This window comes from Hydractinia symbiolongicarpus, chromosome 5 (assembly GCF_029227915.1).
Source record: "Hydractinia symbiolongicarpus strain clone_291-10 chromosome 5, HSymV2.1, whole genome shotgun sequence".
Classification (NCBI taxonomy): Eukaryota; Metazoa; Cnidaria; class Hydrozoa; order Anthoathecata; family Hydractiniidae; genus Hydractinia; species Hydractinia symbiolongicarpus.
Window position 1 is genome coordinate 23,304,641 of NC_079879.1, and position 125,253 is coordinate 23,429,893.

Genomic DNA, 125,253 nt, shown 5'->3' on the forward strand with positions numbered 1-125,253 from the left:
TGTTCTACATTTATTGTAAACTTTTGTGAGGAAGGACCATATATATATACAATGTTTTCAAAATAATGATTTTTCTTGATTTGAAATTTACTCCTTGCTCATTGCTTTTTCGACATTTCAGGTTAAAATGTTTGGTAAAGTCAGTACGGATCATTAGACAAAAAATTGTTTTGTTAACCGGTTAATTTTTACATTTTGTGCATATTTTTGCGGGAGAGGATGGTATGCAGCCGAATAAATGATTTTTCAAAGTTTAACTTTTTGTTTTTAGGTGTTTTGTGTTTGTTTAAGTTTGGCTTTTTGATATTGTCCAGGTTGTATTGTTGTATAAGCATTTAGGGAAAAGACAATGTTTAAAATGCGTAAAGAACTTATTTCATAGATCTGTGCTTACTGTTGCAAGCCTTTCTTTTCGACACTTCAGATTAAAATATTGAAGGTTTTCAACATAATCACATAATAAGATGTATACATATTTGAGATATGTGTTATTTCTGACATTATTATTATTGTTGTCGTAACTGTCTGGGTTGTGACTGTCAATGTTGTAACTTTCTACTAACTAGATTTTACGCCTTGCACGCCGTTGTTTTTCATATTTTGTCTGAAGTTTTGTTGGGAGGATTTCATGCGATTTGACATTTGATATTTTGTGTTAGATTTTAAGAACTTTTTTGTTAAATTATGACTTATATACTTTCTTTTTATGCATTTTCAGGTTATTTTTGTAGTAAAAGGCATATTCAATATGCTGAAATATTTGCTGATGTCATCAAAATTCAAATGACAGAACTTTTCAATTGTTTTTCTGCCTTAGTGGATTTTTCCACGGGCCTAATCGACTAGTCTATTATAATAATACGCTAAGTGTGTCCGTCTGTCTGTGACAGGCAAAGTGGATGTGTTCATTTTCCTTTGATGTAGCCGAAATTTCCTTTCAAGTCTCCGAAAAAGTTATATCCATTTTGCTAGCAGGTTTACTTTGTTTACATCACGTGATCAAAATGGATCAACTTGATTTGCTGAAATAAATTTAACGGCTTTCTGTACAAAAATGGTGTCCCTCGACACCGAAAACAACAACAAAAAAGAACGGTCCCTTCGTCTTGAAAAAAGTGCAAAAAGTAATTCAGAGAAAGAAAAGTCCAAGAAGTGAATTAAGAAGTGGTAGCTAGAGCTAGAAGTAAAGTAGTAAAGTTAGAATTAGAAAATAAAGGCTAGAGTTTGAAATGGATTTAAAATCAATAATAGTAAGAACTTTGATGTTTTTAGACGTTTAGTTTTTATGTCACTGGAGCAAGCAGACTCGCATTTTCCAAGAAAAGCCTCAAATTCTTGAAGTTTTATATTTTAGCGCTTTTTTAAAAACAAACCTAGCCACCATATTTGTTTATGTTTTTGTTGCATAATTAATGTATCCCCTGGTGCGTAACTAATGTGTTTGTCCTAAAATTCAAAATGCTACATAAAGCTGTTAGCTGACTAACAAACGGAAAACTTTGGTTTGTTGAACTTACTGCTCACTGTTATGTTATTATTTTTACATTACTATTGTTTCTCTTTATATGTGTTTTACTAAGCATAAATAGCTAGCTTTAGTTTTAGCTAAGTGTTCCCAGGTTAAGTATATTTAACTGGGGGTCTTAGCTACTGTTAGCTAGCTAATATGTTGGCCTCCAATGCCTGCTCTTCTCATCCCATTGGCTAGCTCTAACCTATGACTTATATTTTTATTCCTTTTTTTTAATTATCTATAGCTAGCTACCTTAGTTTCCTTAACTTTTTTTCTTTTATGAGCACGATACAAAATCTTTAAAGTCTTGAACTTTTGCAGATGTATTTTATATTTCTTTTCGCATTTCCTGTAAACTTTACAAAGGGACCACGTGCAATATGACAAGTGGAATTTTTTTTTCCAGAATTTAAAGCGTCAGCCTACATGTAAAATGCCAGGTTATTTTTACAGGGGGGTGTAGACATTTGATTGGAAATTTACATGGGTTTTTGACTTTATTTTAATTTATGAGAGGATAGTCATTCGGTTCTGGAAGGTTGTTCGTGTTTTTGTTTGTGTTGCAAACTGCTGTTTTTTAAAATTTTCTTTTTTGTGTGGGAAAAAGACCACATGCAATATATACTGAAAGCACAAATTTTGTAGAATTGGCCTCCACTGAAGGCTGTTGTGTAAGCTAATGGCTTTTTCATAGTTCGTATTATAAACTTTTGTTGGGGAGAATTAAACTGTATGTGATGTCATTTTTGCTGGAAGAAAATTCCATGGTTTCACGTTTTTGCTAAGATTTTTATAATTGTGGTAATATATAACTGTGTTTATTGATGATGAAAAAACTTTTTTGTTTTTTATATTTTATGAAATGCCTGATTTTTCTATAATTTGATGTGTTTACCTTTTTGTAGAAGATTTATGGACAATAGCAATATAGAACATGCTAAATGAACTGATTTTTGTTGATTTGGATGTGCTCCTCAAAAACCGATCTGTTTTACATTTTGTGTTAACTTTTGTGAGGACGGACCGTATATGCACTTTGTTTTCCAAAAATAATATCTTTGTTGATTCAAATTTACTCCTTATTTATTTTTGACATTCACGTTTAAAATGGTTGGTAAAGGTAACTACAGATCATCATACTAAGGAAAATTTTTTTGTGTTCTTAACCTGTTAATTTTTACAATTTGTGTATATATATTTTTAGGAAACAGGATAGTATGTAATCGAATAAATGATTTTCCAGATATAAATTTGATGTTTTTTGACACTTCTGATTGAAATATTAAAGGTTTTCAACGAAGTAAATATTTGAGATGTCTTATTTCTGACTTTATTACTGTATTATTGTAAGTGTTGTACATGATTCTATACATTATTTTGATTAGTGTTTCAAGCTCTACACATAATCTTTGTTGATTCAAGTTTATTCTTTGCTCATTGATTTTTTGACATTTATGTTTAAAATTGCTGGTAAAGGGCAGTACGGAACTAAAAGAGAAAATTTTTGTGTTCTTAACTGGTTGATTTTTACATTTTGTGTAAATTTTTGTGGGAGAGGATGGTATGCAACTGAAATGACGGATTTTTCTAGATTTAAATTTGATGTTTTTCAAACTATGGCTTTTTCATATTTTTGTATAAGCGTAAGGGGAAAACAATATTTAAACTGTGTAAAAAACTTATTTTTGTTGATTTGTGCTAACTCTTGGAGGCCTCCTTTTTGACACTTCAGAATAAAATACTGAGGGTTTTCAACATAATCACTTATAAGATGTATATACATATTTGAGATGCGTTATTTCTGACATTGTTATTATCCGTGTTGTGACTGTTGGTGTTGTAACTGTCGGTCTTCTTACTGTCGGTTTTGTGAGTTTAGTGTTGTGAGTGTCGATGTTTGAGTGTCGTTGTTGTAACCTTTTATCAACTAGATTTTACACCTTGCAAGCTGTTCTTTTTTATTTTGTGTAAGATTTGTGTGGAGGATTTAATGCGATTTGATATTTGACATTTTGTGTAAGATTTTAAGAACATTTTTTTGTATATGCACTGCTGACGTCAGAAAAACATCTAAAAGAACCTATTTTCCCATTGTCCTTCTGCCTAAGTGGATTTTTCCACGGGCCTTATCGACTAGTTCAAGAAGAAGAAGCCATCTTGTGTGTCCGACGAGTTTGTTTTGATTTTGGTTTGGATTGGTGTAAAGTTCGCACGAAAAATCGTATTGTGGAAACCTGAAACGGATTATCCGGATTAGTTGAATACGGAACAAATGGCGATGGAAAGCACCAAAGTATTGATAAAACCATTGAATGGAACAAACTATGCTACCTGGAAGGTACAGTGTAGAATGGCGTTAATCAAAGATGGACTTTGGGGAATTGTTGATGGAAGAGAAAATGCTCCAACTGAAGAGAGAGAAATTCCGAAATTTAATTTGCGTAGAGATCGTGCGTTAGCAACGATTGTTTTGTCGGTGGAACCAACGCTGTTATACCTGCTTGGACCAGATCCAGAAGATCCTACTGAGGTTTGGAAGAAGTTGACAGACCAGTTCCAAAAGAAGACATGGAGTAATAAATTGACACTACGCAGGAAGTTGTATGACTTGAAGTTGAAAGATGAGCAATCTGTTCAAAAGCACGTTAAAGCTTTGACAGAAATTTTCGATGAACTTGCAATTATTGGAGACCCGTTGGATGATGAAAGTAAAGTTGTTCATTTGTTAGCAAGCTTACCAGACTCGTATGATATGCTAGTTACAGCTCTGGAGGCTAGTGCTGAAGTACCGAAGCTTGAAGTCGTAACTGAACGATTGTTACACGAGGAAAGCAAGCGGAAAGATAAGGACACTTTGGAAACGAATGTCAAAGCAATGACATCGAATCATGGAAAGCCAAGAAAAGGACCCAGATGTTATCACTGTGGAAAGATTGGTCATGTGAAACGATATTGCAAAGAATTAACGAAGAAGTTCGAGAGACAGACTCCTTCGACGTACGGTAAAAATCGAATGAAGCCGCAAAATGTGTGTACGGCTGAAGAAGAAGAAGATGATGACGAAGAAATCATCAGTTTAGTTGCTGAAAATACTTTGGCAGTCAAAGGAAAAAGTAACTGGATAGTTGATTCAGGCGCAACATGTCACATGTGTAACGAAGAGGAATTGTTCGAAGAAATTTCGTCACTTGAAATACCACAAGATATCACTGTCGGTGATGGATATTCAGTACAAGCAATTGGAAAAGGAACAGTAACCTTGGAAATGAACATTTCAGAAAACAGAAACGTTGTATGCAAGTTATCTGATGTCTTATTTGTACCACAACTTTCGTACAATTTACTTAGTGTATCAAAAGCTGCAACAAATGGAAAGAAGTTTCAGTTTGAAGATTTCAAATGTGACATCGTGGATGCGAAACACGGAATCATTGGTACAGCAACAAAGCATGGCAACCTTTACCATCTCAACTGTAATGGATTGAGAAATAAGAAGAATCACACAGTTATGAAATGTGATAATAACGCTACAACAAAGTAAGAAATTTGGCATAGAAGATACGGTCATCTCGGTGTGCAGAATCTTAAACGATTGGCAAGGGACAAACTTGTTAAAGGGTTTGATTATGATGCAACAAAGAAACCGACATTTTGTGAACCGTGCATTGATGGGAAACAAAGCAAAATACCGTTTCCGAAGACAGGAGGAGATCGATCGAAAAATCTCCTTGGTATAATCCATAGCGACGTTTGTGGAAAGATAGAAACAAAATCACTTAGTGGTGCAGAATATTTTGTTACATTCATTGACGATAAATCAAGATACGTATGGGTATATGTCATGAAACACAAAAGTGAAGTGTTTGAGAATTTTAAAGAATGGAAAGCAACTGTGGAAAAATCGACTGGAATTCAGATAAAAACGTTTAGAACTGACAATGGTGGAGAATATACATCCAAAGAGTTCGAAGACTATTTGAAGAAAGAAGGTATTCATCATGAGTTGACAATTCCGAAAACACCGCAACAAAATGGAGTTGCAGAGAGGATGAACAGAACACTCATGGAATCTGTAAGATCAATGTTAGCAGATTCAAAGTTACCAAAACGATTTTGGGCCGAAGCCTTGGCTACAGCAACGTACCTTCGTAACCGATGTCCAACGACAGCAGTTAAAGGGAAGACACCCTTTGAAGTATTAACTGGAAAGAAACCAAATGTCGAAAATCTACGAATTTTCGGATGTGATGCGTATGCTCACGTACCAAAAGATGAAAGAAAGAAACTTGATTCAAAAACCAAGAAGAGTGTATTTCTTGGATACGGTGATGGAATCAAGGGATATCGTCTATATGACAACGACAAGAAGAGAGTCTTTTACAGCCGAAATGTGACATTCAATGAAATCTGTGGTGAATTGAAAGACGACCGTGACATAGACGAACCAAAAGTAGAGATCGAATTACAACCTCGTGAAGAAAACACAGATAATCAAATACAGGAGGAGCAAGAGCGACAAGTAAGAGAACGACGGCCTCCTGATCGTTACGGAGAATGGGTATACATCACTCAAGAAGAAGATCCAAATACATTTTCTAAAGCAATCAAAGGACATGATGCAGACAAGTGGATGCAAGCAATGGAAGCCGAATTGGATTCTCTACACAAAAACGAAGTATGGGAGTTGACTGAATTACCTCCAAACAGAAAAGTAGTTGGCAGCAAATGGGTATACAAAAAGAAACAAGACTCTGATGGGAATGTGGAACGATACAAAGCAAGATTGGTTGCACAAGGATACAATCAAAGATATGGAGAAGATTATGACGAAACAACTTCTCCGGTAGTTAGATTCGAATCAATACAAACGATAATCAGATTGAAGAACCTTACGGACTGCGAGTGAGGAGGAGTGTTGAAAATAGGCACTCTTGCCGCAAGAACATTCTAGAACCTTGTGTACTATCTAGAAATATAAGGGACATTGGAGAATATTCCAGAAATAAGATAACTATACTAGAAACTACTAATAGTAAATATAGAACATCTGGAATATACTAGAACATTCTAAAGTATCTTATCTGTAATATATAAATAGGAGAACGTCTTGTAAATTTTAGAGTCATAGAGTCATAAAGTTATTGGAGCAGTCGAAGCAACTCTGCAAATATATAAAGTTTACATTTCAACAAATAGTGTGTTTTAGTTTCAGCCTAAGATGTTCTTAACTTTTTTGACAAATGCTATCCTCATTATTCTCAATTATGTTCTTAGCATGACTATGGTCTAATAATATTCAGTGCCTTAAAAAAATAGTCTGCTATAAGTTACTTTAGCTAGCTAATGGTAATTTCTACTACATGTAACGGCCCATTGCTTGGACAAAAAAAAGTTCAGTTCGTTTGAATAAAAAAAGTAAACTTCTAATCAATTTTGTGCATCATACAAATGTTCATATTTAAATCAAACTATCAACCTTAGCTAGCGTTTCTGGATAAAAGTTCAACCAGTTTTTTACTTCTAATACAACTTCGCTTTACAAATTGGAAACGTATACAATCACTTGATACATTTTCAAGCAATTCTCTTTGTATTGTTATATTATTGTACATTTTTATTTTTTTAAAAAGTATTTCTAAATAACAAGACCAACTACGTTCGACAACAACAGTTTTTTTTTTACATTTTAGCTATAGATTCCAATTATATTCATATTCAAATTCGATAGATTTTCTAAAAAAGGAAGGAACATCGGTTCCAGAACACAAAAATGAAAAATATAGAAGAGCATATAAGCTTTAAGCTAACCTCATTGATTAGTAAGCATTTGTATGCTTTGTTTGAAATAACTTGTTTTAGGATTACTTTGAAAAAGAGACAACCCTTTTCACTTCGGTTTCCTTTTTCAGTTTATAAACAACTTGTTTCCGTGAGATACCGCGCGCACATAGTAAACCGGGAGTAAAATTTAATTATTCTATCTATAACGAACCCGTGGGGCTGTTAAAACAAAAACAACAAAAACAAATAAAAACATTTAAAACTAGAAAAAAAGAAAAAAAGTTTTATTTTAGAAAATAAAAAAGATTTAAATGTTTAAATAGTAACCCCCTAATTTGCGTTTTTTTTAACTTAGTAAATTTTAGTAACGACACATCGTAAGAAAGGGACCCGCCGTGCGTGCTTTGTGTGTCGTGGACTCACATAGTCACTCACAGAAGTGAATTATAATATAGAATTGACGTTAAATAATTGTTTATGACGTTTAATTAGTCCATTAATGTTTGAGACATTTTTCGGCGAATTCAAAAGAAAATGAACTCACCCACTATGACCGTCACATACACCTCGCATTATGACAAAAAGACTAGTAGATTGGGCCCGTGGAAAAATCCACTTAGGCAGAAGGCCAATGAAAAAAGAGGTTGCTTTAGATGTTATACCGACGTCAGCAGAGCATATACAAAAAAAATTGGAGAAATTTAGTTCATTCGTTGCGCCTGCAATGTGTAGAGGTAAAATACCGAGCAAAATAATGTAAAGAATCATATGTTTTCGACGAACGCCTAAGGAGATATAAGGATTTAAAAGTTTTGCTGACGTCAGCAGAGAACTGCCAAAACACAAGAAAAGTTTTTTTAGAAATTTTTATACCTGTTACCTTCATCGTATAGATTTTGAAATACTGATCAAAAAAATGCAGAGACATTAGAGTTTGAAAGTTTTAGGAAATTTACCCAAATTGGTCCTAGGTGCTCCCTAGGTACACACAGTTACACACAGACACACTCTCCGTATCATTATAAGGAATAGTCGTGGAAAGTCTACATAGGCAGAAGGACAATGGAAAAATACATTATTTTAGATTTTTTGATGACGTCAGCAGTGCAGATACAAAAGATTTTTTTGGTGAGATTTATCTTATTCCATGAAATTAACGAGTCATGAAATTAAAGCGGGTTTTCCAAATTCGCGTTAATTTAAAGACCGTTAATTAAATGTAGTGTTAATTTAAAGACCGTAAATTTCGAGACTCGTTAATTAAAATGCTGTTAATTTTTTGCCTTTTTTATAATATATAAAAGCCCCAACAACATAAAAAAATTTTTTACTACTATTTTCTCCTCATCGGACGATAGCTCAACGGTGTTCTCTTTCTCAGCGATCTTCATACTCAGATCAAACTGGAAAATTAACTGAAATCACATTTTCTTCCAAAATTTTTAAACTTTTAACATTGTCTTTCCAAACAACGAAAATTTTATTTCGATATCCAAACGGCCTTGTATTAGAGAGGCGCACTTCACTACCGTTGGTTTGACTGTTGCCGTAATTTTTGCTTCGTGTGATGTCACATATTCTCAAATTCGCGTTAATTAAATGCATTTTTGAAAATAACCTTGCTCAACCACGTTAATTAAATGCCTTTTTCAAGATACTTTCATTGAACCGTGTTAATTTTATGACCGTTAATTTGATTTGCGTTAATTTCTTGACTTGTTAATTTCACGGAATAAAGTAGTTTATTCGTTGCCTCTAATGTGTAGAGGTTGAAACGCTGATCAAAATAATGTAAAGAATCATATGTTTTCGACGAACGGTTAAGGAGATATAAGGGTTTAAAAATTTTGTGGACGTCACCACAACCTCGTGTCCAGGACCTCTTTTCGCTTTCTTGATATCAGAGACGACGCGAAGAAAAAGGTCCTCGTCCCTGTCGTTCGGATAACCAAATGATTGTTAGCCACGCTTTCACTAATTATTCTAAAAATTTGTAAATATTCCGCGAGTGAGACAAGTCGCCTTTATCAAGTTATAAACAAAAATGGCAGCCCCTCTGTGTCTGGTTAAGTGTCTGGTGCGCACATGTGAAAAGAACTTGGATGGAAAAAAATAAAAAGAAGAGGCAGTTTTTTCATTCTGAAAAAATAAAATAAAATGTTAATTGGTTTTTCTACTACAGAGAAAGAAATTAAGATATTTATGTAGCTAGCTATTTACTGGAAAAATAATGGTTTGTTATATTAATGTAGTTTTACAACATATAGATACACTATATGGCCTAGTAAAAATATTTTTCCAATGTAGGTGTTGTGATTAGCTAGATGATAGTAGATCTATAAAATAATTAATCTGGGAAAAGTGCCTTTTAACGCAACTCGCCGAATTTTTTTCGGAAATCCTCACCCCTATCAATCAAATAAAGTACATTAAAAGTTAATATTTTCTAAAGATACACATATATATATTAAGTAGATATACAATAGGTAAACATAGGTTATTGAGATTTATTAACCCGAGGTGATTTATATTCAACGACGCGCAGCGGAGTTGAATATAATATCACCGAGGGTTAATAAATCCAATAACCTATGTTTACCTATTGTATATATGTTTTATTATATACCCAAAAGAGATTGTTATAATTAATATTACTTATTTTGTTTTGTGTTTGTTTTGTTTTCGTTTCATTTTATAGTGTAGATCGAAACATTTTTTTGTGAAATCGACATGTTTTCGAAATGTTGTTGAAATCGACACGGTACAAAGAGACAAAAAGTTCATTTGATGTTTTTGTAAAAAGAATTTTCTCGACAAAAACGTTCCCGCCATTTCACGTGTTTGGAAATCGACCAATGAGAAAACGGACCACTAAGAAACAAGCAATCACAGTTAATTACGATAAAAATTAATGAGGCGGAAAGGATAAAATCAAAACATGCGTTTACGAATGTTTTGTCAAAACTATTGTTACGTCACAAGCATTGAATAATACGGGTGGAATACGATTATTTATTCAATGGCTGTTTTTGCTTACGGGTACATAATAATATATGTTATTTTATGTAGTAATATACGAAGTTTTAAATTTACAAATTTTATATGTATATGTAGTTTTAAGTAGAGAGAGAGAGAGAGAAAATATTTGTTTATATATATAATAGCTAGCTAGCTAGAAAAAATCCAGTACACTGGAACCTTGAGTTCACCATTCACAAAGTCAGGGTCGGCGAATTGATTCGTGAAGTGGAGGCAACATCCAAAATAAAGCCTTACATTGTCGCATAACAAAGATTCTAAAATTCGTTTCTAGCAAAAAAGTGTTCGCCAGCCCTGAAAGTCTTTTTTTTTAATTTTTTAAATTATTTATGATTCACTGAGTGTTTTTACTTACCACATGCTTACACAATGTGCTTCATCTACAACACAACTGACAACATTTTCTTGGTAAACAACTTTTTAGAAATTCTCGTCCTCTGACACTAAGCAGAGATTCTGGGTGTGCAAATACTAGTTTTAATTCGCAATTTTTAATTGAAATTGGTATTTCAGGCTCACTATTTTCATCACATGAAACCAATTTTTCAAACGCCAATAACATCATATCCATTTTATACCTGTTGCCTTAATCGTATAGATCTTGAAACGCTGATCAAGAAAATGTAAAGGATCATGTATCTTTGACAAACGGTTGCAAATATATTGGGGTTTAAAGGTCTGTTGATATCATCATCAACCTGTTCATTCCGAAATGGATTCGGGTACTCAGATTTGGGAAACTTACCCAAATTGCTCCCAGGTGGTCCCTAGTTACCCACGCAGTGAAAAATGACTGACGTCACCACTTCGTTTCTAATTCTTTGCCCCAGGAACTATCAAGTATCTACACTTTCTTAGTACTGCTAATAAATATACATCATATGTGGTAAAAATCCTTTTCTAACTATGGCTCAAAATAAAATACTTTTTATCATTGACATTTGTTTACATTTTTCTTCCAGGGCCTCGCTTAAATAATTTTTCACGACGATTTTTTTTGGTGTAATTTTCCGAGCAAATTGCAAAATCGTTTTAACGAGTCTAAATTATGCTAACAGGTGCAGTTAATTATTACAAAATATTAAGTTTTGCAAATATTTATCAACCCAGATTGGGTTAAATAACAATCAAAACATTTGCTTTGACATGATTGGATCAAAGGAAACAATCCAGCTTCGGGAACTTTAAATTTTCATGAATGCACCACTTGCTTCAGGGACACGCTTACTACAATAGTTTGGATAGCTGTTGTGTCTCTTTCTCTTTTAATAATATCTCTATGAGTGCACTGTAATGGCTTCAATTATTTAAAGCAAGATATAGACGTTCAAGTAGTGCTATTGACGTCGCGCCTTAACGTCAGAAAATTGATCATTTCAGACATACCTTTTTCGGCGACATCAAAGGAAAATGAAGATATGCACATTGCCTGTTACAGACACACACATAGACACACAGTATTGCTTACCATAAAAGCAGCTGTGGAGCCCAAAAGCAATTTTCTTCAAAATAGAATACAACCAGCTAAAGTTTTATTTAAGCATGAATATTTCATCAATCTTTAATCAAACCTTTCTTTCTCTAAGATTAAACCAATTGCGGGATCATACAAATTATTTATATCAGTGTTTTCAGAGCTCCGCAATATAAGCAGAAAGAAAGAAAAATTATTTTGTGTATGAACGGGCCATTACTGACATAATGAAATTGTTTATTTCAATCCAAAGTAATAAGGGCTATTTTCGCAAGCAAAAATGCACTAAAGGTTCACCCGTCCTCTATATATGCTACATTTCGTGTGTTTCGCTACTGCGGTTACCATTGGCGCAAAGACTGAAAGATAACATCTATTTATTTAGAGACTAGTGGTCAATCAATGGAAAAATCCACAGGGTCGCCCGTCCTTTATAAATAACAGTAAGAGAAGACGGCTATTATTAAAGAAACTAGTCGGTAGCTAGTGGATGAATCCACGAGTTCGTCCGTCTCTTATATACCTCATTTTGCGCGTCTCGCTACTGTGGTTACCATTTTGCGTAGTGGCAGAAAGACGACGGATATTATTACAGAGCCTAGTCGGGGGACTCGGCGTCGAACCATAGGACCGGCGATTTGCACAAATGTTTCGCGGCTGCGCATTGTTGCGAATTATAACTTTTATTTTCATCGCATAGTAAAAGTTTCATAACTGTTTACCTCGCTTCGCGACTTCGCCGCAGCGGGGAAACCATCGCGCAGTGCGTTGTTGCTCTAAATAATTTTTTTATTAGTTATTTCATCGTTGCGCTGAAGATTAAATAATTTTTTTTAATAGTTATTTATAGCTCTTCGTGACTTCGGCGCAGCGGCGAAACTATTGCGGAGCGTAACGTTGCGCTAAGGGTTAGGGTTAGGTTGCAAAACATTACCGAAGTCGCTAAGGCCATTTTCAAAGGTATATGTCATCCAAGAACTATAAAACATATGAATATACAATTGCGAAACACTTTGTATAGGTGCCTGCGGCGAAATATCTGTGCAAATCGCCGCCCTACTCGTCGAAACGTCGGGTTAAGGCACAAGTAACTGCGTGACCTGGTGTTAAACGCTCGGTAGAGCGCCTAATAAGAATCGCAAACTGTGTCAAACGCAAATCGCAATTGGTAGAGCTAAAAGAGCTTACTGCAGAAAATGTATACATTCAAAAAGGTCTATAAGAATTATTGAGAGATTCACTTTTTAACCAGAAGTAACTAAGGATCTAGCTAGATAGATACAACTTCAACACGAAAATAAATGATGTTGGCTAGGATAGAAAGCTCTTTTTTACTGAATAGTAATAACTAAGGCTAGCTAGCTAGCTAGCTAGCTAGGTCACTGTAAGAATGCTTCTTAAAAATCTTCGTCACTAGCTAAAATCCTGAAATTGGTGCGTCAAAGATGTGGACATAGCTAAAAAGCTTGTCAATATATTTATATCAACATGTAATAACATAAATGTTACAAAAATAAAAAGCTTTTGGAAGACAAAAACCTCAAACAGACCTAAAAAGATGCAATCTTTAGCGAGTAAAAAGACATGCAAGTCCCTTTTAAATTATATTTCCTTGACAGACAACATTATCTTTCTATATTACATCAGAAGTGAAGAAAAACTAAAAAAAACTTTTGACATTTATCTTGTCATTGATTTCCATTTCTCTAAAAAGTTCGAGTTATCAGAAGAAATTAAACCCAGGGTGCACTAAAAATGGGTCGGATTAACGAATGTTTGAGTTATCCGAGATACGAGTTAACCGGAGTTTTTACAAGAAAGTATTAACAAAAGTTCGAAGGACCCAAGAAAATAGATTAAGATAATAAAAGTTCGTTCCAACAACAACGACTAAAATGGCAACAACAACAGAGTTGTCAGAAAGAAATAACAAATAAATAATAAACACAAATAAATGATAATAATAATAATAATAATAATAAACACAAATAATACGAATAAGTGAATGTCGCGTACTTGGCAACAAAAATAGCGTAAAAATCGTGACAAAAAAATAGAAAAACAGACCAGCAAAATCATCAAATCTATTTACAAGTTTGATCTTGCATAATGTTATAACCTACCACCGCAATGAAAAATAGTTACTTGTTAAAAATGTAAACTTAGGGTGTAAGTTTGTCAGTAAAACCAGCCAGGCCAGTAGTTGTTCCGTTGTTTATACGCTTCCTGGTTGTACTTTTGGCTCGTATCGGAACGCAATGTTGATGATGTGCGTACAATGTTAAACAAGGATTTAACACTTTAAATTTCAACTTGTTTTGAAACACCCATATAAAGTAGTTTTCCAGCCCAAATTTATTCTGTTCTATGTCGAGAATTTCTAAAATCTCTTTCGTAAATATGTCTTTAACGTGATATGCAAATACATCATGACTACCCAAATACGCAAATGTTTTACAATTAGCGGAATTAACGTTGGTATTGAAACAATTGGAGTTATACGCTGGTTGTCGGGTCAACGCGTACATTAGGCGATTTTCTGACATTACTTTATAACTGACCTGATCCCAGCCTTTTCCAAACAAAATATCCTGCTGTCCTATGACCACAATTCTATCCATAAAGCATCCAGCCGCAAATTCCACATACGTTTTTATTGTGTGCTGTTTAGAAAGATGTTGTATCACCAAATTTTCGCTGTTAACCAAATTTAACGATGAGAGGTAGTCCACAGCTTCAAGCGAATCGACGAATACATAAATGGATTGTATATTTTCATGATTTAAGTTTAATTGCATGGTTTCAACTACTTCGTACAGTCTAGCATCAATTTCTTCATTTGTTGGGGGTCTACTCCCCGATATCTCACTCTTGTCTCGATGAAATTTCTCAAAGTACGGAATAAAATCAGTCATTAAAATCATTTTCATCTTTTTTGAGTCTTCCATTTTTGCTGGTGGAATACATTCTCCATGAGCTATTTTTGCCTTGTTTTTTTTATTCATTTTCAAGTTACGTTGGTATTTAAAATATTCAATTTTCTTTTCAGGCAAATCTATAGCTATAGTGCGGAGAAACACCTCTTGTGGTAATACTTGCGTTACTTCAACTTTCTCCGGTTTTGGCACACCAAATGCATTTGTATAACAATACTCATTGCCTTTGAGTTTGTATAAAGTGCAGAAAAGAGTGATTAAAGTTAACCCTAACAAGATGTAGGGGGCTTTTCCTTGATACATCTTTTGAAGAACGTCTTCTAAAAAATAAATAATTCAATAATTACTGGCTGATTTTAATATTTTATTAATATAAAAATCAGCCAAAAAACTTTATGTATGAGTTTTTCCCTATCAACGGATTTTTTTAATGAAATGATTTTTGATTTTCGCAAAATTTTTTTACGCGAAAATTGTTCTAAAATTACAATTCGTAAAAGGCTTTTTCGCAAAATTTTGTGATTATTTTACTAACTTCATAATAACAAAAATTATTCAGATGTACAATGGAGCTGATAACATATTCCTTTTAAGGGCTAGTTTATCTCTGTAGATCATAAAATCTCCTTAATTTCAAAAAGAAAATTGTTTTGTGCCGATGTTTTGACAATGAAGTCGTTAAACGACGCCATACAACAAGAGAATCGATGATCTTTAACAGCCGTAGACTGGGTGCTATTAACACGCTTACCCGTAACCGGTGACACTCCTAAGTGATCAGAAGCTCTTACTTTCAAGAGACGTAATGTGTTTGATTATTATTAAAAAAGAAATGGCAATTCTGTAATCACTGACTAAAATAAGAAAAGAAAAGGGGAAAATTATTATGTAATCACGTAATTCGTGAACAACATTATGTTACAATTTTTCGCTGATGATTTAAATTTCTTGCTGTTCCTTGTCCATACAACACTTATAAAATATCATGCTGCAGAATACAACCGTCCATCATCCAACATAAGCCTCATTTGATCGTTTTTTTCACTTAATGTCCGCATTATTATTTTCTCTAGTAATTGCAACATACTTGTCCCTTATCATCTTAAACTCATCATTACCAATCTTTCCATCATCCAAACCCTTGGTATATGAGCAACGATTATTACCATCGATAATTTCAGTTTATCGATCATGATTAAATGCTTGTTTATTTTTCCCCCACATATTTTGATGAAGTTTGATATTGGTAGGATCGACAGACCGATAATGGTGCTTAGTGATCCAAATGCGATAGATCCTGGCAAACCAATGACTGTTAGTACCGATGTTAAGGCTCCTGCACCCGACACAGTACTCACACATTCTGCCGCACTTACATAATTACACGCTATAGATGACCTCTTGAAATGTTTTTTATACTTATATGTAAGTTTCTCCTTTGTTGACCTCAATTCACTCTAGTATCCGTGTACGATACCGGAATTGTGGTTGGCTTATATTTCTTCAGGTGGAGCAAATGGAATTTTCGAATAAGTTTCTTCAACTTCCATTTTTATTTGCCAGGGCAAAAGTAATGGATATGAAGGATTTTAGTGACGCGAATTTTTTTATGGAATGTTGATGATACGACTGAGCAGGTAACTTCTTTTATTGATGATCCCGATACTGAAATAATAGATAAGGTGACTACGTCTAATTTCTGACAACAGACTAGAGTGGGGTATGATCAAGGTGGTTTACTTTTATGAAGAAAATGAGGGAGGGTTGGGTTCCATGGCGGATGCCAAACGTTATATTTTTTTCAAGGTAGAAGGGAAAAAGCTATTTTATAAACCCGAGGGTAAGCGTCCTGTGGAGTTAATAAATGGAGATGGCAGTTTAAAGTCTTCGAAAACGTTGTCAAGTGTCCTGGGTAAGAGATGTTACACCCAGATATGTCGCAATCAACGTGATATGTCGCATGCCGGTAAATGTCGCAAGTCAACAGTAAATGTCGCAAACCCAACGGTAAATGTCGCAACAGCAAATGTCGCACCAAAATAGATAATCAACGGTAAATGTCGCACAGATAGAAATTACCATTACTCACAAAATGTTCTACAACATAAGTATCACTGAGGGAAGGAATTTTCTTATTATGGACTTCCACAGTGCCGTTTGATCAACTACTGGTGTTTCAAAACAGTTAGTTTTTATCCGTACTAAAATATCATACTCTTCTTCGGTAAGAGCTTTTATGGTCCTCTCCTTAACAGCAGACGCGCCTCCAAAATAAGCGAGAAAAAACTACAAGTATACTACAGTCTTCATCGTTTAAAGAATGCACGATTCACAAGTATCTAATATTGTTGGTGTCCTTTAAATCAACGTCCTAAATTCAGTCCGCTAAAAAAAGCCAAGTTAATTAAATACGATTGAAAAATATTTCTATGCTGACAGTAATATGAATCTGTAATCTTCTACAGCACATCTAATTTCAAGGCAATCAAAACTCGTAACAGTTTCAAAGTTCATTGTTCATTGTTTCAATACCTTTAACAATAGGGACCCGCGCCGCTATTCAAAATTTATGATGCAAAACTATCACATTGAGCATTATTATGAAAGGTGCAGGTGGTTTATTCTTTCTTTATAGTCAAGAAATATTTATAATAATGTTATTTAATAAAAAAACGTTTGAAACCATGAAAAAAATTTGCGACATTTACTGTTAATTGTGAATTTCTGTGCGACGGTTACTGTTAATTTTAACGTTCGAGACACAAAATTATTTGCGATATTTACCATTGGGTTTGCGACATTTACTGTTGGTTTGCGACATTTACTGTTGATTTGCGACATTTACCGGCGACTTTGGGACATTTACCGTTGATTGCGAATTTCACGTTGATTGCAACATATCCTGGTGTAACGCCGGTTTTCCTATCAATGCTATAAATAAGGGAATTGTACCGAGGCACAACTCATCGGAAGAAACTGAGATAGTGGAGATAAAGAATAAGATACCGAATGCTAGTAAAGTAAATGAATCGGGGAACAGTGAGGTGGTTGGTGTTGCAGATAAGGTATTTAAACGCGTTGGAGAGCTTAGTATTATTGAAATGGATAGAGAGACACCTGAATTTAGAAAATATCTGAGTGAGATTATGGGTCTCGATAAGTCTTTACGGATTATTAGGGGTGCATTGAAGACTGCTACGGCGAAATATGTGAGAAGCAGAAGAAGTTGATTTGTGGGCAGGAGGTGAGTTGAGTGATGATTATATGGAGTTGAGGAAAAGGGTTGAGGATAGGATTGAGAGGCGTAAGGTTGATTTGAATGTGCATAAAAAAGTTAATGAATACTGATGTTTCTCGGAAGTTAAGGATAGGGATCTTGTTTAGGGGGCAGGGGATTACCGTTGCCTTTATACTTACGGCTATTGGTATGTCAATTAGTGCTATTGTGTTGGCTGTGGAGGGTGGTGGTAGTGGTGGTAGTGGTGGTAGTGATGGTAATGATAGTGGTGGTGGTGGTGGTAGTAGGGGTGGTAATACTGGTGGTAAATCTAAGGGTGGTGCAAGTGAATGGATTAAGAAACAGTTGGGGCTTTATCTAGGTTATAGGGTAAACTTGGTGACAAAACGTTGGGTGTACTTCCTGGTCGTATTGGTTCTGTTTTGGCGTGGGTGTTTAATGCTGCAAAGGAGACTGTAAAGCTCTTTCCCGATCATTTATGGACGACTTTTGCAGGTGTGGAAGACATAGTTATATTATATCTCACAAGAAAAAAAATATTTATAAATATAAAAAAGGGAGCAAGTTATCCAGTTGGTAAGGGGAGAAATTATATCCTTTGAGGGTGAAAGGTTTACATAAACATAGAATTTACATGACACAGTAAGATTTTGTTGATTTTACAATTTCCAATGTGTTTACAAACTATGGTGTATGGGTTTATCTTAATTGGGCACCAGATGCAAGACGTAAAAAAATTAATCTTAATAATTTTCAGGATGACAACAAATTATGGAACAGTGATAAATATTTTGGATATTGGCCTGTACAGTTAGGGTTTGCTATCTACTGTGCACCAATATGTTTAGGTATTTAAGTTGAACATTTAGAAAAAGGAAATAGAATGTTGAAGGCTTTGTATAGGTTTCATACTTATTATCATGTTAGGGAAATATTACATAAACTTCAGGTAAAACTACCGGGTGAGACAGGTTTCTCTCAGTATGAGAACAGTTGGTCGTGTAAGGGTTATAATAGTGTTTGTGATAAATAAGGTGCAAATAGAGATTCTAAATATGGCCGTGATGAGTCGGAGGAACCTATGGCGGTTATGTCAGTTTTTCTAATTATGTTATTGTTAATTATGGTATTCTGATATGGTGTATTCAGGATGGATTATTGATAAGAGTAGGGGTTTGACGAGAAATGATTTACCATTGATTTCTGAAAGCGTAAGAAATGTTATTTGTTGATTGTTAGTCAGGTTGGGCAAAAAGGAATATTTATCATCCGGATGTGAGACGGAGCTATCTTAAAAACGAGAGGTTATTATTATGAGAGCTGTTGATATTGATGATGATATTAAGAGATATAAAAAGTTTATTGAAAAATGCCATGAGTAAGGTTGATTTTCCTGTGACTTATTGAGTGAATATGCGGCCGTCAGATATGTTGGTCAGGCTTGGTGATGTTGAGGGTTATGATTATAGTACTAAACTTGCGAGGCTACCATGAGGATTAAGGTTACTAATGTTGAGGTTAATAGTCCACATGTTCCAAAGTCTAGTAATAATGTTACGGTTTTATTTGTCGGTAGAATAATTGGATTATTTTTGGTTCTACGTAAATGGCGAGTGCGATAGCTATGATGATTGGTTCGACTGTGGTTAATGTTGCTGCGTTTAGTGATTGGAAGAGAATTAGACATGATAAAACTTTGGAGAAACCTACAGAGGCAAGAGATAGATTTAATGAGTAAAGGGTTGAGAAGATCAATATGATTAATAGAACGTTGAGAGGGGAGAGAGAGGCTAGGAATGATTTCAGTGAGTATGGTACTGCTATGAGAAAGTATTATTTGATTACTAAGACTAAGTTACCGGAATTGAAGGAACCTAAGTTGAGTGACTATTATGTCCTAGTAAGAAACAGAAGATGGGGGGATTGTGTTTGGGGTATTATCTGTGGGGTAGGTAATATGTGAGGATTACAGATATTAGTGCGGTTTGTGAATTGAGTTTACTTAGTGAAAATGACATTGAGGTTGGATTGGTTAGTGCCAGTTTCATTTTTTCATGTTATAATGTACTTGCGGATGAGAGAGTTTCCTCTGGTGGTACGGAAAAAATATTGAAGGCAGGATTTTATACGTTTAGTGAGCTTATAGAATTTGTTGGAGGTATTATTTTGATAAGCAAAGCGGGAAGATTAGTATTGATGCCGATGTTGTTATGCCGAAATATTTAAGGGAAATGGTTGAGGCGTTGGATACGTTTGATGGTCTTAGGTGGTTGTCATTTAGATTGGAAGAGTTAAATAGTTGTGATAATTCAGTGGATGGAGTTAGGTGTAATGATTTATATAGATGGCATGTAGGTGGAAAAGAGATTTGATATGGGAGCGTGGTTAATGTGGAACCTAAGAATATTTTGTATAAGAGATTGTCGTGGGCGAATATTCATTCCCTAGTAAAGTGGTTTTGCATTTTAGAAAAAAAATCTTGGTGAATAGAAAATGTATGGGAATGTTGCTGCCTTCAAGAAGTTATAGAAGACAGCGTGGAATTAAAGGTTTGAAGTAGCATATATCGGTGACTAATAATCCGAGTACGATTGATCAAAACGAACGTCTTGCAGGTAGGTTTTCCAATCTATCCAATGCTTTTGTTGTTGCTCCAGGCACGTCTAAATTATCGTTCATTATTAAACTTATGAGCAAGGATAATGATGCGATCGTTGTTAATAATTTGGGTACAGCGATTGTTCTCGTTAAGATAGAATCACATGAAGTTGTGTCTATTGATGATTTTGATAAGTTGATGTGTTGGGAAGATTTGTGGATGACAAGTGGACAGAGGAATGATAGGGTTCGTCAGGGTACTTTTAGTGAAAACTTCGGAAGTTAAGGGTGGGTACAAAAGATGCTGTGAAGACGAATGATGAGGAGAATCAACTTAGCAAAGGTTTTGGAGGTACGTTTTGTATTCCACTAGATTTTGAGTTGCTTGAGGGTACTATGCCCTTTCATCAATCTGGATTATTAGAGAGATTGACCTACGAATTGACGTTTAACGATTATGAGAACGTTATTGGGAGTGCGGATAAGACTGCTTCATATAAAATTGATGGGATAACTTTGGAATATGATTTTGTTAATAACGAGGCTTTGGCAAACGAGGTTATGATTATGCTGATCCTGCCATATTGTACGATAGAATATTAAGACATAGCACGGTAACTGTTAATAAGGCTGCTAGTATTTGGAAATTCGGCTTTAATACACCCTCTAGATCTTTAAAAAGTATATTAATTTTGTTTGAGGATGTAAATGATTATGGCAGAGATAGTGAGAAGTTTTACAATCCGAAGATTAATATGGTAAGTGTGACTGCAGAGGCTCAACCGAATCAATTGTTTAGTTCAAGTCTTAGGAGTCATCATCAGTGGGATGAGGTTAAAAAAACAATTTGGCAGTGGTCGATTGCTGGAGTATGGAAATGCGCAGAAGGAAATGTTGCTGGGAGAAATGGATATGGGAAGTTATTTTACGAATAATTTTGTGTTGTGGATTTTGGAACTACTGAAGATGTTAAGATTTATGGAAGTGGTAAAAGGGTGGAAAATGCTTCGGAAGGTGTTACTTTGTAGATAGAGAAGACTATTGAGGGTAAGGATAATATAAATGCACGTATATTCTTGTTTATGGACGCGCAGATTAAAATTAAGGGTGGAACTTTTGCAAATCTTTTGTCAGCCCTGCAGGGAGTTATTTGTAATGACATTTAAGGTGGCAAAAAATCAAAATTTTAATTTCGCCATCATGTTCAGCATACTTTTCTTGTTAACTTTTCCAATTTTTGTTGAAAATGAAGTAGTTTTAATTTTTGGACCAATTTTGGCCTAAAATGATATTTAAGATTAGATATTTGATTAGATTAGATGTGCCAAATTTTGTCGAAAATAAAGTAGTTTTAATTTTTAGACCAATTTTGGCCTAAAATGACATTTTAGGTGGCAAAAAACCAAAATTTTGATGTCATCATATGTTCAGCATACTTTTTTGTTAACCGTGCCAAATTTTGTCGAAAATAAAGTAGTTTTAATTTTTGGACCAATTTTGGCCTAAAATGACATTTAGGTAACAAAAATCAGAGGAACGTGAAATCCCAGGGTCGATTTTTTCTCAAAAAATGCTCCAAAAGAAAAAAACGACGGTTTTAAAGAATTTCCTACGCCTTCAGGCGCGGAAATTCAATTAAACTCAACTTCAAAGTTTTGTAACAAAAAAGATAATTTGAAGACTTTGTCTTAGAACATCTTACGGCATATATTCCACCTGACAAAACGTCGCGGGCAACAACAGGTTTAGCCTATTATTACAAGACTAGTTGTTATCCTGTGTAAAATCGACGGGAATTCGGAAATTTTATAGGCTCGACTTTACTGCTGTTTTTCCGTATTTTTCTTGTGCTGTGGTCAGTCGTTTTGGGTGGTCCTTTCCCTCAAATTTCCATCCTGACGGTTCGTTGTCTACCCCACCCGCGTCCGTCAGGATGGAAAATTTGTAAGACACCCGAAACGACTCACACAACTCCCACACATATCACTACCTGTCTCTTCCAAGCAATGTCAAAACAATCCCTTGACCCCCACTGAAAGCTATTTTAAAAATCATCAGAACCTTGAGCCCTCGCATCGCATGTCACCCGAACCAAATGGTAAAGTGTGTTTCATTCACCTAAATTTATTCTACTGCTCAGACCGCTAAAAACAACAACAAAACTCCATGGAAGAACCCTCTGGTTTTTTTATTCTTGATGTTGTTGTTGTAGAAGTTTTAGGCCCAGCCAGCATTAGACAAGGCGAAGATTTTTAACCTTTGATTTGATTTATATCCGATACTCCCATACTGCATTTGATAGTACAGAGTGTTCTGTTTGATTTAACGTGCTTATTTTTCCTGCGGAGACTTTACTTCAGTTGTTTATAATAATAATAATAATAATAATTGGGCAGGGAGACAGCCCACTTTCTCGTTGATCCACGGTCTCACGGTCAGTCCACCACAAGACAATTATAGTAATTTAGCCGAATTCCCGTGGAAGAATCCACTGAATCTCTCATTGAGTTCTTTTGAGAGGTGACAAATAAAAACATAGAACATTGGAATTTGAATTGGAAAGTCACAATTTGCATTATTCTATATCTATAACCGCTGAAACAAAACGTCCAAAAAAATAACCATGTGCAGCAATAAAAAAAATAATAATAAAAGAGAAAAAAAGCCCTGGAATTGAGGTTGCTCACAATCTGCATTATATTTATACCCGCTGCAACAAAACGCTTAAAAATATAAGCAGGTCCAACAACAAATAAAAATGGAAAAGGTCTAACAAAATCGAAGGTGGCTAACAACGGTTATGTAAAAATCCAAATCTGCTAAAACTATATACTTGCTTTGCCAGTACACCAGGGAAAATGGTATACCAGAGGTTATAAAAAATTGTTAAGTCACACAAAAGCGGTTATTGCAAAATTTCCACAATGTACAGTTTGTAATGCATCATACCAAATTGGCTCTTTAGTTTATTGCATACATCAACCCTCCCAATGCGCAAACGTGCCGTGCATGATAACATTGCAGTGTTTTCAAATTTAAGAATCGAATAATATTTTACACGGTAACGCAACAGATGTAAACATTGATTTAACTTTGTTTACATTAAGGTTTATTATAACGAAATAACCCACGTCAATTACTTTTTATAGTTTATAAAACTCTTATCTAGGATACACACCGTGTGTTATTGTGTTATTCCGTTTCAGCCTTAATGTTCTTAAGTTTCTTGACAAATAGTATTCTTATTGTTCCTAATATATTTTTAGCATGGCTATACTAATAAAATAAAGCTTGTTATAAGTTGTTATATCTAATGGGAAATTCTGCTACATGTAACGGCTCATTGCTTTGAACAGAAGAAGGTTCAGTTTGTGAGATATATACGCAATAAAAAGTTTTATTCTTAGTCATTTTTATTTTTAGTCATATTCTTAGGATATTCTGACACATTGTTTAGAGTACATTCTTACAAAAAAAGTTCTTAACTTTCTTGACAAATACCATCCTCGTGGCCCAAAAATATATAATGCTATTTTGAATTCTTTTTATATTTAGAACAAACAATCGAGGTTAAACATATTCTTAAGATATTCCTAACTGACCCTGAGTATATTACTAAAAAGAATACGTTTAGGCGCAAGACAAAACATATTTCATATTTAAGGGAAAGTTTACCTTTGAATATGTAAACGGCTTAAATATCGTTATTCACCTAAAATCATTTCTCTACCAGATAATCTAAACAACACACCTGCTTTTTTTCGCTTTCTCAGTAGGCTGCTAGCTAGCGTTTTCCTGGATAAAAGTCCAATCAGTTTTTTACTTCGATTACTAAACTTCGCTTCATCACAAGGGAAACAAATTGATAATGTATAGCTACAATCCCGGTCAAAATATATTGGCAGTAAGCTACAAAAAGTGCAGTACAATCCTTTCCTACCCCCTCTTCCCCATTATCAATGTTTGGAAACGTGTTAGCACAACGTTTGAACATTGATACTGGGGGAAAGGGGGCTTTGTACTTATCTTGCTCTTGCTACACATGTAAAAAGGGTTTACTGCCATTATTTTTGACCGGGATTGTAGCTACAATTGTCTGATACATTTCCAATCAGTTCTCCTTTTAACGTTATATCCATTTTTAAAGTAATAAAAAAAGAGAAACAAATGTTTAAACAAAAACCCCTGTTTTGCGTTTTTTTTAACTTGGTAAATTTTAGCGTATAACGCTACGTCATAAAAAAGTGACCCATACTTTGAGTGTCGTGGACTCACATGGTTACTCATACAAGCGCATTATTATATAGACTAGTCGATCAACAAAGTTCGGAACATGATAAATCAGATAAATTAATCGAATTTTCTTGTTATTCCTTATTATTTAAACGTTTTAACTTACTCAAGTCAGATTTCTTTGCCACAACGACCTCTTCTTATTGTTGTTTCTGAAGATAGCTTTGCCTCACTAGCTGTCTCACTTTTTGATTAGTTTCCAATTTCAAACACTTAGTAATTAACATTATCAGATCTAGACAATTAGAATAATTAAATTTTTAGAATATAGCCTTTTATGCTCTAAATTTAATTTAATCCCCATAATGCTTTCACTATTTTCAACTATTGTAATGTGCATTTTCCCCTGTGGGTTTTTTTATGCTTATAATATGCAATCGGTCAAGCTAATAAAAAAAGACAGAGCGCGATAAAAATTAATTATATACAATAATAACCGATTACCCCGGGTTGTACCGCAAAATATCGCCTGAGGTCTAAGTGCCGACCGAGCTTGCGAGGTCGGTGCAATGACTGAGGTCAAAAGTCGAAACAGTCCTGTCTAAAAACAAACATTCTATTGAGAATTCGAAAGTCCCTTTAGAATAAAACTCTGTAAACAAACAACACGGTCACTCAAAAAATATAATGATAATCATTAGATCGTATTTCATAAAAGTACAATAATCATATCATTTAACTGCCGCGTAAAGTGACGACACAACAAAATAACAATAATGGTAGCGTAGTTGTTGAACCGAGCAGTAAACTTTAAATGAATTCTCTTGTCTATGGCTTCAGATTCTATTAATGCTCTTGCAAAATTACTTAAACCAAAACCCAAACCAAAGTCAAAATTTGTGGAATATGGTAGATCCAGCGCTGGTAGCAGGGTTTACAAACCTAGAGTAATACCAAAAAGACGTTATAATAAGAAAAGAACATTGGGCTCTGCGCTAAAGGTGAAGGAAAAACACAACAAGAAGAGGAAGAGTCAGTATGTACATACTCGGAGGAATATAAATAGCTTAAAACCTTTTGATTTCTGATATTAGTGTAGTACCTATAGTCGCTTTTAAGCTACCCAAAAGCCACATTAAAGCCTCTTTAGACTGACACTCTGAAACTAGGAGTACAATATATAGCTAGCTAGCTAGAGAGATTTTTAAAGAGAACCTACCTTAAAGCTATAGATAAACGATGCATCACAATATTAGCAAGCTAGCTATACATACCTATTGATTTTTTTGTCTACGAAAATATCACTAGGGTGCAAACCTACTAGTATATATATATCTTGTTCTAAACCTTTAACTAAAATCAGTCAATGAATTTGTAGGTACTTTGTCGATACAATGTGAGACTGAGAATGTATCTTTAGTAGATGAATTACCAAATCAGACATTATCCTCTGGTTGTAGTAAGTGTAAACTTGTAAATATATTTTGTATGTATTATTTATTACTCCTCAATATTGTTGCTGATGTTGTATTTTTTCATTTAGATTATGATGAAGTTATAAAGCAGTCTGTACAGCTACTATCTTATTTTGTGAAAACAAGGAAGAAAAAATACAGCCATAAAGGATGGCACGAAAGAATTGTAGTTAGCCATGAACAATGGACAAGCAATAGAAATATAATTTGGGACACATTAATAAGTGAAGAAGCAATTTGTGATACTTGCGATGTGTGTGATGAAAAGAAAGCTGTTGTGAAGTGCAATAATTGTACTCAGAAGAACCTTTGTTATAATTGTGACACTATCATACATTTAGTTAACCCATTGCATGACCGTTCATGTTATCTTGAAAGATATCTTGAGCCATTGACACCCTTAGATGTAGTGAACGAATTTTACAAAATTGTTTCTGCTGGTAGCTAATGCATTTTTTATGAGTTGAAAATTTTTATGAGGTTGTTTATGCATCTATGCATAATTTTATATTTCTAATTATAGTGAGAATGCCAATGTTGTATTACCCAAAATGTGAACGTTGTGGTGGAACAGACTTGTTGAAACAACCTTTAGAAAATACATGTGTTGTTCTTACATTAAAAGGTAAATATATATATAAAGCTATAAGTTTATTATTGTCTCAGAAACATGCTTCTGATTTCAATATTTGATGAATACACTTATTCACAATTCTAGGGCGATTCGATTTGTACAAGTATTTGGTTCATTGTAACACATGCTGTCATAATCATGATCCCTTCAACATAAGAACTCTACTCAAATCTAATTACTGGCCAGGAAGTGCAGTAAACATTAGCATTCTTATTTCGGAAAATGTTTTTCAAACATGGGATGCATTTAGAAAAAGAATGCCTGGAAGCTCAGAAAATCATTTCTTTTGTCATTGTCGGATATATCTAACAAAAATGGTAGAGTAAGTTGATCTTTCTATATAATGACCTTGATATATATATCTCCATCAAATCCTTTTTAACTTGTGAAAATTATCCTCAATCTTACCAACACACCTATGACGGTGGAAGTTAGCTACTCCTGCTGGGTATCCAGTACAATATCAATATAATTTCCTGAAACAGTTACACTGCTATCTACTGATTTGTTTTTTTTATCATCTTGTTGTTGTTTTTTAAAAAAACAGGTTGCAAATAAAGGTTAACATGACAAAACTTTCGTTCAGAATTGGTTACTCAATCGCAAAAAAATACAAAAAACAACAGATAAAGCTATAAAATTTAAATAAAAAACTCATTTTTATGCTTAATTATTTAGAATGGTAAGATACATCACAATTCATTGTCTTTCAAAGAGTGGAATTACTGGATGTTTGAACACAGTTCTTGCCAGATGCAAAATCCATTTGAATGTCCATCATGTGAAGCTTCCCAGCATAGCTGCCATATTGATGGAAACTTTAAATTATATCGATTCAAATCCTCAGGAAGGTACGTTGCTTAAAATGCTATATTGGCACTTGTTGTTTAATAAAACTCCATTGGAAATGTCTTTAAAACTTTTATGTAAATATATTTAGACGAAAGCGGCCAACGTATTACAAGGGAACATTTTTCAAGACAAATAGTGAAGTTGATGAATATTTCCAACAAGTATATGGTTCTGAAAGATGTATGAAAAAGGTAAGGCATGTTTCGCCATGTTTAATTTTATTTATTTTCTGAATATACACAACCCAATAGCTTAGTTGTAAAGCAAATGTTGTTTTTTAGTATTTTGTCTGGGATTTTGAGGTCAAGTCCTAATAGGGTTAACATTTTCTTACCTTACAAGTAGCCTAAAATGGAAAAATTAACATTTCTAGGTCGAAGTGGATAATAGGTGTGGTGGAATATGGTCTGCAGCAAGCAACTCAAAACGAAAGTCGAACTCTGTAGAAGAAACTGGAATTGTTCTCAGTACATGTCGACACAGGATTGGGCAAAAAGTTTTAAATATGTTTCAAGGAGAGCTCTTTGGCTATCCAATGTACTTATTAAAGAATTACAATTCATTGCAGTATTGTTTCACTGATGTCATGTGCAAATTTTGGAAGTTTGTTACATCTCATGAACATGCTATTGCTTCAACAGTGACTCCAGCTTTATCTGTCATGCACGCTAAAGGGCATGCATTGGACTGTCAGGTTCAAATAACTTTTTAAATTTTGTAAGGGGAATATGGTGAAAATTACCTTATACAGACTAATAGTCTAAGTCGTGAGATTCTCTCAGTTGTAATAATAAATATAAATAGACTTTAATATATTTGTAGGTGCTGTGGAGTGGAGAATGGATAAAGGGAACTGGAAGGTCAACTGGTGAAGACACTGAGCAAGTTTTTAGTTTTTTGTCAAGATGTGGAAACACAACAAAATACCAAACTCCTGAATGTAGGTTGCATTTTATTAAGTGAATTTATTTAATACACAATACGTTTGACCAGAAGGTGTTTGTTATTTTTGAAGATCGTGAGGAAACAATCACAGAAATGATGATGGCGTGAAACAAAAGAAAAATTTCAACGTTGGCTCATGACCTTAAAAAGCGGTACCTAAAGGTGGTAATCTTGATGTTATATATATTCATCATGTCTCATTTGTGTTGTCATTTTTAATTGAAAATGTTTAATATTTTGCTTTTATTTTAATTTTTTAGAATGAAACAGAAATAGCAACAATGTGGAATAATCTACAAAATACTCCAAAACATCTAAAAATTACTTACAATCCAAAACAAATTGAACAATGGAAAGTTGACATCCAAACTAGTGCTACAGGTTACACAGTTTTTTTAGAAACTGTTCTTACAGTTTGTTTCATTTACCAATAGTGTTCCATAATTGAACAAATGTATTTTTGTAAACAATATCCTAAAAAAGTGCTTCTGCTATTTTTTTATAGGTGTAAAACTTCATTATAACCACAAACTATCACACACGGAGAAACTGCTGGTGTTATATAATGAATTAAAAGAGAATGCTTGCACGATTGAATTTCCCACATCAGCACGAGCATTTTATTTCCCAAATGTATTTGGTAGTTACAATGAATTCAAATCGAAAAAAGTAAGTAAGAAAGTAGAATTTTAATCATTGGTGACAGTTTCTGATTTATCTCCTGAACATCTGAAGAAATCATATGAATCGTTGAAGTCAAATGTATGGAAACCAGTATTACAACAAAAAATAGAAAAGAACTTTATGGAAAAAGTCAGCTGGGAGCTGTCACTCAAGAAAATTGCAGGTAGTAAGATAGATAATATTCCTTACATACATCCAAAAAATGTTCTTATTAGCTACATAAAAGCAAATACATTTTTAATTTGTTAAAAATACTTGTAAAATTTATTTATTAGATACCAGCAAGCGTAGACATGTTGTTAGAGCAAAACTTGCTTTGTAAAAAACACCCTAAAAGCATTGTTTGAGTATCGGCGTTTGTTTCCATTCACCTGCACAAAGGATTGTGTTTTAAACGGTTGCTTTCCATGGACTACAAGAAATGGAGATTGTGTGAATATTTCTGGTGAGTAGAATTCCTGGCACGGGTAAAGACTCCCATGAGTTGATAAATAAGTTTATTTTCATTTATTTTCATAGCCCTTGATAGACGGTCTTGTGTCGAAATCTACGAAAAATATCGTCGAGTTGTAGAAGAGAGAATAATATTGCAGCAAGAAATGAAAAACTACCTAGAGTTTTGTTTGCAGAAGTACAATCTCCTGAAACAGAAATGTAAAGAATTCAACACTACTTTAGAAGGTACGTCATACTGCTTTTGTCTTATCCGTTTTTGTGTCATATGTACTCCTCAGAAATAGCAGAATACTCAAAAACTTCTTCTTAGAAATAAATGACTCGCTCCTTGATGTCACCTCATTGAAAGACAAAACGAATATTTTAAATGTTGTAAGTTAGTTTGGAATGTCAGATTATTTATTTATTTATTTATTTATATTTGCTTGTTATATTTTTTTTTCTTTCTTTATTTTTCGATAGGCATGTTTTTATCAGTACTCTTTTTAATAAACAATGAAGAACTTTCAGTCCTGAGATCTTAATAAAAAATAGAGCATCAAATCGCATTGAAGTCCTACATGCGTGCTAAATTAAAATGCATGTACAAAATATGTCTTATTTGAGTGAGTAGTACATTATTCATATTAATTTTCTAGAAATCGATTTCTCTTGGAAAAATAGGGCTGACGATAAAAGGTATTATGCAGTATAAGCAAGCCATCGAAAATGGGATTAATTGTTTTGGAATATGGCTGGACAAAACTTATGTAACGCAGGGAGCTGAAATGATAGAAAGTGATGAAGAGAGCTGTGATGATAATGCATCTTCTCCACGTCATCTGAAGATGAAATAGAATTACTTAATGAAGGTGTATTGCGAACTGCAGGAGAGGAATATGTTGTTAATTTGTTAGAAGATGAATTCTGTTGCGTGGAAATGGGAAGTCTAGAAACAATATTTTTTCCTCCATTACTTTCCCAAAGTACACTTGGTGATGCAAATGGTAGCAACGCTTGTGTTGTGATATCCTTATTGCTGGGTTTTGCTGTGAAGAAGTCAAATTACGAGCTCGATTTTTCGTCGTGGTCAGCGCTAAAAGATATTCTTTTGCCTATATATTGCGGTGCAATTGACATTGGTAACTATCTTTATCGTACTAATAAAAAATCTGGCTTCTTACACACAGCAGAAGCGTTACAAATATTGTCGTCGAACATGTTGTCGCTGACGGAGGAAAGGAATGTGTTTTTTGGTACACGAGATAACTCTCTTCTATCTTACATCAGTGACAAACGTTCCGAATGCAATGATGTAGTCGTAGTAAAAGGCGTCGCCATGTCCGTGTTTATAGATCACACAAGAATTATTTTTATTGACACTCATCGGAATGATCAACGTGGTGGTAAAATTTGCTCTGCGAAAAAACTAGATTTTGAAAATCTTTGTAAAGTTTTTAATTTTACAATTCCGAATGATGAAGTTATTTATATATGTAGCGTGTTAATCAATGGAGAATAGTTAATTATAGTCGTAAATTGGCTTTGTGTTCTATGGACTCTATGTAATAAAACTTGATGCAATAGCATTCTTGTTATTTTTTATCTCTCCTGTCGGCCTCTGCAACGCCAACATAATTAGCCTCATCGTTTTACTCAAGCTCCATCCGTACCGTGTCTGTTAAAAAATAATTTTTTGAGGAAAAAAATTAGATTAAAAGTGTTTTAACGCGCAATCTCATATTTTCTTTTCGATACTAGATTCTGGCCGGAATTCTTTCTTTGTGTCAAGTTCCAACCGAAAAAATTGCAATCCATACACATCTAACATGATACAAAGCTCTCTTTTTCGCGCATTTTAATCCATTTTTTATTATTCTTTGGCTTTAACCGAAAAATTCCCTGAATCGAACAAATTTAATCCATACATTTGTAACATGAGACAAGTCTCTCTGTTCCACTGAATTTTTGTCTTATTTTTTTTTGTTATTGTCTGTTCGGGTATTTCCTCTCTATAACTCGAACGTCGCAACATGTATCTAGAGCTTTATATCACGCAAGCAGTTTTTTGCATTGTTTTGGCTCTGTAAACGTAAATAGAGTCTTAATGTTTCATACAAGAAAGCAAACTCGAATTTCGGATGTCTTTTCTTCCCAAGAAAAAATCGTTGAGATAAAATATTTTTTATTTTTTATTTTTTCAGTCCGTTCTTAGCCTACAAGGTCGAGATTTTATCCTGTACAAAGAAAGATTTCGCCCCCATTTCATGTAAGGGAGAAAAATCACGCTTAATTGGCCATTTATACTCTCTATCACCCGAACCTCTCTATAACTCGAACGTTAAACAACAATTTTATAAGAAAATAAAACATAAACAAACAAATAACCTTGTTGTCAATCTCTCAAATATTACTTTAACCAACCATGACCACTCCGTTCTATATAAAGGGCTCAAATATGTTCAAACATCTACATATGTTAACTCTCGCGAACACCTTACGTTAGCGCTCAATAAATTACGAAACCGCATGTACACAAAATATTATTTTTATCAGAACCCGCGACCTCAAGCAGGTCTTCACCGTCGGTCTGCCTGGATGGCACCTAAACCTAAAAACACAACACTCCTAAAATATATCAACTCCATCCATGCTGATATTGAAATGCTCATTAACGATTCCCCCCTCCTAAAAGATAAATACAACTGCACTCCCGAAGAATACAAAAGTCAAAAAAACTTTTCAAAAAACAAAGACATAGTAATTAAAAAAGCTGATAAAGGTGGCTCAATCGTCATCATGAACAAATATGATTACGTTGACAAAGTATGCAAGCACCTTGACAATAAAACGTACTATTCAAAGATCTCGGCTGATCCGATAAAGGATCTTATTACAAACATATACAGCTTTATTGAAACTTTACTCTATCATCACAAAATAGATAAAAACACAGCGAAATTCATAACACCTACCAGCCTCATCCGAATGCCACTTTTTTATATATTACCTAAAATTCACAAGGATGGCAACCCCGGTAGACCAATTGTATCAGCTGTGAATTCACCTACGGAAAATATATCAGAATTTTTAAATCTTTGTTTACAACCACTCCTACCCAAGCTGAAATCCTATATAAAGGATACGAAACACTTTATCCCACGCATAAATAACCTACCAAAAATAAAGAAAAATGCTATTTTAGTGTCCGCAGACGTTACGTCGCTTTATACCAACATACCACACAAAGAAGGTGTGGACGCGTGTATACACTTCATGAAAATTTTTCAGCATCAACTACCAAACTTTACACCAAACGAACAAGTTACACGCGTACTGTTCTCCTTTATTTTGGAAAACAACTATTTTCAGTTCCTTGACGAAATTTTTCTACAACTAATAGGAACTGCTATGGAAACGAAGGTTGCACCACCATATGCATCTCTTTTTCTCGGCTTGTTCAAAGAAACACACATATTTAAAAAGTTTCCAGGCCTTCTTACGATTTACCCCCGCTTCTTAGATTACATTTTTTTCATATGGGAGCATGGAGAAAACAAACTCAAGGAGTTCTTTACGTACCTCAATTCAGTACACCCAACAATAAAGTTTTTTAAATAAATAATAATAAATTTTCTATCGAGGAAATAGATTTTCTGGATACCACTGTCTATCTTGATCCAGAAACGGGAGACCTCAAAACAAAGCTATACATCAAACCTACTGACACACGAACCTACAGCGCCAACGGGAGAAAAATTAATAACAAAAAGAAACGGAGCAAAATCGACGGAATAAGCAGCAGCGTCCATAACAATGACGTTTTGCCCTTTATCATCCCTTATCATAGAGCGTTTATTCCTGTGAAAAATATTTTCAAGAAACATTGGTCAATCATTATAAACGACAGAGAACTGCATAAAGTTTTTCCAAACAAACCCTTTATTGCATTCACAAGACACAAAAACATCCAGGACCACCTTGCCCGGACGAAATTGGGGACTGGTGACTAAATCTCTGGCGGCTGAATCATGCTTGTAATTAGAATAGGAACTTTTTTAGAAGTACGAAGGAAATACCATCATTGATATAAACTGTGTTTTTTTATAAGCGTAACTTTCTTTATATAAGAGCAACTTTCTTCCCCCATTACCCACTCTATTATAACAGGGAAACTTGATATACACCGTTATAAAACACAACATCACAATACCTTTAATGAAAAGGTACTGGGAACTAACTTGTTCCGTCATTTTATGAAGAAGTGTAACGAACAAAGGTACCGTTAATTCTGAAACACAAAATACAACAACGTCTCAAAAAGAGGAGAAATCCATATCACCATAGCAACTCATTGTACTCATGATATGAAAAAAATATTTACAATTCGTCGAATCGAACGACATTCAATAACGGTCTGTTACCACGGCCATCCAACAACATAGAGACACGTAATTATGTGCCCAATATCAACTTCTAAACGACACTTGACACCTAAACTGTTTTTCAAACCAACTAAAATTCTTGTTACCATAGCAACAATATGCACCTACATTGTGCCTCAAAATATCAAGCAAAAATATAGTGTAGAACAGCCTGTTGACACAAATCTTCAACAAAACATAACGCACAAAACGTACTAAAATCCTAAATTGTGTTTTACTTATAAAAGAGACCTGAGTACAAAGTTGCAACCGGTCTCTTAAATTGATTATAACCCATATCGCTATGGCAACAACTAATACTCACATTGCGCTTTTTTGAAAAACACGAACAACAGTCGACAGTCGACGTTGTTTGGCTTGTTTTCTTCTGTCTCGATAGCCCAAATAATTTTTATGGTCAGTTTTTCATAGCTATTCTGGTTAGTGCTGCGAAAAGAGGCAGAAATGCAAAATCCTGCCTGATGTTTCTTCAACTATTTTTTTGCTTTTAACTAACGTTTTACCTTTTAATAACACGTTTAAATGGTCTTGCTAGCCCTCTTTGTGGTATATTGACATGGGTAAGATGTTGGAATCGTAAAAAACTTAAATTACTGACTTTTACAGAGAGACAAGAGAAGACATATTGTTGATGTTGGTTTTACCAGCTGGCTGCAGCAAGCTAATGTACAATATATTTTGTGTTGTGAGGAATAAAGTAATGGTTAAAAGGAAACACTATTCTATCATTATCAGTGCACTTTGGCAAAAAGAAATAATTACAGCTAGAAAGACTTGAAAGCAATTTTTCTACAGTAAGCTAGCTATGGATCTGCAAGTTTGACATGGATTAACGTGGTAGAGAGTTTAATATAGAATTTATATACAAACAAGAAGCCCTGTGGCTTGAAGATTTCCCGCCTTAAGCAAACATGTGGGAAAGCAATTATTAGCGTTGCAATCGAGGACAGTATTAATTTAAAAGTTTAAAATGCCAAAAAAAATAAAGGAGGTAAGAAACACGAAGAAAAAAGTTGTTTGAAGTCGTCTGTAAAGATTTTATGTTCCATAGGTTGTTTTTTCAAATTAGAGAGAGAGAGTTTAAGCCTGATTGCATCGTGATCACTGAAATAGACAGTTTTAACGAAGGTCCCGACATTAAAAGTATTTAAAACATTCTCCCAGAAATAGACATGGTCAATAAGTGAACCTGATATATGAGTTGGCGAGGTTATGACTTGTTTATATCCAGTAAGAAAATCAAGGAAATAGTTTTCATCGCTAAATGCATTCACAATAAAAATCTCCGAGTATAATATCAACGGTTTCATTTCCCAAAAAATGTTGAAGAAGGTATAATGACTCATCTCTATTGAGGGAATTATTACGATATCAAACAATTCTATAGTCTCATTATGACCAACTAATAGACTAGAAAATTTGTCCACATTGTTGTTTAGAATTAAAGTAAATTAATTTTTATTATTCCCTTAAGCACCAACCTCATCCCCAGGGCATCTTGTATCTTTTCTGACCCTGGGACGGCGATACATACATGGCCCTGGCGGAGGCAGGTCCGATATGAAACCTGATTGGCGCGGATATTTCACATAATTATTGCGTCATACAAAACATTTTGGCAAGGTGGCGAGTCTGTGACTTACAGGAGGAAGCCAAATCTACTACACTCCGGAGCATCTTTGGACTGGTCGGAAGGCGATCAAATTGCTCGCTGCAGAGGCTGGTCCATCCAAGAAGAAAGTTACTTACTGGCTAACTCGCCAACTGCTCTGACTCAGGCATATTCGAGGGCCCAAGCGTATCAATTACCCTCATTTCACAATTACAAAGCAGAATGAAATGCACCAATTTGACTTGCTCTACATGCCCCACGACAAGGTCTATGGCAACACCTATAAATACATCCTAACAGGCATTGACGTGGCCTCACGATACAAGGTGACGAGACCTTTGAGAAGCAAAAAGGCTAGTGAAGTTGCCGACATGATCAAATACATCTTTAAAGCAGGACCCCTTAGGTATCCAAAGATTTTTCAGTGCGACAACGGCTCAGAGTTCAAGTCAGACGTGACAAAGCTGTTGGAAAGCAAAGGAGTTGAGATCAAGTGTGCAACTACCAAGTATCACCACACTTTCACGGCGTTCGTCGAATCCTACAACAAGGTACTGGCACAAAGGCTCTTCAAACCCCAGGATGCACAAGAGTTGTTCAGTGACGAGACTAGTACCACCTGGGTGAAGCACTTGTACACTATAGTCCAAAGTTTGAAGAATACAAAGACCGCGATGATTGGTATGAGACCCAGCAAGGCCATCAAACTCGACGAAGTACCACTGGCAAAAAAAAGCAAGGAATATCCTGAGGAAAAGACTTTACCCAACGACGGCCTCTACCTTTACTTGTTACAGCCTGGAGAGGAACATGGAGATCAAAAAAGACGTGCGACAGACGCCTGGTGGAGCAAGAAAACTACCGGTCACGTATCGTGACCGGTAGTAGGTTGTTGGACTATCTCGATGGAGAGCCCGAGCGAAGTTTTGTGGCAGAGGAACTCATGCTAATACCAGAGGATGCTGAGGTACCTCCGGAACATGTCAAAGGTGAACCCGTAGCTCACCTTAATACTTACCAACAAATTAATAGGATGATCAAGGCGTGTATAATCATAAGGATTGAGGGTATAGAAAGGATAGCCATAGACTATACCTTTGATGACAAAGTGCTCATTCTCCAACTCAATATCAACTAAGCGTCTATCTGATATAGGAAACTTAAGGATGTCGCTAATTTTTGTCAAGTCTGCCAGATCTGAGAGCTTTAACTCAGGGTCCTTGATAATCTCGTAGCATAGCGCGCCCCATTTGTTCACTTCAGAGGAAAAAATATTTAACTACCTTTTAACATACAGCTGAATTGGTCAAGCAGCGTCTATCAGGCGTGTTTTTGTGGCTTTATGTAACCACAAAGACATGTGACTTAGTCAAATTGCGCTGGAACACCCAGATCGAAACAAGTCGTCTCGACCCAAATCGATCAGTTTGAAGTTACATATGTATCGCTCCACGTGTCCTTCTTTGATAAATCTGTTAAAGGCATGTGTACCGATGGCGTTGTCGATAACGACAATCTCTTCGGACTTTGGAAATTTCTCTTTAAACCAACCCCTCATCCTAGGGATATCGCGTCTTTGAATACGCGCTTCATAGTATGGGAAATCGTGGTACTTATCATCGTTGTCGGGTGTCGTATGCTTGCGAGAAATCATAATAACAATTTCTCCGCATTGTTCTGATGTAACGTATTGATCCAGCCATTCAAGCTCACTTTCTTGCAGCGCGATGGTCGCCTCCTTTTGTTTGATTAGCTTGCGTTGCTCCTCAAGTTTCCTCTGTAATTTTGCCAGACAAGACATTTTATCTTACAGTTTTGGATCTAAGATCGTGTATGCAGGGACTGTGCTCACTATAAAAGTTTCCAGGCCTTAGGGTACTCACATACAACTATGCATGTCTGGACTTTTTGAGCTGAGTCTTGATAGTCTCCCAATCATCTATCTGGTTCGTTTTCTCATCGATCATTCTCATATCCGAACGCTCCGAATGAACAACTGCTTCTTTTGACGTCTGAGGTTTTTTGGTAGAGCGGTGTATGACTGAGTCAGTAACTACACCGAATGTTTTCGGTGTCTCCCCGAAATTGCGAGCTCCAAGAGAGGCTGACGCTTCCTATTCAGGCTCTCGTTCGCTATAAGATAGTCAACAATGAACAAGCTCTCTTCACCCGCTAGTTGCTTCGTGAATTGCTCGATCCAATCAAACAACTGGTCTTTGGGATCTATAAGGAACACGTAGTCATCTTCCCACAGCAAGGATCTCTCCAAGTAAGTCTTGTTCCAGCGGATGGTGGGACACAGGATCACGATGTTGTGGAAATAATGCTTGTACTCGTTGTCCAGTGGGTCGAGTACACGCTCAGTCTTGCCATAAGCCCTTTGTATCTGTCTATAAACTTTGCATGCGCTTACTTAGGCTTAGGTACTATGGAGGCAGGAATACCGCCTTTTGCTACCGCCATCTCACGGCTTCCCCGTCCTGCTGTGAAGTATACCACCATTTTCATCACGTCGTTTGTGTCCAGCTTGGTAGAGGGGCTGGAGATCCCGAGGTACCTGTTATCAACCATAGCGTAAGCAAATGTAAAGCCCAGGTCCACGACACTTTCATATACTATGTCTATAATCTCCTTTTGTTGAGGGGTAATGTTTGAACTCATTTATAATATAGTTTATCTCATCTTGGGAAAGTCGATATCGGGCTGGGCTGTGGTTTTTTGCTGAGGTGCACGTGCCCCTCCGGAGCAGCCAGGCGATGGCTTTGGTGTTTCGGCGGGCTGCAGAGACGCTACGGGCTGCTTACGCATAATGTAGTAGACTCCATCAACAGCCACGCAGGCAAGTATGACAACGATGCCTCCACCAAGGTATGCACTGTTAGGAACCTGTGAAATACCTTTGTTCAGGTTACTGACAGGTTCCTGACCCTCTTCTGAAGTACTTTTGCCCACGTTCTTTGGCAGGTCGGCCTTTTTTTATTCTTGTTATATTCGGCAAGTCTCTTGCCACAAGCAACGCGACCTGGATGCTTTACTGGCTTTGTTATGACTTGAGTAGTAGTAGATTCCTCGCTCATTTGTTATAAGCCGTAAAACTTGTAACAAATCACTCTAGGTAGCCTTCAAACCTTCTCTACCAGAGTACCTGATGCGTTCTTATACGAAGCCCTCACTAATTTATGTATTTGTGGTGGAAATTGATCAGCCGCTGGTGTCAAAATCACTAGACCGCGTGCGTAACAGTCTCCGTACGGACCGCACCAGTCCGTATACCGCGCTCGTACTCTGCGTTTGCACAGGACCTCATTGTTTGCTCTATCAACTATTTCAAGATTGTCCATGCGTATCTTTAATAGACTGTTTTCCATTCTTTTCTTGCTTCTCATTATCTTGTTCTTTAACTACCTTGGACATGGAGAATTGGCAGTGGTTTACAGTATGCGCAGCGATTAGGCGTGAGAAACTTACCAAAAGCTGAATAGACTAATATACCCAGATCAGCCATCGACTAATTGGATCCCCTTCCAGGTCTTGACGTAGAGCCTCGTGACTATCGAGGGGCACCACGTTGCTGACAGCTTTGGTATACATGGTGATGGCATGGGTTGACAGTGCTTTGGCAGTTTTCTCTCCCTTCTCCTGGCGCTCACGTTGGATGAACTCTGCATGTATTTTGTCGATCACCTCGGGCGAGGCCTTGTCAAGGAAGGCAGAAGGTGCTGTTTGCCTTTACGAGCATCCTTCAAGGCTTTGCGTTTCTCAATAGGTTTTTGACGTTGCTAAAGGGCTTCTGCCGGGGTATCAACTTCATCGAATATCTCTGCGAGATTAGACATATTTATTAATAGCCTCCTGTACCTCAGATAATCAACCACGATCAAAGCATACGGTAGGAGTATAGCGATTAGTAACAAGGCTTCCAGCATTTACTTTCCCTCCCTAGCCGCTAAGCGATAATGACCTCTGACGAGCGTTGTGATCTGGTCCGCTTGCACGATCCGTTTGTTGTCTACCCTATTGATTTGATGCCCTTTTCTGGATGCAGACCCAGGTTTTGTATACATCGACATCATCCTCTAGGCAGCGCCGGTAATCTTCAAAGGTGATGGATTTTTTGGTTACACACTTCTTTGCACCTTTAGCTTTGCGATCGCCGCCCTCTTTCGTGAGACTCTTGTAAGCATAGAGTTTTGCTCTCAATGTGATAAACTCTGTCATGATTTTACCATTTAGCTCATCCTTCATGAGACCTACGACCTTTTTGTTTTTGCCAATGGGGAGAGGTCTGCCATCATCTTTGCCGTAGGCACTTCTGTTCTTATGTGGTAGACGAAAGAGTCTATGTCCCTATAGCAGACCCGCAGGTTGCTACCATACTTAGGCTGCATATAGTCGTAGTGGAAATCTTACATCGCGATTTTCGACATGTCTATAATAGCTTGACCAGTATACACCGGTTTGTTCATCTTGACCTCTGCTTTACCCATTTCCACACCCATGAGGTGGCTGCTGAAGTAGTTTTCACCCTTGAAGTTTGGCTTCATGACAAATTTCGTATACTTGTCCTCGTTGGTAACCAGCTGGATGTTGTGATGGTTCCTCAGGTTCTCCATAGTCTTGCCGAACACCAAGAGGTTCATAAGCTTGTAGAAGTCCTTTTCGAACTCGTTTTTGGCGGCAGTTCTCAGACTCCTGTTGTGATCGATATAACCCTTCAACCAGGGCTTCTGGTTAAACTGGATGACCCGGTGCACCTTCTTAAGCTCGAGCCCGTGTTTTAGAGCTTGAAGAAGGGCTCTGATATGTACCACGTACCTCTGCTTGTGTCCGAGATTTGGTATCAATTTCTCGACCTTGTGAACCACCATACGCTCCGGCAGGAAAGGTAGCTCATTGTGCTTGTCATGTAGGCTCTTTGGATAATCAATGTCAGCTTCCAAGATTTAGCCATGCTTGTTGTCAGCGACGAGTTTGCTGATGCGCTTATCGGTAAAGGTCTCAACGTTCGATAACCATTTGAATCCATGCGTGGGCAGATCTTGACGCATAGCCCAGCCGTAGAGATTGTTGGCGTGAAGGTACTGCAAGTATGACGACTCAGTCTCCGGATCTTTGTCGATGAATTTGGTCATGGATGGCACGTTTGCCTTTACCTTCTCCATGTCTAGCTGCTTCGTGGTATTCGAGTCGCAATTTTTACACCAAAAGCTTGCCACATATTCGGCGTTGATGCTGTGAAATTCCAGACATGTATCTGTACACTGCTGACATTTCATACCTGCAGCGTTTGTACCGATGAGGTTGCTTGCCTATTTCTCCAGGCTTGATGCCATAAAGCGACAGCTGTCGATGAACCTGATCTCTACGGTCTTGTACGTATCACCGTGCCCCATGCCTGCAATAGGCACCCTGATTTTAACGTTGAAGGAGATGTACTTTTTGGTGTTTTCATCGATGCAACCAATATCCTGGGTGTCATACTTCTCTCCGAGTTCTCGGATGAATAGGTGGGCGCCATACCCTGAAAGATTGTGGAAGATAATGGGTACATGGCTGGGGATCATGTATTTAAGGTTGCAGAGATTGTGTGCAGCACCTCTATATAACCCCGTGTAGTGACAGTGGTCCCTGACTTTGCGGTTCTTCAGGTCATTGTCAAAGAGCTTCATGCAAATGTGACAAGTCGTGGCGGAGTCGTATTCTCTCTTTAGTACCTCCGTTAATGGTAACATGTCCTGCTGAGGGTAGGTGCTGCAGAGACGCTTTACCTCATCCTCCAGATGTTAAACGAACTTCTTCACGCAGTCTTCACCCCTGTAGACTGTCAGTGGATCCAGTACGGGTCCGTATGCGAAGGTACTATATGTGCACCATCCACATGCACGTACATGCTTGTTCAGCTTTTTCGTCTTGGTCTCCCTCGCATTCTCTTTCGTTGGGATCAACAGGCTCTCGAAGTCTGCATAGATGGCGAATGGTACTTTGAATTGCTGCTTACCATCCTTGTAGTATAGCCACCTTTTCTTTTCGGTTGGCATCGTGATCTTGACCGCTTCGTTGTCCCTGCAGTAGATATGGTGCTTGTCTCTTGATTCGATTGTTAGAAAGGCTTGTAAGCAGTTCAGGCAGAAGTGCATTTTTGCCGTATTCTTCGATGTCTCGCTACCCAGGAGTCGTGAAAGATTTTTAACGGCCATATAGTGAGTATTTTTGTCGTCCGTGAGGAGTAGTCGATTAATCTGTTTCTCGCGTTCGTGGTGTGTAGATGCTCCACTTGAAGCACTCCTCGTCCTTGTTCCCGGGGTTAATGATGGCCTTTTTGGTGGCTAACCACTTGGGTGCTTTGATATATGATGAACCCCTCGTCAGCTTGAGTTTGTGGAAGTCCAAGTCGAAGTGTAGTATTCGACTGAACATAAAGCCGCTCTTGGGCAGCGCTGGGTTCTCCACATGCGTTCTGACTTGAGCAAACATCGTATCCAGCACCTCGTCCACGACTGTACCCTGGAATACTGGTGTCATGTTGCTATGGAAGACTTTATCAACTTCGATAAACTCGGTAGTGCCCTTCACTGGCTTCTTCCATATAATCCAGAGGGAACACTGCACCTTAGCAGACCCCATCTTCTCTACCTGCTTCTCAACTAAGGTTTTCATGTGTGATCGCACCATCCCCAAGTATCCATCGATATCCAATGGTGGGCATGCTTATGTTCGTGAAGCGTGAAGTCTTGGTTCGGTTGCTGCTCGTCTTTAGCATGATCCTCCCTCGCCTCTTCTTCAACTTCCCCCATCAGGGTCTTCCTTGCCCCATTATAAGGAGCAAGGATGCGATTTTTTGTCGATGCATATATACTTGGCACCGGCTTTCTAATGCTTACTCTTTACCACTGGACGGGTCTTTGTCATCTCTTGACGTTCGAATACATTCATAGCTTCGGGTGTGGGGAGTCAAGGCACAATCTTACTCTTAATAGGACGGGTTTTTGCCATTTCTTGACGCTCGAATATATCCAAGGCATCTTGCGTAAATGCTTGTGGGCTTGATTCCGTGGCAGGAACAGGCTGTGGAGCTGCCTCCAATAAAGCAACGAGGTCGGCTTTGCGTAGCGTGGAATAGCCCGTAAATCCACAGGTTTTCGCGATAGAGTGTAACTGTTTCACGGTGTACTAATTCATCTTTATTATATGGATTCTCTGATTTCAATCAGTAACATTTGTAACGCAGTCGTAGTTTGAATAGAGACTTACCCCTACTCAATTGCGCATTCTCGAAATTCTGTTGATGTCAGCAATATTCACACTAGTCGCTATTGCGCATGCTCGTGAATGTTGGTATTCCCGGAATTGTCGGATTCGGGAAATTCAAGATTTCGGGAATTTCTTTTTTCGTCCGTCGACTGCTCTAGAACATACATTTTGCTATCTCTTGGTGAACAATCTGGAGCATAATCAATGTTGCGAACTCCGTCCCTCAAAAGAAACGAATCGTACCTTAACCCCTAGGGCTTGGTTTAGTTGAACAAAATCCACCTCGTTAAAAACATAACTAGAAATGAAAATTTAAAGGAGTATCTAGCATAGCAAATTAAATAATATTAAATACCAGTCTATAACAATATTTACAATATTTTTCTTTCCCAATTTAACGAATACTAGGATAGGTACGGAAAAGCTAGGACGCAGGGCCAGGTCGGGCTTTAAAAGTCGTGACGTTACGGCAATCGGTTTAAAAATCGGTCGAAGAAGATTTCGGATGTAATCCAAAATCTTAATGACAGTCAAACAGAAGTACTTGAAGAAATAATAGCTGAGATTCTAAACGAATCTCCTTATCCAAAAACTATACCTCTGGTGTCATCAAAAGAAATGTTGAACTTGCGAAAAGAAATATGTTCTAAGATACCATGTACCTAGTCGAGACAAAAATCCAGATGGATATGGACATCATTTGCTATTTCTGTTTTATCCTTTTCGTCAGGAAGCAGAATTGTAAAAGTGAAAACTCGGATACTTACACAGAGAAGTTATTGGAAAACGGTGTATTAGAAATTATAAATACAAGTAAAAGAATATGCGAACCATTGGGTGAACTTGTTGAGGAAGCAATGATAAATTTTCACGCAAATGTAAATAATCTTGATTCTTTCGCCGAACAGGAAAACGACGATGTTACTGATAAGATTAGTAATATAAACAACCATGACACTGACGAAATTCGAAGTAAAACCGAAAACATACCAGTTTTTTGAAAAAAAAATTCATCTATTACTGAGCCTGGAATTTCCGAAGACGAACTCCATGAAAAGATTCGAACATTAAATAAAACACAAAGGCAAATTTTTGAAGTGGTAAATGATTGGGTTACAACTTACGTAAAAGGTTTAGCATGTAACGCGCACCATAAAATTAAGCCAATTCACATTTTTCTAACAGGAAGTGCAGGTTGTGGAAAGTCCCATTTAGTAACAACAATTTCTGACATGCTAAATAAAGCACTTTCCTATCGTGCAGGAAACTTAGAAAAGGATAAAATTCTCATTTTAGCACCAACCGGTGTTGCTGCCATTAATATAGAGGGAAATACAATACATTCAGCCTTAGGTATACCAGCGGATAGAAGTTTCACTAAAAACATTTCTAAGTTAAGTGACAAAAAGAAATGTATGCTGCGAAACAAGCTTTCGGAACTAAGCGTTATTGTAATAGAAGAAATCTCGATGGTTTCAAACAAGCTACTCAACGGCTAACCGAAATATTTGGATGCGCAGATGACATTCCATTTGCAGGAATATCTGTTATAGCATGTGGCGATTTCTACCAACTTCCACCAATTCAAGCAAGGCCAGTTTACGCAGAATATAAAGATGCATTATTAAATCTTTCACATTGCTGGAAGCATTTTAAGATTGCTGAACTAACGGAAGTTATGAGACAGCGTGGTGATAAACATTTGATTGAATAATTAAACAATATCAGAGTGGGAAAATTAGAACGACGACTCGAAGTTTTACTAATTTACTTTATTTACTTCACCAAATGACCCACATTACCCCAAAAATGTAATTCATATATTTGCTGAAAATCAACCCGCCTCTGAGCATAACAAAAAAATGCTTAATAGCATAACATCGGACGAAAAAATATCGAATCTATTGACAAAATTCCAGAAAATATACCCGTGCAATTAGTCCAAAATCTTAATTCTCGCACTCAAATTGAAACAGTTGGACTTGTGCGAAACCTTCTGTTAAAACTTCAAGCAAAATTCATGTTGACGTCAAATATTGATGTGTCTGATAAACTCATTAACGGATAGATAGGTAATGTTCATCGGTTGAAAACTGATAGCTCAGGAAATGTAACAAGAATATATTTGAATATGGAAGACATATATACTGCACTTAAAGCTGCGAGAACAGATCCATATGCTACTCAAGAAAATGTTGTTCTAATTAATAGAGTAGAGAAAGAAATCACATTTAACAAACATAATCCATCTTCACGTTCTATGAAACGGCTGCAATTCCCACTAATGCTGTCATGGGCCTGCACTGTTCATAAGGTTCAAGGAAAAACGTTTGATAAAATTGTTGTCTGTTTTGATTTATTAAAACAACGAGCCTTTCAATCAGGACAAATCTATGTTGCATTAAGTCGAGTCACAAGTTTAGACGGTTTATACCTAACGGGTACATTTTCTAAGTCAACCATTAAGTCAGACACACGAGCAACAGAGCCATACAATTACATGCGAGAACATTCAAAATTGACACAAAAAGAAACTGGTAAAAATTCTATTATGGTCACTTTGCTTAATACAAGATCCTACAACAAGCATTAAAACTAGATTACTTACCCGCGACTTTCGTGTAATAAAGTTTACATCATTACACCAAGGTTTTTATGGGAACAATAAAATAAATTCACCGTGACTTTTTTACAACAAAAATTTTAAATCAATTTGAAAAAGCACACAAAAGACAGAATAAAAATAAAAGTTTAGCAAAAGTGACATGCTACTGCGGCTGTTTTTTTTTAGAAAAAGCAACATGTCAACTTTGCCTTTCACAGAGCCACGGAACTGGCGTATTATTATATAGATTTTTTTAAAAAAACTATGGTTATTTTTCAAGTAAAGAATAGATATAGTTTTTATTGAAGATTTGTAAAATAAATATATATTTATTGCAACTTAGTATGCTTAAACATGCTTATAAACAAGTTAGCAACAGCTTATGTTTTAACGTCTAAAAGATGCATTTTATGAGGGTAAAAAGCAGACAAAATAGGCCAGATTCAGATGTTATTTAGACGTCGACGCATGCGTGTTTTGGATGTTTTTAAAGGTACTATCCGGTAGAAAATCAAGTACTCCTTGTATGTTGTATTATATTCTAAAAATAAGTAAAAAATAAGATAAGAAAAGTGCTCTCTTATACCTTGAGTATTCTCCAGTTCGTGATACTCTGCATTTGTTTATGTTTTCTTCGCCATGCTTACTTTAAATAAAGCGTGCTCTTGTAACGCGGTTGAGGTTTGAGTAAAATATTTAATATGCGCAAGCAACTGACGTAATTACAGCTCCCATGTTTGCACAGTTTTAGATGACCCCCCCTGGTTAGTTGTTACTTTGATTCGACGATGTAAAAAAAAAAAAAAAAAAAAAATTAAAAAGAAATCTTTTTTTTACCAGTAAACATGGCTTTTAATAGCTTTCCCGCAGTAATTGGCTTACAATTTGAGCAGGAAATTCCATTGGGTAAACGAAGAGTCCCATCTTACGATGACGACAAAAATGATTATGTACCACCGCTAGAAACGCCCCGAGTAAACTTAGATGTGAACAATTTGTGCTCGTGTGAGAATTGTTGTGTGATGCCTAGGGAAACAGAATGCTTATGTTGCCATGATGTGGATGCAATTAAATATTTCAAGTTGCAGGGTAAAATATTTCATTCAATATTTTACAAAAAGCACGGAGAATCTGTGCTTATTCACAAACATTTTTTTTGTTTTTAGATAAGAAATGCATCACTGATCACGAAAACTTCTGTCCTTTCGTTTTATTAAAAGATACGTTGTGGACAGCCTTGGTTGCGCTACACGACAGAGAAAGTTGTGGAATGGCGAATCGAGATGACGTACATGATAGTACTATACTTGATAAACCTGATGTTGTCAAGAACCTTGGAGTCTGGAGACTAAAGTGTACTGTATTTGCTAATCACATATTTACAATGTTCAACTAATCAAATTTGACCATGAATATTTCTTTTTCATAAGTCTTACAGATATGCTGCTTATAGGCAATTTTGCTGAATTGTGCACAACAGATTGGAAAAGAGTGTGAGACGAGTAATACCATCATGTGTTGTGTCGAGGATACGACAAGACGTATATAAATATAATATAAAACTCAAACTCGTCCGTAGTGTCTTTTGTCTATTTTTTTTACCGGACGACTCACTGTACCGTAAAAAAGAGACACAAGGTACCAGGAACGAGTTTGATATGAATAAAGAAGTATATTAAATAAGAATAAATATGTTCGTAGTTTTTTTAGTTTATTTAATAAATATTTCTGAATAATTTCCTACTTTGAAGGACACTCTTGCGGAGCTACGCGCAATGATATCTTCCTTTTTCTGCGAATTTCAGACGTAGATTTTCCTGAGTTGAGCACGTTTTAAAATCGTTTTAACAATATATGTGGTAGTGGTCATAGTTCTTATTTTTTTATCACTTCCGACATGAACTTCTTATTTGGCTTTAAATACGCCACTTAAAACAATGTTATCTCTTTGCTTTGTTCACCAATTTTGCATTTCTTAACAATAATAGTAAAAGAATTTATGGGACCGAAGTTGTATCACATTATGTCAATTTAGACTTATTAAATTTCACCTTGTTTACGTTGTTGTCATGGTCCAGTACCGTTAACTGCGTCAGCTATCATTTTCTCCATGTGGAAGTAAATACATTTTGGTAATTACCTTGAAAGAAATAACATTCGCGGAAATTGATTTTTAAGAGCTAATTGAGAGCTGAACTCGCGAAAATTTCAATTTGTTCGCTTTGATTTTTTCGCCAAGCAAGGTTAATTTCTGGAAATATGTAGTTACCACAGTGTTCGTAGTAGAATGATTTCTTAAACAACTTTAGATTTAAAATGTTCGCAAGGCGTTTAACTTTGTGGATAATTCAATTGCAGATGTTATGAGTAAATTACTAATCCCCTTCGTACCCTTCCGCTTTGGTTGTGATAAACATGAATACTCGCAACCTGAAGAAATGTTGCAAAAATATCTTGAATAATTTGAGTAATATAACTCGTAAACGATAGTGCGTATTCAAAGGGACTTGGGAACTAGGTAGGATATTCAACTTACCTTGAACACAATATTAGTTGTATGTGAGTTGGCTTCCTGTATTTTTTGCTTCAATTGTCCTAGACTGATAACGATTCACATTTATTACAGTGCTTCAGTAGTTATTTCAAACATGAGTCAAATACCAAGAATGTACGCTGATCATGGACAGGAACATGGTTGTTTAAGGTAGCATTTTCATCATTATACTAGTGCGTTCACTCTGAGTTGCTGCGTTTTTTATCGTAATGTCTTTATATTGCGTGGAACACTCACGAGTTCGCGTTGTAGATTGACATCCTGTATTGTAGTATTGAGGCTCCTCGGATGCTTCCATTCTAAAATACACCGTGTTTTCAACAGTATTATGTTCGATAGATTTTTTGACAATCTAAAAGGGTTTAAATATTTTAATTTTATAAAGTGATAAGGATCCTGGTGACGAGGTTAGCTTACGCTTGCAAACATACACATACCTCTTTCTCTTGAATTTTGCGTTTGGATGTTTCTCTTTCCTTCGGTTTCTTTTTATGAGGGAATATAGTAGGGATTAATTTCTTTTTTTTGGCCAGTCTTTATAGTAAAGACTATTTTGCATTGCCCAGGAACTGTCGAAACAACTTTCCTCAAAATTTGATCAGAGCCAATATTGAAATATTTTGGTAGTTCATCTTCTCCTTTACAGCCTTAATCCAAGCAGTTGCTAATTTTGGATCTTTGGGCAATGTGAAAAAAATTTTTTCTACACTGTTTTTTTTTCTTCCCCGGTCTTATCTTCCGTTTGATTGTTTTCCTCCTTTTTTTTCTCCTTTCTTTTTTTTGTACTAAATGACCAACCTAACAAGGCATTTTGATGTGATCGCGGAATGGACTCATCACGTCTCGATTTAGGGCCTCTACAAACTAACTATACTTCAAAATGATATACATTGCTTTTTATATCAGGAGAGTGTTTGTGAGCAGTGTAGACAGAGCCAAAGAAAAAAGTACGTGCTAGACTTATAAATAATGTATGTTTCGAAAATTTTACAATCCAGGGGGCAATATAGTTGAATTAGAATATATTTCAAAGTTGAGTTTGAAAGTTCATGCATTCAGAATAGACATCGTAACTACGTCAGAGGAAAAATATAAATTATACCGAATAGATTTTCATAACGGCATGAAAATCTATCCGGTGTAATGTGAACATGGTCTAAGCCTCGTTTTTGATATCGCACAACATTCCACAATGAAAGATAACGCAAAGGGAAGCATGCGTATTTTTGTGAACAAGAAACAAAGATTGTGTTATGTTATGACTGACTCACAAATTAAAAATTAACCAGCAAAGAAATTTCAACAACGATAATTAATTCATGGACCTGAAAATATAAATCAGTCGACAACACCTGCGCAAACGACACCAATGATGACAATGAATAATTCAACAATCTTCAAATGAAAAGTTAATCAAAAATTACTCATGACGGTGACGATTAAGAGAACTCTGAATAAGACAACGCCTACTAATTGAGACCAATGGACAATACCGCAAAGTTCGAAAAAAACAATAAATACCCCACTTCCCCTCTGAAAATGATGCGTGTGATTGAAACAAAGCCCGCCACGAGAGTGGTTGTTTTGTGATTGGAACGAAGTCCGTCTCGAGAGCGGTTGTTTTGTGATTGGACCAAAATCCGCCACTAGAGCGGGTGTGTGGTTTGAACGGTGAGATCTATCCTTTATAAATATTTGTTGTCCTTCTGATTGTAATCAAGTTTTTCGTGCTAAGGATTTAGCTAGGGCAAAAGGCTAGGTAGTAAGGTTTATATTAAAAAGGAAGAACTTCGGTTACAATTGTGAGAACAAGAAATACAACATCATCAAAGTAATATCATTTTCTTTTCAAACAAGGTGTTATAAATATTTTTTCCACGTTTATACCATGATGAATTTCTACCGGATAGTACCTTTAAGAAGACGTCTTTGTGCCGGCTGGCTACCTTATGCCCAAACTGCACAATTTGTTATAGCAATATGCTCTAAAAGTTAAGAATATCTATATGCTTATTTTGAAATTTTGATGGCGTTATTAACATGGTTTCTGTTCTTTGTTAACTCATCTACGCTTGTATCCTCTCATTCATATTGGCCGTTGGTACCATGGCATAATTTTTACACCAGTTTCTCATATCTTTTAATTTTATCTCTACGAAGAATATGCTAATCATATATCAAGATGATATTTGCCAAAAGGTAAGAACATGTTAAAGCGAAAAAACACAATTTATATATAAAAAAAGCGTGTACTAATAAAATGTATATTATCTTTTAATTTATAAGTTAATGTTACAATATTTGAAGGCTAACATAAGGCCTGCGATACTGTAAAAATTAATGTAGTATTTACATAAGAATTCGAGGTTAATCAATTTGTGTTCCTGACCAATGTCAGCGCGAGTGTCCTACGTCCATAGAAATTACAATTAAATCGATGTTTCTTAAAATAATTTCCCACAGTAGTCGATATTATTGTCTTAGCAAATGGATCGCAAAGAAATATGTACTTAACCGTTCTTCTTGCCACATTAGGTTTTCTGGAAGACTGTGGGCACTTTAGAGATAACATATTTCGTTAACAAAGTTTATGTGCAATAACTCAGCTACAACCAGTGAATTAAGACAAAATAAACTATCAATTGAATTTTTCTCATTTCTTTTAACTTTAACAAATAAGAACACAATGTATCTACATTGGCAACATAACAAAGTTTACCATTTTGTTAAATTGACTCTTCTCTGTGATCTATTTTGTCATCAACTGTCACAACTCAGATCACAATCAGCACTTTTTAAGTGAAATAACCTTGATGTTTGCCAATGACTTTCTTCTGATTGCAAAACAAACCAAGTTACATGTAACCATAATAATTAGTATAAAAGCCCAAATGTTAATCCATCGCATCAGCAACGGTGTCGTTAGGGGAGAAATTATACCAGCAAGCCTCGATATTAAGGATTTTAAACCTTGGGCAAAGCTTTGAATATTTGAAGGAACCATTTTAGCTAAGATGCTTTTCATAAACACTTGCTCAGGGAACCAAACAACAGAGTAGCAGATAACAAATACAGTTATCAGTAATACATCCCTCTTAAAACTCCGTGTTAGCACATTAAACTCTAATGTGTGACAACCAAACAGACTAAAGAACAACATGTGCAAATTAAAAATGCGTGATATTTCCTTCGATCTGTTGTGCAGATTTCTAAAAATACTCACAGCGTGGCCAAGAAAGTAACTGAGGTTATGATTAGTATCACTGTCAAAGAAAGTTGATTCCCTTCCAGTAACTCGTACACAATCAATGGTAGAACAATATCGAAGCCAAAACTACTTGTCAGTTAGTAAAAGAAAAATGACTTGTTTGGTTGTTAAGGTTTCTACAACATTAGGAATTTTCATTTCTATTCCCGCAGGCTTGCTATTTTCTCCTTTGTGATAGCTCGAGTGATTTTGATCATATTATGGTTCTATTTATTTGACAAAAATTAAGTCTAGCGGCTTATCAGGTAAAAGTATGTTTGAAATTACGATTAGAATGAACGATAAACCAGCAATGAATATCCCGACAAAGTTTAAGTTATTAACAACCAACAATCCAATTTTAAAATTTATTCCTTTAAACATTATTGCAAAAGCTGGACCGCTGGTAAAGCCAATGGCAAATGTTGCAGAAATTTTCCAAATTGCTTTCGTTGCATCTCTCCGGTTATGCAAACGTACTAACTCACCAGCAGAAACACTGAAAAATGAATCTCCAAAACCAGCGAGAAATCTTCCAGTAATTAAAAACGCTGGATGGAGAAATATACCTTATAAAAGATTAACAATTAGCATTAACAATTAAACTGCATTTCCAAACATCTTCAAATTTCTGGTTTGATCAACAATATGACCGCCAATAGTTCCAACCAATATGGAGATCAGAGAGAAAGCCCCTATTACAACAGCATAGTACAGATTTGGATTACCAACTTGCACCAAATCTCTTAGATAAAGAACCAAAGTGGAAATAACAACACCGTAATCCAATCCTGTAAGAAATGCAACGAAGTAGCACACAATTTTGAGTGTTTCTTCGTTGTCTACACAATTTTTGCCCATACGTTTCCTTCATCTTATGACTAATCTTTCTGCAGTTTTTTTATCAAAAATAAATACATTTATTTTTTCTTAATTGTCATCCTTTTAAATGCAAGTGATTATGCCATACGCAATATATAACAAAATCTAATACTGTCATGCAATTTCTACTAAATATGAATACAATTTTGTTGTGGTTTCTACTTCTCTTTTTGCTTTCCCAGTATTTGAGCTTCATGAGATGACAACACATATTAGTTATATCATTACAATTAATTGCAACTCTTTGACAATGAATTTTATTTTCAGCACATAAGTTAGAATGCAATTCAGGTGGTCAAAAAATTGTACTAATTACTCAAATTAAAATCGCAATGTTCAATGACCATTAAGGGAATACACACCTCTCAGATACGTTTTCAAATAACTTGATAAGGCCCGTGGAAAAATTCACTTAGGCAGGATAACAATAAAAAAGGTTGTTTTAGATGTTTTGGTGACGTCAGCAGTGCAGATATGTAAAATTGGCGAAATTTAGTTTTTTCTTTGCCTGTAATGTGTAGAGGTTAAAAAGCTGATTAAAATAATGTATAGAATCATATGTTTTCGTAGAACGCTTAAGGAGATATAAGGGTTTTAAAAATTTGCTGAAGCAAAGACCCGCCAAAGCACAAATTTTTTGGGAGGATTTGTATACCTGTTGCCTTCATTGTACAGATTTTAAAACGCCGATAAAGAAAATGTAAAGGATCATGTATCTTTGATAAACGGTTGCAGAGATATATATAGACAGGTTTGGAAAACTTACCCATGGGAGGGAATAAAGAGAGAAAAAGCCCTGGGATTGAGGGTGCTGAAGTGCACCAGGGAAAACAGTATATCACACATTTAAAAAATCGAACATATTTTAACAAGTTTTGCAAAAAAAGTTATTACAAAGTTTCCACACTGTACAGTTTGTAACACGTCATATCAAAGAAATTTACAGTTATCTGAATTCCTGTCGAAGAATCCATTGAATCTCTCATTAAACCGATGTAAGGAATACCAAACAAAAACATACAACACGGTTATTTGAATTTTCAAAACTCACATTTCAACCTCGACCCCGGGCTCTTTGTCTCTTTTATAACGGGATGGCAAAAAGAAAAAAAGCCCTGTGATCGAGGTTGCTCACAATCTACATTATTCTATGTTTATAACCGCTGAAACAAAACGTCTAAAAATATAACCATGTGCAACAACAACAAAAAAATATATAAAAATAAAAATGGAAAATGTTCAAAGAATCAAAGGTGTCTAACAACCGTTCATAAAAAGCGAAATACGCTAAAACTATATACTTGCTTTGCCATTCCAGAACTCAAAATACAAGAAATTAATAGTTAAAAACACATAAAAGAGAATTATAAAAACTTGAATCATTTGGTATATTGTATATCTACCAAAACATTTCGATCCAAAATATTAAAAGAACAGACCCAAACTTATAATCAAGAAAATCACGCATAAAATCAAAGAAGATAACAATGCAGCGTTTTCGAATTTAAGAATCGAATATATTTCAAACGATCGTAACGTAACAGTGATTAAAGTTTAGGTTTTAGGTTTAGGTTTATTATAACGACATGAACACTGAATCACACAGTCTGCAGTGTTAAAAACAGTAACAACGGAAAAATACTTTTTACAGTTTACGTAAATTCTTCTCTAGGATATACACGCCGTTTTCATAAGAATAGTGTGTTTTAGTTTTAACCTCCATGTTCTTAACTTTTTTGATAAATGCTATCCTCATTATTCTCAATATGTTCTTAGCATGACTATGGCCTGGAAATATATAATGTCTTAAAAAATAAAGCCTGCTATAAGTTACTATAGCTAGCTAATGGCAATTTCTACTACATGGAACGGCTTATTGGTTGGACACAAAAGTGCAGTTCGTTTGATATACAATAAAAAAAGTAAACTTCTAATCAATTTTGTGCGTCATACAAATGTTCATATTTAAAACAAACTATCAGGCTTAGACATATTCATAGGATATTCTAAACTTCTGACCCATTTTTCATAGTGTATTCTTACAAAAAGTTCTTAACTTTCGTGACAAATACTATCCTCGTGGCCTAAATATGTATAATGTCTCAATAAAAAAAAGCTTGCTATATGTTGCTATAGCTATTGGCAATTTTTTTTATATTTAGAAAAAACAATCATGGTTTGACATATTCTTAGAATATTCTTAACTGACCCTGAGTATATTCTTACAAAAAAGAAATATGTTCAGGCGCAAGACAAAACATATTTAACTTCATATTTAAGGGAAAGTTTAGCTCCAAAAGTGTAAACGGCTTAAAAAACGTTATTCACCTAAATTCATTTCTCTACCAGATAATCTAAACAACACACCTGTTTTTTCTTTCGCCTTTCTCAGTAGGCCGCTAGCTAGCGTTCTCTGGATAAAAGTCCAATCAGTTTTTTACTTCGATTACTAAACTTCGCCTCATCCCAAAGAAAACAAATTGAAAATGTACAGCTAGCTACAATTGTCTGACACATTCCAATCAGTTCCCGTTTTGACGTTATATCATCGTACGTTTTTCTTCTTTATAACAAATATTTCTGACAACAACATAAACTTTTTTTACTCTTGCTCGACAACAACACTCGCTCTACAACAACGGTTTTGTTTTTTACATTTTAGATTCGAATTAAATTCATATTCAAATGCTATACAACCTCGGTCCCAAATCACGAAAAGGGAAAATATTGAAGAAACAAATAAGCTTTAATCTAACCTCATGATGAGTAAACATAGTTTGAAATAACTTTTTTCAGAATTACTTTGAAAAAGTGACAACCTTCCTCGCTTCGGTTTTCTTTTTTTCAGTTGATAAACTTTGTTTCCGTGAGATACGGCGCGCACATGATAAACCGGGGGTAAATTTAAATTATTCTATCTATAACCACCAACGGTGCTTTTAAAACAAAAAAACATATAAAAACATTTAAAAATAAGATAAAATTTAGCTTTAGTTAAATAAAGAAAAAGAGTTTTATTTTTTAAAGTAATAAGAAAAGAAAATTAAGCATTTAAATAGTAACCCCCTGATTCGCGTTTTTTTTTTAACTTGATAAATTTTAGCGTAACGCCATGTAATAAAAAATTGAACCGTACTTTCCGTGTCGTGGACTCACACTCACACAAGCGTATTATTTTATATAGATTGACGAAGGTAGTATTATTGACGTCGCGCTGTAACTTCGGAAAATTAAACGTATCAGACATACCTTTTTCGGCGACATCAGAGAAAAATGAAGATATCCACCTTGCTTGTTACAGACACACACGGAGACACATTCAGCGTATTATTATAGAGATCTATCTATCTCTTCCGAGAAATATTACCTTCAACCAGCGAAATATTACCTTCAGCCAGCACCTCGCAAGCTCGATCTATGCTTTTGACCTCTGGTAATTTCTTGCGAAATTTCTTGGTATAGATAGACAAAACAGTTTGTATTGTATTACTATATACAGTTTTTTTCATACGTAACTTTAATTTTATAATGAGTTTATAATGAGAAAAAAGTAGTTTTTGGTTGTAATGACATGATATACTTTTTTATGTGAAATATTCTACGCCACTAAAGGGCACTAAAATGGTATATTGGTAAAGGATGAAATTATTTAGCAACATTTAAAACGACATGTATAACCACATAATTGAACTAAATGACGAATTTAAATGATTCGTCTAAAAAAAAATAATATAGCTAAATATAGTGCAATATTATTAGTCGATGGCAGCTATAAAGCATAACAGGCTAGTGTCATGGACGTACTTAACATATCGTGACAATTCTTATTGCCTACAATTTGCAGGAGGGCAGCTGAAAAAAGTTTTCGTAGTGATTATTATTATTATAATTATTCCGAATATTTATACAGGATATAGACACTTCAGTGTTGGAAACACTATTATCAATGTGGGTCCTGTGTTCGGAATGTATACATTACGTATACACCGATAATACCTACCCCATTTCCCTCACATGACATGGGTTGATCCGTAGCTGTGGTAAAGGCACTTGCTAAACATGCCCACGCTGTAGACCGAACCACAGACCTTGTGATTGCAAAGCAAACTCCATAACCACAAGACCACGCGCTTTGTTGATTCTCTCTCTCTCTATATATGCATACATCCATCTCTGTAATAATAGCCGTCGGCTGTCTTTCGCAAGGACGAAATACTGCGTACCTGTACTAAAGCGCTCCACCTGATCGTGTGCCACAGTTTACGGCTCTTATTAAGTGTTCCTCAGAGTGATCAACGCCGGGTCACATATTTACTTGTGGCTTAACCCAGCGTTTCGACGTCGGTTCTCCCAGCTAGTCTATATCAAAATAGCCGTCTGCGTGTTCAAATGGGTTACCGATATTCTTTTGATCTTCCCACGCTTTTTAGCGTTGTTTAATCGAAAACCCTAATTTATTTCTCTAAGTAATTTAACTATTTCAAATCATTAACTTCCTCCAAATTATTAAAATAAGTGATTAAATTGTTATTTTAATACGCCTCTTCTAATATGAACCCCGTGATCTCAATCGCCGATTCCCCTCAGGAGCCATAAAAAACAAGTGCGACATAATTTTACCGACTTTGTTTTGATCGCTCAGCCTCATGCTACGAAGGCCATTTTGGTTTGGAAGTGATGGTGTCAGGTTTGTAGGTCTCCTTTTGACCATTATCTCATATATACTTTTTATCTATGGAAATATTTATTTTCTGTATGTTTTACATGTCTATTACATTATCACGTTTACTAGCCATGTTTAAAATTTAAACAACAAATTTTAAGATTTTTGGCTATGAAAATAGACTTTTAAACAGCATCAAATATAGCTATCCTTATTTGTTCCTATTATTTTAAAGTTTTTATTCAGTTTGTAATGTAATTATTTATTTTTTATGTTGAGTTGTGGCTACCTATCTAGCTAGCTCTGGCTAAAAAGTGAAAGTAGCTAAGCAAATGCAGTTTGGTTACAACAAAATTCTCAAGATAGCTTTAGATAGCTAACCTTTTATCACTTTCATGAATTGCTGAGTGATTGTTTTAGCTGCTCGGGGTGACGACAGGCTGCTTCCTGTATTTTCATTTAAATCACGCCTATACGCATGTGCAGCACGGTTTACCTGTAAAAAGCAATCAGCTGTGTTAGCAATGGACTGCTTAAGGCGGTGATACACGATCCGATTAGTCGAATTCGATTAATTGGATCGTGTATCATGTAAAAATCGTATGCTTTCAGCATGCTCAGACTTGTCGAATTCGATTTTTAAAAAGTCGGACCGGTTCAACTTTTTCGATTAATCGAAAGATTTTTAACCAATCAAAATGCTTAAAATCTGTACATCCAATGTGCGTTTAAAAAAGTTAGTTTCTATATAAAAAATAAACATTAGTAGAGGAACTTTAAAAACATCATGTCGTCAAAAAAGGATAAAACACAAATCAACGAGATTTTTATCAGTGAATGAAGCTTATTAACAGAAAAGTAACAAATAACACACTCCGTTTCTAATGTTTTTGTAAAATTTTTAGTTGTTGTAATAATAACTGTAACATCAGCGAGTTCAACTCTGTCTCCGCTTTCTGAAGACATTTTAACGAAAGGAAATTATCAAAAATCTGTCCAGATTTTAATAATGTTCAATATTATTTCGATAAATTGAAATCGATTAATTGGATCGTGTATCATCACCTTGCCACCTTTTAAGTTTCGATTTAATTTTAATGCTTGATATAATTTCGACAAATCGAATTCGATTAATCAGATCGTGTATCACTGCCTTTACTATGATTTTTTTTAAAATGGGTATTTTGCGTTCTCAGTTCAGCGTAAAAAATATTGACTGACTGTTTTAGCTTTGACGGGGTAACAACAGACTGTGAACTTTCTTTTTAAGCTAAATGTATGGAAGTGTTATTTTTTGAAGAATGCTCAACCGCAATGTTGTGTGCGCTTCACTCAATTTACGACATATTGTACCTGTACCAAATGTGTGGTACAGTTTACCGTTATTAAAAATCAGGCGGTCAACGCTGGGTAACACAAATACTTTAACCGGCCTTTCGACGCCGGGACACTGGCTCGTTTCTCTACAATATTAGCCGTTTTCTGTTGTTTTTGTGTGTGTGTGTGAGAAAAGTCCTGCTATGCAAACACGAAATGCGGTATAAAATTTAATTTTCCTCCTTTTTCGTGCTTTTACAAAAGCTTTTGTTTAATTTACAAATTCTTATACAAAAGTCATTAGCTTTGTTTGTTCCTTAGATGCAGTTTCTTTGTTTTGAATACGGGCCTGTCAACGTTACGGACAATTAACATCGCGTTGTCTATTTCGTTAAAAAGTTTTAATTATTCGCGCCATTTAAAAAAATTAACAAGAACAAGTTTTATGATAAGTAGAAGAGAACAATAAATTTTAAGAAGATTTTGTAAGTGAGTTTTTTTTGTTTAATAAATTTTGTCTGAAGCAGGATGCGCTTATTTTTTTGTTGAAATTGTTCTTATGTTTTTAACTGAATACAAAGAGTAAGAAGTTGTCAAATTTAGCTTTGTACAAGAGGAGGAGCCTCTTTCTTAACCCCAAACAAGCAGCGTTACAGTACTAAGAAAAATGTGCAGTTTCTACTGCTTTCGTGCCTATGTATTTTTCCGTGCCTGTGTATTTTTCCAGGGTACTATCAACAGTGTTCCATCAGGCCAAGAAATTCAATTACTCCAGGCACGCATTTTAAGATTGGCAGAATTTGATCGATTGCAGTAGGTGTTCTGGTGTTGTAAGCGTTACAAAATGTACGCTTTGTCTTTCTGCTGTAAAAATAGCCAATTCTTTTTTGCGAAAATAAGGTTTTGGCTACTTTTTTAGATTAGACATTGAGGTTCTGTAACCTAAGCACCCAGTGAAGCAAATTCGCGCTGCCACTATCATGATCAGTAAAATATATTAATTCTTATTTAATGGACACACTAAAATCAAAAGTACCTGCTTATCGTAAAAACAAACAAACACACAAACCAGTAATCTAAAAAAAATGTCAATTAATCTTATTGGAAAAAGAATCTTTTACAGACTGTGTTTATGTAATCGTAAAACGAGAATGTAAGATTCTCGTATTACGATATTCCCATTGAATGTCAACGAATACAGGAATTAATAAATTCGTTCAAATTCGAATTCGGAGCTAACGTATGGTCCTGAATATGCAATTAAATTGATGGCCACGCTGGTTTCTTTTCCTATGCAACTAATTTTTTTCCCAATCCTACAAATGTACAAAAAACACATTTGGAAATCCCCAGTTGCTAAATTTCCATTCGTCAAAGTAAGACATTCGTATGCAGGAATAGCTTTTCTAAAATTTGTATCTTTTACTGGGTAAAGAACTAATACAATTAAACCCTTTCGCATGAAGGTCGTGAAATTTTTTAGAAATAGCAATTCAAATATTTTGCTCGGATTGATGTAGGGCGGTACCAAAGGCACTCGATGTTGTGAAAAATTCAACTTTCTCAAAATGATAACCCAGCTGAAACGCAGTGCATGTCACTAGTACTTAAAGGGTTAAACACATAACCATGACTTAGAAATTGATCAACTTCCAACCTTACCATGCTTTTCGCCCCTTAATATGGAAACGTTCAACACTAAGGACTTCAAAGGTGTGTTAAAACAAGGCTGTTTTACTGTTTTCTTTCTTGAGTGTTTTGATCTATTGTCTTCAATAAAACTAGGCATAGAAACAATCGACATGTTACAATTTTTAGTTTTTAGTGACACCCTTGATACAACCAACTGCCAAAAATAATTTTTTTACATATATTTAAAAGCTTGTGTAATTAGGTCAATTCTGAAGATTTTTTTCTATGTAAGTTATGAAAATGTAAATGTGCATAAGCGTTTTGATTTCTATCCTAAAGTATGACGTCACCCAATCCATTGATCTGAAAATTTCAATTTTGCGAATCCCTAATTTTTGAGATATTTATATTGTCCGTCTTATAACAGTTTGGAAAATTAGATTAAATTGTTTGATATTTATTTGACCAACCTTCTTTTTTCTGTTTCTTTTTTCTTTTATAAAACATAGAATTGCCCGGTAAAAATTGGTTTTAATAAAATTACGCTTTAAAAGTTAAATTTGCCGAAGTAAATATATACCATTGGAAAAAATACAAATTAATGATGTCTTAAGATTATTTCAAAGAAAATTAGCACGGGTATGGTGAGAACAAGATGATGTTAAAAAAATCATATCGTAATATGTATAATTAGTTTAAAACAAGCTGGTAACAATAAGAATTGATTAATCTTGTTAACAGCAGAAGAATTAATTTGATCTAACTGCCCATTTTTATTACTGTTGCTTGTGATATCATTAAAATCGCTTGTAGACTGATCGCAGAATGCTCCAGTCCAGCCATCTTCACACACACATTTGCCTTGTGATGAGCAAACTTCACGATGCTTACACGTTTTATTGCAATTTGACGTCAAGTTCACTGCAATACATTCGTTGTTTATGCAATATTGGTTGTATCCACAGGGTGTCCAATCAAAAACCATACCTAAAGTAAATAAAGACCTATCCATTAAAAAATAAACAAATTAAAAGACAAATAACATGGTAAGTTTGGCGTTCCTGCAAACTTACTTCTTATTTACAAATTCTAGCAATTAATGTTAAACACTGCAGTTAGGAGCATTCTTTAATAAGGTTCCCTGCCTGAATCAAAAAAAAAATTCGTTAGTAATAGCATATAGTAACAACGCAAGGCCGTTGATTGTATGTAACATGTGCACATTTTTTTACTGATAACCCATATACTTTAGGAATTACCATCAAGAGATCATTTTTAAAGTGGCCGTTTAGAGAATAACTCACGATAAAAAATGTCCTCGCAGGCAAGCACTAAATTTAAGTCTTACCGGGATCACCTTGCTGTCTTCCCAAATCAGCGGAGCCAGTAACACACATCTTAACATCTCCATTAACCTTTATATGCACATTTGCACGAGTTGAATGGAAACCTACAACTGGATATTCTTTGGTTACATTCATACATTGCAACTTTCCACACATCTTACTTTCGTGAAGACATTTCTTTAAAGACTTTCCTTCTGTAATGCCACAATGTCCATAAGTTTCCCCAAGCGTGTTAATGCTGTAGCAGGTCTCAATTGCACTTACAGAATCTTCGCCAAATAAATATTTGCATTGATGAGTTTGAGAATAACACTTGCCATTAACACACACACCACCGTGAGTGCAATTTGTACCATTTGACTTGTAGACATCATTGCATTCAGGTGACGTACCGTCGCAGTAATCAACAAGATCACATTCGGTATGCGCGTTTCGACATATTGTCCTATTTGATGCTATGTTGCAGCTGACACAACAATCACCATAAGCGCACTCTGCACCGTATGTTAATCTACATGTTGATGGATTGCAACATAAGTTTGTGCAAAAGGTGACACTTCCGCAATCACATTCTTCATTCTCTTCAACGATGTTATTGCCACATTTCGGTGCGGGCTGCATCGATATATTTGGTTTATTTTTCAAACACAGTGCGTTTTCGCTTGCCAAATACGCATCCATTGAGTTGATACTACATTTTGAAAAATGTTTTGGAATTGGGTAGGTACTCCGGGGATACATTATGCAATATCCTGAAGAATCCACACATGCACAATGAACTTCATCGTGGGTCATATTTAAGTTATGTCCTATTTCATGAGCCATTGTTCCAGACACAAAAGAATAATGAACATCAGTCTTATAATTACTTAAGCCACCCGACCAAGCTTTTGAGCACATAGCACCTACATAGGCAAGACCGATGACGTCATTATTAAAGTTTTGCGCTGTCAGCAAATGAACATTATCGGGATATATTATGTTCTTTTCGGCATAAAACATGAACTGTTTCAAAACATTGTTTGCATCGTCTGTTATGTTGATCTTATCTCTTTCGTTCCAGATCTCTATGCCAACCAAGACGACTCGTACGTCAAGCGACCTGTAAATAGTATCAATCGAGTGTACAATGTCAATACTTCGTGCTATATTTGCACTTACGTCACCTAGCCTATTGTATAGTGAATTAGAATGAACTAAATATAATTCTATGGTTGTCATGTCTTCGCGATGAAGGGCGCTATTACTTGATCTTCTTCGCCGTGTTCGTTCATAGTTATTACTGCGGACTTCTTTATAACGAATCGATTCGTAATCTTTGGATATCTTTTGGTATGTAGTTAAATTTCCTGTAAATAACTCTGATGACTCACTTAGCGTTCTTTTAAAGTGAAGGTCAATATCATAATTTACTTCACGGCACATAACGCTTATAAATATGCTACCATTTTGATTTTTCGCAAGATCTATTTTAACAGATACATCACAAGTCTGTTCACTTCCTCTGTATAAGTATATCCCGTTTGTAGGAACGCGTTCCTTAAGTTTCACGTCTCCATGAAAGGTGTATACTGATATACTGGGCACCATCGGGGCGTCATATAAGTCAACATTGTATGTTTTGTTGAGATATCTACCCAGCAGCCATATTTGAATTGAATTACATTTTTCAATTTCTTGAGTACACGATTTTGTCACTTCAGCCGCAACATATTGATCCGTGACATTCGCTAATGTACCGAAACTCAAATGTAGTAAAGCAAAAACCACGCATGTAGCGATCACATGGCACATCTTTCGTGTTTTTGTTTCTTATGTCGCTTATAAAGGCTGGTGTTAATTTGACGTCAAATATATCTGTTTGTTGAACAAAAATATTTCAGGTATTTATCTTTATGGAGGGGCGAGGACAGATTTTTTTATGGTTTTATAATTTTATATCTGTATTGCAGATAACCATTTTCCCTATTTAATCTCTATCCCGAACAACTTCCCTTGCAATGTAAAGCTAAAACTGAATAAGCTTTTTCTTTATTATCTGGTACTAACTTTTGATAGGCTTGTCCCAACTGAATTAAAGATGGCACATCAATAGTACGTCATGAAAGGAACAAATTGGACTCAATAAGTTTTGCTTATGTTATGACTATGTCACGGCATCTTAAAATTAAGCCAGAATATGACTCGTTTTAAGTTACTGAGAGCCAAATCAAATTTATTTAACATTTCTGATTTTTTTACATAGTGTGCATGAAAAAATATAAATACTTTTTGAATGCTAACTAGAAATTTTGCTTTAAGTCTTTCTGCGCAAATTTCTGTGTAGCTATATTGTATATCTCTAAAACAGTTCTCTAAAAATTCACAAAACAAACTTTTAACTGGCTACATGCCAAAATGACTTCTTTAAATTTACAAGTATATAGCTAAGGGTAGGTTCCATACAACGGTTTTTTTCCTCCAGAGACCTCGAAAGACTCAACATAATATCATGCTTCAAGCTCCTGAAGGTAGAACTCATTCGACTTTTTCAGCGCGTATTTTTTTCTCTCGAACTTTATAACCAATGAAGTTCAAGAAAATGTAAACAATTGTGCAGTCCATTTTATTCAAGAAAACTATCAGGAAAAACAAAAACTTTAAAAAAAAACATTAAAAAATAACAACACCTTTCAGAAAAAGTTGTTGGTATTAAGTCAAGAAGAAAAAATTAAAAAATTCTTTTAGCATCACTACTTTTTGAGTAGTTAAATTTATAAACTAACAATAATTGATAACTGTTCCCTCTTTACATCTCATCTTTTTAGTTGCTATTTCCTTTTATGCCTTCTTTTAATTCTCTGCCATAAAAAAATGTTGTTATTATTTCCCAGCAAAAGGTTTATTCTGTTTACGGCATCCATTTTATTCTGAACATCTTTTCTCTCAAGCGGGTAATTGATTTCCATTAAACCTAAATTGAATCAAGCTTGGCATACTTATAGTACGTCACAAAAGGACCAAAGTGACAGCAATAATTTTTTTTGCGTGAGCACATTTTCGGTGACGTCAACAAAAGCTTGACATTTGTTTAAAATGCCACTATCTGCTTAAAATTCAATTACTGTAGTTTTAGAGAGAATTTTTACATTTTTACAATTTTTACAGGTTTCAGAAAGCTAAACAAAGGTTATTAACATATTCTTCAGTTTCTACATAGATGGCATGAAAAGTTGCCAAAAATTGCCCGAAAGTCCGGGTTTTTATGATTTTCAGGTAAAAACCGAAAAAATCGAAAACATTCAAAATGATTCTTAAATATTGAAATTTAGTAAGTATCAAAGCCATGCAATATAGCATTAAGGAGTTACTAAGGGCCGAACAGAGTGAAGCTCCAACTCAAGAGAAAAATGCTTTCTAGTTCCTACGATCGAGCGGAAAAACGATCGTATAAAAACTTACCTTATAAGTGGCTATTAAAAATAGCATTCCTCGCTTCTAAGCTTAAATTTGTTCCAAATAGAAATATTCTGTTCATTTTGTTTGTATTATAGAGCTCCTATGTATATTAACCGCATATCAATCCTTTGGAGATGGTCTAGTTTAGCTAGCTAGTTACACCACGCAAATCTGCACTCGTTTAATGTTCGTAGCTCTTCTCAATGTTGAAAAATTATCATCACAGTAAGTTAAGTGACAGTCAGTTGCTCCAATTTAACAAAGCAAAAATAGATAAGAAACCACGAAATTTGTTTTTTAGTATTTTTTCTGCATCGTTAAATAATAACTACTCTCAGAGTATGAACTTAACAACCGGAATATACCATCCATGCTCCATTAAACGCCCGTCTAAAACAAACGTCCGTCTTAAATAAACGCCTAGTCTCTAATAAACGCCCCTTCATTTTATGTTTTTCTTCTTCAAGCAATTTATTTTTTTTAATTTAAGATGATATATAGGTATGTCCTATTGAGGTATATCAGAAAGTAATTATTTAAATTACTAATTAAATAACCTCCCGGGGCGTTTATTTGAGATTTACAGTACATTAAATGTACCTATAAAGGTAAACAGAAAAAGAACTCAGGAATTTCGGAAAGACAACCCACTTCAAAGACGCTACCGCACGCAATACGGGTTTCACAACTGGTATTCGTTATCACTGTTTTTTGTGGCGTTTTTAATTTCGTTGAAATTTGTGATTTTTTTTAAAAATACAATAAAACATTACAAAAGGATAAACAAATATTCGCCAAGCACCGGCTACAACTTTTATACTATAAGTTAAATGTATGTTTATTAAAACTGATAAATGATTTAAATAAGAAATGCTGGACTATCTACACAAAGATATGTACAAGATAAATTAATATTGAAATGTGTACTAAATATATACGACTTTAATGTAATATTTAAACATAATAACCTTGCTTCCTACCAACAGAATCTGACACTTATAAGTGACTGTTACACACAACCTTTATCCCGGGTCCTGAAGTGTTGACAACAAGTGCTATTCACCATATTGAGGGTCAAAGAGCCCTGAAGATAACGTTGACTACGGCAAATAAATTATATTGAGACAATTTTTTATTATTATAAAAAGCGGTGGAGTCTATGCGTTCTTTTGGAAATAATTGCGCAGACATTCTGAGAAATGAAAAACTGTTTTTTTCTCTCCAAGCTAGAAGTAATAAACAAACACAATATATAATTTTTGGTGGTATCAGTCACGTGATTGGATTCAAATATATTAACAAAATAGCATGAAAAATCGACCAGCAGTAGAGCTTTATTTTAGCACGATTGGTTGTCATAGACAACGCGTTTTGCCTTCATAAAAGATGTGCACAGCTGATTTAAGCAGAAAAGGAAATTTGGCACGACACATGTTTGTTCATTATCTTCAGATAACACTTTATCTCCCATCTGCCCACTTGTTCTTGTTTTAAGTTTTGTAGCCTCGTATTGATGGTTATAAAAACAAACTGTATTTAATTGCAATGGATAATAAAGGTATTTGCTATAGCGAAATGTGTTTTAATTTTGACGGTTCTATTAAGTCTAAAAAATGAGGCTGCCTAATTACTTGATTTAGCGTTAGGAAAAACTTTGAACGCCTCGTTAATTCTTTACAGATAAAATTAATAATAAAAAAGAAAATGTTTACGTCGTTCAATTATTTCAACACCAGCTACGTCTAACCGTGAAACTTTTAATCTCTAAAAATAGACTTCCCAACTCCGACATGCCAGGCACGTGCTTTGTATTAAGTGTATACCGTGTTTTAAACATCCTTTTGGATTCTTTTTTCTTCATCCTGGAAAACCCTATTTATTTGAATAACAAAAATCCATTTTAACAAGCACTAACAACCTCCACTAATGTCGAACTTTCACTGATGGTATCTACGTACGGTGTTCGGCTGCCATTAGAACTGCTGCTCTCAACCACAGACGCGTCAGTGCAGTTACTAGTATTGGATAACCGTGACGTTTTAAAAGAGCTTGTACGCAGTTTGGAAAAACGGACTTCCGTCGTAGACAAATGGCCATTACTTCGTACATGACCATTGCCGCTACTATAACCATTAGCCTGTCCGTTTTCATGATTGTCATGAACAAAACTATATCGCTCAGAAGCACTTCGACTTCGTGTGACCACGGATTCTGAGAATGTTCGAATGCGTTCTCGCAAGGTACTGGTATCACATTTGAATAAAATTGCTTTAAACGAGCGTCTAAAATCCGGACTGCGTACGGCGTAGACGAAGAAATTCATCATGCTATTGCTGTAGTGCATCATTTTGGAAAGATAAATAAGCCACATCGGGAAATCTCTACACGATGACCCACAATGCACCACTACCATGTTTACAATAAAAAACGGCATCCAGCAAAATATAAATAATCCAATAATAAACGATATTGTTTTTGCGACGTGTAATTCACGCACAATTCTACCTGGCTGGTTGGAAGCCCTAATCATGTTCATGGCTGCATAAAAAATAACACAGTAAGAGAAGATAATTATCAAAAGAGGAACAATGAACGCCATGACAAAAATGCACGTTGTGTATATAGGCAAAGGGAGAGCTACTTTGATCGCCGTAAATACAATTCCAAGAACCCATGTCACGCACATAGCTATTATAACTGGTAAACGATCTAAATTGTAGTGCGTGGTTGGAAATTTCACTGCAAACATACGTTCCACACTGATAGAGACTAAACTCAATATGGATGACGTGCCACAAAGTATGTCCAATTTGATAAAATAGCTGTACACTTTGTCACTGACAAGGTTGTTATCTAAAAGAAAAAGAAAAGAGAGTTCTGCTAAGATATTGTTCTCCTTACTTGCTTAATTGCATAAGCTTGCAAATCATACGGTGGAACTACCCGGCCTTTTTGAATTTCTTTTGTGACGAGGGTAAGAATGAGTTTTTCGACGCGAAAGCATTTCTGATGCAACGATCGTTTATCAGATACACGTACAAGTGAGATGACAAGGAGGATGAATGTATGAATTTTATTGGACATTGCGCAGTTTGATTTTACACAGCCTTTACCGCTAGCCAATTGCTATATGGATAAATATTTAGTTTGTTTTTAGTTGTATTGACAGTCAAGTAAATTTCATGATTTGCTTTTATGCTATTACTAACAAGGTTCGCAGCTAATAGCTATTAGCTACAAGAGAAGACAAAAATGCTGCCTGACATGTATTTCACTAATTTTCTGCTGTTAACTGACGTTTTACCTAATAACACATTAAAATGGGCCTACTATGCCTTTTATGGATATTAATAGGATAAAATGAAGCGGTGAAAACTTAAAATTATTCACCGATTTAAAAAGTAACTACGCAAATGAAAAAGTGATTAATTCTCTTCATAGCTTTATAATTTTTCTGGTAAATGCTTATGTTTTGTGCGAGGTTTTAAAATTTGTCCCTACAAGTGCTTTGCTAGTGCCCATACCTGCACGGTATAAAAGTCCGTAATCGGGAAATTAATGGCCTGCGAGCTTAACCAGGGCTCCATAAGCTCTCTTTGGATATTGGGTCAACAAAGGAGAATAAGCTCTGGAAGGGAGGTTATAATAGTCGGTGTTTGACATAGGTTACTTTAAATCTATGTTCGAAGTCCTTGCTTAAAATTAAAAAAGTGCAGTAGGAAGGTACTAGGAGAGGTACGATATAGTATAAATTCACTCGCTACTTTTTCACCCAAAGAAATTCAATATTCCGGTTGACAACCCGTTTTTTGTAAACACTCGAACATTTTCTTTCGCACCATTTTGTTCCACGTTTTTTTAATCAACAAACAACAGTCTGTGTCGTAGCTAATCAGACAAAACAAAATACATATTTTAAGCGTGCACATAAAAACTTATGTCAATATTTTGATAACATTTGGTTCACAACATTAGGAAAGTGTTTTTAAAAACACAAAACACATTCGATCGTCAAAGTACTGTTTAATTTCATTCCTATGTTTTTGAAAAAATAAAAAAGTTGTTTGTTACTTGAACTTTGTAACTCCTACATTAAAAAACAAAACAAAATAACAGACTTAAGTTATTGAAAATCTATTTGCACTTCGTGAATGCATAATAATATTCCTTCTGTATTTTTTTGGAAAACAGTGTAGTGAAACACCTTAGTGTGCTGTAGGAATTATCCCAATTTAAAAGATCGACATAAAAGTGCAGTGAGATTGGCTACTCACCTATTCTATAAACAATCCAAAATGGTAGCGATAAGCAGCCAACCATTAAATCTGTAACAGCCAAGTTTACTACGAAATAATTTGTGTACGTACGAATACTTCTTGGGCCCAAAACAAACGCTGAAATGACCAAACAATTACCAAGCAATGTGAGAATGACTACTAATGTGAGATAGAAAAGCTCTAAAATTTCTATGCTATTCTTTTCCATGTTTTATTATTGTCAAGTGGTATCTAAAACAAAAAAAATAAGGTACTAAATGTACATATATAATACATGATTGCATTGGAAGTTAAAAATTCGAAAAATTGTCACCAACCAAAATAGGCTACAAAGCATGCATTTTGATAAGACTATCGGTAAAACGATTGGCTATTTTCATTAATCAACCAACTTTTGGGATCACTTCCCTCAACACAAAAATTAAATATCTTATTCATGATTTTCTCGTTTTTTTTATCTGAAGTCAAATAATCGCGTTCATCAAAATACGACAAACTGGTTACACAAAAAACTAAAGAAAGGTAAAGAAAAAAGTAAATAAAGAATTTATGTACATAACTGTAAACAAGAAATGTGAACTTTGTCACTTCTGTTTCGTCCAAACACAATTAACAAGAAGAGAAAAACAACAACAAAAACAATACCAAAAAGAGCGGGTGAAACAACTTCAACAAAAAAAGAAACAAAAACAACAAGAATAACTCTACGTGAATTTCTATATGTTGATGACATCAAACGTACCATTAGTAAATAGTAAACATCTTCCCGAAATTTATTCATTTATCTGATAAAATATCGATAACAAAACCATAAATAGCGACTAAAAATTATAAGTTTCCATTCTTAGCTAGCATACAGACATACCAACCTTGTTTCCCTGCCTTTTACAAGTTTGATATTTTCAAACCTCTCTTTATCGTACTCATTAAAACTCAATTTAGGCATTTGAAGTTTTGATATAAAAACTTGTTTTTTCAATTGATACTCTACTTTTTATGTTGTATTCAGAACAAAAATATACTTTTTCTAAATCACATTTTTACAAAAAAAAACTTTTAGTATCAAACATAAATATTTTAAATGTAAATATGAAAACTATAAAAACGTCGATAATTTTGATAAAAACAAAACAAAGAGACTGCGATAAAGTTCTTTTTTTAATTACAGAAAAACGATCGCTAAAATGTGTTTACACTTAGTACTATATCGCAGTGGTTAAGTTTAAAACTTTTGGTCGCACGATATTTTGTTTTTATGATTCGAAGGTGTTAATAAAAAATAGAGCATATGTTATTTCCAAAAAGGTGAGAGATGGGCAGGAGGAAGAGGTCATAAACAAAAGATTCAAGAATAAAAGAACGAATAATAATTTAGCCAAAGAGACTAAAAAAGATAAGAAAAAAACACGTAATTGAGAGCCTGTAGCTAATTCCAGCTTTGTAATTTTTATATACAAAACACAGCTCAAATAATGTTACACAGTCGATTACCTTGCATGTTAAAACTTAAATTATTAAACAAACTTGTTAAAAAAATATCCCGAGAGAGTTACAACGAAAACGGATCAAACGTATTAAACATGGCCTGTCGCAGTAGCTTCACTAATTAGCTTAGCCAGGAGACCCAGCGTAATTTTTCCTACCACCCGGAAATCGGAGTAGTTAAGGTGGGAAAAATTACGCTGGGTCTCAAACGATATTTCTGCGGCCAAAGTCTGGCCGCGCTTTTTGATTGGCTAATTCTATTGTTCTCTGCTCACGTGATTAATATCGGGGAAATCCCTTTGCATCCCGAATATTCCAGCGAGTGGTTTCACTCACCCTAATAAACATTAGTGTTCTACAAAGTTTTTACCAAAGTAAGATTTGGCCAAGCTTGGTAAACAACTCACAGATAAATTAACTTGTTCTCTGAAGCGATTAGTCACATTGTTCGATTTAAACTCGGGGTTTCCGCTGAGTAATTCGTTCGCATCTAAGCTTTAGTTTGAGAGAAACTCATTTTATCAACTCGAAGAAGAAAGCTTAGTTAACTAGGCTAAGCTACAGTCCACGAAGCTATTTTAAAATAGACTTTAATTCTTCTGATGTACTAAAATATCTTTAGCCGTCATTATTATTTACGGCGCGGAATCACCTGCATATACTTGGAAGTGTTTAACAGAAGATTAAAATCAGAGGCAGGAACACTTTAACAACAGCTGCGAAAATGCACGCAAAAATAAACGTCATGCCTAATCTCTGGATGTTATCGAGTCTCACAAGGATTATGTAAAACTATTACATGAATCCTAACGCAATAAAGTCTAAAGAGTTAGTTATTTGTGGAAATCTTGGATGTATTTTTGTAGAAACTAGTTATTAAATACCAAAGTGTACTGCTTTATTAAATCCGAAGCAATAATATATAAATTTGAATAACAAAAATAAACAATTAATTCGCCACCTGCTGTAATAAATAAATAGAATCGACTGACAAGAACTTTTTATTCTCATATTTAGCTTAGAAACTTAAATTACGAACGATCAAACAATTCAAGTACCAAACGTTGCCATTTTTTCAGATATACCCAGGGTGCCGCACAACTTGATTTATATATATCTACGAAGCTGTAGACAACCTTATTTTGAATAGCTTTCGAATACAACAATGTACATAATAGGAAAGAATTTTCCCACGTGTAAGGAACATACTAATAAGAGGTAAATATATTTACATACACTCTTCATATTACACTGGTGCAGCAATCAGGAAAAGCGCAAGAACTGCTCAGTTAGACTTTCCCGCAAAATATATTTTGATAAATGACCCTACAAGTGATTATAAAGGGTTTTCTATATTACGTTTATTCAATTTAAACTTTTTTTAAACGTTTGTTTTATAGCGGTTAAAAGCTTACACTAAAAATCTTAGACTACTTGGTTAGATGCAACTCTCAAAATATGCAAATTGTAGCTTACATCAACGATAACATTTTTCTCAACTCTTGGAAGGCTTGAGAGCCCTGACGTGGATTCTCCCTTAAAGCAAACGTGTTAGAAAGTGCGACCGGCGCAATTTAACCGCTAGTTACGTTACCCATTTGAAAATGTGGTACTTCAACCAGGTTTTAATCAGATTTCGCGACTTTTTGCCAACTTTGTAAAATAGCCAAAAACATGCCAATTCAGATTGTCTAAATCTTTTGGCAAGTAGTCGAATATAACTTCATAACTATCATATATTTTTCTTATATCGTATTCCGATTAAGCATTAGACTAGAGGTACACCTATTGGCATTGCAGATCGAAAGAGGGACGTGTCGTCAAATAGCCATAACTTCTGTTTCCTCAACGTTGAGATATCAAGAATGAGGTCCACATAAAGAATTTTTTTTTTTTTATCCATCAGTGCCCAACCTTGTGAACGTCGGGACAGTGGCCAGAAATCCCCGTCGAAGACGGAAGCTTTGCAACTAAGAACTATGAATATTTTTAAAAACATAGGCTTTGGAGTTAAGGTTAAGCACATTAATTCCACACCGGATGTGAAGTGCGCCCATCTAATTGAAAATATTAACTTACGTACCCTTCCTTGAGTGACGCCCTCCTTTATAATAAAAGACTTGAAAAAAAATACTCTTAAAAAGAGCAAATAAAAATGCCACTTTTACTATTTTTATTGTGTAGCTAAACAGTGTAACGTTGTATGATTCAAAAGTTTCCAAATAAATTGAAATCTCTGTTATGCTTTTGTTATTGTCTTCTGTATTTCCCGTGAATATAAATCCTTTTTAATATATTTAAAATGTTTTCAGTTCTTCAGTTAGTTGTGGCAATAATATCTTAAGTAATCAGTTTCAATTCACTTATTCATCGCTTATATTGCCTTTCTTATTCAAGCTGTTTTAATGCGTAATATTTAACAAAGGATAACATGGTAACGTGACCTTTAAAATAACAGCACGCAAAATAAGTCTCGTCTAACACGAAATTTAATTGAACAAAGTATTGCTTAAAGTTACCCATAAACTCCAAATTTGATTTGCCAGCGTCTTAAATTGGATCGCTAGTTAGCAAAGTTAATTTAAAAAGGAAAGTCACGGATGGGCTGCTCAGATATGGTTTTTACTAACCATAGTTATCGCCTTTTATTTTTATAACTCTAAGCAATATCAACATTTTAATCTTCTAATTCTTACCTACTTAGCAACATCATTATAACACATTGTACATCTTTGATAGCTAATCTCGTTTCATGCACTTATCAACGCTAGGTGAATTGTTATCTAAGACAAGTTAGCATTTAGTTTTATAATACAGCTTAGTTAGCACCCACAAAAAAGTATTCATGCAGTTTGATTTAGAATGTGATGCAATTAGTCCCCAAAGAGATTGAAATAAAGAAAAGGATGTACATTTAAATTTTTGACCTTGGTAAAACTGGTTACTGCTAGAAAACACCCAAGAAAGAAAATTGAGTCACTTATAAAGCCTATATTTCGATATTTGTTCTTCTTATTTATTTCTTAAATTTGTTTTGGTTGAAACAGCAATAATAGGATGAAATCTACTACTCATGAAAACTTGAGATGTGTTCATTGTGAACATGTCATTTTTTTATAGTAACACTGTGTTACTGCTTTAAATTGTCAATTTTTTCATGTGAATATGCATTTTATATAATTTCCATATTTTCAACGATAAGAATTAACAGAATTAAACCAAATCTTTGCGCGAAACTATATGAATCATCAGTCCTACAGAACTTTGTCAACATTTTTTAACAGTACAATACATATCCACCAAGATATAAACTGACTTATACACATTAGCAGAACGCATATTTTCTATTGTTTACATTGTCCCAGGCAGCTCTTGTATTCGTTTTCTTAAATATTCATCAATATTTACTATGAAATCATTTACAATTAGTTTTATAGACTTGCAAGGTCAATTTTACGTATACTGGCAAAAGTACACGCTTTTTCTACAATAATATACTGAGAATCTCCTAAGTATATGTTCATCTTAAAATTTTGCTTGTTTCTTAATTGGAATATAAGTAAAATCCAACGTATCCTATCATAGATGTAAAAATGGTCAATGTTTCTTCCTCCAATAAAAATATAGTTAAAACTAGTCCTGAACATGATCATAATGCAGGGTTGGACACTTTTCTGTGTCATTTCATCTCTGAAAAAGTATATACCATAAATATAGAAGTAAAAGTATATACCATACCATAAACTCTAATGAAAAAGTTAGTAAAAGGGCTGATTAACTGTAACTTAACTATCCTATTACTAAATTATGCATGTGTTTTTGCAAGATTTGTAAATTTATTGAATGCAACCATAATTATAGGTAAAACATAAAAAAAAAACGGGACAGTTAATTTCGACTTTCACCGCCACAAGTTGAAAACAAAAAAAACTAATGGTTTATTTGTTGTTTTCCATATAAGAGACGGTTATTTAAACTTGTCGAAGTTCACTTGTTAATCCTAAATAGCAGACTTTAGTACTTCCCGTACTTGTCAACTGCTGCTGACGTCAGCACGACTAAGAAACTTTTACAGTTTCGCAAATTCTGACAAAATGGGCGAAAGCTTATTTAGTGAAATTTTCCAAAAGCAAAAGTTTATAAACGCGAAAATAATTTCTCGTTCAGTTCACGAAAAAAAACTCTTAGTTTCTATTTTATGCTTCGGTAATAAAAGCAAACATTTTGAGAAAGTTAATACTTGTAAAATGTTCCAAGAACATAGATGTTTTAATGTGAAGGAAAACATAAAGATCACGACGTTTTCCAAAAATTCAGGTGAACGATTGTTTTCACATTTAATAAAGATGACTTTTGATTTATAACTAAACATAAATGTACTCTTTGTTTAAATGTATTTTTAAAAAAAGCCTCAAAATAAACTCATCTTTCTTCACGTGGATTTTGATGTGTTTAACGTGTAACATTGAAATATAACTTTGCAATTTTTGTCTTAATTAGTCTGTAATTTTAATAATGTAGCTAATATAATTGTGGTCTATACTGATGTAGTTTTTACTCTAGCCGGCTTGCCAATTAAAAAGTTAAAATAATGTCACGTAATTACGCATGTTGCAGATTTAAAATGATGCTGAGGACGTTATGAAAGAAGTTTAGGTCTTACTGTGTTGCACTTTGTATGTCACTCTTTACCACTCAATTCGCCAACAGGCAATCCATCTTAAAATTAAAACTAGATTCTATCATATCATGTTATATAAATCCCATCTTTCAGACGTTGAATCAGCTTAACCAACAACTCAACAACAACATTTTTTGAATAATAACTTTTAAACAAGAGAATAAAACCTCACAATTGAAATTCTTTACACGCTTATTTCTTTATTGATGTGTAATTTAAAGCTATTCTCAACATTTTAAGAAAAGGCTAATTAGGCGCAACGGCAGTAATTAGTGCTAAGCTATTGCTAACAAAAACAACAATCTCCATAATAACAGTATCTCTCCATAAAAAGTAATTAAGCTTATATTTTCTTTTTACATAGAAGAAATTTTGTCTTCTAAAACGTTGACTGTTTTATTTTGCCCTACGTAGTTCATATTTTATCATTTTTAGTCAGTGCTTGGTGTGCCTGCAAATGCATCAGCTGGCACTTTTAAATTCTCGTCAGTTATATCTGCTGCGAAGGAGTGACTGTTGTTATGACAGTCATCTAGTACCATAAAAATCCTCAGGGGTGGAGATGCTAAAATATAACAAAAAGCGCTGTAGGTATTTGGGGTAATTGTGAAGATAATTTTCGTCATGGTGAATGCTGTTTAGCATAGCACAGCTGACGAAGAACTAGATAACGCAGCAGCATTTTAGCAGTTGAAAGAATTAAAGAATGACCTCAGATTTAGGGAAAACAAAACTTCGTGTTAAGCTCCAAAAGTTAGAACTCTAAAGTTTATCAACAAATTCATGAGCAATATCAAAAATTTAATAAGCACCCAGGAGGCTCTTTTTGTAAACAGAGTTAATAAAAATACCCAGACCAATCCAACAGCGGGCTATGCCTAATTTAATAACTGTTTTTCACAAAAGTTTTTTTTTTACATAATTAATTTCGCAAGTGTTAAACAAAAATATTTTACCTGGTAATTTAATCTTGCGAATGAGGTGCCGATGTGCGAAATTCGCTAAAATTGTGCTTACTACAGTAATAAACTTCGCCTATGTCTTTTCAGTATAATCCACTTAGTACAGATGCAACTCTTGTATGATTGTCTTTTATAAATAAAAAAGGTTCAGATCTGAATCGGTCCTGTCTCCTGTACTGCAGATTATTATTTTAAGTTGTAAAACTACATCGGCTCAGAATATTCTTCTAACTTGTTTTTATATACTTTCGTTTTATTGTGATGCTTGCAGTCTCAGTCGACGCTCGTTATCCCAACTCTAAGGGGACCGAGAAAGAAGTTACAGATAAAGGATATAGTCGATCAATCAGGTGTCGAAAGCCTTTAAAGTTCGAGATAGCGAAATACCCGTACTTGTTGACGAAAGTTTTTCCTTGTTTTTTAACCACGTGGAAATAGTGTTTTTGGGCATTTTATGCTTTTCCGCGAGAGCTTTTTTCTTCGGCTTTATCTGAATTTTTTTTATAGCATTCAGCCAACGTTTTTACCACGAGCTTCCATTTGCTAGTCCTTATTTAAATGAGGAGGATTTCAAAAATCCTAACTTGTCAACATTTGAAAGTCTCTTTTATGTATCAATCGAACTTTTTATAAAATCGAATGTTTTTGATCGAAAAAAAAGGAAAAAGCTCGAGATAACGTGATAAAATAAGCTGTAGTTTGAAAAAGCAAAAGTTCGAGATAACGGGTATTCGAGATATCGAGCGTCGATTGTATGTATATATAATATAAATATATAGTATTAATATATAATATCAACGTACTCACCTATGGTATTTATAATTTAAAAAACATTCAGTATGGAATTTTTGTGAGTCAAAACAACAACAACAAAAAAAAGGCATTATAGCTACTTATAACACATACAGGTCGTGAATATCGTGACCATCTATCCATTGTTTGCCATATTTCGACTTTCTGTGTGCAAAGTAATTACAAAATGTTAACAATAGATATACGTCAAAAAAAATTTTAAGGTTTAAACAAGCTCAAATATATGTGCTTCACATGTTTGAACTAATTTTCACAGCGAATAAAAATTAGACGAAATAAATCTCCACCCAATTCAATAAGTTAAAGATTTCTACTGTCTGGTAGACTTGTGGTAAAGCTTTCACTTTCAATTTGGTAATTGTGGGTTTAAGCCACGGCCGAGTTACGCCGACGTTTTAAAAAAGTGTGAGTCGATTTTGCTTTGCGTTTAACTTCTGAATTGGTAGGATTGATGTCTTTATATTAGGCTATGTGCAGTTAAGAAGTTGCTGTACTAAGGCTCGAATGTGAGATTCACAAACGACTAAAACACATCTTGGGAGGACCCTTATTAACAACAGTACCACCAAGAAGTGAAGGAGTTGTCTTAGATAAAAACTTGTTATAGCAATAATGGACTTGTATATTTCGACATCTGTGACTTTGCATCCATATTCTAAAATTCATAACAACTATCGACTGCTGATCGAGTGGAAAGACTAGTGGAAATGTACGTCTCTTTTTCTCATAACTTCTATAAATTCAGCATTATTTTAAAATATTAACAATAGACAGGTATCGCACGGTAGCTTTGTCACGCAGGATATGATATGACAGAAAGTCAGAATACAAGTTTCTAGAATGCAATTTTAATTTGAAACTCGTGCGATGATTTTTTCAAAAGTCCTCTTTTTAGCAGAGTCCAGCTTTCAACACTTTACCTTATTTACAGAAATCCCTGTTTTGACTAAAACAAAAAGAGTTAACCAATCTGATTTAAGATTTGAAAAAAGCCCAATTTAAACTGCAAGTATTATTAATCGTAGTTGCCAGAAAGAGTGTAAAAAATATTCAATGCTAGCCATGTCAAATTCTAAATTTGTTCCAAATTTTAGGATTGTTCGTGTTGCATATTTTATTTGTGTTTTTTGTTGTTGTTGTTGTTGTTCTTTAGGAAAAGCTCGTCCAAACGCAAATTACAATTTGTGTAACAATACAAAAAAAATTCGCTTCATAAATTAAATCTTACCTTGTGCATCAATACATCAATAACAATATTAGATCATATTTCAAAGATAGCTGTGCGAGTTTTCATTTTCTTAAAGAGAATATGAATGCTCCATTATTTTTCTACTGACTAAGTGTCAAAAAATTATGAAAAAAAAAGAAATGAAAAGATTTAAAAACTATAACAATATATTAAAAGAGAAAAACAAAGAAGTGTTAAAATATTGCTCGAAATTTTTTTGTCTTCGAAACAACAGTTTAGCCTGGATAAGAATTTTATAGAAAGACATTTTAACAAGTATTTTAATCGTTACACCTTTTTTGACACGTTTTGTAAAAAGATAAAACGTAAACAAGTATACCGTTTATAAGAATGTTCAAACATCTGATGAGGCTTCATGTTCTTATTTTATATTTATTAAGCTTATAATGCCAATGTAGCTAATTTATCAACATAGTTATACAAAACAAAGTGAAATCTAATCTTTCTAACATTATCACTTATGCCCTAAAATACATTTTCACTTCATACGTTGTATTTGTTGTAATTATTGTTTGTTAGAGTCCATCTATGATGTCTATTTTGCAGACCCGAATATGTGGAAATCACAGCCAGATTTTTTAGATTATAATACATACTGATTACTATTAAGTTCTTCTTGTTCAAATTTATTGCTCACTGTTTACCGTCCTAGTAATGCGGTAATTACCGATTGGCCGAACCACACATATCCTTTCAAACGCCCTTCTAAACGCTGCTAAACTTATTATTAGGGACGATTATTCGAATTCCTTCTTGCGTGGACATATTCAAATAAAATTTTCATCTTACTTTTTTGAAATAAATAAAATTGAATGATAATAATTGGTACTGGAACTGCTAGAACTAACATTAGCAATCTATCAGAAGTCATGAAACTAACGTTAAACGGCTTGTTTTATATCATCCTCCTAAACTTGTAAAGGGCGTGTTAATTCAGCTGACCGAATTACTCCAAAGTCTTATTTACCGTAAAACGTTTTAAATTCAATATTTTTCAAATGACATTTCATTAACCCTCTTTCTATTAAAAACTGCCAGTGCAATAACAACCTCGTCCCCAGTTTTTTCGCCATTTTGACGGGCGGCAAAATTACTTGTTTAGCCGTCAAGTAAGCGCTAGCGGCCCTGGCAAAAGCCCTGGGGGACGAGAAGGAGTGCAATAAGGCCAATTTTATGGACAGAAACGTTGGTTGATTAAGTTTAAACATAGCGTACAAATGTTGTAAGTAAACTTATAAATTTAAAATATATTCCAAAATTTAAGAATATGCACTAAGCTTAGATTTGGATAAATCAACCCTAATAAGGCCTTTGCTTTTTGAGACTCTTACCGGCTCTGAAAGGCTTAAGGGGGATGGTGGAGTGTGCAAGAGTTAACAAGAAACCTTTATAAAAGTAATTTTATAAATCACGAACTTTAAATTATATCGAGAGGTTAAGTCATTGTATTTAAAACTGCGAACAGCCTTGGTCTAAACCTTAGTATAAGAAAGGTACTGTCCAGAGTGTAAATTCTCTTAACGTTCTCTCACGTTCTCTCATAAATGTTCTTCCTTGTAGCGGCTTTTTCTCTGTAATAATAGCCGTATTTTGTTCAGAATGTTTGCGTGCAGCTTTTCTCGAAAAAAACCGTAAAATACCCGCAGAATTCGATTTTTACGACGAAGGAATATGAAACAATCTTGCAAGTCTGTTTTTCTTTACTCTTTTGTCTTCTAAAAGCTTTTTATTTTTGCTTACTTCTATTTTTTTATATGTTAAAATAAACATAATGATATATAGATCTCACAAGTTTTAAGAATTTGGCTACTAAGGTAGATTTCGAGGATGTATCCTAAAAAGCCAGCTAGATAGCCTAATTATTAAGTTTGGTTTGACAGCTTTTGATCTTAGCCAGCATTAGTTCTATTCGTATTATTTTTACAAATTCTATTCTTACTAAGCTGCAACCTGGGCTATCTAGCTAGCTGTTAGCTACCTCTGGCTAAAAAATTGAAAGTAGCCAAAGAACACAGTTGGCTGAAACAAATTTTTTAATCTTTTTATGCTAAATGCAGGTTGGTAGCTAACGCATTTTACTGTAATATATACTTTAGCAGAAGTCTAAAGTTTATTGATTTAATAAAAGAACAGTCTCCATTAACCTTTGATACTTGGGTTAATTTGGTAACCACAGCCTGCACCGACAATTTTTCAAATTTCACCAGAACTTGTTATGCAAAATAAAGTACTAACTAACACTATTTAGCTAGACGGGGCTGAAATTGCGATAAAGTTTTTTTGTAAGGGTACAAAGTTTACAACACTCACCCCGGTGTAACTATTACTTTTTAACTTTCACGGAAACTTGTTCCATAAAATAAAACAATATTCACCGGTTGTTTTTGTTATAACAGGAAAACTTTTGTAAACTGTGTTTTTATTTTAACTGACGCTGTGAAAAAGGTTTTTCGGAAAAGCTTATTACCCCTATACATATGTTGCTCCGCCTGAGACACTTCAAGAGTATTGTGGTGTGAATAAAAACGACACTTTTGTTTGGTCAAAGAAGCTCAGCTAAAAACACATTGGCGATTTGGTGGAAGGCACTTGGTACAAGAAATAATGTAGTTTGACTTGATCACAAAGACTTATCAGGTTTAAATATTTTTTCCTTTATAGCTATAGCTATGCAAACTACCTTTTTCTGGTAGCTCTGTGTGCCAGACACAAAGCGAGCTACCAGAAGTTACAAGATTTCTGTACGGTAGCTAGCTAATGGTTTGCCAACTGAACTCAACTCTTAAATTGTAGCTAAAAACACATTTTTCTAAAATTTATTGGTTTTAATACCAATAGCTCAATAGCTAGCTACAGACTGACAGTTATACTAAACACAAGCACAAGGATCCCATGTATTCCGGCATCAAATCCCCCGAAGCACTTTATGAGGCTTTTGCGCGTATCGGCACATACTTTGTATAATTGGAAAGCTCTGTAGATTTAACTGTACTTTTGGCGGCATAATATTTGATATAATCAACCAAAACATTAAGTTTGACAGACATAGTACTCGTGACACGTTGTGTTGCCAACAGTGCATCAGATTTATTAGTGTAATAAATGCTGACTGTCAAAAACTAGAAGACATTATGACAGCCGAACTGTGTTCCAACTTCCGTATACCATAGCTCGGGACCCCTCGATCGCGGTAGATAAAAAATGGCAAAAAAGTAAAAATTAGAAGAAAAAAGTCTCAATCAAGGATGCCTGGTTTGAAAGTTAAGCCTTACTGAATTATTATCAAAGGAATGTAGAGCTAGGAAAGAAAACCGTTGGGTAAATGCACAGTTTCCCGATCTCCTGTTTCAATCAGGAAACTCTTCACATAAACAAGGTTCTTCTGTCTTCCCAATTTAACACAAAATTTTTACTGAAAAATGAGGCAGAAAATAATAATCAGATGCTGACAGAAAGGACTGAATCCTAAGGTCAACACACAGTGCGCCCAATTGCAGCATCCCGCGTTGAGCTAGGTTTTCTCTGACTTATATGTACGAAAGTTAAACGGTATATTAAACTTCTTAACCCAAATTGTATTTAAAAAAGTTAACGACATTTCATTAATGCTTTTTTTTTATCAGTTTGTTCTTCTATTCTCTCTTTTTTAAATAAATATGGCTAAAAACGTTGCTCAGAAGACAACGGTAAAGTTTTTAATTTTTCTCTCCGATAAGTATAACGTTGACCTGGTTGTGTTTTATCGCGTAAGCATATCCCACTAATTTAGTTGTAACTTAAAAATTGGTGTTGACATCCCAAACGAAAAAATATTGGTTTTATTTGATTCTTGTACTGCAACCATCAAGCAGTGATAAGCATAATTCCGTCTGATTTTTGAATTTTCACTTGCTTTATAAAAGATTGTTGACATTTTTACATTCCACACTGATTAATTACATGGCAAGTCACTCTGTGATGTGGGTTGCTATTGATATACAATACTAAGTATGGTCTAATTAATTAATTGCAGATTTCTTTAATGTATGCAGTATGTATCAGAAATCCTCAATTTTCGATGTATTTTTTCTTCTTCAGAGCAGCCACCAATAGCATTTTTAAAAAATATTGTAAGGTAGAAAGTTCCGAATGCCTAAAAACTGAAGTATTCAGATGCTAATATATTTGTTGCTAAACTAATCAAATATATATACTGATTCGTTCATTTTACTTGTTCTGAAGTGTTTATTCGAATCAGCAATTGTGCAACAAGATTAGTTTTTTAGATTAGTTTTAAGTATAAATGTATGACTACATGCAAGTCTAAATTATATTCAGATGAATTGTGTGTAATTTGAAAAAGTTATCGCTTAAAAAAACAGTTTATGTATTATGATAGAGACTCAAACTTTAAGGAATATAAATATAATGTCCCTACACTCCTAATTTTTTAAAGTTTCTTTAGGATAAATTTCGGACCTTCCAGCGTATTGAAAACCTGGGTTTTCTAAGTATTTACATACGAACCTTTTTTCAGCGGTTTTTGAATAATCTGCAAAAGATTGTTTCCACAAATGCTCCGATCAGAAATGGTCTACGAGAATTTTACTGCTTTAACCCTGTTCGGTCCGGGGGAAGCGGATTCCGCCCCCCCCCCTGACGGTTTTTTTTTAATAAATCCTGATTGCTTTCTTATATGGCTATGATACTTACTGAGTTTCAACATTTATCTATTAGACACCTGCATGCTAAATATTTAGGTCCCATACCATTCAGAGGCTTTGATATTGGCCATTACTCGAAACTACCCATAAAATCTCTATGAAATCCTTATAATGGGGAAGATATTATAACTCCTGTTAGGATTATCCTTAGAACTTGAAACTTGCAACACAACTTTGTTTCGTCAAGAAGAATCATTTTGAATAATTTTGACACGTGACTAATCCGATTTCCCGATTTTGTCGGTTTTACCCGAAAATCGGGAAAAACGGATTTTCGGTCAATTTTTGGCAATTTTTTATTCGATCCATGTAAAAACCAGAAGATATGTTAAAAACATTTTATTTATCTTTCAGAAACTTCAAAGAGAATGTAAAAATTCGCTCTAGAACAAAGGTAATTATATTTTAAGCAGATAGTGGCATTTTTAACAATTTTCAAGCTTCTGATGACGTCACAGAAAATGTGCTGACGCAAGCAAGAATTTATTGCCGCCATTTTGTTCCTTTTATGACGTACTACAAGTGTGCCAAGTTTGATTCAATTTGAACAATCCTATGAAAAGTTATTGATGGGGGGGGGGGCGGAATCCGCCCCTCCCCCCCCCGGTCATAGTGTGTTCGAAAAAACCCGGACCGAATAGGGTTAAGACAATCCAAAAAAAAACTACGCGAAAATTGTCATTACGTATCACACAAAGACTGGTGTGATTTTTTTAAAGCCGAACTGTGTTCCAGCTTCAGTATACCATGGCTTGGGACCCCTCAATCGCGGTAGATAAGAAATGGCAAAAAAGTAAAAACTAGAAGAAAAAAGTCTCAATCAGGGATGCCTGGTTTGAAAGTTAAGCCTTACTGAATTATTATCAAAGGAGTGTAGAGCTAGGAAAGAAAACCGTTGGGTAAATGCAAACAGTTTCCCGATCTCCTGTTTCAACCAGGAAACTCTTCACATAAACAAGGTTCTTCTGTCCTCTCAATTTAACACAAAGGCTTTTACTGAAAAATGAGGCAGAAAAAAATAATCAGATGCTGACAGAAAGGACTGAATCCTAAGGTCAACACACTGTGCGTCCAATTGCAGCATCCTGCGTTGAGCTAGGTTTTCTCTGACTTATATGTACGAAAGTTAAACGGTATATTAAACTTCTTAACCCAAATTGTATTTAAAAAAGTTAACGACATTTCATTAATGCTTTTTTTTTTATCAGTGTGTTCTTCTATTCTCTCTTTTTCAAATAAATATGGCTAAAAACGTTGCTCACAAGACAACGGTAAAATTTATGTATTATGATAGAGACTAAAACTTTTGAAGAATATAAATAATATCTCCCTACACTTCTAATTTTTTAAAGTTTCTCTGGGATAAATTTCGGACCTTCCAGCGTATTGAAAACCTGGGTTGTCTAAGTATTTACAGACGAACCTTTTTAGCGGTTTTTGCATAATCTGCAAAAGATTGTTGTCACAAAATGCTCTGATGAGAGATTGTCTACGAGAATTTCACTGCTTTAAGACAATCCAAAAAAAAGCTACAGGAAAAATGTAATCACGTATCACACAAAGACTGGTGTGACTTTTTTAAGTGAGGAACGTTAACAAATTAATATCTTCATTTCTATTAATCGCGAAAGTTTTCACCCTCGAAGAATTCTAATTTCGCAGAACCGTGAAAGGAATTATTTTTCAAGCCGGTGCGGATTGTTGTTGCTCATGAAAACAGTTATGGACCTCCCACTAGCAACAAAAACAACCAAAACACCATTTATGGAGAATTTTATGGATTTGAGAAAAACATAAAATAAAATCTGGCTGAATTGGAGGTGTATTCTGACTATGAAGAAAATAATAACAATAAATCGAAGAATTCTAGCTTTAGGCCGAGCTTTGCTTGTTCTTATAAAAACGTAAATAAAGACATCAAGGCACAAAGTAGTAAAAATTTTAATATTACGTTTAGAAACAACAGCAGCCAGCAAAAAAATAGGGTTGTCTTATAATAATAATAATGATAATAATAATAATAAAAAGAGATAAAAAATACATTAAAATTATTTATTTTTAGCTAAAATGTTTTTTAGATATTAAAATTCTTCATAACGTAGTAAACGTTCATCTGTTTGGGCAATAAAAGGAGTATATTGATAGTAATGGAAGAAAGGTTTGGTTATAGCAGTACATTACTGCAAATAGAAAACAAAAGGTTTAAATGGTATGACTACGATGAAATTCTAAATGACGCGTTTAATTGTTGAATAGGTGAAACTTACATATTTTTGACCATAACTATCGCGTATTGCTCTCATAAACAAGTTCTTTAAGAAAGGCTGTCAATAATAAATCACGGATACTATAAAAACGCATGAGTCAAACAGCATAATTAAAATTTGTTGTTGTTGTTGTCTTTTGTTGGTGATTGCATTTTATATAACCAACCATAAAAGCTTTTACGGATGAAATGTCTACAAATTTTATAAACAGAGCTTCATATCTTGTGAAATATGCATAACGACGCCTTTTCATATTAGATATGAAATTAACACCCATTTCGTTTCTGCCCTTTCACATAAATTATGCAAAATTATCTCACCCAAACGTATTTGCATACGTGGCGCGAAAATTCGTTTATGAATACCTTATCTGTGAAAACGTAAGTAAAATAAGTATCAGTAAAAAATAAGCAGTTAAAAAAATTTTAGTGAGTAAAACTATTTACTTGTGATTTGAATAGAACTTAGTCACTTTTACCCTACTTGCTACGGGTTATTTTGCCCTGTGTAACAGAGATGGGATAGGCGCGGTATTGCAGCCCTTAAACTCGAGGTCTGTAAATAGTTGTTCCATTGCACCTGGCACAATAGAGCTTCAATATGAAAGAAACGGGAAAAAATTGATATTTTAGTCACGTGATCTATGACGTTCTTTAAAAGGGTGGGTGTATCATTTTATTGAAACTTTCGCTTTTTCTGAACTGCGTTAAAATGTGCACTTTTATTGTAAGATTTTTTTGTTCGTGTCTTAAAATAATTTAATACAAAATGATGGCCAATATAGTATACATATTGTTGAATTTTATGTTTGGAAGAAAATGATTCGGTGAATTCTAACAGTACTTAGAGACACTGATACAATATATATTGGCAATAGTAACATAATATTCTAATAGAAATGGCGATGTTCCTTTGAAATAAACGTAAATAAACAAAAACAAAAAAGTTTATGTTGGATAATCTAAGAAATCTAGTCTGTGTGTTACGGATATTCTGGTCTGCAAAATGGACTTGTAAAGAAAGCACACACTAAATACAGTGTATAAAGTAAAGATTTCAGTTTAAAAATCTATATTATAATGCCCGTATACGTCTGTCCGTCCGTGTCCGTCTGTCTGTCACGCAAAATGGTAGCTTAGCTGCGACGGGCGAACCTGTGGATTTTTCCACGGGCTAACGACTGGATTTTTCGACGGGCTAACGTATCAATAAAAACATCTCATTATTATTCAAATAATGAGAAGTGTCAGACCATTTTGATAAAATGGCGGAAAGTCATCCAAAACGTAACGTCCAAATTTAGAACTGTAGTCACATTTTCACGACTAATTTTGGAAATAAAAATGAAAACATGTTTTTTCAAACAAAGGAAAATTTGAAATAAAAATAATTAATAACCTTTGTTTTAGACTTGAAATTATAAAATATAAATTGCAAGTGAGTCGGCTTACTAAATTTTTATTTTTAGATAAAAGTAAACATTTTATGTTAAAATAAAAACTAAAAATATATAACATTTGTATTCTCTTATTTTTATTTCATTTCAGTTATATGAACATTCTTAAGAACAGGGTAAAGATGGCTAAAAAATACAGATGAAATTTTATTGGTTGTTTTATGGTTCCCAAAAATACCCATCAAATGCGGAGAAGTACATCTTTTAAGGCGAAACAGTTTGCAAGATCGATTGTCACGATTTTAGATCGCAATACTGTTTTTACAATATAAAAAAAGAAAAAATTAAGACAATGTAAAAAATCAGAAACACCTCAGGCTGATCAAGTCATTGGAAAAAGCAATAAATAACAAAAGTAGAAACAAACTTAGATTTTATTAGTCAAAACTTTTTTCCCATTTTTTCATATTTCAAAAAGGACGGCATTTAAAAATTAGTTTTAAAAACTAATCTTCAGAAAATAAGATAACTGGTAGGTATCTAACAGTCCATTCTAAAGCTGGAAATGAAAAGGGGAAAAAAAAGGATAATGAAACAACAATATTTTCAGGGAGATCTATACTTAAAGTTATGTAGCTAAGGTGCAAGGAGAAACTTAACTTTTGAATTCAGCAATTTTGACAAAACCAGCAACAATATAGCTATTGTATAGTAAAAATCATATGTTTTTCCTGTGTAACAAAAGAAAGAAAAATAACTAAATTGCAACCTCAAAAAATGTGACCTTTTTACATTATTTGCTTTGTGGTGAAACGTTTCAGATTAAGGAGTAAGTTAAACATGAAAAGTTTTTTAAATTACATTATAAACATGAAAAAAAAAACACTTGGTTTTCACGCTCAATTTCCTTGCGTTGTTGTTAAATTATTTCCGAGGGGATTTCTTAACAAACATGGAAGTTAACCCTTTACGTCGATTGTGAGTAATTTCAGGGTTTTTTTTCTAAGAACATGGACAACACTAAACAAAGTATATTATAAACATTTTTAAGTATGAAGATCTCATTTTCGAAATGAATTTGCACCTTGTTTCAGGTCGTTGGTTTTATAAAATATGTTTTTTGACATCTGACTTCATCACGACGTACATCACAAGAACAAAAAACATAACAGTAATAAACAAAGCAAACCTTAAATATCTTTTGATCATAAGTTCTTCGTTGCAGTTCTTTGCATATGGGAGAAGATCGTAAAAATATCAATGCAACTATATACAAGGAGTTTAAAATAGCAGGAGGTCACCACAATTCTATGCTGTCCTTGATTTTCGAAAGTGTTTATAATCAATTATACATCAGATAGTAAAAATTGTCATTAATAGTTAACCTAGAAACTATTCTTTATAACTCTCAATCACATTCGTATATTGAAAAGACATGAACTTGTTGAAAAAAAAGGATTTTAGTATGTCATCTGCTAAGATTCGAAAACTTAAAGTTTTTTTTAAAACAAAATATAATCAATTTTACTAAAGCTATCTTGCATGTAAACAAAAAATTGGCAAAGAATATCACTAAATTGTAAATATTTAAAGAACACTGCAGGACCTAGGCTAGAGGTCGTAGTATTAAATATAATAATATCTACTATTACTGTAAGACATTTGCGCCTGTTCCAGTCCATGCAATTCACAAATTTTGTGAAATGCTAAGCCCTCCGTTAATTTATGATGTTCATGCGTGTGCATTAGAAATGTCCTTTAAACTTGTGGAAGCTCGCCACCTTAAACCTTCTTCAGCATGATGCTAACCAAAAGATGACGCTGTTTAGCTTAATTTGTATCTAGTAAACTTGCTTAAAATCCAATTCTTGTCTCTTATTCAGATTCACAATATGTTTGTATTATACGGATTACAGAGGTGTTCTGTGTATTACATGTTAGTATTCTGTGAATTACAACAGCAGGACGTACATTATACGTAATTCGTAATTTAAATATCCAATCTGTATATGAACAGTATTAACAACCATCTGATACAAAACACCATTTTCTCTATTTACCCAGTCTGATATAGTAGAATTGGCCACTTTAGCGTGAGGTTCCTGAGCCTTCACGCCAGTCTTAAGCACATGTTAAACAAACATCTTTCAAACAACAATATTTTTATTTGAAGAAAATTCATATAACTCTAACACTGGTGGATATATAAAGAGGTAGACCTCTTACTTACTATCCAAATACTTTATTTCAGAGGATCGGCCAGCTGAAGTAAGAAAAATCAACATTGTCACTTTTAAAAGATACTCTAAAAAAAAGGTTCTTTATTACAGCATTACTTGTCTGAATATTGTAGAACCTATTTAGTATCCTATACAAAAACTTTTTTCGGTTTAGGTGGGTTACAATTGAACATTTCTGTTTTTAAGGAACAAACTTTTGGATGTTTACCAATAAGTGAATTTTTAGTACTGATAAGTTGAAATAGCAGATCTGTGACAGTTGTTTATTTTAAACTCAACAAACTTGAACTTAAAAAGATAAAAGTAATCAAAATGAGATTAACCTGTCCTCCACTAAACCAGCTCCCGTTTTCCTTACTGCCTTAGAACGATTCGTAATTAGAAAAGCCCGGTCTCCGTGCATTTGCGATAAGGTTAAATCTCTTTCTAAAATACCTTGACCTGACACATTCCATGCCCGCTGAAATGCACCGGCCGTTTGGCTCTCTAAATCTGGTTTCCACGTCATATATGCTGGAAGGTGATGACATAACCGGAAGGCAAAGAGGTCTACATCAATTTATCCTAAATTCTGTTATATCGTTTTAAACACCAGAGAACACAGGAGCTATCCGCTGGTATCATGAAAACTTTAAGATGTTAATCCGCTTTTACATTCAGCACCCCTGTAAGATATTCTGCAGTAAGTGTGACCTGATTAAAATAAGGAAACCCAAATTTACTTGGCTAAATTGATCATCCGAATATCGTGGATACCCCAGGTTTCCACAGGATACGAAAATGCTGTCATATCGTCCAATCATGGGACATGTACTACATAAGGTCTAAACACTTAGTTGAATTTCAACAATGCTAGGTGAACTGCCTTTATTTCTAAATGTTTTTCAGTAATTTTGTAAAACTCTGGAGGTTGTTTGTTTGTTGAGCTGGGTTTGTCCCAGACCAAGACATAGGCAAAAAACCTTTTTAAAGATTAGTTTGCCAGAGAAAGGGAACATATTTCCTTGATGATGGATGCATTGGTACATTCAAGAAAACCAGGTTTGTTTTTCACATCGTTCTGATGAAACATTTCTTTTAATTATTGCTTTAAAAAGATTCAAACCATTTTTTGAAGTCGGTAAGGATGTGAGACAACCGCCCTTTTATTGAAAGAGTTGCGCCCGGGAAGTCCGAACGGGTGAAATGGAACTCTTTAGTTACGTACAGCAACCTTTATGTCCAATTGGACAAGCTGGACAGAAGATATTTGTCTCAAATCTTATGTAGACTCCCTACTTTTGGGGTTATTTTAAAAATAAGTATATTAAAGTTAGAAAAGATACATTCTAACAAATATTAATCCTAGTTAAAAAGGAAAACCTTGTTGGCTGATTTTGTGCCTGGCATTATTGCATTTGTTAAGATCTGCACATAGCTCGGTTTACTCGTCGCGTAGAAGAACCGTGCAGGCAGCGAGCCCAGCCAGTGAGCCATCTAAAAGTCCAACAGATACCCTGTTCTCTTCCTCATCATTTCAGAACAGAAATGACTGCTGAACAAGAGAAAAAGACTGGACAAGCCGAAGAAGGTAGTGAAAACGAGAAGGAAGTCAAAGATGTGCCAGATGATGAAGGTAGCTAGCTAGTTATAATATGACATGGTTGCCTTTTTTATTATTATATTTATGTAGTCAGCTGAGCTAGCCACGCTAAACACCTTTACGATAATTCCGGAAAACTAACCCTCCATCGCACCTTTTTTTGCGATCAGAGGAGGTAAACTTTTATAAGGGTTTAAGGAGAAAACATGGTCTTTCGTGATAACTTTTCTTTCCACGTTTTGTTTTTAATGAAAGGTACATATAAGTTGTATCTTATTATTATTAACGTTTCCTAAAAATTTGAAAGAAATTGATACGCTTTGTTAAGCTTTCTACCCTAACAAAAAATTTTCAGAAAAATTTTGAACTTTGCTGGGGTATTGCATTTTTTGGACGGGGGTAAGTTTTTTGGAATTTTGAAAACCGTTGACATTCATGTAAGAATGGTATGTATTGGGTATATAAGTATTTATTACATGTATGTTTGTTACTAAGTGGTAACCAAGGTGTTGCTAAGGTGATTTTATGGTTACTAGGGACAAAAAGCAGACCAGATGTGAAGGAAATATCGATCCAGCAAAGTGACGTCATTTCGGATCCCAATGACGTCATTATATTGTTTTCCTTACCTCGATTATCTTTACATGCCCTGTTCTACCAACCCTTTTAATTCACGGCGGCACGCGGCAAATGCCGACGTGATTGCCGTCGTGATTGGAGAAAAACTAATATCACGTCGGCAAAAAAATGCCGTCGCTAGAATTTTTATATTTTCAAAAAAAAAAAATTGTTGCCTAAAGAAATAAAGATTTTTCACTTATTTCGTAAAAAAATACAGTAAAAAACTTTTTTCTTTTCTTTCCTTTAAATCCTTTCTTTTAATTGCTTTCGGGAATTCAAGCTGTGTTTACATTTTGTTTTTTCTTCTACGAACCCACCATGTGTATGTTTTTTCATTCATTCATTTTTTCCTCCACATGTTCTTTTCTATTTTTAATTCATTCAAATTGCGTCATAAAAAAAAGAAGAAAATTTTTATTCCCGTAGGGACATCTTCTCTTTTTGTTAAGTCGATTCAAACGTACCACTTTATTAACAACAAACATTTTACCAGTGAAGACTTCAAAAATGGTTAATTTGTCTGTAGTGAAAAAGTGGAATTTAAAAGAATTTAAGTATTTTTGTGATGATCCAAGTGATCCTTCGAAAGTTACAAAAATAAAATGTTTAGTGTGTAGCGAATTTTATGGAGAAAATTCAAAAGAATTAGAAAGGTTACAAGGCCAAGTTAAAATGCAGGTCAAAAAATGGGTCGATGGAAGTTCAACAGTGAAAAAAAATAATGCCGTCGATCATTTGAAATCAAATACCCATAACAAAGCAGTGCAACGACTCAAAGAAAAGCAAACCCCTACTACAGGCCAAGAGAACGCTCAGTCTTCAAGTAAGGAAAAAACTATCGTTGAACATGGTAGAGACTTACTGAAAGGACAGAAATCACAATTGGTAAAAAAGTTTCAGTTGGCTCATTTTCTTATTGCTAACAATAAATCGTTTCAATTCTATACAGATCTGGTGCATTTTCAGAAAGAAGTTTATAATGTGGATGTGGGATCTGGATACCTTTATAGTTTGTCTGCAAAGGAAATGGTATTATATTTATCAAAATCGATAGTGGAAGAAAATATAACTATTCCTTCGAATGACGGAACAAGGATTTATTTTAGTGTCTTGTTTGATGGTTCATCCAACGCTAAAACCATGGACGAAAAAGAAGTTTACGTCATAAAAACATGCGATGATGGTAAGCCTCGCTATGATGTGTTATCAATGGAGCAACCAGAGGATGCAAGTGCCGCAGGGTTGAAAGATATCCACGATGTGTTACGACTGTTCCGCCTGTAAGTGCATCATGCAAACTTGATTCATCCGTGCTTCGTACGAGTTAGGAACCGCATGGCCTGTATATCTTCCATGAGACCGAGGCTACCAACCACGAAGGGGCCAGGCTGTTGATATCTGTGTCTACGTAGTTCCTAATTAGGCCAGGAGTCGGTGAATTAGCTAGGATGAACTTGTTGGCTTTGTACAGTCACACACATGGTTCGTGTGCCAAAAAGAGAGGTTGTGCGAAGCGAAGATTTTCAGTTCTAAGAATAGGTACAGGGGCTTCGATATGTCCAACACGTGGGTGGGGAAATGGTAGCGTAGCTCGTAGTGGTCGATTGTGGGTTGTTTTCGATACGATGATTTAGAATATAAGAGACTGCAACTAATGAAAATTTTTCTCTATTATTCGTAAATTTCATAAAACGTTTTAAGTATGATACAAAAAATATATATACAACTTTAAACAACACCGAAAACGAAAGGAAAAACCCCTTTTCTTAAAAAAAAGATATGCCGACGTGAAATAGGTATCTGCCGACGTGTCTGGCAAAAGTATTAAATCACGTCGGCACGATTTTGCCGTCGTAAAAAATTCCTAATTAAAAGGGTTGTCTACATATATATATGCCAAGTTTAATGACATGAGCATCAATATTTCTGTTAGAACAGCTGTTTGTATCTATATCGTTATAATAAGAATTTTTCTGGCCGAAAATGACATCATTTTTTATCCTCATGACGTCATCAAAATTACTTTTTTCATGTGAAACACATTTTGGTATTCATTCCACAAATCTACCAAGAATCAAATCCGTATCATTAATAACACGTGAGAAATTAAAACGTATTGAAAAATTGGGAAAATGACCATTTTTCACATGTTTGACGTGATTTCTAATCCCTATGACTCAAATTTTTTTTTTAACTGGATTGAGTTTGTACTAACACATTCTCCGACTGAGCCAAGTTTCATCACTTAATCACAAGTGGTTCAGGATTTATGTCTCGCAGGCAATTTGTGCCCCCCCCCCCAGGGTTAAAGGGCCAAAAAAGCTCAGGTATAGTAGGGTTAAACTGTGAAAAACATAATATTCCAAATTCACACACTTTAGCGGATCTTACCTGATCAGGTTACTCTACCCTGATCATGGGAAAATCTAATCTAGTGTGTCTACCATGTAAAAACAAAAGGCAGACTTTAACAATTTTACTTGGAAACTGAACAAAGAAATTAGAAAATTGAAGTTCTTGATTTTTTCGATAAGAGTTTTTAAATTAGTTGAGAACCTTTTTTGTGAATTGCAATAATGCATAATTCAGAAGGGAACAACGTTCAGAATTTAAATTCAATATAAATCATGCTCAAGTGACTTTGGGCCACAAATCAAAATTTTACCCCTGGGAAATTAATAGAAAAGTAGTGCTATTTTATATTCTTTGCGAACCTAAAGAATAAAAAGCGACGTTTTAAATTTGGTAGGGAATAGGTGCATGTTAATCGTATCATGCACTTACCTATGATTCAAATCGTACCACATGGAAAATAAGATTAGCAAAATATTTTTGCTTGTTTGTGGAGATGTTACGAATAGAATATAACAAAGAAGAAAGATAAATAAAATATTTTAAATCAATTTTATTAAATTCATAACTCACAGAAAAAATACTGAATTTGATTCCCTTTGACATTTAGGGGTTTGTGATATGGTTTTGCCGTAAGGTGATTTTGACATTTGACATTCAGCTAACAATCAGTGGCTTGGCAGCAACAAAGTGGGATTATAGCCCTAAATTTACAAAGAGACATGTTTAGTGCATGAGTTTATGTGAATAAGAGTTTTATTTGATATTTTTTGAGATTTTTTAGAAAAGTTCACAAAAATAACTTAGTCCTATGTTAACCCAAGGCATGTGAGGGAAATTGGGTGGATGGCCCACTGTGTGGGTTGTTGGATGTTGCAGGGAGCTGTCTGGCAGAGCGCTAAACCTAATTGGGTCTGTGCAGCTCGAAAAACGAGCATTAAATACTCTAGGACTCCCCATCGAAGCGATGGTCCCTCCTGGAAATATAACAGAGAGGGTATATCCATTAATATATGTTAAGCTAGCTATGTAAATTATACACATCTATCTATCTATAATATATGTGCATTTTTTTCTTTATATAGTTAGTCAATACTAACTTAGTACTGATACTAACTCAAACCACATAGTATACAAGAACATTCAAAAGGGAAGTTTCATTTTTTTTAATTGTGGAATCCTGTTTTAAGAGTTTCTCAAAGTATTTGATGATATATTAAAGTATTTGATCATGTAAATATGTTTTACATATATATCCACTTTGATATTTTAAGTTATAGCTACCCTGGTACCATTCATATGAGCAATTGTTTCTGCATGTATAGTCAATGTTGTCATAATTCCAAATAATAATTAGCTAAAACTTTCAAGAGTTTCAGAAACCAAAAGATATTTCTAATAATGAAAAGTATCATATACAACTTTTTAGGCTCTTTCATATTAAATCAACTTAATAGAATTGGCTATCATTGTTTCGATGAATTTTTGATTAGAATAATCAGATTTGTTTCCCAGACTAAAAACAACCTTAGTTGTCCCTACAGCTATATCATAGACATAAGAAGAAGTCTAGAGGAAAGTTTAGGTGCCACTAAAAATTGATTCATGGAAACGGAAATAAAAATTAAATCTAATGACTGTGACTCAACAGATGAATAAAAAATACCACTGTTCAAGAACAAAAGAAGCGTTGCCAATACAGTGTTTAAGAGTTTGGTGATACTCATGGGTCATTAATTTTTTCAGGTTTGCTTAAACTTGCCCACCCTAACGGTTAGATAGTTAAATGTATTTTTTTAATGGCTCGCTGCACAAATACTGAGGGATATACTGTGTCAATTATTTCCAGGAGCCGTAGTGGTTATAGCTTTCATACTCTGTGCGGCAGACCGGGCTTCGATTCCTCTTGAGGGCGATTTAACATGGGCGAGTGAATGTTACCATAGCCTCCGGGTTAACCCAAGCCATGTGAGGGAAATTGAAAAGATGGCACACTGTGTGGACTGTTTGATGTTGCCGAGAGTTGTCTAGTACAGCGTGGGCCCTAATTGGGTCTGCGTAGCTCAAAATGAGCATTAAATACTCTAGGTCTCTCCATCTAAGCCATCGCCCCTCCTGGAAATAATACACAGGGTGTATCTCTCAATATTTGTGAGGCTAGCCATGTAAAATATGCTCATCTATCTGTCTTATCTATCTATCTATCTATCTATCTATCTATCTATCTATCTATCTATCTATCTATCTATCTATCTATCTATCTATCTATCTATCTATCTATCTATCTATCTATCTGTATAGGTAAATAGGTTACGTTTTCTACCTCAAAGACAAGTCATATTATAAAACCGCGCGTGATGTTTGAAGGGCTGCCAAAGGTTATTTTATATTTTTTAATAAATTTGCAACAAGAAAACCTAAAATTTTTATAAAAGTGTTGCGATTAAAAAAAAAATGAGTAAGCTAAAGTTAAGATAGTAGGAATCGTAACCTACGTCGTGGTAAGTAGAACTAGGGCGTGGTATGGGAAAATACTGAATATATGGGTAAAGATCATCCTACCACGCACCAAAATAGCCCCCTAATTAATTACCACCATTCGCCATTATCCAGTTTTTAACGATTTTTTAAAAAAAAAATTCGAGTGCAATCACATACATAACATACCCCTTATCTTTTTAAAAGTAGGTCTTTTTTGCGATTTTGGGGGCTTCATGTTTGCACTGTCACTGTGTAAACGTACTGTGTCAAAAAATCTTGAAATTACACATGAACATTCTGCCAACATACACTGGCATTCGTACCAAAGGATTTGACGTGTAGTCACTTCAATTAGGATTTCTGGACCTGTCTGTTAGAGGTACCCTCGAAAATTTAACACGTAGTTAACGTAACCTTTTCAAGATATGCACAACAACAACAAAACTTTCTTAAATTTTGATTATTCTTCATCAAATCATGTGGTTAAATACTTTTTAAGTTTGAAATTGTGTTTATATAATTGCTTTTTGATATTGCTACTCTGTTTCTAGTCGGATGTATTCTTAATATTCTATCGATGAGTTACGTTATCGACCTGAGTATAAAAATTGCGCATATTAACCCTTTTTGTGTGTATGAAGGTATATGAAAGAGAATCTCTTTATTAGCCCATGTAAAATAAATATATGTGCTAAGAATTAACGTAGTATTATCTCTTTCATCTTGGTGTTGCTGCCTTACGATCTATCACAGCATGGAAGTGGAAAGGTCGCAGACTTTTCCTACGGCGCGGAATCGGAAAAACGATCTTAGTGCACTCTAGTTTTCGTATTGTCTTTGTAAGAAACAAAACGGTGATAGACATAACAAGAGGTTATTATGTGAAAGGTGTTTCTATTAATTTTTTGATTATGTGTCGTCAACCAAAGTTGAGGCTAGTATATTGAGGGAAGGGGGATGCGGTAGTGCATTACCGCTAGGAGGTGGGTGTTGTTGGGCAAAACATTTTCCTAAACAAAATTTATCGTGTGTTGGCTTATATTTCATAACGTTTGTAGGAATAATTTCTAGATAACACAAGACAAACAAAATTTATGCATTAGACGATGACTGTCAGCAATATTTTATGCTGACGTCAGCTTTTTTAATCAATATTCCAGTTTTCAAAGAATTTTTTACATATAATTTCGTTGTCATTTATAACTTTTAGCACTTCTTTTCACATCTTCCTGACAAACACAAAAAACAACTACTTTTTGGTAAACGTTGGTATTTCGCGCTGGCTGAAATCGTTAAAATCCATCGTGAATAATGTACAAGTACGAGTAATACAAGTAAAGTTTATAACAACAGCGTCAGTGTGAGATCATTGCACGAAGACGATCACTTTTATTGTAATCGCCTCCTACTCCAGGATAAAAACCACCGTACTCTGTAATAGCCAAACTAGAGGTTCTTATCGCTTTTTTCGGTTGGGAAAACCTTTGAGATTGCTACGCAATGACGACGTATACAATTTCCAACATAATTTCCTATTTAACAATGTTTAGACAGAATAATAAATATTGAACTATTGTTGATTGTTGCGTCATCCTTTATCTCCAAGATTTGTTTTGGGAGATTGTTGCTTTTACTCTGGCTCTTGAATTGATCAGGTGGCGTCTTGTTGTCGAGGTCGACATAGTATACAAAAGAAAGAAAACAATTGTTAAGTACTAAAGTTAGATAACAGCTTGTTGCGAGAGAGTAAGAACAGTATTTAACTGTTGAGTATATATTAGACGCGTTTCAAACAGCAGATGCGCGTAATTTACGCACTAATTGCAGTGCAGAATCCGAAAAGAAACTTTGTTTCCCGAAATCTTCGAAATTTCTTATACCAATGATTTATCCTGCAATATTATATCACAAACAGCGCGCTTCTAAATAGAATACGCCACATCATAGTTTCAACTTCAGGTGCGTTCGGAAGAATTGTCACATCGGCTGATTCAAGGTCGCACCTAAGAATCTTAATAACGCTACCTAAATTTGTGCTTTGCTGTCCGCTTTGTCTTGCTGTCTATATATAAAAGCCAAATCATTATATCGCAAGTATAATTGTTAGTGGTCAAAACTGCTATTGTATTACCCACAGTTTTTATAATAACGTGCTGTTCAAGTTATAATACGGATACGTTATTGACACACTCGAACATGCTAAAGATATAGTAGCGTGACCTAACAATAGTGCTGCGCCATTAACCGGGCCATTTTTTTACCTTCTTGGCACACGCTGCAATAAATGACTAATGTTACTATTTTCGACTTTCCCTCACTTTTATGACAGTATGTTGCGTATTTATTTTGAAAGGATATTTTTGTTTTTATTCCAGTTTGTTTTAAACAGATGAGAACACTCGCGCTCTTTACTGCAGGGTCCTTTACAGAATACAGTTGCAAAATTAAATAGACCGTTCCTGGCGTTTAGCTTATACTTTTCGTTACAATTTCGTTATTCCTAACCGACTTATTAAGTACTAAATTTGGCTAGATGTAGCGCCTTTTGAGGTTAGGCACCCTATTTAATATTTGTCCCCTACGGTAGTATAACATTTATACTTCTTTTTCCAAAACGCCCATTTCTCCTTAACGAGCATCAAGGGCTCTTTATCGTGCATTTATTGACTGTTTTTAGTTACATGACAGTTCTTCCTAACGGCGACTCATAAGACTCATAACGATAAATGCAATGTAATAAGGTTTCACAAGGTACACGTTTTTTGTTATAAGCAAACGATGTTAGATTTAGGTGAATGATGAATAATGTAGCAAATTACGGAAATTTTGTTCTTTGTTTTTGCATAACTAAATATATATACAAAAAAATAACATACATAAAAATGTCAAGTGATGCACATAAAACATAACTTGTATACTGCAAAACGATATAACTATTTTAACAAATGGTACTTATTTTAATGAGGAGCGTTTAATAGTGGGAAAAAAATTAAAATTATAGTTAAATGTTTCGTACATTAAAGGTAGAAATAAAACAGTTTAGAGACACTTTTTTCTGAAACTTTTTCTGTACTTCAAGCGCTCATATTTAAGCCTTGTTTGTATTTGCGACATGTCAAAGTTTTGTAGTACACGTTTTCCAACAGAGCTTGATTCGAGTGCACGTTCTACTCTATTGATGGATATTGGTCCAGAACGAATGATCTCGGCACACTTTTCGACAATGATGTTAGCTTCAACATTCGAGAAAATCTTTTCCTTCCCAGAAACTGTATTTACATAATCATTATCTTCACTTTCTTCGTCAACATCTTCGTTTTTACCATGATGCTTATCTACTATATCAAAAACAAAATTGTGTTTTCGCAACAAGAGCATACCACACACTATTAAGCCTTAACTAGAATTGTGAATTTCACCAAAAAATTGCATTTCGCGAGTTTCTGCCTGTGAAAGCTTCAGCGCTTTTTTCAAAATCAATTAAACTAGCAAGTAGCACAACACAAACATACCTCCTTTTGACACAGATTGTTTGTATTCAGTTGCAATAGAGGAGCATGAGTTGTCAACAGCATCATTACCATCTATTAAAAGATAGGAAATGAATTCTTTTAAATTTAATAAAAAAACAGGCACAATTTTCATTAAAAACTTTATATTTATACTAACGTAAAACAAATAAAAGTCACCAATACAACATATAAGAAGAAAAATGCGATAGTTTTAAATACCTTTCTCCTCTTCCGTGACTCCATAGCGCCAGTAGCTTCTCAATTTATCTAAAATCTGCCGATCAGACAAATGAATAAGATGGATAAACGTTTCACGTAGATTACGTACATCGCCAATTCTGACAGCTTTCGCAGTCAAAAACTGCTTAAATAGAGTCTCCAACTCCCCGACTTCGGCATCAGTCCACGTTTTCTTTTTTTCGTAAATATTTGTTTTGCCACGTTTGTTGAAAGTTTCCTCCAAAGCAGCTGTACCCTTAAGGGCATACTTTTCCTTTTCTATCAAACGGTAGTATTTTTTGGAGGTGCTCTCAGAGTGCGTCAACAGGCTAGCAACATATGAAGCTTCACTTGGATTTTTATCTTCAATGATGGTGGATCCAGACTTTCGAAATATATTTGAAGTGATGTTTTTCCTCACTGGCGGATCGTTTTCACCATAAACACCGGACCTTTTCCAAGTGCTATTAATTTGTTTCGATATTGCTCCAGATTCTAACATCTTGCCATTATATGAAACAAAAACATTTTCAAGGTCACTGTGTATCTGACTGCGAATTGAATCGATAAAAATTAAGAGCTGTTGGTACAAGGTTTCGCTCGTACACAGATTAACAGGACCGTGTTTCCTAAATGTCTTGTGACGTTTTACTTTAATAATATATTTTCCATCACGAAATACAGCAGCCTTCACCTCATCGATGGTCATGTTGCTAGGTACGCCAGACCTCTGACAACTAATTATAGTTATTTCCGTTATGAGAAAATCCCGTATACACGCATATTCTTGACGAGATAAGGTCTTTTCTCGGTAAGGGCTACAAAAATCTTTAATTATTGAAATAGCCTCTTTTGCACTGGCTGACTCCTCATACCGTTGGATCTGCTCAGGCGTGATAAGCACTTGTTGCTCCTCCATCTGTCTCTCAAGCTGCTGTATCTCTACCGTTCCATTATAAGATTTGCTCCATCGAGATACACTAACTTTCATCCTTAAAATCATATCTGGTGTTATTCCAGGTAGATGGATCTCCTCAGTAAGGAGAAAGTCATAGAAGTGTGACAGTGACAAAAGATACCGTTTAATGGTTAAAGCTTTGTATTCCTTTGTCTTTTCGGCATACGTTGTCAAAAAGGTGTCGCGAATTTTATATTTTCTGACTAAATCACTGGGATTTGAGGAATCCAAAGCTGCCAAAATATCTCTCAATTGCTGCTTTGACTGGATAGCACTCTTTTGGCAACTCTTCCCTCCATCAACTGAAATTTTATATGTCACAAACCTCTCTAAAATTTCAGCAGAGTCAACCACTTCGTCATCTTCCATGTCACTATCCGAATCTGTTACTTCGGATGTTTCCTGCGGAAGAGCATCAGTGGCGACATGCTTGGCAGGGATGGATGTCACATGTGTATCTCCGTTGTTTGATGCAACGTCACACACCCTGGCTAATTTCAACATACTATAATAGTAAGGTCCTTTTGATAGTTTGTGGACGTCTTGAAGGTGCAAACTCATTCTTTTGTTTCTAGAGTGACAACCTAAAATCGGGCATTTTCTTAACTTGTGGTAGTTCTTGAATGTTTTCTTTTTTTCTCCATTGACCGTTATTTTTTTTTCACAATTTCCTTTTTTAACACCTGGTTTCCTCAATCCGTATATGCCAACGCAATATTTTGCCTTACTCTGGGGCCAATAGTGTACTTCTATCATGTGCCGAGATAAATTTGTAACACAACTATCACATGACTGTAATGGACATTTTTTGCGGTTTCTATGAAACAATTCAAACAATTAAATTAACATAGTTTGAGACTGCAAGAAAACAGTGGGAAACAGAAATTTCTTCTTAGTATTTTAATTGCAATATGTCTTGCAAGAGTTGAATTTCGCAAGAATATATTACATTTAAACTAAGATTTTCGGCAGAATGAAGCTTTTGCAGAATATTTTTGTTGGCATTTCTGGTTTAGCTAATTTTTTTTCTCTTTTACATTCAAATAATAATTTGAATACATTTAAAATATAATTCGAATAAAGGAGATAGGAGAAACAAAAATCTACATGTTGTAAATAGTATATGGCAGTAAAAATCATACTTTTCGATAGGTAAGCTTGTAGAGTCAGTTGAAAGTTGGTTCTCGAGCTCTGAAATTTTCTTCTTCAACCTGATATTTTCTCTCATCAACATACTATTGCAAGGATAAAAGAATCTAAAATTAGTAACAGTTAAAGCTGCAGACTCTTTCTTATATGCGCAACTTCAATTCTTAATTTAATCTTAAATTAGTTGGCTTATACAGCAATTTCAGTACATATTAAAAAAGAAATGAACATACCTTTCTAAACTATTTGACGTAGACGATGTTTCAACCTGAAACAAACAATATCAAAACCTGATTATAGACCCGACAATAAAAGGTAATGCAGCATGGAGAAAGAATTGATTTAATAGCATACCATATTATTTTTGGCAGATGGATTGTTTTCTTCTACTAATTCATGATCACTAACAGGTGCTTCTGGAACATCTTCAGCTGCTTATTAAAAACAAAATACATTGTTGTGAACTATAATTCAATTTAGAAATACATTTTTCATGAAAACCTAACAGCCACAATACCTTTTTCATTTTCCTCAACTTCACCACCACGTGCCAAAATCTTTTCTGCCTGAAACAAGGATGTACATAGCATTCAGTAGGTAAGAAAAGTATTAATGTACTTTTATACATTAGCCTATCACATACATGCATATATAAACAATGTCCATAAACTTACCTTAGTGAAAGTGAGACCTGTTGATTTTGCATAAAGGCGGATAAGACAATCAGGAAATAGCACTTTCATTACATAATCGTAATTCTGAAAAAAAAAATTATGGATTTTTCAAACCTGTACTAGAAATAAATGTGCAAATGAGAAAGGAACTAAAATTTGATTATAGCGTTATATATAGTTACCTTCATGTCGGATTTGCAAAATGTTTGAGTTATCATTTCCATTACCATCTCTATTTGTGCATTAAGCATATTTCCAAAATAAATATTCCATGACATAGCCGCTAAAACACAAAGGGAAAAAGAAAATTATCTTCGAAGTATCAAAAATACTCTCCACACACAATGTTGATATGTTCAAGGCGTTTCTCATCAGTCAATATAATTATGAAAGGAAGGCTATATTGTATCAATCGACATTAAGCTGAGAATGATGATGATGAAACTTAAGAGGTTGAAGATTTTAAAGTCGAAAAATCACTCCTGAATTTGTATAGTATAGAGAGCTGGGTGTAGGGCAGTGATTTAGGCGTCATTAATGAATAACGTTACACACACAGATAGTAAACAGTGCTAAGCTATAGTTATTTTAGGGGCAAAATTACTAAACATTTTTAAATATACTTGTTTGTTGAAATTTTATAATACATTTTAATAGAAACACACCAAACTTACTTTTTTGAAGAATACTGGCTGCCTTGTATGACTGATGTCGTTCCGAGTATATCTAAAATATAAAATAATAAGATAAATAAGAGTCTTGCTGTTTTTTAGATAAACAGATTTGGGATAAGTATACCTAAGTTAAAAGTAAACCTACTAGTTCATTAGAGATATTAACCAAGGTTGGTATAATTTCCTTTATCATTGTTTGCCATTGTGGAAGTGGAATAAGCCTAATATAGAGGCATATTTTTTGTGATACAGATACAAATAAATGCTAAAACATCAAAGTAATCAAAGAAGTCAAAAACTAACCTTACATCCTTCTGTATTATACATTCATCTATTTCCTACAAAAAAATTATATAACTTAGACCCAACTTTTAACTTTAAAGTATGAAACCATCTGTATCTTAATTGTTACACTTACACTGATTTCTGTTTCACTTTTACTATTCGGTAGATCAAGTTCAACACACATTTTTGATTTGTTTGTGCTTACTGGATTGATCTTGGATGATGCTGTGTCAAGCAAAGTAATCTAAAAAAAGTGATTTTTGAAATTCAAAATATATAAACTAAAGAATATGTTAACAAAAATAAATACATAAAAATTACAAAAACTACACTGGACAAGTAGTCACTTCATTGGATAAGTTATTTAAATTTTCTGTAACCTTACTTCGTTTAAAATTCTGTTTACAACTTCAGTGACATCATTTTTAATATTTTGCTCATGTTGCTCTGCAGCACAACCAAACCTTTTAACAACCTAAAATTTACATTGTCAAATTAAAGAATTGTTAAAATTGAAATAAAATAAAAGTTATGCAGCTGCATGCTCACTGACATAAGTAACAATTATATTTAGTCAGAAAATAAGAGCAAAACTAAACCTAAAGATTTACATTCACATAAAACAAAAATCTGCTAACATAAATAAAGAATTTTTGCAAATTTAATTTTTGACCTAATCATCTGCAGACTATAAAATACATTTCTTTGGTTCCCTTGTCTGCTTATGTTCGCTTTTGACATACACCTTTGTTTGCTTATTAGTACGTATATAATTAAAATTCCACCCTTTTTTCCTGTTTGCATTTCTAATAAGCATATATATACCTAAGAAACACGGAAACAGCCCTCGTGATGCTAATAACATAATGCAAAGATCAGGTGGTTAATACTTTTTCCATCTAACAATTAACATAACCAACAACTTGCTGAAATTAACCAATACAGTATTACACAGCCATAAATGACTTTTAAACAGGCATGTAAAGCAAATGTACTTTTTCTTCTTTGTTTGTTAATAAGCTGCTTTTTAAAAACTGTAAAATGGAAGAGTAAAATAATTTTTTAATTGTGTCATACTAATCTAGCCTAATCATTTCAACAGGACCATCAGCAAGTAATTTCGAAGACTATCAATTCTTGTGACAAAATATGAAAAGTTATAAGTGAAGAATTGTTTTTCACTGAATACACACCTCAAACACTTCTGCTACAGCTGATTCTGTACATTCAAAATCTACTGGTCCTTCAACTTTTGCCAGAACTCTTTCATTACATTTGTCTATAAAATAACAAACAAAGAATATAAACTTGATCATTTAACAAGTGTGAGCTCCATTCAATGTTAGGCAACATAAATTTGTAAGAACCCACTATTGAACACATCTATAGTTTTCTGTTTCCATTGCATGTCAAATTATTTATTAGCAGTTACAACACATAAATATAACATATACAAAATGCAGATATAAAACATACCTAAAAATTGATTATAATTGAATCTAAAGTCGCGTTCTCCTACAGTGAAGATATCATTATCTTTTAACTTGTTAGGAAACATTATTTTGCGACAATTCAATAACGTGATTTGTGACATTGCCATATTTTCCAAGTATATCTGCAAGAACAAATTGAACTTTAATAAGTATTACATAACACAAAAACCTTTTCTGAATGCCATTATTTAATAACAGAAAATTTTTCAAGAAAAATGAAAACCCAAATTGCATATTTTAACAGAAAGACTTACATCGTTTTTTCCAATGACTTTTAATTTGCAATGAAGCGCCTCAACATTTTTACTCCGTACCCTGATGTCACTGTCAACATCACTATAAAATTTGACAAAAAACCTAGCTGAAAATTTCCTTATTTTTGTTATAAAAAATTATAATAAGTAACAATGTGTTTAGAAAAATGTGCACCATACTTACTTTCCAATTGTTACCATTTCTTTTTCCAAGATAATAGGATAGGCCATGCCATCAGTTCCATTCCTTGTAATAACTGTTATGGTACCTACCAATACAAATGATTCTTGAAGATTTCGCTATATAAAAAATGTATACACATATATTTACCATTGTCAAAAACAAGAAAAATTCAAACACTTTGTGCCAACTGTATTAAAAAAGACACCCACACAGCTACTTATAGTTCTAAAAATATGTTAAAAAGGTGAGTATGGATTGTGTGATTCTATAATATGTGGAATATGATATTTCTGTATATAATTCAGTTTATATTAAATATATTAATAGTATTAATTATATTAGCCAGTTTATATTATATTAAAAATTGCCTTCCATAAAGAATAATTTTCACAAATTAGTCATTTTAAAAAATTTCAAATATTTATTTTTGGAATAAATGTTTGAAACGAATAATTTCAACTTGCTTTGCAGTGAATTAGTTTGCAGTTTTAGTTTAGGTCCTTATAAATTATTTGGGATTACAATTAAAGCTGCTTAAAAGATTCAGAAATCCTTTTGTTTTGTCGATACAAAACTTCCTAGAAATAAAAATATACTGCTAAAAATAAGAAAAAGGTATATAATAGTATATATATAATAGGTATATACACACAAAAGACTGTTTTTTACCTTACTATTACCAAAACTCATGATAAAATATGCTTCCTACTTTTCTTGTGACCTGCTTTGACAATTCCAACTTGAAAAATGATTTTTTTATTCCGACAATGTAAAATATATATGAAATGCTTGAGCATAGCACAACTGCAGTGTGATATAAAAGAAAGCTTAATTGTTTACTTAACTAAGTTATCATAATAAAAACTGGTGATATAAGTTTTATGAAAGCATGGCTACAACAGGCAACACACTTTTTTAACAATAATTTATAACAGCTTTTGTTATGATTTGATATTATTTTGATAAGGAATAATATATCTATAAACAACACTGGTTGTTTAAAACAAATGTGTGGGGTCTCCAGAAAAACAACTTCAAGCATGGTCAATATTTTTAATAAACAAGAGAAAAATAAACAAAATGTTTTAAAAACAAATAGGTGTGAGTCTCTAGAAAAACAACTTCAAGCATGGCTATTGTCTTTAAAAAAACAAGAAAAACATAAGTAAGAATAAATTTAGTGAAAATAAAATGAGCTTTTAAACAAACGCTCAGAGGTCATATCAAAATACCAACATGAGAATAAGGACTATATAAAAACACACTACAGCAATATACTTAACTACACAAAAAGACTACCAAGAAACATAATGCTATTGTTAAATGACCATAGCTATAGCTCTTTAATTCTACTAATGTTATTTCATTGAACAAACCTAAAAAGTTCAGATTGCTATTTGGGGTGTTACTAGCTACAAAACGTTAGCTAGCTATGCACTTTGGTTGCCCACAAAAAATATATTTACATAAGCATTTACAACATTTAAAACTGTTAAAGGACAAAATAAAACTTACCAAAGAAAAAAAGCTTTTCTGTTTCTTATATCTGATTGATATGATTAAAAAACAACAACAACAATCCTTAACTGAGAGTATCTTTCACGCCGCAAGCCGCCCTTATGATTTATTTTTAATATTTGCACATGCGCGTTGACGTAGAAAACGTAACCGCCATGTCGTGGGTAACCGACGTAACCTAAGCGTAACCTACCGCTGGGTAGGAAACGTAACCGTCGTACGTAGGAAAGGTAACCGACGTAGAAAACGTAACCTAAAACAGTAGGATTCGGTACTGTTTTCGGTCAGGAGAGTAACTGTGAATATATCTATCTATCTATCTATCTATCTATCTATCTATCTATCTAACCATGGCTTATGGATAGTATTTAAGGCTTATTTTAGGGTTCTTATTCTGCCAGACAACCTCCAACACCATCCAACGGCCCACACAGTGTGCCATTTCTGCCATTTTCCCTTACGCGGGTGGGGTAAACTCGTGGCTATGGCAACATTCACTCACCCATATTGTGTCACAGCAAATGGGAATTAAACCCGAATCTGCTGCACAAGGTGCGAGAGTTATAACTACAAAGCTACGGAATCAAGTTTGTAATATTACCAAGTGAGTTAGACAAAAAATGTGATTGTAAATATTTTAGATGGTGGCCATTGCTCATTGTGTTAAAATGTTTTTTTAACGGCTACCAAAGCCAGAATGGTACTTTTTTGAAATTATAGACAGTCTTATTTTTAGAGATGTCTGTCAGGAGAGCTGTCATTCATGTTCCTTTTCAGGACTAAATAAATATCCTTTGACCTTGTTTTATATTTGGATGGCATAGTATATGTACTTGAAATACTCGATTTAGGAGCACTATGCAAGAATTTTAAGTTTTCCCCTGTTCTTGTATTGCCACGAAAGAGCTTTATCAGGTCTGCTTTCGCAAAAGTTTTCTTTTATTGGAGGCAAAGTGTATGAGGCGGATAATAAAATTTGCACATCTTGCATAACTTGCTTGAGCATTAGCTTAGCATTAGCATTAGTATTATTAGCTGGTTTTTGTGTTTGGAAATATACAATGAATTTATTTCTGACCTGATCCCAATTGTCCTCCAATGTACTAACAAAACCTTGTGCCAAGTTTTCTTTATCTCTGTTTACAGGAGTTAAACTTTCTCTGACTTTTCTGAACCCCAAAAAGCCTGGCCTGAATAGGGTTAAATGAACAGAAATTTTTTAAGTTGATCCAATAGTGACCTGCTACTAATTTTATCAAATCAAAACCACGTTAAAAAAGCACGGGCTCTTTAAATCTCTCTACATGTATATATTGTAGAAATCGTGGTTCTGTACAATATTTTGTATACAACATAAAGCAACGCTCTGGTGACCATATCTTTTGTATATGAGTAGGGTTTTAGCCAGTAGCAAGTTGCTGTCTAAAAAAGTCTTGGAATATAAAAAATACTGCAACAGGTTTTTTGGCTCTGTAAGAAAATAGTCATAGCTAAATGGCTTTTGTAGTAAATGTGTTAACTGGTTTTCCACAAAAACAATTGTAATTTTCCACCAAAAATGTAATGCATGTCTAAATTGACCCAAATTTTCCATTGTCTCTTAGCTGACAACAAACAAATAGCCTGGACAGTGCTATTGTTTGTTTATCAGTGTTTGTCACTGCATTTAACATATATAATTTTTTTTATTTGCTGCTTTGTCTAACATTTCATAGTAGAATGACAGCATGCCATTTCTTGAAGTACCATCTCTCATGAATTATATTATGCTTTAATTTATTATATGGATAAATACTTCACAGCAAATAGTAGCTTACATTTTGGTAAAGGCATTATCAAGCTAAAAAATTGTTCAAATATGTAGTCACAACTTTTTCTACGTCTGTTTACAGTACAAATATTAATTATGGCCATTCTTATTCAAATCTAACACTTACTGTGGCTGACAATTGCGACACTAAAATGAAAAGCATTTTTTTTAAAAAAAAAAAAGTTGAAGTTTACCATTTTTAATTATACTCTTACCGTTATATATAGATGAGGATGATGATGATGATGACAATGAGGAGGAAGATGAGGACGAGGAAGACCCAATAGATCCTATGGATACTTTGCGTGAATCATGCGCGAGTATGAAGAAATGCAGTGATTTTTATGCTAAATTTGAGCAATGCGAAGAACGTGTGAAATCAAAAGCACATACAGAAGAAACCTGCAGCGAGGAAATATTAGACTTTTTTCATTGTCAAGATACTTGTATGGCTAAAGATTTGTTTAGTAAATTGAAGTGAAAACACATGGCTGTGTATTTTTATAGACCCGTTGTTCAATTGTAGTTAAATTTTAGCTGAATATAAATTCTGCAAGCATTGTCTTGTTATGGTGTTTTAATTTATCAGTTTATTACTCTTTGTTGTGTTGGAGGCTTAAAAAGGGTCTTAAATGCCCCTTGTTAATAATGTGAGCATGATGAGGTTATTATACGGTTGCTGTAAGACTGAGGAAATATAATCACCATAGAGACAAATACGAAGTCAAATTTTAAGTTTTTCTGTGTTATGTTATTTCTCTTTATGTCTGTAAAATGAAACCTTTTTATGTTATGGAAATACACCTGAATGTCAAACAATGAAAGTAACTAATTGTTGTATAATTCCTTTTGAATATTTAATTCAACATAGCTAACATCATCAGTCTGGTATGAGTGATGTTTTCTATTTAAAAGGTTGCATAGTGTGTTGTCAAATTTAATTTTAATCCTACCCATGTTTTTGTCGTTCTCAAAGTTTTATTTTAGTTTTAAACAAACATGAGTGGTGATTGCGATGAACAGATTAACTTGTATACATTTTCAAATCCAAACGAGCCTATTAAATGTCCAAAACTACCCTACCTTGGCAACTGCAGAAGTGTTGCAGAATTCGAAAAATTAAATCGTATTGGTGAAGGAACTTATGGAGTTGTCTATCGGGCAAAAGATACTTTATCTGGTAAAATAGTGGCTTTAAAACGTGTATGCATGGATAAAGATAAAGAAGGCTTACCTATAAGCAGTTTACGAGAAGTGACTCTGTTGCTGAAACTTCAACACAGAAATATAGTGCGATTAAAAGAAGTTGTTGTAGGTCGCAAGTTGGAGTATGTGTTTTTAGTAATGGAATATTGTGAACATGACTTAGCCAGTCTGCTAGACAATATGAAAAATCCTTTTACAGAAGCACAAATCAAATGCCTTCTGATGCAACTACTGGAAGGTGTGAATTATCTACATGATCGTTTTATTATACACAGAGATATTAAAGTTTCGAATTTGCTACTAAGCAACAATGGAAGATTAAAAATAGGTAACGTATGATTGTTTTGTGTTTAAATAATTCGTAGCATGAGAAGAAGGGTATTTAAAAAGGTGTGGTTTATTAGAGAATTATGTGTATGTTACATGCACACCGCATGTGGATTTTTACTTATCTATATGTCTTTGTTTATTTTTTTTTCTACTTTACATCTGTTTGTAATATGTCTATTAATATGCATTATTGCTGTTTTGGGGTAGTGACCATGCTTGAAACAAACAATAAACTTACATCTTTAGCTGGTGCTTTTTTTCTGGGAGCCTAATCCCAGTGTGTTACACCTTCCTGCCATCCCTATAGACCTCTTTGTAAATATTTAAATGTATTATTAGCTGATTTTGGTTTGGCAAGAACCTGTGGTAAGCCACACAAAGAAATGACGCCAGTGGTTGTTACTCTATGGTATCGATGTCCTGAGCTGTTGCTTGGCTCAAGAAAGCATACATCCGCCATAGATATGTGGGCTGTTGGCTGTGTTATGGGGGAACTGCTGCTTTCTAAACCTTTAATGCCAGGTTAGTTCTGTTTTTGTAAATGTTTTTATCGCGAATTGCGAATTTTTTAAGGGCAAAGTTTTAATGATTAATTAACAGGTCGTCAGACATTTGCAAAGTTATTGTGAATGTGTATAAGGAGAAAGTCAGGATTATTTGCAATTCCTCTCATAAGTAAGTAAGTAACGGAAAGTTTTAACGTCGTTGAGGATTCCATCCTAACGGTTGAATCTTCCTCCCCTTCGACTGTAACTATGTTACATTACCGCCAGAGATCGTATAGTATTGCTCTAACTTGCTTGTCTGCCACACAAACCGGACAGAGGTCAGTAGATGGCACCAAAAGGGGCTAACAACACTGCATTAAAAGTGCGCCGGAGTGGGGACTCGAACCTGAAACCTTATGATTCGAGTCGAATGCGCTACCACTACACCAGCTCCCCTTGTTCCGCTCATAATGGAAAATGTCACAAATTTTCGGCTTAATTGGTCAATTTAGATAGTTTTTTATTTTTAAATGTCAGTCAAAATTGTATTACAAATCTATATTCTGTAAATAATCTAAGGTTTCAATTAAACATTTACCAGTCCTAAATAGCTAAACAGCAATAGTAATTCTTTGCAAATGTGAAGATGAAAAACGAGACTTTATTTTTTCTATACTTTCTAGTGTATATAAAACACAATGATCTCTAGAATATACAAGATCTAGATCGCTCAAAAAGGGCTACTTTAAAGGAAATTTTCGTGGAAAGAAACATTAGTGATGTCCAAATCACCGCGAAATTTTGGGAATTAACTATCGCGGCTAAATTTTTCTTGAGAAATTTTTACACAAATAAGATTTCTGGGATTCGAGGTTACGTATACTTAGCGGTTTGCGATTTTTACAATAAAAATCAAGATTCGATACTAGATATAAAGCTATTTTTTTGCAGGAATAATTTTTTAGGATTTTTTTTCTTTTTAGCTAACTTTTGAGATTTCGTGAAATAAACTTTCACAGTTGAGCAACTTCTATATGAGTTTTGCGAAGGGAACTTTAGCGGAAAATAACTTCAAATTACCATCTGTTTTTCATCTTCCTGTGTTTCTTGTTACGAAATAAAGTTACGAATAATTGTGTGAACACGTTTCCGCAATATTGATTGAAGTTATGAAAAAAATCTCGCTTTTCATGTTCCTATTGTGATAAAATTAATATGACCCAGTTCTAAGTAGTTTATAAAAGTTACAATTAAACATAACTGTGAATAAGACTATAATACAGTGCGTGTCTTCGTTTACTTTCATCTCGAAGTGTAAAAAGTGTATTGTAATTCTTAAACCGAACCTTGGAGCAGCATAGGGGATAGCTTGTAAATAAATTTAGCATATTACAACGCTTGATTTCCTCTACAGAATGGAATGGAATTGTTTTTAGACAGGAAAAATAATATGAAATTGACAGGACCATTAGCGGAAGTATTATTCTTGTCCCGTTTTGTTGCGCTTTGTTCGGAAGTGAAAATCAACTTTAAGCCACCATCTTTATTTTACCATACATAGGACGATCGGAAATTCATCAGATGCAATTGATTATCGATCTGCTGGGTTCACCAAATGAAAAGATATGGCCATCATATGTAGATCTTCCTGGTGCAAAAAACTTTACATTCAAACACCAACCTTATAACAACTTGAAACAAAGATTTCCATGGCTTTCATCTTCTGGTATACTTCTCATGAATAACATGTTTATGTTTGACCCGGAAAAGCGCATTACCGCATGTGACAGTCTTAAAAGCTCTTATTTTAAAGACAGACCGCTACCAGTAGAGAAAGCCATGCTACCGACTTTTCCGGAACATCGGAATTTTCTGCGGGCATGGAAAACAACTCCGGAAGATGGACCGGAATATACGAGAAAAGACGGCAAGAGAAAAAAGAATACTAAAGTAACCGAAAAACTTAGAGAACATTTAAAAGTGAAAAAGAAGAAGAAAAAATAAGGGAAATTTACGCCTTCTGGCATATAAAGTTTTAATATTTGCAGGAGAAATTAATAAATATGTATTGAATTTTATGTGCATAGTACTTCGACTTTAGCGCGGATGTCATCAGTAAATATATTTTTATGCCGAATGTACTAAATGTATAGAGAATATAATGATACAGAGGCTTTTTTCTTTCGCATGAATTTTGCATGAATGTCACGACGACGATTGTTTCTTTACACGGATTGAACTCGCGGAGAACCAAAATTTATGTGTTTTTTAATATATATTTTAAATTTATTTCAGATAAAAAAGAATTCAACAACGATTTTCTAATCACGACTTAAATTTTCATTGTGTAGACAAAAATCTAAGAATAGAGAATCCAAAATTTAGATTTTCCCCCATGAATTTACTTTCGCGAACAGCGAAGATTTTGATTTTCTGCGTGGCTTAAATTTCACGGACATCACCAAAATCCCGCAATTCATGTTTAAATTAGGCGAGTTACGGTATATATTGTCTGGCGTACGCGCTCTGGTAGTTAATCTTAGTTCTTTTTTTTTATCGAAGCTTCTGTTATTATGCACTCTTATCAAAGTTTACCAAGGTAACAAAAGTTTCTTGAATTTCTGCCGTTTTTTAGATAATAAATAATACAGAAAGATACACGTTCTACCATGATAAATCTTTACCTGCAAGATAATAAACTTTATCAACATTAAGCTGTACGTAGTAATTGATTGTTACGGAATTTAATTTTATATGTATATCAAGACATCTAATTGATTTTATTTGACCTCTTCTGATTCTGTTTTTTTTTGTACAATTTGATCTAATACATTTTGTTTATCATGTCTATTATATTTCTTGGCGATCTAATGCCAGGCCGTTTTATTCGAAGAAATAGTGCGGTACATTGTGACCTGTTGCAATATTTACAAAGTGCGGATTTAAGAGTATGCAACTTAGAAGGTGTTGTGACGAGTTCTTGTCCTGACATGTCAGCAATATGTCACTCACCTGTTGATTACATTTGTCAGCATGGGATTGACACTGAGCAAGCAAAGTTATTAAGTGACATTGGAATCGATTATTGCAATATAGCAAACAATCATATATTGGATTTTAAATTTGATGGTGTTAAAGACAGCATACAGTTCTTGAATGAGAATGGGATTAAATGGTTTGGATTTGGTAGAAATTGGGAAGTGGCGTGGAAACCGAGGATGTGTAATTTAAAATTGAGTAATTTCAGTAATGGCTATGCTGGTGACAATGTTAAAGTTGAATCAAGGAAAGTTAAAATTTCGTTTTTTGGACTTGCGGATCATTTTGTTGAATGGAAAGCCACCAATCAGAAGGCTGGAATTAATTATTTTGATGTTCGAAACTTTACATGCGCAGGTGAAGGAAATCCTAACCATAGTGTGTGGACAAATTTTCAAATTATTGAAGAGCAGCTTAACAAAGGTTTGACGAATACATATTTATGAGGTATAAATTTTATATTGAATATGGTCCCACATTGAAATGCTCATTCTGTACTTTTTGTTTTTTTTAACGTCCTGCTCTACTCGCATGTTGTAAAGTTAAACTAGGGAAAATTACACTGATTTTCCACAAAACTAAAAAATAGAAAGCTGTGATTCTTTTTACTCTCCCTCGCAGTTCGCAAAAAGACAGATTTAACCGTGTTCAGTATCCACTGGGGTGATAATTTCCAAGATGGAGTGTTGGAATCATTTCGACTGTTTGCACACTGTTTAATTGATGCTGGTGTCAATATTGTACACGCACACTCTTCTCATCATGTTGTAAGTACAATACATTTACCCTCTGCGAAGGAGAGTTCAAAGCATTCAGAATTGATTGCGCAGGTCATAAAGTAGGAAGTATGCCGAAATAATTGAATGCGTTTAAACTACGCCTGGTAAATGTTGGCGCATTTTTAATAACGCCCTTTTCAAACTGCACCCTCCCTCTTTAATAATGTCCACCGATAATTTAGTAATTGCTAATCGTGTTTATGCAACTTTAAATGCTGAACAAAAAAACGTGATTTGCACGTGTAGATACAGCTGTCGCTGATTTTACATTTTGTAAAGGCATCAGTGGCCTTCAAGGCATTTATTCATTCTTAATTTTTTTAACTTTTACCTAAAAATTTGAAATGAAAATAGCAACCAGTTGTTTGAATTTTTGTTAGTCGATATTCTTAGACGCCTAAATTTTAACCAATAAAATTCTCATTGCTTTGTGCTTAAAAAAAATCCGGATGCTCTTCAAAAATTAAGTTGAAAAGAAATCCAAGTCTTATTTTCCTCTAAAGGGGTAGACTATACGATAGTAAGGTTTTTAAAAAAAGATTTCGGGATTTCTTTAACAATACGCACTGCTTTAAAAACAAAAAGTTAGTTTATTGTTGAGAAATTGTGGAAAACGGAATCTGCGGATATTTTTACCCAACGCCACGCTGGTTCTTTTTTTACCCTGGAAAGGTACTTAAAAGGTTAATATGGATAGAAAAACTTAATCAGAATTGATAATAAATATTGCCGTACACACTGGTTTTATTTAAATCTCTGTGTTGTTCAATAAATTTTAATTCCTTACATTTTCAATGGCCTTTAAAAAGCCTTACATTGGCATTTAATATTCTCCTTAACTGTTACGTAGTAACCATTGAAGAAACTATGCTTGACATCTGTCCTTCTTTTATGGATTTATATTTTTTTAATATCGATTGGTCGTTTAGTAAATAAATATTTAGTCATTGTTGTTGTTTTTTGTTTAGCAAGCTGTGGAAGCTTATAATGAAGGCGTTATTATGTATGGTTGTGGAGAATTTCTAAATGATTATGACCTACTAGAAAAACAATTGAACAAGCACGATGTATGTATAATTAATGTTGCAGATATTGTTGTGTATAGATTTTTTGTAAATGACTTGATAATGACCGTATACGGCCGAAACGTCGTCAATATATTTAATTGATGAAACTGGCGATGTTTTCTTTTACAGGTTAGATTTCGATGTATGTATAACATTTTTTAATGTTTATCTTTTTTTTAAAAAACTGTTATTTCAAAAATAAAAATAAAAAGGTTATTGTAAACTACAGATTTATTTAGCTAATTAGTTTCCTTTCTTTAGTGTGTACACCTTACTGTATGTGTATGTAATAATTATATGTTTATATTTATTTATAATTATATCGTTCGTTATAAAACCAATTAGAAGTCTTATATTTTCCGTATTTTGCAATGCACAAAAGCTTCTTTTGCATAACTTTTGATTCGTGAAATTTGCAAAATGTTCTAGCTGCTATAAATTTACTGCTTTTGAAAATAGGCAGCGTTCTGTGTTTCTCTATAAAGTTTAAATTAAGAGCGTTTTGCAGTAACGGAAAACCGATGTAAAAAATAAACCAGTAAGGTAAATACTGCCAAGGTTCTTGTTTTATAGGAGACACTTGGTCATGAATACGTTACTTACAGTAGCCATCTTAGCTTCGTTTACAAGATACACTTGTCTTCATCAAAAGAAATTAGACTGAGTAAGCTAGAAATGGTCCCCATTGTAGTGAAACAAGGACAAGTGGCATGGTAACTCACATATATAATCCAATTGAAATTGTACTTTCCGTTTACAATGCATGTCATTGTTATTTTATCTCTATTTAGCTGTACCCAAAATGAGAGGGAAACACTGTTTGCGCAGATAAAGGAGAAATGTGATGTGTTTGGAACAAAGTTAATTCAAGAAGATAATAAACTTTTTGTTTATATCACTTGATATAATTGTTCGATTTAAATGTCCAGTGATAGGCCTTGCTGGAAGTGATTATTATTTGTTCTGTTCGGCACGCCATCGCTATTTTACTTACACTGATATTTGTTGTGTTTGGCACCCCATCGCTATTTTACTTAAGCAAATACCAATTTGTTTTAAGGTGTGTAGCAATTAGTGTTTTCGTTCTTTAAAGACAACGTACGCTTTCTGCGTATGGTTTTAATGCTTTTATACAAGTATTAATCCATACATAACACATGATTATATTATATCTGTTCAATTTTTATCTTGATGCTATAATATTTCATGCTTTGAATGTATGTATGCAATTTAGATAATAAGTCAATGTCATTTTCTACCTGTTATGGTCCATATTTCGAAGATATAGTAAAAAAAAAACTTTTATACATGGATACTAAGTGAATAATGCAATCTAAAAAAGGGTAACTGCTTTATTGTCATTCATTATAATTACAATATTTGTACTTTTTCTTTTGCTGCCAATATTTGTGTCATTAGGCGTTTTTTTTTCTTCTCATCTATATTATAATGCCCGTATACGTCTGTCTGTCCGTCCGTCCCCCCCTCTGTCTGTCACGCAAAATGGTAGCTTAGCTGCGACGGGCGAACCCGCAGATTTTTCCACGGGCTAGTTCTCGAATATTTCACGACAAATTTGTAACACTTGATTCGCAAAAAAAAATTTTCAGGATATTTTTTTAGCCAACGTATGAAATGGTAATTTAGGCAAGTACAAAGTGAAGGAAGATGCCTTTCAACAAAATGTAAATTAGTGGTTTAATTCATGTGTTTTTTTCTTGTGTATCGAGTGGCGATAGCCAGATTCAATTACCGTATCCATAGCAGTTCTTAATAATTTCCTGAAGATTTGCCAGATAGTGTTTTGGTTTTTTGTTCTGGATCATTTCAATTTTTATTAGTTTTATTTAAAATATGACAGTTTTATACGAGTTTTTTATATAAAGTAATGAATTTCAAAAACCTCAAAATCTGAAGAACATTTTAATCCACAACTTCAACGACGTGTTAGAGTCCAATTTTTAGAGACCTTGATATTTAAGTTTACAGTTTACTAAATTACAATAATTTCAATGTGCCCGTGGGACATAAATCCTGAACCACTTGTGCTTCAGTTGGAGATTGTGTTAGTACAAACTCAATCCAGGTAAAAAATAATTTGATGACGTCATAGGGATTAGAAATGACGTCACACATGTGAAAAATGGTCATTTTCCCAATTTTTCAATTCATTTTAATTTCTCGCGTGTTACTAATGATACAGCCTTGATTCTTGCTAGATTTGTGGAACGAACACTAGAATATATGTTTCACATGAAAAAAAGTAGTTTTAATGACGTTATTGGGATGAAAAATGACGTCATTTCGGCCAGAAAATTTCTTATTTTAACAATATAGATACAAAGAACCGTTCTACCGGAAATATTGATATTCATGTCATTAAGCTTGGCATAAATGTTGAACAGGGCATGTAAAGAGAATTGAGGTAATTAAAACAATATAATGACGTCATTGGAATCCGAAATGACGTCAATTTGCTGGATCGATATTTCCTTCAAATCTGGGCTGCTTTTGTCCCTAGTAACCATATATAGCCTTAGCAACACCTTGGTTACCACTTAGTAACTAACATGCATGTAATAAATATTTATATACCCAATACAACATCTTATAACATTCTTACATGAATGTCAACGGTTTTCAAAATTCCAAAAAAATTTACCCCCGTCCAAAAAATGCAATACCCCAGCAAAGTACAATTTTTTTTCCAAATTTTTTTTCTTTCATCAGAAGCCCTAATAAAAGTTAGAAATAGTTACAAAATTTTAGCACTTAATCACATCCAAAGTTATGCCTAGTCAAAGACGCCGCGGGCATAATAGGGCCTAGGTATAATAGCGTTCAAGAGTTTTTTTGGAGGATTCTTCAATTGTTTAAAGTTTCTGACATTTTTTGTTTGCAACTTTTAGCCAACTGCAATTTTGTAGTACTAGTAGAAGAGGTTTATATTGTGTCCCTAAACTTGCATTAAACTTTTCCATCTTGTAGCATATTATGAGAAAAAGTTTAATACTTAATCTATACAGTACAATTTTTATACGGACGTTCATAACTACGACAGCGCAAAGAATGAGAGCTGTACAATTAAAAGCTTTTGGTGGCCCTGAACAGTTGTATGTAGATAGCAACGTTCCAGTGCCAGAACTCTCCTCCGCCGATCATGTACTAATACGCGTCGTTGCCACGGCACTGAATCGTGCAGATACTTTGCAAAGGAAAGGCAGCTACGCAGCACCGAAAGGAGAGTCCGATATTCTTGGTTTGGAAGCAAGTGGAATAATAGATACCGTGGGCTCGAATGTGAAAGATTTTCGGTATAACATGTTTGTTGTTGTGTTTTTGTTTTTGTTGTTGTATGCTGGCGTAACTGCATTCTTCATTCAGAAGTAATAGCAAGTCAGCTGTTTTACCTTCAAGGAACTAATCTTCGAGAAAACATTTTTCGCCTATTCATACTTTTTTTCATTTACTCTTTTTAATATTCATAATACATTAAAATTTACTTAAAATTGAAAATTAATTCCTGTGGAATTTAATTTTTTGACTTGCACTAATATTAGTTTCTTAAAGCTACCCATAATCAAGTTCAGTTTGTTAAAATGGTGCCAAACTCAGCCTTCTTTATTTATTCGGCTTTACCTATAAAATATAGGTCAAAAGGTCATATTTTGCGAGGTCAAAAGTTCATATTTTGCTGTATTTGTTTTTGTATCCGTTACCAAGTTTCTTCTTTCTATTTATATTGTCTAGGTCTAAATAACCAATTACATATAAAAAAAACTTTTTCCATTTAATTTTTCGGCGGTAAATTCGCGAAATTAAATTTTTCGAAATATTTCAACTTTCTGGTATATATTCACAATATATTTTTATACATACATTTCTCCCTTGTAGGTTTTCACATTTTAATTTAACATTTTTAGTGTTGGTGATAAAGTCATGGCTTTATTGGGAGGTAGGTTTTAAAGAATGCTTCACCTTAAAATCTAAAAGTTGCTTACTGCCTTTGTTTTTTGTTCATCAATTGGCCTAAACAAACTATTGTTATGACATACCTTAAAAAACGTTACTTGCACAAAAAATACGAATAAAACTTACCGTTGCCTTAGGGGGAGGGAACGCTGAATACGTTTCTGTTCATAAATATCAGCTAATGCGAGTACCTGAAGGCATGGATTTGGTCACAGCTGCTGGTATACCAGAAGCATGGTTGACGAGTTATCAACTTTTGCATTTCGTTGGAAAGATAAAGCCTGGTGAAACTGTCCTTATCCATGCAGCGGGCAGTGGAGTAGGAACAGCTGCTATCCAGTTGGCGAAAGGTGTTGAAAATACAACCGTCATAGCCACTGCTGGAACTGCAGAGAAGTTAGCCCGTGCTAAAGAGCTTGGAGCGGATGTGCTGGTGAATTATAAAGAAGCAGACTTTTCTGAAGTTGTTCAGAAAGAAACTAACGGTACGTGTAACAAGTTTGATTTTTAATCCTCGTACTTTGTTTTCATTGTTTTTCATTTTGCATTTTGCTTGCTTGTACATGTAATCTTATTCATGTTCTCGTTGCAAAACAATATCGGAAAACCTTCAAGTGTTTCCGAAAGACAGAACATAACGAATAAAGATGGAATGAATTTTCGTTTATTGAGTGGTAAATTTCGTTGTTCCCCTTTTCCCTTAGTCAGTAATAATAATTTCTATACCTTACCGAAAAAACATAAATTTTCAAGAGTTATCAATTTTTAAGCAATGGTATTTTAGGGCGAGGTGTTGATGTCATATTGGATCCTGTCGGTGCAAGCAATTGGGAAAAGAATGCAAATAGTTTGGCTTTGGATTCTCGGTGGGTGTTGTATGGTCTGCTAGGTGGGGCTCGTATAGATGGAAGCTTACTGGGAAGACTTCTGGGAAAGCGAGCGCAGTTGGTGGGAACGACATTGAGAACACGATCGTTGGAGGTAAGAATTTGCAATAATTTTCAAATGTTAGAAATATATTTTTATTTATAGTTATAACTTCTTTCTCAAATGTTTATGATACGTGTGTGCTTGAATATTCATCAATTGAAATAAATTAGAAACTGTAGCAGAGCTCAATTTTGCAAATAAATTTTGAAAAATTTTTAGCGCAAATTACTTTCTTCGCGCGCTTTTTAAATTTTAAACGACGGGAAAAAATTTTGGTCAATAACATATTGTGGAAGGTATCGGTATAAAATAAGTTAGACCTACCTCCCAACAAAGCCATAACTTTAGATATAGATTCCTCCTAAGACCTTAATTTATTTGTGGTCACTGTATCTGCATTGTTTTATTACCTCTTCGAAAAACAATTGAGCTTATGTTAATCTTTATATGTATATAAATTGGAAAATGAGAAACTCTTTGACATCAAAATAGGAAAGGTTTGATTAATGGTGGTTCTTCACGTCGTCCTAAAATTTTGGCAAAATCTCTTAAACTATACCATGACTTTTTATACTTTTTTGAGTGTAGTCTCTTAAAATGCAATCCGAAATTCCTTTTAAATTCTTCTAAAATGTTCTGATATTATAATGTATTATATCTGTGGCCTCACTGAAAAAACAGTAAAATGCTGGGGAGTTTGGTGAAAATATATGCATACCGTTTATTTATGTAAACTGTAGTAATATATTTACGGATATATTTACGTATTTTACTTAATTTCGTCAATGAAACGAAATTGGTAAACACAAAGATATATCACAAAGATATATCCAAATGAGGCATGGCGTTCAAAAAGAAGTGCTTTTATGTACATTTCGCCTTTCTCTTCCTTTAGTATAAAAAAGAATTGGTTCACGCATTCCAGTCATCTTCTTTACATAAATTTACATCCAAACAATATCATCCTATTATTGATTCAGTGACAACACTGGAGAAAGTTGCTGAGGCTCATCAACGAATGGAGTCCAACGTGAGCTCTGGTAAGATTATCATGAAAGTATCAGAGGAAGCAGAACAGAAGAAATCGGAATTGTAGCTGTTCTTCGTGTGATAATCTATAAGAAGTACTGAGACCATAATACGATAATGACTTTTTCCTTACCTCAAACATAGCCTCAATTTATCATTCCCTACAAAATCTGTATGTCTGTCACGCTACATTTCATATGCTTGATTTTAGGATTTTGAGTAATGGAAATCTTTTACATTTCTCCTCCTTTTCTCCTCCTTTTACCTTGAGATTTCCATCCTTTTTTCTTTAATATTTCGTAAAAAAGCATCTTAGCTAAACAATGTTGCCTTATGATGAAGCGTATGTTTGAAAAAGATAATAACAATGAACTTCTTGTCCACCTAAAAGAAGCAAGCTAAGATCAATAGCCCATAGTACGGGCTACAATGGCTACAATTAATATTCCCAGGCCTACAATCCTGAACTTAATATAGTGGAAACATTGGCGGAACTTTAAAAATCACAACCACAAGCAATTACAGGGCTTCCACCGAGTCAGGGAAAGTCAGGAAAAAAGACCCAATTTAAAGGAAAGTCAGGGAAAGGTCGGAATTTTTTGTCTTTTAACTTGACTTAGACGGATAGCTCTTGTTTTGATAATTACTAGCTATGTTAGTCATTCAGCGGAACTAATATACTCATGACCATTTTATGTAGTATATGGATTGAAGCTCTTGTAAGTTATGTTGCGACAAAAACGGTTTAAACGGTTTTAGTTCATTTGTTTTTCTGTTTGGCTGTAGAATTTCTTGATGCCATATTTTCGAGGGAAACCCTTGTCAAAGATGACTTGCCAATGTTCACAGCAAGTTTAGGACTTAAAATGTGCTAATAATCAAACCCTAATTTCGCGCCTTTCCAAGTCTTTCCAAGTTGCGCGAGTTGTTCTATAATGCAGTCATTGCAGAAAGTGCAGCTAGCACATTTTTGACGATGCTGTGATGCTGTTTTCTTATTTCGGGAAAGTGCTGAAAAATGAACAATTTCCTAATTATTATTATTATGACAATTATCTTGGCACAGTCAGTGATTTGCCATCAAAAAATTTAATGCTGACGTTTTCTCTTTTGCCAACCCGATTTTCTTTAAGAAATATAATTTTGCAAAAATTAATTTTCGCTAGAATTTAATTTCCTAATTTTTTGTTATATTTTTAAACATTTGGCGAAAATTTAATTTCGCGAATGCATAAGTAAATTTCACAAGGAGTTATATTGTCGCGAATAGCCAATTTCTATTACGTAATTCGCACGTTTAATGTTTCTTTTCTACATGCCTTTTTTGTGAAGACTGATTCTTATTTGGTAAAATAACAAGTTGAAATAATTTCCCGAAATTTTCTCAAGATATTCTTTCTAGGCGGAAATTTTTTAATTCATATCAGTCGCCATCTTGAATGCAATGTTTTTCATAATTTTCTCCAATTCCAATATATATACATTAGGAACTAAAATTTTCGGCGGCGAAACTTTCTGACAATTTTTTTTAGCGGAAGATATTCGGACAAGTCTAAAAATGTATGGATAAGTCTTTTGAACTAATTCTAACTAAATTTTGAAAGTTAGGAGTACGGGAAGTGACACCAAAAAGTCTAGAAGGCTTTATGATATACGTATATTTAATCAATATCTAAAAAAGGGTCTTCGGGGTCCAACTTTATAGATAGAGCCTCAGCCAAATGTGAAAATAATAAGTTCAAAATCTTATTTAATTTCTGATTACTCTATATATAATTTCTATGCACTGGTCCTTTTTTAAAAAATATTAGAAAAAGTAAAGTTTTCAGACAAAAAAATAACTTTCGGCAGACAGAAATTTCTCGGACAAAAAAAGATCCAAAAGTTTTCCTGTCTGAAAATTCCCGGTCCTTAATGTACACGTGATGTGTTTCTTGCAATTTTAAAAAATTCTAAAAAATTTTTTAAGTTTTTAACTTTCGGAATCCCGTCCAACCCATAAAAAATTTCCGGTTCTTGTAGTAGTTCCAGGCTAACCCCAATATTTATAAACTTCTTCCTCGCGCAAGATTTTTGCCCAAGATATTTTTCTTTTAATCAGATCTTTTTATTGTGTCCCCTATTTTAAAAAAACTTTTATTCAGGTCTACGTATATGCCATTTTTCTTTTTAACTTTTAGTCCTCATAGTACTTCATAAAGTTGTTTTTTAACTTTCAATGTTTCAAAGGTGGTTTCTACAGAAATAAAAATATTTTGCAAAGGACTGTCTTTTATAATATCATTTGATAAGTATATCAGAGTATGCGACAGTAAACCAAAACTAAGTCAAAATTTAATCGATTAGTTGCAATGGTTACTGGTTGCTAGGCAAAATATATTATTTCGACGCTCAACGACAAACCAAATAGCCGAATAACGAGCACTCCTACATGCGCCTTTTCGACCGCGTATGTTTCGCAAGGGTCACGTATATGGATGGTAGCACCGACAATTCCGGAGCTTGACTTGTCTTCCAAGGACAGTTTCTCAGCAGAATAACTGAAGAGTAGGATTTCGATTTGGAAGCGGGAGGTACTAGTATTACGCCGTACTAATACTAGCAGCGACAGGAGAAGTTGTACAGTATGGGTGTTTTGGTCTTGAGAATTCTTTATTCTCCTGGTTTCGGATGTCAGATGGCAAAAAAAGAGTTTAAAGTTTTTTTTTTGAAAAATCTTTCCTTGGGGATCGACAGAATGACTACAACAGCATTTCTTCGACCTCCAAAGCAACAAATACCTAAGTCGAGTAAATTCTGAAGAATTCACTTCTGTCAGAAAGCTATCTTAACGATGCACCCTCATCGTTAAGACAGCTTTCTGACTCCGTGTGGAACACCACATTTAATATTCAGAGCTTTCATACATTGTCTTAGGAGGCCCTAAAGTGTCGTCTAGCAACTGGAAAGCATTAAACATCGACGGAGGGGCAAAAAGCTGTCTAAAAATGCGGAAATGGTTGTTACGGGCGTTGCTGTGCAGTTATATTTGCAGTTGGTTGAAAAAAGTGCCGGATTGCGTAATAAAAACTGAAGTTTGTCATAAGCACTAGTTACCACAGTATTGCTGTCTGAAAACGGATAAAACAAAATTATTAAAATTCAGCCATTTGTTTCTATAGTAACCACCTTAACATGCGGTCTTAAACGTAGATGGTATTAGGGTCGCTACAAATGGTCTTGACTAAAAAAAATTGTATGTATTTAAAAGAAACAAATAAATCAAGGACTATTACTACGATTATCTAAAATTTGGGAAAACATATTATAATTTTTACCGGTTTTTATTGTTAATAAACGATTTTTATACATTTTATTTATATCAAGAGAATTTTAAACATTTTGTACATGCATGTTGAAAGACGTTTTTAGTTTTTTGGGGCCTAGACACAACAAAAATATTATTGACATTATCTTCGAGATTCTCCAACTGTAAACATTGCTACCAACATATTTTATTTATCTTCAGTAAGTATGTTCAATTTGCATATAGCTAATGCGCACATCGCGACCGTTATTTTTCAATCTGGTCTAAGTACACACTTCTTTCTAAGAAAAACGAACGGGGACTTCTGTAATCGCAAGGAGTTTGCTCGGACACTTCCCTGTCGGGCAGGTGAAACATGTTTCACAGAAACAGGGAAGAAGCGGTACCTGCTCCTGATGAAGGCCGTTTTGGCAAGCTGATCATTCTCGTTGTTTTGAC

General features: G+C 34.3%; 13 protein-coding genes, 2 long non-coding RNA genes and 1 pseudogene across 21 annotated transcripts; 11 read left to right on the top strand and 5 right to left on the bottom strand.

Moving 5' to 3' along the window:
* Positions 1-13,398: 13,398 nt before the first annotated feature.
* On the bottom strand, positions 13,399-55,132 carry LOC130645490 (uncharacterized). 4 transcript variants are annotated; one of them, XM_057451496.1, is made up of 3 exons: positions 46,337-46,572; positions 32,813-32,904; positions 13,399-15,063 (listed from the first exon to the last, which is right to left on the bottom strand). In XM_057451496.1, exon 3 carries the CDS (start codon positions 15,044-15,046, stop codon positions 13,970-13,972), a length of 1,077 nt encoding a protein of 358 aa, XP_057307479.1. In that variant the 5' UTR covers positions 15,047-15,063; positions 32,813-32,904; positions 46,337-46,572; the 3' UTR covers positions 13,399-13,969. The 4 variants fall into 4 exon arrangements, with proteins under 4 accessions (XP_057307479.1, XP_057307481.1, XP_057307480.1 ...); XM_057451498.1 differs by lacking the exons at positions 32,813-32,904; positions 46,337-46,572 and adding an exon at positions 54,801-55,132; XM_057451497.1 differs by lacking the exon at positions 32,813-32,904.
* Positions 25,423-30,694, top strand: LOC130646061 (uncharacterized; annotated as a pseudogene).
* Positions 30,778-31,426, top strand: LOC130645491 (uncharacterized). Its single transcript, XM_057451499.1, has one exon. It carries the CDS (start codon positions 30,778-30,780, stop codon positions 31,357-31,359), a length of 582 nt encoding a protein of 193 aa, XP_057307482.1. The 3' UTR covers positions 31,360-31,426.
* LOC130646062 (uncharacterized) lies at positions 39,909-40,762 on the bottom strand. The gene is made up of 2 exons (XM_057452198.1): positions 40,305-40,762; positions 39,909-40,206 (listed from the first exon to the last, which is right to left on the bottom strand). The coding sequence occupies exons 1-2, from the start codon at positions 40,760-40,762 to the stop codon at positions 39,909-39,911; spliced, it is 756 nt and encodes a 251-aa protein (XP_057308181.1).
* LOC130646063 (uncharacterized) lies at positions 44,003-45,213 on the top strand. Its single transcript, XM_057452199.1, has 4 exons — positions 44,003-44,117; positions 44,187-44,498; positions 44,576-44,820; positions 45,019-45,213. The coding sequence occupies exons 1-4, from the start codon at positions 44,003-44,005 to the stop codon at positions 45,211-45,213; spliced, it is 867 nt and encodes a 288-aa protein (XP_057308182.1).
* Positions 45,277-45,738, top strand: LOC130646064 (uncharacterized). Its single transcript, XM_057452200.1, has one exon. The coding sequence runs from the start codon at positions 45,277-45,279 to the stop codon at positions 45,736-45,738; it is 462 nt and encodes a 153-aa protein (XP_057308183.1).
* LOC130645492 (uncharacterized) lies at positions 46,553-47,921 on the top strand. The gene is made up of 2 exons (XM_057451500.1): positions 46,553-46,839; positions 46,917-47,921. Exons 1-2 carry the CDS (start codon positions 46,596-46,598, stop codon positions 47,144-47,146), a joined length of 474 nt encoding a protein of 157 aa, XP_057307483.1. The 5' UTR covers positions 46,553-46,595; the 3' UTR covers positions 47,147-47,921.
* LOC130645493 (uncharacterized) lies at positions 49,355-56,060 on the top strand. The gene is made up of 2 exons (XR_008982709.1): positions 49,355-49,975; positions 55,618-56,060. It is a non-coding gene; the product is annotated as an uncharacterized LOC130645493 (long non-coding RNA).
* Positions 56,061-60,229: 4,169 nt separating this feature from the next.
* LOC130645494 (disintegrin and metalloproteinase domain-containing protein 19-like) lies at positions 60,230-63,425 on the bottom strand. The gene is made up of 2 exons (XM_057451501.1): positions 61,394-63,425; positions 60,230-61,032 (listed from the first exon to the last, which is right to left on the bottom strand). The coding sequence occupies exons 1-2, from the start codon at positions 63,183-63,185 to the stop codon at positions 60,716-60,718; spliced, it is 2,109 nt and encodes a 702-aa protein (XP_057307484.1). The 5' UTR covers positions 63,186-63,425; the 3' UTR covers positions 60,230-60,715.
* Positions 63,426-65,598: 2,173 nt separating this feature from the next.
* LOC130645495 (octopamine receptor Oamb-like) lies at positions 65,599-87,895 on the bottom strand. 2 transcript variants are annotated; one of them, XM_057451503.1, is made up of 3 exons: positions 87,852-87,895; positions 69,104-69,337; positions 65,599-67,682 (listed from the first exon to the last, which is right to left on the bottom strand). In XM_057451503.1, the coding sequence occupies exons 2-3, from the start codon at positions 69,312-69,314 to the stop codon at positions 66,730-66,732; spliced, it is 1,164 nt and encodes a 387-aa protein (XP_057307486.1). In that variant the 5' UTR covers positions 69,315-69,337; positions 87,852-87,895; the 3' UTR covers positions 65,599-66,729. The 2 variants fall into 2 exon arrangements, with proteins under 2 accessions (XP_057307486.1, XP_057307485.1); XM_057451502.1 differs by lacking the exon at positions 87,852-87,895 and adding an exon at positions 75,255-75,572.
* A 2,242-nt stretch (positions 87,896-90,137) lies between these two features.
* Positions 90,138-109,227, top strand: LOC130645500 (cytochrome b-c1 complex subunit 6, mitochondrial-like). Its single transcript, XM_057451510.1, has 2 exons — positions 90,138-90,517; positions 108,896-109,227. The coding sequence occupies exons 1-2, from the start codon at positions 90,430-90,432 to the stop codon at positions 109,147-109,149; spliced, it is 342 nt and encodes a 113-aa protein (XP_057307493.1). The 5' UTR covers positions 90,138-90,429; the 3' UTR covers positions 109,150-109,227.
* LOC130645496 (uncharacterized) lies at positions 98,754-106,951 on the bottom strand. Of its 3 annotated transcripts, none has more exons than XM_057451505.1 (19): positions 106,856-106,951; positions 105,341-105,456; positions 105,157-105,238; positions 104,886-105,024; positions 104,603-104,688; positions 103,795-103,884; positions 103,543-103,653; positions 103,428-103,462; positions 103,270-103,345; positions 103,125-103,176; positions 102,633-102,733; positions 102,451-102,534; positions 102,294-102,342; positions 102,131-102,207; positions 102,010-102,044; positions 101,770-101,862; positions 99,670-101,444; positions 99,451-99,522; positions 98,754-99,273 (listed from the first exon to the last, which is right to left on the bottom strand). In XM_057451505.1, the coding sequence occupies exons 2-19, from the start codon at positions 105,385-105,387 to the stop codon at positions 98,978-98,980; spliced, it is 3,300 nt and encodes a 1,099-aa protein (XP_057307488.1). In that variant the 5' UTR covers positions 105,388-105,456; positions 106,856-106,951; the 3' UTR covers positions 98,754-98,977. The 3 variants fall into 3 exon arrangements, with proteins under 3 accessions (XP_057307488.1, XP_057307487.1, XP_057307489.1); XM_057451504.1 differs by having other exon boundaries at positions 98,754-99,276; XM_057451506.1 differs by lacking the exons at positions 104,603-104,688; positions 104,886-105,024; positions 105,157-105,238; positions 105,341-105,456; positions 106,856-106,951 and having other exon boundaries at positions 98,754-99,276; positions 103,433-103,462; positions 103,543-104,590.
* On the top strand, positions 101,440-107,046 carry LOC130645501 (uncharacterized). Its single transcript, XR_008982710.1, has 2 exons — positions 101,440-102,091; positions 105,147-107,046. It is a non-coding gene; the product is annotated as an uncharacterized LOC130645501 (long non-coding RNA).
* A 396-nt stretch (positions 109,228-109,623) lies between the features above and the next one.
* Positions 109,624-112,884, top strand: LOC130645497 (cyclin-dependent kinase 10-like). The gene is made up of 3 exons (XM_057451507.1): positions 109,624-110,202; positions 110,544-110,726; positions 112,254-112,884. Exons 1-3 carry the CDS (start codon positions 109,668-109,670, stop codon positions 112,694-112,696), a joined length of 1,161 nt encoding a protein of 386 aa, XP_057307490.1. The 5' UTR covers positions 109,624-109,667; the 3' UTR covers positions 112,697-112,884.
* Positions 112,885-113,017: 133 nt separating this feature from the next.
* Positions 113,018-118,647, top strand: LOC130645498 (probable polyglutamine synthesis accessory protein MT0602). Its single transcript, XM_057451508.1, has 5 exons — positions 113,018-114,154; positions 114,353-114,498; positions 115,479-115,577; positions 116,151-116,290; positions 116,369-118,647. The coding sequence occupies exons 1-5, from the start codon at positions 113,536-113,538 to the stop codon at positions 116,478-116,480; spliced, it is 1,116 nt and encodes a 371-aa protein (XP_057307491.1). The 5' UTR covers positions 113,018-113,535; the 3' UTR covers positions 116,481-118,647.
* Positions 118,549-121,620, top strand: LOC130645499 (quinone oxidoreductase PIG3-like). The gene is made up of 5 exons (XM_057451509.1): positions 118,549-118,891; positions 119,501-119,532; positions 119,687-120,034; positions 120,334-120,530; positions 121,375-121,620. Exons 1-5 carry the CDS (start codon positions 118,572-118,574, stop codon positions 121,573-121,575), a joined length of 1,098 nt encoding a protein of 365 aa, XP_057307492.1. The 5' UTR covers positions 118,549-118,571; the 3' UTR covers positions 121,576-121,620.
* Positions 121,621-125,253: the final 3,633 nt, after the last annotated feature.

Bases quoted from the DNA above. Each gene is read 5' to 3' on its own strand.
- LOC130645490 (XM_057451498.1), bottom strand. From the start codon at position 15,046: ATGTATCAAGGAAAAGCCCCCTACATCTTGTTAGGGTTAACTTTAATC.
- LOC130645491 (XM_057451499.1), top strand. From the start codon at position 30,778: ATGGGAAGTCTAGAAACAATATTTTTTCCTCCATTACTTTCCCAAAGT.
- LOC130646062 (XM_057452198.1), bottom strand. From the start codon at position 40,762: ATGGTGGTTCACAAGGTCGAGAAATTGATACCAAATCTCGGACACAAG. The intron at 40,207-40,304 runs GTAAGATTTCCA...ACATAAGAACAG, and splicing joins GACATGTCGAAAATCGCGAT to AAGTGCCTACGGCAAAGATG.
- LOC130646063 (XM_057452199.1), top strand. From the start codon at position 44,003: ATGATAAATTTTCACGCAAATGTAAATAATCTTGATTCTTTCGCCGAA. The intron at 44,118-44,186 runs GTAAAACCGAAA...GAATTTCCGAAG, and splicing joins TGACACTGACGAAATTCGAA to ACGAACTCCATGAAAAGATT. The intron at 44,821-45,018 runs GTTATGAGACAG...AATGCTTAATAG, and splicing joins AGATTGCTGAACTAACGGAA to CATAACATCGGACGAAAAAA.
- LOC130646064 (XM_057452200.1), top strand. From the start codon at position 45,277: ATGGAAGACATATATACTGCACTTAAAGCTGCGAGAACAGATCCATAT.
- LOC130645492 (XM_057451500.1), top strand. From the start codon at position 46,596: ATGGCTTTTAATAGCTTTCCCGCAGTAATTGGCTTACAATTTGAGCAG. The intron at 46,840-46,916 runs GTAAAATATTTC...TTTTGTTTTTAG, and splicing joins TAAATATTTCAAGTTGCAGG to ATAAGAAATGCATCACTGAT.
- LOC130645494 (XM_057451501.1), bottom strand. From the start codon at position 63,185: ATGTGCCATGTGATCGCTACATGCGTGGTTTTTGCTTTACTACATTTG. The intron at 61,033-61,393 runs GTAAGACTTAAA...TATTTACTTTAG, and splicing joins AAGACAGCAAGGTGATCCCG to GTATGGTTTTTGATTGGACA.
- LOC130645495 (XM_057451503.1), bottom strand. From the start codon at position 69,314: ATGGAAAAGAATAGCATAGAAATTTTAGAGCTTTTCTATCTCACATTA. The intron at 67,683-69,103 runs GTGAGTAGCCAA...TTTTTCTTTTAG, and splicing joins TTGGATTGTTTATAGAATAG to ATAACAACCTTGTCAGTGAC.
- LOC130645500 (XM_057451510.1), top strand. From the start codon at position 90,430: ATGACTGCTGAACAAGAGAAAAAGACTGGACAAGCCGAAGAAGGTAGT. The intron at 90,518-108,895 runs GTAGCTAGCTAG...CGTTATATATAG, and splicing joins AGATGTGCCAGATGATGAAG to ATGAGGATGATGATGATGAT.
- LOC130645496 (XM_057451504.1), bottom strand. From the start codon at position 105,387: ATGGCCTATCCTATTATCTTGGAAAAAGAAATGGTAACAATTGGAAA. The intron at 103,654-103,794 runs GTAAGGTTACAG...CACTTTTTTTAG, and splicing joins TAAACAGAATTTTAAACGAA to ATTACTTTGCTTGACACAGC. The intron at 102,343-102,450 runs GTAAGTTTATGG...TCCTTGTTTCAG, and splicing joins CAGGTCTCACTTTCACTAAG to GCAGAAAAGATTTTGGCACG.
- LOC130645497 (XM_057451507.1), top strand. From the start codon at position 109,668: ATGAGTGGTGATTGCGATGAACAGATTAACTTGTATACATTTTCAAAT. The intron at 110,203-110,543 runs GTAACGTATGAT...ATGTATTATTAG, and splicing joins CAATGGAAGATTAAAAATAG to CTGATTTTGGTTTGGCAAGA. The intron at 110,727-112,253 runs GTTAGTTCTGTT...TACCATACATAG, and splicing joins TTCTAAACCTTTAATGCCAG to GACGATCGGAAATTCATCAG.
- LOC130645498 (XM_057451508.1), top strand. From the start codon at position 113,536: ATGTCTATTATATTTCTTGGCGATCTAATGCCAGGCCGTTTTATTCGA. The intron at 114,499-115,478 runs GTAAGTACAATA...TTTTTTGTTTAG, and splicing joins CACACTCTTCTCATCATGTT to CAAGCTGTGGAAGCTTATAA. The intron at 116,291-116,368 runs GTAACTCACATA...ATCTCTATTTAG, and splicing joins AAACAAGGACAAGTGGCATG to CTGTACCCAAAATGAGAGGG.
- LOC130645499 (XM_057451509.1), top strand. From the start codon at position 118,572: ATGAGAAAAAGTTTAATACTTAATCTATACAGTACAATTTTTATACGG. The intron at 118,892-119,500 runs GTATAACATGTT...TAACATTTTTAG, and splicing joins TCGAATGTGAAAGATTTTCG to TGTTGGTGATAAAGTCATGG. The intron at 119,533-119,686 runs GTAGGTTTTAAA...CCGTTGCCTTAG, and splicing joins AGTCATGGCTTTATTGGGAG to GGGGAGGGAACGCTGAATAC.